This window comes from Trematomus bernacchii, unplaced genomic scaffold, assembly GCF_902827165.1.
Source record: "Trematomus bernacchii unplaced genomic scaffold, fTreBer1.1, whole genome shotgun sequence".
NCBI lineage: Eukaryota > Metazoa > Chordata > Actinopteri > Perciformes > Nototheniidae > Trematomus > Trematomus bernacchii.
The window spans coordinates 2,099,203-2,243,381 of NW_022987429.1; the positions used below are offsets into that span (position 1 = coordinate 2,099,203).

At 39.6% G+C, this 144,179-nt stretch overlaps 3 protein-coding genes across 9 annotated transcripts in view; 2 read left to right on the forward strand and 1 right to left on the reverse strand.

Annotated features, from left to right (window-relative positions):
• Positions 1 to 7,627: 7,627 nt before the first annotated feature.
• On the reverse strand, positions 7,628 to 51,860 carry pdgfc (platelet derived growth factor c). 2 transcript variants are annotated; one of them, XM_034140758.1, is made up of 6 exons: positions 51,095 to 51,860; positions 22,640 to 22,832; positions 18,052 to 18,232; positions 10,122 to 10,329; positions 9,374 to 9,594; positions 7,628 to 8,776 (listed from the first exon to the last, which is right to left on the reverse strand). In XM_034140758.1, the coding sequence occupies exons 1-6, from the start codon at positions 51,270 to 51,272 to the stop codon at positions 8,663 to 8,665; spliced, it is 1,095 nt and encodes a 364-aa protein (XP_033996649.1). In that variant the 5' UTR covers positions 51,273 to 51,860; the 3' UTR covers positions 7,628 to 8,662. The 2 variants fall into 2 exon arrangements, with proteins under 2 accessions (XP_033996649.1, XP_033996659.1); XM_034140768.1 differs by having other exon boundaries at positions 9,374 to 9,591; positions 51,095 to 51,859.
• A 7,799-nt stretch (positions 51,861 to 59,659) lies between these two features.
• Positions 59,660 to 87,692, forward strand: glrbb (glycine receptor, beta b). Of its 2 annotated transcripts, XM_034140803.1 has the most exons (11): positions 59,660 to 59,726; positions 59,809 to 59,929; positions 62,488 to 62,626; positions 64,875 to 64,981; positions 66,489 to 66,556; positions 73,659 to 73,885; positions 75,754 to 75,836; positions 76,336 to 76,473; positions 78,521 to 78,673; positions 81,665 to 81,957; positions 86,227 to 87,692. In XM_034140803.1, exons 3-11 carry the CDS (start codon positions 62,505 to 62,507, stop codon positions 86,521 to 86,523), a joined length of 1,488 nt encoding a protein of 495 aa, XP_033996694.1. In that variant the 5' UTR covers positions 59,660 to 59,726; positions 59,809 to 59,929; positions 62,488 to 62,504; the 3' UTR covers positions 86,524 to 87,692. The 2 variants fall into 2 exon arrangements, with proteins under 2 accessions (XP_033996694.1, XP_033996685.1); XM_034140794.1 differs by having other exon boundaries at positions 59,684 to 59,929.
• A 9,339-nt stretch (positions 87,693 to 97,031) lies between these two features.
• gria2b (glutamate receptor, ionotropic, AMPA 2b) overlaps positions 97,032 to 144,179 on the forward strand; it is a 47,366-nt gene continuing 218 nt past the window's right edge. The window contains exons 1-16 of one of the 5 annotated variants that reach the window (XM_034141549.1): positions 97,032 to 97,370; positions 97,504 to 97,644; positions 119,261 to 119,500; positions 128,224 to 128,420; positions 130,433 to 130,486; positions 130,599 to 130,757; positions 132,314 to 132,481; positions 133,716 to 133,820; positions 133,988 to 134,095; positions 134,553 to 134,759; positions 134,846 to 135,213; positions 137,216 to 137,414; positions 137,753 to 138,000; positions 139,268 to 139,382; positions 141,474 to 141,722; positions 142,255 to 144,179. The exon at positions 142,255 to 144,179 is cut by the window's right edge and continues 218 nt beyond it. In XM_034141549.1, the coding sequence (XP_033997440.1) occupies positions 97,286 to 97,370; positions 97,504 to 97,644; positions 119,261 to 119,500; positions 128,224 to 128,420; positions 130,433 to 130,486; positions 130,599 to 130,757; positions 132,314 to 132,481; positions 133,716 to 133,820; positions 133,988 to 134,095; positions 134,553 to 134,759; positions 134,846 to 135,213; positions 137,216 to 137,414; positions 137,753 to 138,000; positions 139,268 to 139,382; positions 141,474 to 141,719 (2,640 nt within the window). In that variant the 5' untranslated portion in view covers positions 97,032 to 97,285 and the 3' untranslated portion in view covers positions 141,720 to 141,722; positions 142,255 to 144,179. Of the gene's footprint in view, positions 97,371 to 97,503; positions 97,645 to 119,260; positions 119,501 to 128,223; positions 128,421 to 130,432; positions 130,487 to 130,598; positions 130,758 to 132,313; positions 132,482 to 133,715; positions 133,821 to 133,987; positions 134,096 to 134,552; positions 134,760 to 134,845; positions 135,214 to 137,215; positions 137,415 to 137,752; positions 138,001 to 139,267; positions 139,801 to 139,874; positions 139,990 to 141,473; positions 141,723 to 142,254 lie in introns of those variants that run through there. The other 4 variants (XM_034141531.1, XM_034141556.1, XM_034141540.1 and 1 more) reach the window with 4 other exon arrangements.

Consider the following 144,179-nt stretch of genomic DNA (forward strand, 5'->3'; position numbering starts at 1 on the left):
TCGCCTGATTCAAGTAAAGAATAACATTTGCTTAAGTGCTGATGCTATCAGCTCTGATGTCGGGTGTTCACCGGTACCTCGTATAATTATGAGCGATGCTGTGTTGAGATTTTCCAGAAGCTGAATCACTGGAAAGTCTGCAGGAAAGAAGACGCCCCATGTCATCAGCCAACGCTGGTTTCCTAAATGTGTACACCTTCGCTACCGAAATCGTTTACTGACCCCGTCCGTTGTGCTTTTTTTTTCTCCCAGTGACCACATCAGTCGATCTTAAGAACTGGCCCAGCGGTGCCCTGACATGAATGGGACATTTAGAGGACTGCTGACTGGGACCTGTGTTGTGCCTCACATGTGGTCTGTGACCCTCATTTCAAACAGTGTCGAAAAAAGAAAACAGGATCTGTAAACCGGTTGACTCGGCCCATTTGTGCGTGTGACTCAAAGTGAGGCAATGGGGCAAGTCCAGGCGTGGAGGAAAGAAAATATTTCATTCATGGTCAGAGTCTCCTGTGCCCTCTGCGCTTGATCCATGATCTGATGCTCAGCTCTTGAAGTGCAAAGCAAACTTGAAACCATAATCTTACACACTTTCCTGTAGGCTATGTATATTTTCCTCCTACTGTGAAACTAACATTATACAGACAAAGGGGCCCTCAGTGAATATCACAGATTTAACTAAAGATGTTAGCTTTCTTTCAAAATCACAATTTCACAAAGAGATACCGTGATTAGAAACAGTTCCTCCTTATTTAACTTTGTGAAATGTATGCCGAGGTTGTTACTGTAGGGCATTTTTTCACTTCTGAGAACTTTGTAGATAACAACGACAATTAGTTCCACATCCATTTAAGAAACTAGCTTCTGTAAAAAGTTAGAATTTACATGGTATTGTGCATATTTTCGTCATTATTTCTCTCATGTTTTGAGAGGTCTTCCATGCAGTGCAGATCAAAATACTTGTACACATCTCTAAAGTAACACTACCTGAAAGAGTCTGGTTTACATAATGGTACCTTGTCACCTTTTCACCCTCAGAAACCTAAAGTGGCATTAGAAGCCATCCATCTCTGTCTAGCGTCTGACAGAGGCCCCTTGTGTTTGGCTAATACTCAGATGTAAAGCTAACATGGTGCGGGCACTTTCCCTCTGAGGAGCATGTCCCGACTAGCTGAGTAAAGGAAGGAGTCAGAGTGGCTACCTCAAGAAGACCTGACATTGTTCATCATAACATCATCATCTTGACATGAAAGTGTTTTTTTTCATTGTAACATGCAAACATTCAAACTGATTAGATTTGCTTCTATAACGGAGGGGTACATATTTAAAACTTTTACAATTTCTGGGTTAAATAATAAAACTAGAATAAGACAACAGATGGACACGTTGCATTGAAGGCTTCCATACATTTGAATTGTGCAATTTTTCAATTCAAGTTGCAGCATGTAAAGTTGAGAGGCCATCCACTATCAAGTAAGATTAATATCATTCAGTTCTGTTCTCCTGTCAGCAGCTAGCACACCTTGTGACACATATCAACATTAAAACAAGGCAATGATGTGCTTCATACACAAATGTAAAAGCAAAATGTATGGTCAGTGGTCACACTACAAAACACATCATTTAAAAAAATACAAAACTGTTAATGTGTTTTTCAGAGGATAATAGGACACTAATGATCTCTTTGTACACCCTGATGAGTCAGGGAGAGTGTGCTTGGATATCTGTCAGTGTCAGAGGACTGTTTGGATCCAGCTCCCACGGCAAGACCCCTGGGACATCATGTGACCTATACCCCCTCAGGTTTTATTGAGCACACATATGTCACCCGTGTGACAACAACATGTTAATCACCTATCAAGACACTGTCCATAATCAAAAGAGTAATCGGCAATTAACGGTTCATTTTGCATGCCCTCAATATCAGGCTGATAGAACCATTTATTTTAACATTTTACACAATTAATACAACTTTACTGCTCACAGTTTTTGGCAATGTATAGGGTTTTCTAGAGAAGATGGTTGGACTCATTAGGAAAAGAACAGGTCTTTAATCAATAAAATCATTTATGCCATTATGAAAATAATTTGGGCCAGACACATCCACATTTTTTTTTTTTTTTATTTGATTTAACCTTTATTTAACCAGATAAAAACATTGAGATAAAATCTAATTTTCAATGCTGACCTGGCCAAGAAGGCAGCAACGTTACACATAACACATTACACAAACATATAAAATACAGAGAACATAACTAAGAAAACAAAAGACGAAAAAGCAGTCACTACATTGTGCACATTAGGACAGTAAGAAAAGTACACTACCTGTTACTGCAAGAGCAGCTGGTGGTGAGGACTTCAGACAACTTCAATTTAAAACATGCTATATTGAATAAGAAAGCCATAATGATGTCCTTCGCTAGACGTTTGCCTATTTTGCTGCAACATTAAAACATATGGTTGCTGTGGCTTGTGTAAAACTGAATTGCCTCGACCAAATTATCTTGAATTCTCTGAGTGTTGAACTGGAGAATGTGTGTTCATTTTTATAAATCCTGGTTGACTGTTCTGGCTTGAAACTCAAGCATTTTTAGCTTAACTCAGAAATATACACAAACAAAACAACAGCATTCCTTTCATGCCCTAGAATTTCTTATATTTTTGCACTTCAAAATATTACAATATGATGCCAAAAGGAGGCGAGTTGCCTTCCATTTAGTTTAAATGTATCATTAGGGACCCACATAGTATTCCTCCAGGCTTAGCAAAGCAAACTGCCAATTAAATGGATGACACAGGAATCTTTGACTTTTGACCTCTCTCTCTGTTAAGGATGCATTTCCCTCACGGGCAGGATGGACGTCTGTGAGTAATAGCATCAGCTGTGAGCGGCCTGTCAGAGCTCATCAGTCCCAGACCCTCGGTATATCTACTGTACTGCCACCATGTTCTGTGTGTGTGTGTACAGGAGATATGCTATCACAAGAATGTAGCTCTCACACTGTCACTGGCCCAGATATGCTCAGGGATAAAGTCACAGTGTGGTGACATTTGCTAAGCGATCTGAGAGGGAATTGATACACTTGAGGCGAGTGAGGTGACACATTTCCGAACTCAATGCAATTTACACCTGATGACTTTTGAAAATGGTGCTATAGGGTCCAAGGGATGACATTTATTTTATTTCCGTTGAGTATATTACTCTTTTTTGCCTATGGTTTAGTTCTCTGAAATTGTTGTGTATACACTTACACGTTTGATTTATAGCAGGATGTTTAATGCATAGTGTATCATAAAGTTCAGAGTAAAAACCTTTCATCTTGGTGTGGTAACGTGGAGCGGTTAAATGCTAGACCTAATGAGGAGAAGAAGGCTGAAATGGGAGACATCTGTCAAATGATTCAACTTACAGTATATTTAACGTGGAGCATTTCTCTGCTGGGCTGCTTTGTAAACGATTTCCTGACCCATGATTAACTACACTAAAGTCGAGGACCTTACATTCCCAGCAACAACAGCCAGTTCTCTGAAAACCGCTAATGCAGCACCCTATAATTATCAAAACATACCATGCACCATTCAGTTTGGCCTTTCCCTCCGTATACTGTGAACCAATTAGGGATGCTGGAGTTGTCATCTGGTAGAGGCCGCCATATTTTCCCCATCAGTCAGTGCTCAAAGACCCAGCACTGTTATAAACGATCGATTCCCAGACTGCATGTTCAGATTTATAGGCAGTTGCCAGTAGCAGGAGATGGATTGTTGCAAATGTGAGAGCTCTGCAAAGGCTGCAGTGAATCTCCCAAGGTTTCCTCTTGTACTGTGGATACAACGTGTGACTTGGAGGGAAATTGAGTAGCGCTGTTACACATATATTTCTGGACCATTAGTACTTTTTACTGCAACATATGTGATGAAGTTTCACACTGCATATGCCTTGTTTGGTTTGTTTGCAGGGACACTTTGACTTTTTCAATGTTCAATTAGTTGCCTGTTTTTTTCTTCCTTTCTTCTGTCTTGGGAAATAACAGCTTATCTGTGCTTAATTCTTTTCACTGTTATTGTTATTACATAGTACAGGTAATATGTAACAAAATGGTTTCTCTGCATTTGACCCATCCTAGTGTTAGGAGCAGTGGGCTGCCATTATGAACGGCGCCAGGGGATAATTGTTACCAAAATGACTTGGCACATACATACAAAGGTACAGCTGACTAAGTGCTGGCAGCAAGGTGTGACCGATGGTTTTATTTGGAGCATGCTAACAGCACTTGGATGCCACATCAGGGGAAACACTCGAAGAAGAGATACAAAGCACCGAGGTCTCATGGAAAACAATGTGCCTATACAAAAACACTGCTTTGTGATTTACGTATGGCTGATGTGTTACATCAAACTGTGTGGAAGTCCACTTGCTGTACAGAGGAGCATGGTATAGATTTGAGCCAATACATGAATTCCCCCAGTAGTCTTTTTTTTTTTACCTCGTATGAAACCACATTTCTAATCAGAATCTTAACCATGTATTTAAAAACCGCAATCGTGATTGGGAGGAAAAAGTGTTTCCCTCAAAATGTAATTGGGAATGCTGTTTGGTTTTATGGGAATGTCATCTTGTAGGAGACAGGGATCATACAAATACAACAACACCTACTTGTCAGAGTCAAATCCAAAGTCAGCTTTCATTAAAGTTACATTAACATTTATATATTTAAAAATAATAGATATGCACTTATAAAAAGTGCTTTCTAGGATTTCTTGTGTTAATGGGAAATGACAAAGATAAGTGGAAACTGCAAGACCACAGTAATGGCTGCCAAAGTGCTGCCGGTTGAGATTTGAGAGAGGGCCAGAAGGTTTTTAAGCTGTTGGGAACAGAAAACTGTGACAGATGGAGTTTATTACCAATATTGTGCAAAACAAGCAGCAAGGAAGCAAGTGAGCAAATTTGAAAATAAAGGGTTGTGGCATTCTCATATACATTTGCCAGTGTCCTATCAGAAATACAAATTCAATACTAATAACATTATGGGAGGCAATTCAATCCCAGACTATGAAATAATTGTTTGTGTTACATTTTACTTTTTGCGGCGGCAGTAGGTCAGTCTTACTTGGCCATGGAAAAGAAAGGTCGCGGTTCACGTCCTGATCGTGTGTATAAAGACAGAATGGACAATTGAAAACTGTCCCCCCTAGGGGATCAATAAAGGTTCATCTTCTTCTTCTCTGAGAAGATCATATTGCCAGAATCTTGGAAATTCGCCATCAGGGACATATTCATTTTCAACTTTAGTGCATGATTCATAATAATAAAAATAAAATAATGTCTATGAGCAGGAGAGGATATAGCAGAAAAAACAATGCAACCTCCACCATTTCCAATGACAGAAAAATGCCAGGGACAACTGTGACGTCTGTGAAGTACTGTGTTGAGTTTGCATTTCTTATTTTCTCAAATGATTTGAAAAGGTGTAGGAGGCTCTATCTCTGCAGCTATTCAAATGATCAGAGGAAAGGTCAAACCTGGAATATATTAGATGTTAATTCTGTGATTTTATGAAACAAGTCTTTGTAGGAGGAGATGTTGGAGCTGAGTGTTGTGTGTTGATTGTGGAGATGAGTCATGTGTAGCAGAGGCAGAAAGAAAGCACCAATGTGCCTCAATCTTTCGTCAGAGCAAGTCAAACCTTCCAAAGAAATAAAGGACATCAGCCTGATTCTGTGCTTGTTGCTATCTGTGTACCATCTTTGTGTTTGTAATGCAATACCTTGTGAAATGTACTGCAAAGTGACAACGCTGCTTGGATTTCATGTTTCAAAAGTTTGCGTTTCTATATGCATTGCCCTTTTCTTTGTCTGTTCAACCCACAAGTTGAGCAACACTTCTAAGTTGGGTGCAGGTTAAGAGTTTGGTTTTCCTAAGAGACAAAATGAATAAAAATCTAGTTTCTAACGTTAAGTAGAGACACTTTAATTGCACCGTGCTGCTGCGGTCTAGCATGACTGAGGCTACTTTGGTTTCACAGCGAAGGAGCAGTGGGTGAAGGGTGGAAGCGTCATGTGGTGGATTGTAGTTCCACACATCCCCACGCACGCATACACAAACACACTAGAAGAACCAGACCAATGGCCCATGCTGTGTGTCACATCTTGTGCCAGTGCAGTGAGGTTACCTCTGAAAAGAAACACTGCACTGACTTAGGAAGTCAGTATGTTTAATATTATAAAAACCACACTGGGAACTGGGGGCCGGCGGGCTTATGCAGTAGCATCTGGCGTCACTGTAGATTCCTGCCAGAGCACACATTAGATCAGAATAATTGGCCAGGACAGCAGCGGGAGATGGACAAATGAGAACCTCCTCCTGGGTGACCTGATGGCCGAGGGGATGCTTTAACAACGCTGCTCTGTGTCTGATAAGGAGCTTGTGAATTAAAGAAAACATGAATAATGCTTGAGGGTACGTTAATGTAATTTTAAAGTAATATGAGAAAAAATTATGTCCGTCAATGCATAATCTCCAATAACTAAAGATTACTCTGAAGGTTACTTTATTTGTTATTTAAATCTGAGTCAATAGGTTCAAGAATGTGAATTTGTCCACACAACTTGGACATATCTTTTTCCCCTATGTTGATATTTTAGTAAAAATGTAGGCTCTTAAATGTCCCATCAAAACAGACCTGGATAATTAACTAAGTGCTATGTGCCAACCTACATCCTAAAGAACATCCTACATTTTGTTACATTTCTACAGATGATACCATGCTAAAACAAAAAAACAACAAAACCTGCCCCTTTACGGCCCGTCCACACAGCGGCGTTGGAAAAAGCTTGCCGGCGGGCGTGTCTGAAGCTCGACCAACAACCAATCACATGAATCTCCCGCCCCTGACACACAAGCAGCGGTTTGATTGGCTAGAGCTTGTACTGGCATATGATTTGATTGGCTGACGCTTCCACCGAAAGCTTCAGAAGCTTCAAAAGTTGAACATTGCTCAACTTTTGAGCTCCGCTCTGCTTCCCACAATGCAGTTCGGCGAAAAGTGAATGGGCAGAAGAAGCTTCCAACACCGCTGTGTGGACGGGCCGTTATTGTAGCTCCTCAATGTTTACATCATGATTACACATGCTGTTGAAATAATGTCCCTTGACTTTGTTATAAAAGGTTTTAGATTTTCATTGAAGAACTTGTAATCTGGATTTAGATGAATGCATGAATGCTATGAAGTCAAAATAACGTATTGTTAAAAAATCCTGTTTTGTCTTAAAAGAAAATCAGATTGATAATTCAGGCAGCATTTAAACACAATGAATTTAAACTAACAATGTTGTTTCTACTTAGAGGAATAATGTACTGGTAACGTTGGTTCTTGTGTCACATTTCTGCAATCGTTTTCGGCCTATTTGAATGATCATCTTTGCTTCAGGTCTTCCTTATCAGCCGTTTATCCACTACTTACCTATACTAGTAGCATTATGAAAACTCCATTACATCTAGTGTCCTCCAGTGACGTCCAGCATTGGTAATGTTGCGTTAGGACTACATGCAACCATTGTTTTAAAAAGAAAATGATTTATATAATTTCTCTGTTTCTGTTTCACGAAATCTCAAGTAATATACCCAAAATTAAAAATGGAAGAATTTATTTTTGACTTTCAATACAATGAAATACACAAACAGTTATTGCAAAGGCAGAGATAAATAACTTTGGCATATAGAAATTGAAAACCATCCATAACACAATGGCAATGTAAGATGAGTAAGAATGAAAACGGGAGGCCTATACTACTTTACAGTGACATATGTAGCAACAAAGAAAACATTTTGGACCTACATTTCCCTTTAATTAAACAAATAAATATTGAATATGAACAATCTCAAACATAGCAAGAGTTGCCTGACGTTCCTGAAGCAAGCAGATTTGAGATAAATGAGAAGGGTCGAATGAAGAGTTGAAATGTAACGACCAGCTGATTCTACATGTGCAACTATTATTTTTCTCTTTGAGAATCTTTGGCAGAAAAGGCACAACGGTCGAAAGGAAATGTAAGTGAATTATTTACACATTAAACAGTCTGATTAGCAAGACGCTTTAGCAACACTGTGGCTGCAGATTAAATCTGTGGTGATACAAGAGGGGAGCAAAGGAAAACTGCTCATGAAGAAGGACCGTTCTTCGCCTCAATGATAATAATAGAGGAGCAGAGGGAGTAAGGCAGCTGGAGCCAGCTCGCTTATAGACATAAAAAAAGTATTTGAACAAAGAAGCTCCCATTTTCCATGACACCATCAGCCCACACTAGCTGAACCTTTAAAGAGACCTCAAGAAGAGGAAAAAGCACCTCAATGTTCATATCTCTGAAAAATAAATAGTCTTCAGAGCACAAAGGTAATAGTCCAGATCTGCTCCAGTGAATTGTTGTGTCAGTAAAATGCACTCAAAGCACACTATTGGTATTCCACAGCAGTCAAATCCATTCAGCAGACTTATTAGATTCCAGTCTGTTCTGTTTTATCCAATTAGCGAAAGGACAACAGGATGAAGGGACAATCTTGTTAGCTCCCAGTGGAAGTGGATGAGATACAGAACTTTGCAACAGCTGCAGAGGTTCATTTCGGATGACCTGTGCGATTCTGGTGGCAGCTATTACACGAGTGAGGTCAGTCCCAGTCATCTTTACACACACAGGCACACTCCTCATGGTGCTCCAGGAGGACATCAGTCATGGACTTCTGCAAGCCTTTGACACCGCTTCGATGTTTCAACAGTAGAACCTGTCAAAGAGGAAGATGCTTTAGTAAGCGGCTGGACATCAAACACTTGCACAAAACTATAATTGTCCAAAGAGTTATGACAATGCCAGTGACATCAATTCTGAAATCCCAAACCGTACGTGATATTTCAATTTCATTCATTTAGAAGCCTGAGTTATGAAACTAGAGAGGGAGATGGCAAATCTAACAGCTTAAATAGAGATTAGAGAGAATGTCAAATGTTTGTGAATCATTGCTGCCTGAACTAGCTTGCAGGCTTCGATACATTTCATGGACTCACCACATGTCAGCACGAATGTGCTCAAAAAATGTAATTTTGATGAATGAATTACATTATGCTGTAAATTGTGTGCAATATTGGTTAAAGAATGAAAGTTGGAAAGGCCACACATGTTTTTTTATTGTATATATAAAACCATACATAGGGTAAGCCAGCATACCCAGCCCTGTTCTTTGCTGTCCTCTTGTCATTTTATAATTCAACCTTTACAAATGTTTGCTTCTGAACTGGAATTCCTTGAACAGCTGAACTTGTAAATGTCTGAAAATGTATACAAATGTTCTATGTCCCTCGTATGTCATAAAGTTAGTATTCACCTCATGGTATTTCTTTGTGACCCTGGCAGGAACACACTGACAGTCGAAGCAGCGGTGAGAGCAGCAGGCACAGTTTCCACCACAGCGCTTCACCAGGAGGCAGCTCGGCCAGAAAATGGCATCTGTCCTCTTCAACTCCTCACGCAAGGAAACAGAGAAGTTTCGTGGGGTGCAGCTGTACAGTCGCACTTCCTCCCTCAACAGATTTAGATCAGCTCCTCCTCAAAGACACAGAAAGTACACGATCAAAATAATTTCCCTTTGAAATAATCTTTGCAACTTTCTTAAAGGTCACCTATTATGCAAAATCCACTTTTTCATGTATTTTCTACATCAACATGATTTTGACCACTTGATGATGTCATAACGATGTTTTGGCTTGTGTAACCATTAGCCAATCACCAACCAAGGTAACCCCCCCCCCACCTTATCACCTGAATCTCCTCCTAGAGCACCATTGTGTTCTTTTTAACCAAATATCTCTCAGAGGGGCGTGGGGAGTGGCTCCTTATTTTCATTTAAAGTAACAGACAGAGAATCAGCACTTTTGAAACAGGGCTGAAACAGAGGGGATTATGGGTAATGCTGCAATGATCTGTTTGGTGTTTGGAGCCAAACACTTCAGAGACATGTTTTGTATTTATCTGAGACCTATAACATATTGATGAAAAACAGTATAATAGGGGACCTTTAAATGTTTTGTCTCATGTAATGTCCATTATGATGTATGAGTTTGAAAGTGTCCTACCTCTGGCCTTCTTATTGTGGAGGAAGGATTTCCCCAGCACATGCCACGTTGGTTTGTACAGCTCCTCCATATCCAGCTGCCATCGCTCCGGCTCCAGGAACTTCATGACCTCCTCCACGCTGTCCAGCCCTGCCACAGCCTCTGACAGCTCCTCAACCCCCTGCTGGGACGGGAGGATGACTGCAGGGACTTCGGGCTCTGATACACTCTGCAGCAAGGCAGATGAGATGGATAGAGACGGAAAAGAAAGGTCATTCATTCAGCTAGGCGATTTATCCTTAAAGTTACACAGGATATAATGCTTCATCAACTTTTTATATATAGTTACTCTAAGAGAGAGACATATAATGCTTGTAGGAAAGACACAAACTGTAGCAAAGCCACGTTCTGCTTCAGGGTACTTACATAGCAGACCGTTTTTTATTACATACAAAAGCTTTAACAGGAAAATTACACAGAAGAAACAACTTTGTCAGCAGTGACAAGATGTCCTTATTTTGGCAATGTGAAAAACAGTTGAGATATAAAAAGAAATTCTGCAATGGTTCATTTTAGGTCATGGTAAAAATGTGTTTAAATTGGGTTTCGGCTCATTAAATGCTACAGTGGTTTGGACTTGAGTTGAGTTAACAGAAACCATGACCGTCCAGGCCATCTGGGACCCAATTGAAGCTCTGTGTGTTAAACCTGCTAATGTGTGGAAGGGTTGACTAAAGATTACAGACACACTGATGTTATGGAAAGCATTCACACATTGGCCGATGCACTGAAACACACATTGTTAACTGAATCGGACATTTGAGAAATAGAAAAACTACAATTTATTTATTGTTCAATTCTTGATGTAAACAACTGTCAACTGCCGGGAGACTGTGGGAAATATGTGTGTGCCTGCCTCAGTGAAAAAACGTGTCGAGACAAAAAGGTCATCATGCATCTGAACTCCAACAAGGAATATATGATATCCAAAATAGTGCAATGCATTGAGAGGGCAAATGTGATTTAATGGCAAAAAAAATGAAGTTGTCAAATGTTATCTCAACTCTGTCACCTTCTCTGCTTACTTTGCATTACATAATTTGTCCCTTTAGCTCCCTAAGCGGCAGTATTATTTGTTTTGGAAACCCAGCCCTCCATGCTACAGCGTGCAGTCACAGAGAGAATGATACCTGGGGTGTTGGTCTTCCCACGAAAGAAGAGACTAATCTGTTAAACCTTTCATCCGGCAATGCTGCGTTTGTCCAACGTGTCAGCTCGCTCTAATCTCATGTGACTGACAGGTAGAAGGCAACAATGTGACACTTACAAAAAAAACAAAAAACGTTCAGACATTGAAAACATCCGCTGCTGGAAGCTGCCTCTTTGAGCTTTTGGGGCCGCAGACATGTTAGAAAAGAAGAAATGATACCAATAATCTGAATCTTATAAAATGTTATTTCATGTCACATATTGAAAGGTTATCCATCAAGTGGCTTACACTATTTTATTCCAAAGTGTTTTTCTTTATTAACCACCAGTAGAGCCAAGTATGCCTTTTATGGCCTGCCGAGACACAATTAGCATTGTTGGGATTTTTCCATTGAATAAAACGTGCAAGACATAACAACCAACATTTATTGACAGCAGAGGTCCATGCAATACAGACAAACTTAAGTCCCTTTGTCTTAGCTTTTAAAATAAGATGCCAGTGGTTTGACATGGCTGCACCACAGGCTACAGAAATACAGCTGTGCCACAGATTTGACTCACTAATGAGGCTGCCTTCATAACCACTGAACATATTTTGGTTTATTTGGCACCTTCTTAGGTAAACAGACCAAATGTGAAAATAAAACTCATGGAAAACGGACTGGTCATATGTAAAACCAGTAAATAAGAAAAAAGTTATTTCTCTGAGCAGAGTTTTTCCAGACAACAGAAACAAGTCGTGATTCCTTTTAGTTGAGTGTTGGCGGTGGCTTACAGCGCGGACTGGAAGCCATTAACAGCTTGTGAATGTCGATGGTGCAACACTCCCCCAATTAGCGGCACAGTGAAGAATAGCTTGGCTTCTTTATCTGGAGCTTTCAGAGACACATCAGCATGGTGTTAATAAAGATATAAGTAGCAGATGAGAGCTTAGAGTACTTAAATGGACCACCAACTTGACATGACATGTTTTACACATTAGGAATTGATGAGCACATATGGTATTGGCATAAGCTGAAAAAAGTTGGTTTATACATTTAGATAGATGATTTGACATTTAGATGCATATTGAATGTATTTCAAGATGTAAGATTTTGAGCTATGTAGTGAAAACAATCAAAATACCACAAAAGCTCTACATTTGATGCTGTTTTGCATTAATTAGGCAGTGATGACATGATGTTGAGATGACAGATGTATTTTGGAACCGGGTCGGTCCAGGTCCTGTTGCAGGTATTTTCTTACGGAGAAGGTGTCTGACAACATGAATTATGAATCTATTAGTCTTCTTCATAAAAAATGGTGCACAATAATGTAACGGTGGCCAACACTGTGTAGGCTATTTTAAGGCCTTTTGTTTCTAAGAAATGTTATGTTATGAAATTAGTTGATGTTATGTATTTAGTGATGGTAATCCCTATCTCACATGGTAAGGACAAATGCCTGATTGCTGATTTTGATCAAGAACTCAATTAAAACACTTTATTTTCTATTTCCGCATATAAATAGATATACATGTTTTTATATCTTTGCTAATGTGATTTAAGAGTTCTTAACTGCATTTAGAAAATTACTTTCCTGTTAGCTGCAGTCTATGTTCATTTTTCTTTGTAAATAATAGGCACAATTTAATTTATAATAACATAATGCAATTTAAGCAGATACAAAGGCTGGATTATGCACAGGCAGCTTTTCACAAGATTACAATGTACAACCGTTTTGAAAAGAGGCAACACAGCTTCCAATAGTCAAAAGCTGAATGTTTTGTATTCCTCTTGATGACCTTGGACAGAAAGTGTGAAAGCATTTAATGGACCTGTTATCACTGCCAAACTCTCTGAACCCCCTGCCCCTCAAGAAATAACCTTATTTCCCAGCTCCGATTACTTCATTTTCAGCTCTCTTTGTTCTGACACAGGACAACCACACGCTCCTATTTCTGGTAACTAAAATGACAGGTTCAGCTAACTATGTTGAGATGAGACTTCTGAAATAGCATCTTGGGAGAGCTCTGGGAAACAATATATTCTCCTTCATACGAAGTTGCAAACCACTTCCTTGCACAAGAGAGCTTTAAGTAAGCAACAAGGTCTGTTGTGCGTGAAGAAAGTGTTGTTTACTCTCGCTTGCACCACACTACAATTTAGGTTGGTGTAAAAACAGACCTCAATTTCATAATGCCAACAGCAAGCCTCTCGCATGTCTTTGCCAGTCATATGCTTTATTTCTACTGTCCTTTTTTCCTCAATTCAGGTCGGAGTCTGTAAAACTCACTTCATTCCATTCAAATAAACAAAGCTGGCGGAGCGATCTCCATGCGTAGGTAGCAGCGGGATTTCATTCTGAATTGGGACCTCACAGAGACAGCACTCAACACCCCTCGTGCTCACTTCAACAGACTCCTTCTCTTCTATGTTTTAACAACCTCTTTGCCTTGCTCTTTTATGCTTTTCCCAAAATCTCTTCCTGTGAATTACAGACCGGGTCTTATTTTTCCCCCCCCCTTGCCTTCCATGGAAGTGGTGGGGAGGAATTGTTGCTTGTTTAAATATAAACTAAAGTGCCGGCCCCTGCGTGGCACGGGGTTCCAGTAGCTGCCGGTCGACCACAGAGGAAACAGAGTGCTGCTGTTATAGCGTGCTGCTTCACTGTCAGAGGAAAGTTCAAAGGGAAGGCAGACTGAACGTGCAGAGGCCAAAGCTTCCTCCCCCCCCCCTCATAGTTTCTACACCTTTTAGAGTTGGATTAGAAAGACAAACCCGGTCTCTTATTCCAGTAGAACTTTCTTTCTATAGCAGAAAATCCAAAATCCAAAGCATCCATTGCAGTGTGGGATGTATCATTTTTTATTTTCACATGGTAGGGTTGGGTATCAATGCTTTTATTGGGACCTACCTCTTATGTGTTGAATTTGTATGGAAAACTAGCAAATACAGCTGGATTATTTTATACAGCCCGAATCTTTAGTGACTTTCTTGTGTTTCTTGTGGAGTCCTTTACTTAAAACTAGTTCAAATGTCTGACATGTATACCTGAAAACTATTGTCAAGCCTCCATAAGTTACTCAATGTTCAAGTTCAAGGTTCAAGGCTTTTATTGGTCATAGCTACAGTGTAGTTATGACGATGACAATCTTAGGTCACAGGCTACACAATGTTGTTTTTGATTGATGTTTGCAATTATGTATTGCCTATGTTTGGCTAATATACTTTATTTCTGTATGGAATCATTTTATCATTATTCTTGTCATCAGGGGTTCTTCCTAATTTTGATGTCAAACATGTTTTAGGGGGATTGTCCTTACCTTAATTGATGAGCAGGTGCGGACTGGGACTAAAAATCAGCCCGGGACTCTCGACCGGCCCACTTCGGTACCGCCGGCTGTGCTAGTGACTTATCCGACCGGCCCAATTAGGTACCGCTAGTATATTCCGCTAGTAAATTGTCGACAGGGGGGGCTGCTAGTGACCTATCCGACCGGCCCACATCGTCCGACCGGCCCACTTCAGTACCGGCCTATCGGGATTCGTCCCGAACGTCCCGATGGCCAGTCCGCCACTGTTGATGAGGCTGTTGTATGAGTTATAAAGCCCTTTAATTTGTGCCTTGACATTTTGGAATAGTATTTACTTGATTAACTTCAGGGTGCCAAAACTATGGTAATGAATTAGCACTATGATTGAGACATTTCAAACAATGCAACACATAATAATTAAGGGGGGAAATGTGTATTAAAAAGACAATGCTGAGGAATGTTCCGGCTCAAGACTATGGAGCAGACTGCTGCTTAAATAAAAAGAAAACCAATGAATTGTTCTTTAAATAACACTTTACTCCACGTCAGGGAATTTGAAATCGAACAACTCCTTGTTATAGTGACTTATTGGATTAATCCTTCTCCATTAGATAAAGCAAAGCCTTGCTCATGTATCCAACATCCCAGTCTACTGAGCCTATTGGGGGAAAATATACGGAACAATTCCATGCAATTCAATCATAACATGAAGATTATCCTCAGTGGAGATAGAAAAATAAGTAACCTAGTAAGCAGTCTGCTATAACTAAAAAAAATGTGTTGGCTCTCCCACAAGAAGCTGGTGTGTAAGGACTAACTTTGAACACAGATGTCTTTTGAGAAACACAGCTTTGATACCCAGCATGACACTCAGCATGGTAGTTGTTTTGTGTTTTAAGGGTGACGAAAGCATGCAAGAATAATGTGTATAAAGGATGAGAGAACTAAAAAGCTTTTGAAGCATAAAACACAGTTACAGACAGAATACAAAGTGCCATCAGTGACCTCAGTTGCCTATTTGTGCTTGTCAGATTTCACAGTGCTGCAGGCCATTAGGGATTAATGAGGAGTAGAGATGTTTACTTAAAGCAAGTGAACAGAACTAAGACATGACAGGTTAAAACACGGCAGTCGTCTCTTCAGTTTATCTCAAGGCTTTTGTGTGTGAAAGCATCAGGGACGGAGGGATTGTGTCTGTGTGTGTGGTCTGAAGAGCAGGACAGAAACAGCTTGACAGTGAAAGAGAATGTGGAATAGGGAGAGGCTGGATCGAGACAAAGATGGCAAGAAGTACACAGGCGAAGAAGTCTTTCAGAACATTTGTCATGCATTTTTCACAGTAGTTATGCAAGCCTTTGTTGGAGGCACAACTGATCTGTCTCACTGATTAAAACACAAAGGAAGGAGCCGCATAACTTTCTTTCTTTATGATAAGGTAATCTTGACCTCCTTACGCAAATAGTCTGTGTGTTTTGTAATCCAACCTCATATGTACTGTAGCTGTACGCATAAATATGCACGGGGACATCTTGTATGCAGCTTAAAAAGGCATGAAGTATGTATGGGATTGATGCAACTGTACAAGAACAAAAACTGAATAAAAGCTGATAACCCGGAGAACATGAACTAGATGGCAGGCTGAAAAGTGAAACATGATTTATTTTGAGTCTGATTATCAGGCGAATGTCGAACTGAGGTCAAGTACGAGGGAAGGAACTAAAAGAAAATGCTAATAAGACCATCTTCCTTTAGTGCCATTCACATTTTGTTCTCTTGTAGGCTACCATAGCTGCAATTGTGACTTGAGCTTCCCACTGGTCTTTGCCAAAGCTTTTGATACACTGGAAAGTTTCAGCTTATTGCCAAACATTTAAAGGGAGGAATGGAAACCAAGATACACAAGGGATGGAACTAGCATTTTCTAATCTACAGTATGTTACAGGAGACAAGAGAAATAACAGGACAGAGCAGAAAGAAGAACAGGTTGTTTTGTTACTAAAATATATATGTAAGTCCTACATAAAGAGTCAAATAACATGGGTATCTTTGTGGAGTAGGGTACTGTTAAAACGCATGAAAGGGGATATTACTTCTGAGTTCTCAGTACTGTATGTGATGATAACATATGGGGAAAGTGAGACGGACAGATAGCGGCCTGCCAATTTCCGACAAAGAAAGCACTTCTATCTCTTAATTCCTACTTTCATTTCAGAGGATTGAATGAATCCCCCTGAGGGTCAGAGGACCTCTTTGTGAACGTGAAGCCGTTTTATTTTCTCCATCACAAGCAACACCATCCGGGACACTGACACACCCGTCTGTCAGACTAAATCTAAAGGTACATAGCAGGTTGTCAGGGTATATGGTGTTATATAGAACAGTAATATACAGTATATAAGGTAATTTAACACCTTATATAAAAAGACTAACCCCAGAAAATGAGAAAATTACAGAGATTTCGAGACCATTTGAACCTTAAAGATTGTTTTTCACTGTGTTCTGTGTAACGTTGTGGGACTATACCAGGGTCCAGTATACAACATTTGAATCCTTAAAGGGCAACTCAGACATGATATTAGTGTCTTACTGTAACTGTGCATTTGCAGAGATTGTGGACATTTTCTTTCATCTGCGTTTAAAGGGACCCTATTATGCTCATTTTGTGTAAGATGGTGCAGGTGCCAGATGGTCTGAAGTGCTCAAACATAATTTATCCTTCAACAATGCTTTAAACCTCTTGTACACATAAGCATAAATGGATGATTGAATGTTAAGTCACCAAGTTATGTAACAACAAGCTAATCATTTTAATTGTGCTTGCATGGAGGAGCCTTGCTTACTGGCATGGGAACTCCCTGAAGTTGGCAAAGAAGCAGCTAAGCGCTCAACATCTTAGGTCCCCTATTATACTGTTTTTCATCAATATATAATAGGTCTCAGATATATACAAAACATGTCTCTGAAGTGTTTGGCTCCAAATATCAAACAGATCATTGCAGCATCCCATAATCCCCTCTGTTTCAGCCCTGTTTCCAAAGTGCTGATTCTCAGTCTGTTACTTTAGATGAAAATAAGGAGCCCCTCCCCACGCCCCTCTGAGAGATATTTGGTTAAAAAGAACACAATGGTGCTCGAGGAGGAGATTCAGGTGATAAGGTGGGGGGGGGGTTACTTTGGTTGGTGATTGGCTAATGGTTACGCAAGCCACAAAAATCGTTATGACATCATAAAGTGGTCAAAATCTGATCAGCTCATTTTCAGACAGGTTTTTATATAAATGGATCAGGACAAAAAGAGAGAGAATCTTTTTTCCTGAAACTTTCAGAATCTCTTTACACAGAGGGGACACATGTTGATGTAGAAAAGACATGAAAAAGGGGATTTTGCATAATAGGTGACCTTTAAAATAAAAATTCTTAAACTCCAGACTATTGACACTGTACGTACCACAGGCAGAGGGGAGTAGCGGATGGAGAATCCCGGCTCAGAGGGGAAGTACTCATCAGACATGAAGCGGATCCTGATCTGACTGCCTTTGGAAGTGAGACTAGCTGGAGCCGACTGTGACCCACACCAGCGACCCAGGATGCTCTTCTCGGTCAGGTCCTCTAACTCCACAAAGTCGTACCTGGTGAAGTGAGACACACAAGGTGCAGAAACTGATTAGTTGAGTCTCACCAGACCCTGTTTAAACCTGATATAGACATGCATCATTTGTGGTCTGATCACATGAGGATTGCTCTAATTACGTCTGTGCACAACTGGCATAAGAATGTGTTGCAACAACTCACTTATATATACTGGAAATGATGAAGAAAAATATTAATTGCTTAAGATGTTTGACACTAAATTAAATATCTATGTGGGCCAGGGTTAGCTAATTGCTTTAACTCGCATCGTAGCTAAGTGCTCAGAGTTAATGTAAGGTCCTTCTGGTTAGCAGTGGTGCATTGTATATTTGAAAGGTAAGAACAGATTATTACCTTACTCTCAAACTGTGTTTCAGCATGTTGCCATAATGTTGTTTTCATCAGCCCTGCCTTACCCCTCTGAAGGTGAAATTGTTAATATCAGTAAAGCTGCCCAGGGAAATAAAGTTTAACCTCATTAAAAAGAAGAAAGAAAACAAGTTACGATTACAAGTTGCTAGAGAGTTGTTTCTTATTTACTGCCTACATTAAATGAATAGAAATGAGCTGGATATTGCCAGTGTAGTGAGGACAAATCTCAGGTTGGTTGATAGTGCAGCATAAGCAGCTGCTCTACTGTTGAGCGGTTATTGCTGCTGATGCAGCCTTTTGACAGGCCTATTACACTGATGCTACACGTTGTCATTGAAATATCGTTTTTAATTAAACATTGAGCTCATTTTACTGTATGTTGACTGTGTTGGTCTGTCAATCTCTGTACTTTTACTAATAAACACATTATAAGTTGTTTATTTGCTTAATAGTCACCATGAACCAACAAATTATGAAGGTCATTTGCAAATAATTCTGCAATAATGTACTTTTATCTCAGTCATTTTATTATTTTATATTTCTATTTCCACTTTCAGCAACTCACCCTCAATAACCTGACATTGCCATATTAAATCATGTGATGAGTTTATATATTTATCTGGCTCACAAGCAACCTATTCAATACCTACATAAATAATGATACATTAACAATTCAGTACTGTGAATTTTACTGAACTAAATGCTGATATAAAATAAATTGAGTGAAATATCATCAAAAGCAACATTTTGCTTGAAGTGCGGATCTAACTTTTCGACCCTGCATCAACATGACGGTCTCTCACCTCACTGGCGGCCCTTCAAACCCATAATCCTAGTATATGAAGTGCAGAAGCATATGGCCTTGCTCCAGACTCCGTTGGTGTGCCAAGGCTAACATCGCCCGACCTCAGCACTTAAGACACGCAGTTCACGAGTTCACCCTTTATTATGTAAACCTGTGTGTGGCTGCACTGCATTCAATACAGCCTTGTTTCAGTGACTCTTCACAGTCTGGGATTAATCACTTTGCCATTTGCGTCAACAGGCACGCTAGCCTCTCATTGAGTGCTGCCAATTCGGATATTTGGATTTCTAGGACATTGTTTACATTTTGCACAGGCTTGGCAGATTCAGTTCAGGCTGGTTTCGATAAAACAACATGAGGGACATGAGCGGGACTAAAAATGGATTTTCTGTGATGTTAAATAAACTGAAAGGCAGGAGGGTCGATACATTTACTGACTCTGCTGCGTTTGATTTGGAAAGTTATACTGGAAGTTTGTAGTCTGCACAAATAAACATAAACCATATATTCAGTTTAAATGTACAAATGTTAGAAAACTGCATGAACTATAAAACATTCCTTTATACAAATGCAAACCAGACTGGCATGAAATGGTTTTGGAAAGGGATAAAATATCAGCTCAGCTTCTCTTTGCCTTCTAAATGCAGGTCAATGACGAGGGAAGCTTTCCTCTAAAATCAGCGCTGAGACAGATCCAGAGCTCTGACAGATGGCTTATCAATAATGCAGGAAGCCCTGATCATTACACGTCGCCATGTGTTCAGAATCACCATGTCGAACAGTGGTTTCTCAGACTTACAAATGCACTGACACACATACCAAACTGTACATACAGTCACAGTGAACAGGATCAGAACAACAAAGGAGTCGTATACACTGCTGGCAGATAGGATTACCTTCCTTCACACTGCAAGCAAACTGAGTTTAATATTCACAAAGCTTTCCCCTACAGTTTCTCCTTTTGTATTTTATTAATAGACACAATATCTAGCTCTGACATGATGCAGATTAGCAACACAAACACTGTTTTTTAGTCCTCTTCTTTTAGAGTAAAGACAGAGAGAATAAATGCCTTTCTGAGAACAGTCCTGTCTGTGAGCCGTCAAGCACGACTCTGCTGCCATGCCAACCGGCAAGACCAATCCCTCTCCAATATGCCTCTCCTCCAGTGGATTTGGTAAGAATGCTTTTCATCGCGCAACAGACAAACAGAATTGCAGATGAGCAACTCGACTACACAGCCTCGCTCTCATCTTAGCGAAGGCTTCTCGCTCCAGGCTTGCTAGTAAAGCCGAACACATCTCCTACTGTTTGTTTTATCTCCTGCCATCGCTTTAAATCACCGGACAAAAGATCAGGGTCTTGTTTTCACGCATTATATTGTGCACTGGCACCAGGCTAAGAGCAGTGTATCAATAACTTTGTGTATGAATGTTTTTCTCCGTGACACTGGGGAGATTTTGTGAACATTTAAAAATGTTATCACACATGAAAGATATGCAGACTTGGCCCGAGGCTTTTCAATTTGAGTGTGTGTGTGTGACGGAGAATGTGTATGAGAGAAAAAGAAGGAAAGAGGGTGAGAGAAAAAGACAAGTAAGGAGACGTGTGAATGTGTGTCTGCTTGCGATTGCATGCTGCATTCATCTGTCTGCCAACCCTGCCAAGAGTGTGTATCTTGGGATCTGATCAAAACCTGTTGGGCCTCAGTGTGGGGAGGGAGGGGAAAATGTCAAAGCAGGAGCAGGAGACGTGGCCATGCCTTGCATGACCCTGGAAAAGGATGTTGTTATTGTCTATCGCCCCTCTCCCTCAGGACGCTGACTAGTGCGGTCTTGTAGAGTCAGAACAGCACAAAAGCTGTCAATCTGCACCCACTGTGGAGCTTTCTCTCACGGGGTCTCAACATGAACACTAACCTCATCTGTCAATATACACAGAGCAGGGGGGCTCAAATTACCTGCTCTCACATACTGTTGTCATTACTTCCAGAAACAGGTGTCATATATCCTGGACGGCACCACAATTAACATCAACAAACAATTAAATCAGATGAAAACCCATCTTCAACCAGAATTCAAAGTCAGAATCATAAACACCTCATGTATCAATGTGCTCTTAATGCACACAAACTGTCATTGGAACAGAAGTATACTGATTCTTCCTCTACATTTTCAACAATCCAACATAAACCTGTGAACTGTCATTCCCCTTGTCCTCCATTAGGGGGCTCTCCAGGAATGACTAGCGAGGTCACCCTCCCCCAGTTCTTCTCCACCTCGCAGTGATTGGACTCCTCCATGCTAACCAGTCAGATGTGATATATTGACAGAAGGCACTGAGCATAATGCTCTGAGGGTAAATCGATTCAAGGGACTCGGGATCCCGGTTTAAATTGAATGGCAACAGAGGCAACCCCAGTAATTGAAAGTGGGCTCCTTAATAAAGCAGAGGATGTACAGTATGTGTGAGTTTGGGTTTTATGTGATATCAGTCAGAGGGTGTGGCACGTGTCGTTTAAACAATCACTTGAGTAGCAAAAGATATCAGCTACATCATGTTAAATACGGCAGATCTGAACCTCATAACGGTTTCCTCTGTGAAACAAATCACTGCTGCTGCTGGGTTTTCAATATTCACGAGCTGCCACTGGAGACCAAAGGCAATTTCACAAATGGCCACACTCTGGACTCTAAATCTTTGAGAGTGGACGAGCAGAAAGACAGGACACGTCTTTAACCTGGCCCTACATGCATCTGCCATGCCAACCTGGGAAAGACCCCATTAGATGGGAGCTGGGTTAGCAGAGGACACTGTTAATGAAAAACTGTTCACTGTGATAGATAACTCATGTGTAACAAAGAACAATTTAATTGAGAGAATATAAAAGTGATTATTTTAAATACATATAGGTTGGCACATTTGTTCAGTGAGAAAGACCCTGCTCACATATCATTGGCCTAGAAAGATGGGATAAAGGATGCTAGCATCTTACACAATTATATGACACATTATAATAATATACACACTTCACTTTTAAATAAGTTGACATTGTCTTATTCCTATTGATCAGAAAGTTAGTGAATAGAACACTGATAAGATGAACATCATGTCACAGTCCTGAAAATACAATATATATTCTTGCTTTATATTGTAAGGCAAAATATATATTTTCATATATTATCTTGTATTTAGACACAATTACAAATATACTACTGCATGGTCTTACTTGCATATGCCATCTTCGGGGTCCTCCAGACCGAACCTCTGATCGAAGGTGAGCTGGATCCTCATGTTATTGGGCGCCACTAGTCTCCAGACCAGTTCAGTGTTCCTGGGGTAACGGTGTGGGAAGTCTGGGCTGTGGACCATCCCCTCTCCAGACACTGTGATGATCTTCTCCTGATGGGAATCTTGCACTCCTTTCACACAAATCAGATTGTGTGTTAAGATTTGCATATATTACAGCAGTTTTATTGGTTCAGATGTAATCAGTTAAAACCCCAATACATAATTTAACGAGGTCTTGGTTTGGATAAGAAACTAAGCTTATTATCTGAAACATAAACACGCTAAGCACCTCGCAAAGAGATATGATGCAGTATGATATCTCAAGGTGTCCAATATCAAAGGTGAGACTTCAGAGAAGTAACACCAGATTGACAGTACCGTAATGTTTTATTCAAACTATGACAGTCTTGCCCAACTTTGACATATCTGTCTCCTACTAAAACTTTTTTTTCATACCTACATGTTACAATAAACACTTTATAAGTATACAGAGGGGATGTTCCATTGGGGTTTGTCTTTAATCTTAACATACACAAACACTTGCATACAAAACTAACACAACAAAACAACCTTCAACAGCTCTACAGTATATCTGAGCTTCAACACAAATCTACATACCGTAAATAATTTAAGGGAATTGAAGGTGATTTGTCGTGATTGATTATTTAATCTGGTATTGATTGCATGATTGAAATCAATGAGGAGGCAACAACCTCATGCAAAGGAGCCAGGATCTGCAGCGGAGTCACACTCAGGACTAAACCCAAGAGGTTAAGGGTTAGATATGGGTAGTGAACAATGTGACAGCAAAAATAGCCACAAAGCCCAAAATAGGAACGCATAAGTGTGTCTTCCAGAAGAAACCATGCTTAACTGAACTTCTTTACTATCATACAATGCTATATTTCTCCTTATTAATGTATGTATATTTCCTGTACAAATTGAAAAGATGAGTGTAATGCAGAGATCTTCAAAGGGAACGCTGCCTGATGGATTTCACCAAGCTCCTCTCATTAGGCCATTAAGGCCCATAGGGACCAGTGACTGCAGGATTTAATCACAGTGATGAAGCTATAAGGTCCCCCGGGGCCCCATCAGCAGACACACTGATACTTCCACCTGAGCCTCACAACCACTGCATGTCAACACCCTGAAGCCGTGCTGATCGCAGGACTGTTTTCATGAGATTAAATATTTAGTTTGTTGTGTTTTAAAGGGGACCTATCATGCAAAATGCACTTTTGTACGTCTTTTCTACATGAATATGTGTCCCCGGTGTTCCAGGGAACTCACCAAGTGTCAGAAAACACAACCCTCTCTATTTTCCTCCATACCCAAATCTCAAAAAAAGGGGCTGCAACGGATCTGATGAAAACTGATCCAGATTTGAACACTGTCCTGACGTCAGGACGGTGGCGCTACGGCTATTGGGCCAACTCCACCAATCAGGAGGAGACAGCCACGGCCATTGCCGTTTGAAAGCGCTGGAGACGGTGCTGTTCTCACAGAATCAGCCCTTGCAAAAACAGAGCTAAAAAATGTCAAATTGAGCAAAATGAGGCATGGCTAAAATGCATGATCTGTTTGGTATTTTGAAAAAAATATATATAAATATGCCTTATATAGGTATGGTCCTACACTATATTATTCAAATATAGCATGATAGGTCCACTTTAAGCAATCAAAATCCATACAAAATAGCATCAATATATAATTTCCTAAATCATTTATGATCTCATGTCTCTTTCATGTGAATTGCAACACAGTCTTAAATTGAAGATTGAACTTATTGTCATTACGTAGTACAGGTACTATGTAACAAAATGGTTTCTCTGCATTTGACCCATCCTAGTGTTAGGAGCAGTGGGCTGCCATTATGTCCGGCGCCCGGGGAGCAGTGTAGGGAACGGTGCCTTGCTTGGGGACACCTCGGTAGCACTTGGTCTTTCCGGGACTTGAACTGGTGACCTTCCAGTTGCCAAGCCAAGTCCCGATGGACTTCGCCACAACCGCCCTGTATAATACTTATAAATACTATACATATTCATAAGGAGGCGTGTGGCGCAGTGGATAGAGCCTTGGTGTTGGGATCAGGGGGTCACTGGTTCAAACCCCACTGCAGTCAGCATGTCGTTGTATCCCTGGGCAAGACATTTCACCCCAAATTGCTCCTGTGGGGATTGCCCACAGTATTGAGTATGTAAGTCGCTTTGGATAAAGCGTCTAATGAGTAACATGTAATATTCTAAAATATAACAACAATCTTACTCAGTCTTTAGCAAAGCTTTACGAGAGCACTTGAAGTAGGAGGAAACAAGCTAATCTTTGTCATAAAAATCAGTTCTGTAAGATATTCCTCACTTCATTAAATTAAATATATTAGTTAACTGCTTATTTTGTCAGACTACAAAGTCTTGTTTTCTATTTCTAAGTATTCTATTTAAGATTGCATTTTGGTGGGAGGCACGTTTTGTTAATGCAGTCATTTTGACATGTACAGCTTCAACTCTCAAAATATTATATTGCTGTACTGTAGCTACATTTGACACGGCATATTCATAGTTTGCCACAACATTTGTAAAAATAAATACAAAAATAAATGAATTGAAATGCACTACAGAGGACAGTCGTTAAGGCGACAAAACCTTGCAATTATTTTTAGAATAAAGTATTTTAAATTCCACATGTTGCATTTGTTATCGCTCTGGTAGACTAGCATAATTGCCACAACAGTATACTCAGCATGCTGTTTTCTGTTTCAGTCTCAGAGATTACATTTATAAACTGATCCCATCACCATTCTAATATAAATGTGTACAATTTGAACTGTATTTATTTTTATACCACTGATGATCACTCAGTATTCATAAACTGATCCAATATGTCTCGCCGTCAGAAAAGGAACCAGCAGCTTCGGCGCTTCGGAGAGAGAGTGTGACGCTGGGAGTTTGTTAGTGCATTAAACGGATGAGTAACCATTTCCCCAGTGTAACCTGTTGGACACATTTATATTTGGAACACATTTTGAGCTTGATTACTCTTTATTCTGCCATAAATGTGATTTAAAGATGTGATTCATACCTAGAGGCTGATTAATTCTGAGGGTATTTGCTTGCAATAGAAACAAAAACACAGACAAGTTAAGTTTGTGCCATGTTCTCATGGTCACTGAGTTTCTCAAAAAAGCTCCAGGGACAACAAGCCGGTCTGAAGGAGTGGTCACTGAGAGCAAGTGAGATAAAAACAACCGTGATAGGGTACTGTCTGTATTCACCATCTTTTAAAATCAGTCACATTAAGAATTGTAAGCTAGCCCCCTGCTGCTACACCTACATGTTTTCCATGTAGCACATTAAGGGAAGGCTGTGGCTCAGTGGGTTGCTGCTCAGTGGGTTAGTGTGCTGATCTTCAAATCAGAGGATAGCAAGTTCGAGTCCTACTACAGTCAGCATGTCGTTGTGTCCCTGGGCAAGACACTTCACCCCAAATTGTTCCTGTGGGGATTGTCCACAGTACTGAATGTGTGTAAGTCGCTTTGGATAAAAGTAATTAAGTGTGATTTATAGGTCATTCTTAAAACAATGGCCTTCATTCAGCTGTTATCTCTTAAATCTTAAATGTATTAACAGATGTTTTATTATAAGCTTACTATAAGTAAAGGCGCCATCGACACTTCATAAGGGTAGGTGTTTTAATTTCTCCAAAATAAGAGATAACAGATTAGAGTACATACATTGTAGATTTTTGCTTTATTGTTTTATATTTCCAAACACTATGTTTTTACTTGTAATGTTACAGGAACAGAGGCTTTTAGGGCTTTCCAGTGTTACATACATGGCTGGTTAAAAAGAGAACATTGCTGCAGGATTTGGAAAGGCAATTAAAAAAAGATACAGCCCTCCAATTTCATTAAAAGCTGAATATAACTACAGCCCCACTACTTCAACATTCAATTACAAAGCTGGACAGGCCTGCTGTGTGCCTTGACGTTGGCTAAGCTGTTATAGGGATGGGTTTAGCAATGGACCTATTAATAAGTCAATTAATATCTACATAATAGTGGTACAAATGTGCTTTCCAGAACGCAATAATACTTTTCATAACCTAAAACCAAAATGTATATGACATCAGTCACTTTTGTTTAGGATTCCCTTTTAATGATGTGTTTTCTTAATGACATAAAAGAGTCCAATCTCTTTTGTGATCTAATAAAAAACAACATTTTTATCAAGATGTAACTTGATGACATACAGGGTCTCTGTCCTGGCTAAGCAGATGAAACAACAATGACACTTTCTTTTTCTGAAAACAATTACATCAGATTGCAGATATCCCTCTGAAGTTTTCATTTGGCTTTGGTGGTGTGCCAGGTGGGAACAGATTGAATGACAGTGTGCCAGATGCAAAGAAAAGCAAAGCGCAGGCACGGCTCCTCAATGAACGGGCTCTTTCATAACTGTGAGAAGAGTTTGCCCTCAAGTACAAACTGCCTCGCCAAATATGGGCCACCTTCTTCAGGCCAAAATATTTTGATAATACAAACACTCTGTCAGCTTTTATATATCTAGACTGAATACAATGCCACCTTAAGCTATTTCATCATGGGGTTATTGTCAACATGATCAAACTAATATCATTTCATGTTTGCCCCTGCAGTCATTAATATCTGATTTATTTGCATAAACTACTGAACATATTGAGGATTACCGTCTTTGGTGCAAGTAGCTGCAATACAGTAGGTGTGATTGACTGTTTTTATATCCATTTGCTGGCTCAGGAGGAAAACAAGCCGATAGCTTTCATGCTATTTAAGCTTGGTCCTCCATCACTATGACATGTTTTTAATTACATCCCCATTAAAGCTCCAACATACGGACTCATAAAGTGCATAATGAATAATTTGAAAGAAAGGTGATTTTTGTTATGCATGAGTCCAGATTTACTGTAGAGCTTGTTTGATAGTAGGTGTATACTATATGGTATTAATACAACTGGCCAAAAAACCCAACTCAAATCTATTTGCACAATCATGTCTGCTTTTAAAGGCTTTTAAGGCTTTCTCTGTTAAATGATGACTGGAATGCAAACTTGATTAAGACTGTAATTAACCCTCCTGTTGTGTTCGTTTCCCCCCCCCTTACTTTGGTGTTCGCGGTCAAATTTGACCGGTCCTGTTTTAACTGCTATTACATTAACACAAAAACCATTAATCATCACCAAATTTCATTTAACACCCTTTCAAACTGTAAATAATGTATCAGACTACTGGTATACATGAACAACTGCAGTAAATATACAAAGAACAGACATGTATTGCATGTGCCAGGTGTGATCGATGAGGGGGGATGGGCACATAAGGGGGGGGGGAAACATATCTAGTGTATGTGTGTGTGTGTGTGTGTGTGTGTGTGTGTGTGTGTGTGTGTGTGTGTGTGTGTGTGTGTGTGTGTGTGTGTGTGTGTGTGTGTGTGTGTGTGTGTGTGTGTGTGTGTGTGTTGGTGTTTGTGTGTGTGTTATCTGATCCGGATGGTTACTAATTCCATTTCTTTATGGCGGTCATTTTTGACCGGGAACACCATGGGTGTTACAAAGTTGACTAAATCATCCAAAATGCAATGAAAGTGGTGATCAGCCATTTTACATGTTCAAATGTCTACTGTGAAGGATATCATAAAGCCTTAATGCAATTGAATGTAAAACAAAAAAGTTATGATTGATGAAAGTAGTAAATCGGTCAGATTTGACCCGAAGACAACAGGAGGGTTAAGAGGAGAATGTGAAAGGAAAATCTGAGCTTGCTGTTGCAGAGAAAGGGGGAAAACAGAAGAAATGACCTGGACATTTAAAGCATTATGTCCTGAAAAGATATTCTAGAGATCTGCATGGATGAAATCAGGCCTAATCCAAAAACTCTGCAAATATCCTGCCTAATCCTTACACAGTCATCACAGGTAATAGCAGAAGGTGGGGGAACAATGTTTCTGCATTCCTCTTCGGTTCAGGTCTTTGTGCATGAAGCTCAAGAATGAAATATCCCAGTGATTGTTCGCTTTGGATCTTTTGTCCGCTTGCATCAAAGCAGAAACTCCTTAAGAGAGTGCTCTCTCAGAGTACATCGGCTACAAACCAACAATTCATCCAGATCTACAAGGTCACAAACCAACCTCCTTTCTTTTTTCCTGAAGCCTTTATCTTGGTTATAAACAATACTGTCTTTTATCCGTCGCTCTGTTCAACCTTCCTCTTGATATCCTCCCTGTCTGATTTACCTTTTGAGCACTGTAAAATGTGGACTTGGGTGTAACATTGACTTGAAAATGACCTCACTTTCGGGGTTAACCAATGTCACCTAATGATCAGAGTAGCGGTCCCCCAGAGTGAATTACCTCAAACATGACTTTTCCTTGACCTACTTTTTTCCTCTGTGAGGAAAGTAGAACCGACTATTAAGGGAGGAAGTGACTCTGAATAAATAGGAGCCTATACAGTGCAGCCATTGTGCTTTGTTCACACGTTAGTGGGTGAACCGTTCATGCTGTTAAACATTAACCTTTCCCCTGCCAGAACAAAACTGGAGCGCATATGCAGAAACCGTGGAGACGTGAACACCGCTGCATTAGAGCACACAAGCACTGAGACTATATTAATACCACTGCTAGTGATGATAAAAGAAATACAAGAGGTCAACGTAGTAATAAACTAATGAATATACAGAAGACTGCACATTGATTGTACAATATTGTATATTTGTACTCCTGTGCAATGCCTTTATAACTTTCTGCTGCTCTATCACAATCATTTCACAATTTGGCATCAATATATCCACTTTCATATCCATATTTTAGTACAGTGGCTACAGTAAATACACTTAACCAAACCCCTACCCCCTCACACACACTCAGAAAGGTACAAACACACACATATAGACACACGTGCAGGCCTACCCAGATGCATTAATAAATGTTAGAAGCCTTCAAGCAACGATTAACTAATGAGAGCTGCCCCCTTTGTCCAGACTGCTGCATGTTTCTCATACAAATGGAGAGGTAGGAATGAGAAACATTCATTCTGGCTTCTGTTAGGCTCACTAAATTCATCTTTCCTCACAGGATATCATTACAGTGTCTCACTACATCGGCCCCCTTAGCTTTGGAGTTTATGTGGTGGTCATACTGCATGATATAGTACATATAACTATGCCTTTCTTCTTAAAAAACGTCTGGCAGTGGCTTACCACTATTCAGCCTTGAGAAAGCAATAAATATCTCTGCCTCCTTCAAATATGAGGTCAGACAAGATACGTTTAAAGGAGTACGGCCTTTATTTTCAGCTTCAATTGGTTCTGAAGAAAATTAAATTCTTAAAAAATGTGTTAAACTTCTCAGGGCCAAATCAGATTTGAATGGAATGCGCTTCCATGGGGGTTATATATTCTCAGTAATATGGCAAAATGTTATTTTCACACATTATGGGCTAAAGATTGGTTCAGTTCTACTCTGTGTTTTCCCAGCAGCCTCATGCATCATGGATAACCGTTCACGACAGCTATTTCCTGTCAGATTATCGACAGCCGAGGTACTGTGACACTAAATCCAGGTTGTTTTTAATTACAGGACTGTTACCTTCACATCAAAATGAATGTGAGGCCCTGAGCAATAGAGTTGAAGCAGATTTGGTGAGGTGATGAAACTGCACCTAACAAAGAATTCCTTTTTTTTTTTTTAAATGCTCGATGCAATCACTCCGACATCTGTTGCTTATTAGGACGGTGCAGTGGTTACTACAGGTGCAGTAAATTCCCTTCCCTGCTTAGGATATTTATTGCTTTTTGGTTTACAGTCGGCCGGGCAAAAAAGGGTCTGTAACACGCCATGGGAATCTTTCATACCATTAAGAAATAATTTGGCTGCGTGGGACCCTTCTGTAGAGATTTAATCTGCCAGGCACATGCTTTGTGAGCTGTGCGGAAGAGGAAGAGGAAGAAGGCGGGAAAGTTTGACACCCAAATTCCCTGCACAGGTCGGTGAAACAAGGGCAGAAAGAGAGCAGCAAAACCTGAGGACTCTTGTCTCAGCCATCTTATTATTGTCGATCACGTGTATGTTTAATATATAATACCAGATAATACCAGAATGATATTACAATTCGCAAACATTTGCCCTTGCCTTTTGATCCAAACGTCAGCTGTCTATAAATAAATACAGTTTGATTGACAGCAAGATTATTACTCAGTCTTTTGTATTCCCACATATGACTGGCCCAGTGATTAGATGCCATCTCAAGGCAAACTATCACAGATCCCTGTGTCCACCTGAAACTGCAAATAATGAAAAATATTATTTTTCTCCACTAAAGAAATAAATAACGATGCTAATGATGTATATATACATATATACATATATGTTAATATATAATTAACAGTCACTATTGGCTCGCTTGGAGTGAAGCATCACTGTCATCAGCCAAGTTACATTTTGAGTTTATCAGTTGTTGACGAGTAGATGTCCATCTATACTCAGTATTATTTTCTCTTCAGGTAATCTTTAATCAGAATCTTTATTTTTCTGGTGTTCAAGGCATGCCAAATGTGTCTTGACATATCCAGCAGAGCTTTCAGACATGCGGTGACAAGGATTGAGTGTGCAAGTGTAGTTTGGCCAAAAACCTCTAGGGGGCTCCACCAATCCTAACTGTGTATCACCCACAACTGATCCAATGAACATATTGCAAATATTGTTCAGCATTCAAGGTTTAGGGAAATAAACAAACAATCCTTTCTTTGCTTCACCTCAAGAGAGAAAGGTAGGTTTGCGTGCCGGAGGAGATGACTCTTTGTCTGTGTGTTGAGACCAATGACAAGCATGTTAAGAGATAAGATCATGACAGAAAGACTTGTGAAGATATTTTAAGACAAACAGTAGCTGCTCTTGGGCAAGCTGTTTCTTCTGTAAGTTTTTACACTGAAAAAACGAGAGGAGAAATGTAAATCTTGCCTTTTCTGACCACAATACAGCGCCCTCTTCTGTCACTTTTTTAACCTCTTAAACATGAAGTCATGTCCTCAACAGGTGGACAAATATGACCCGTGAAAGCCCTTTAAGTGTGAGGGTCAAAGGTCACAAGAAATGTAATCAGTCCCAGCACCGAGAGCACTGAGCCTCTTGCTTTCACTGTGTGGTAATATAATAATGTGATACTTTATTGATCCCTGCAGTGAAATGCTCCATTTGCATGCCTCTCTATCTACAGGGAGGCCAGCCCAGAGACCCATCAGGGGGGGGGGGGGGGGGGCAGCTGGTAGTGACCTGCATGGTCAGAAACACTTTAGCAGGGCAGATAATTACCAGCAGGGGTGCTGCGCTACAATCTGACTTAAGGGTGGTCTTTCTTTAAGGCTGAGGTCAACCTGAGCGAGTGGGCAGGAGGGAAATCAGTTGACACCTGCTGCAGAGGCAAAGCAAAACATCTGCACGTCATATCGGATAACCTAACCTGATACTACTACAAGTATGCATGTGTGTGTGTGTGTGTGTGTGTGTGTGTGTGTGTGTGTGTGTGTGTGTGTGTGTGTGTGTGTGTGTGTGTGCACACTGTCATTTTCTCTCTACAGCTGTCCCACAGAAAATCCATATATGCTTCCATTGGACATATTATTGAGGAATATTAAAAATGGATCTCTAAGGTATGTTATTTCATAGAATATAAATCAACTCCAGGAATTACTATTCAAAAGTGTACAACACGTGAATCACTTTTTTGTTAACTGCTATAAACAAATAGTGTGATTGTGTAAAGTAATTGTCCACCTTCAGCAGGATACATCACATTTGGATGTGCTGGAGGAAATCTAGGTAAAAAAACATTTAACTAATCCCAACTCACCTAAAACATGTCTGATTTGTATTGTGTGATTCATATAACAGCCCTAAACCTGTACCTAGTTGCTAGACAAACAATTAAACACACACCAACATCCGGTTAATTCATCCATTAAAAATAGCCGGTGTTGAGCAACATGAGAAGCCCTGGAGCCTCGGCGGATTAAACTTCCTTAACTGCTATGAAATGTATCCTCGATGCAATGTGCAAAGTGTTATCTGAGAAATGATTACAAATTGTGATAAGGTTTTTAAAGCCTCAGCTGCAGGCTGTTAATGGCACTGAATGCACAGTAGTGTGTGTTGTGTTGAAAGCAGACACACCAAAGCTGAAGTCTTTCAGCTCCTCAGGCTTTGGCCGTTCAGCAGAGAGTAAAACTGGTCTCCACACAACAGATTCTGCTCAGGTTACAATGGTCCCCCGCCCCACAATGATTTCTTGGAGCCTCTAATTAGTGCCCACACTTGTGTTTGGCATCCAGCAAAAGGAAGATTGAGTGTCAGTCTTTTCACTACAGCAGTCTATTTGTGTGTTGACCCCGTAGTATTCTGCATCCAGACCTCAGAGTCTGGATTTAGACATAACATCAGCACCAAATCAGACATACAAATTCATAATAAACTCAGTCAACCTTAGTGTTCTCCTTCTATTTTTTACAAAATAAAGTACATCATGCTAAGTTAATTAGTACAATCCTCATTTGTTTTAGCAATTACCTATTTTGTTATGAACAGTTGTTTAATTAAAAGGAGCTGCATTTTATGAAGCATCCACATTTAATCCAATTTGAATAAAAGAATACAAAAATAAACAAGTGCCAGGAAGCTCTTGCTATCACAACAAAAGTGTGCAACTAATTAACATTTCAAGGACGAAAACATAACAATACCACTAACAATTATAGGAGATATTGTGGAAAAGAAACTACAGCGATAACCAAGGAGAACATGAAAAGTGTTAAAGGAGAGGTGTCATGGCCATTTCCACTGATCATAATTCCATTGTTGAGGTATACTAAAATAGATTTATACTGTGCATTTTTCCAAACTCACATTGGTTCCTCATACAGCATCTCTGTAAACTACGTGTATTCACTGAATTTCACTCTCTGCCTTTAACGGCTCGTTGTAGCTCCCAAAGCTCCAGCCCCCACCCTCCCTGTGAGCACAGTGTGCTCTGATTGGTCGGGACGTTGTGAATCGCGCTGAGCTCCGTGGAGGTGTTGTTTCCTTGTTAGCGATACACAGCCAAACACAGCCAAACTCATCCTGAGCACACACAAACTCACAGCCGAAGTAAAAACAATAAGTGTGGCTTGATATTGAGTAAGAAAAAGGTTGATAAACGCTGTGAGAATGGGTCTGCAGAGAGAATTTCGCCGCGATCCCAACTGTCTGTTATCAGCCTGCAGCCAGGGAGGAGAAATCAGCAGAGAGTGTGTGTGTGTGAGGAAGTCTGTGGATTGGTCAATTTGGACCAATCAGCGGGGGCTTAACGTAACGGCTCCGCGGACGTAACGTAACGGCTCCACGGATTGGTCCATTTCGTTCCGGGTACGGGATTACATCATCCCGTACCCGGAAGAATCAAATGGACAATAACGTATCTCCAACAAGGCGTTTTGGGGAGGTCTTTTCTGTGTTAGAGTTTTACTCGCTATAGGGTGTACTTTGAGGGTTTTGACTCTGCACACCGTTTACATGCATAAAAACCTTCATAACACACAAGGGGACGGGTAATAACCGGAAAAGCATGACATGGGACCTTTAAACAAGGATCCAAAAGCAGTTGCTAGAGCTTTCAATGAGCAAGCACTAATCTTATATTCACATACGTTTTTAAGTTGTGTTCGACATGTATGGGTCCACACAAGTTTCAACAGTATAGGCCTGTAAGCCTCTATATTCTCTCTTTATATTACAATCAAAGCCTGCCCCTATTACTGCAGGGTGCTCCATATCAAACTTAATTTCCCCATCAGATGTCAAACTCAGAATCGTTTTCAAAGTTAATTATTGTCAAGTGAATGGAATGATAAAAGTAAAAAGGCGGCAAAATGTGTTCTCTCAAACACTGCGATACGGGCCTATAACCTCCCCTTCTGGCTGGGAACCAAGCACTGACAGATGAACCACATCTTTTTGAAACTTCTCCCCACAGCTGTGGACGGGAGCTCCAGGCTGCTTTGTTGTCACATCTGTGAGCTGGACAGCTGGATGTTTGGAGAAAATCACAGTTTGATCTGCAGCGAGCCAGATTGGAAGACAGCTTTGCCATTCCAGATCCAGACACTGCGATTAAGAATGATCAAAAATGTGGCTTTTGCAAAGAATGCAGCTGACTGGATTGATGGCTGATCACAACCTACTTTGTAGCACCCTGGCTCCAATACAGAAACACTTAACTCTGCAATGAGCTGTTTGGAAGAGGTCAATAGGGTGTCCACTAATGATTACATAAGTGATCTTGGACCACACATAACTGCACTTGAATCTCAGTAAAACTAACGTTGCATCTTGGATTATGGCCAAGTTCACACACTGAGTAAATCTGTCTTCACACATCTTCCTTCCCTTATCCAATTACTTTAATCTTGTCTTAAATCATGAAGTAACATGGACCTCCCATTGCTCATACTTAATTTGTTGGCTCTTAAACAATTCAGAGCATTGACGCCACAAAGTAATATCCATCTAATCACAGCAGCTGTCTAGAATTTCCCCCCCAAAAAATCAAAAAATTGATACAGAAAACATAACCTGTGAACAACCCTTTAAGAGGCTTGGAGCAATGCAAGCAAATCTGGGTAAAGCCCTTAAAGGTCTGATGAGATTTTCAGCTGTGGCAAATTGAATGATTAATCCAAAGCTGTAGACAAAGAGACAAGGAAAAGAACATTTTAATTGTGGCGGTTTAAGAATAAAACTCTGGCTCTGGTTCAAGATACAGATCGATTTCTTTAAGCGGGCTGCCCAGGATCTCTCATTACGGCCGGCCCAACAAGCCTTCCTAACCTTTTGGCCCAGCTGTCTGGAGAAGAGTGCAGAGCTCAGGGTAATGCAAGTATACTCCTTTCAACCTCTATTTACCAAGGGAGAGTTTGCTGTGCTCTTTTCCTATAACATCCTGCTCTCACACACAGATACAGGCCTGTTGCTAGACACTACAGCCACACTTTCTTGCTTTGCATAGCACTGTGACGGCTGTTAGTGAAAGAAGTAGTGAGGAGTGTTTTGAATTCAGTGCACAGGAGTCAAACTGACTACCCCTGCTGAAAAAACGTCCTTTGCTCATAATTCAGTCACCACTCTGTCTGCTGCTTTCCATCATCAATGCCAAAACCAAAAACATGCCCTCTAAACTCCCGGGAACAATGTCTGTGCATACATCCCAGAATAACAACTTGCCAAAGGGCTGACTTTGCTAAACCAAGCAAGTTTGTACCTGGATCCTCAGAGTTGATATGAGTAGCAATTTGAGGATTAGAAAATGGGAAAATTGATGTTTCTGAGGGGAGACGTCTGTAGGCGAGGGCAGTGACTTAGTGTCTGCAGGTTAATTCCGATAAGAGGGCAATACAATTATTGTATAATTGCAATGATGCTCTCAATGGATCTATTCATCCAAGGGTTTCCAAAGGGTTGGTATTAAAAACAATATAGCAGCACTGTTTTAAGAAACACATTTGAGTGCATCCAAGTGTTAAAAGCAAAGTTACGAGCCTGAAACTTAGAATTGATGAATTGCGTCGTCTAAACCTCTCTGTCTGCCTCTTTACTCTTACAGATCTGCGTAGGGTCATCAAATGCACTTTTAACAACAAATAAAACCTTTTGTTTAACAGGCCATTAAACTTGTTGCACCCATTAAACTTGTTGCACCCTTTTAAGTCATTCTTGATAAAAGCCACATATGTGTGACATCTGTAACAGCTTCGAATTAGATACCTTCAGAGAATATCACACACTATAAAGGGGAAAATAATTCATAATGTCAGTAGCATGAATGTCAAACTACATTCCCGGTTCCAGCACATTTTTCTACTTTCATTACGTTTTACTGTGACATTTTCCTCATACTGCCTGTGCTGCAGCACCTCTTTTCACCCTCTGTCTGAAACCAGAGCTCAGTCTACGATGATTGGTTAGTTGGCCAGCTCTGTTGTGATTGGTCAACCGCTTAGAGATGTCCCGCCCTTTAATCCACATGCGTACATTCACAAAAACCTTAAGAACACAATATAGGAAAAGGCAAACCCTAAAAAGCATAGAAGGGCCCCTTTAAAGTGTGTTCCACATTTTAGATGTGTTTGTTAATCTGTAATTGATGGGTTTTTCCTCCAAAAAAAAGACCAATCAGAGAGTAGGTGGGATTATTATAGCAGATTACATGTGGATTCAGTGACCTTCTGTGCTTCACCTTCATTAAAAACCTTAAGTAGTTATTCAAATAAGTGATTATGATGTACTCACACCTGCCCAGTGTACGTTATGTTATCTAATCAATTGCTATCAACATGTGATTGAAACTCATCAAACCATTAGTCTCTTGTTCAAACAGGGGGCTTTAATATAGTCTCTTGAGCACCTGAACTGCAAGTAACCCCTTTTCATACCTTCGACCACACCCACACATCACCATGAGTCATATTATCTACTGAAGACTGATGAGATGTCATCATACTTAGTGGGGCTCATTTTTACGTGCCTGTTTTGGAAATTGTTTTGAAAAATGACAATTAAATTGATATGCTAAGCACTTAGATCCCAGTCGGCCTTTTAATAGTCTACACAGGTCACTACGCCGTTGACTGTCCACCGCTTGACAAAAGGCCTCCAGCACTCCTCTCTGACTGCTTATTAAAAAAAAGGCTTTCCATCATCTGTTTCCATTTGCCTCTAGCCATCACCCCGTTGTTTGGTGCAATTGTTATCAGAAAAACCTAAACAAAACATTGAAGAACACAAACAGCCAATTAAAGCCTTATTTTATCGCCGGAAACAATGAATATTCATGCAGCTGCACTTCAGGAAATAAAGCCATATAATTACCTCCGGAGATAAGTGGTTCGAAAACACATGCCTTCCTCTGCAGTGCTCGTACAATGCAGATGTAGACATCTGGGTAAATACTTTCCTACTTAAACTTTAAAATTCTTGAACTAAACATTTCTGAACTGTGGCTAAGCAACCAGGAATTAGCATTTATATGAGGAACTGCAGAGATAGCTTCCAATACATAAAAAATGCAATACTAATGAACAGATTGTTGGGTGAATGATCAGGAAAAGTTGCTTGGACCACCAAGACTAAGTATTTACCATCATTCAAATATATGAGTATTCTGGCCGAAATAAGCTCTAATCAATATTTTGATATTAACATTTGATCAAACACTATGCATATTGTTAAGGTGTCACTTGTAGTACAAAACTCACAACTCAACCAAACAGCGACCAAACACCGTTAGCAACTAGATGCTGAATCTCACAGTTTTAGCAGTTTAAGACACAGCATTTTTTGTCACAAGTTGGTGGAGGCGAAGCTGAGAATAGTTAAAGTGGACCTATCATGCTATATTATAATAATATAGTGTAGGACCATACCTATATAAGGCATATTTATACTTTTTTTTTTCAAAATACGAAACAGATCATGCATTTTAGCCATGCCTCATTTCGCTCAATTTGCACTATTTTACCCCTGTTTTTGCAAGGGCTGATTCTGTGAGAACAGCACTACCTACAGGCCTGGCATATGTACTCCAGCGCTTTCGAATGGCAATGGCCGTGGCTGTCTCCTCCTGATTGGTGGAGTTGGCCCAATAGCCGTAGCGCCACCGTCCTGACGTCAGGACAGTGTTCAAATCTGGATCAGTCTGTATCAGATCCGTTGCAGCCCCTTTTTTAGAGATTTGGGTATGGAGGAAAATAGAGAGGGTTGTGTTTTCTGACACTTGGTGAGTTCCCTGGAACACCGGGGACACATATTCATGTATAAAAGACGTACAAAAGTGCATTTTGCATGATAGGTCCCCTTTAAGTTAATATTGGACGCAAATTTGCTAGATAGTTAAAAACACAAATTCTAATAAATGACAGGTCTAATGTTGCTCTGGATCGACTGGATGCATTAAAAGGCAGCTGGGCTACACGTTCACCGCATCAACTTTAACAGTGGATCCATTCCATTAAGTGTCCTAGTGAGCGCTGTCAACCACAATAACAGAGCTCTGTTACATCTACGTGTTTTGAAGGATGTTTTGCTTTCTTACCAGGAGTTGTTCCGAGGTCTGTAACGTGATAGCCTGGCAAAATAACTTAAGGTGTTGAAAGACGGCTTGTAGGTTACTCCAAAGTTGTCTAACGCTATGGATGTTGTACACATTAAGGAATCACCTGGCCTTGAGTTTTGACAAGTCACAGCAGGGAAAGCACATGGTGAAATCCATTTCATTAATGATGGCAGTTGGTTTCAATCAATTACACCTGTGCTCTTCCTGCCATAAGCCATAATGTCTGCTGTGAAAATGTTCTCTTATTATTGCAATACACTTTATTTATAGCTAATTAGGACAGCTATTGTAACATGTTGCAATAGCTGTCCTGAGGGTATTGGGACATTTCATGGTTGTAAATGGTAGGTGTCTACATTTATAATGACAATGTTTCGATGATGTAAGACCACATTATTGTGAATTCAAGGTGAAGTATGGTGTCATTATTATGGTTTTGTATCCGTGACATAAACAAATGTGGGTTTCTGTTGACATCTGTATGAATTAAAAAAGACTTTGTAAGACTAGTGTGATGAATTGACTTTTTTAAAACCATAATAGACATACTGGCAGCAATAGGGTTGGGGGAAAACGCTTGATGTCCACAGCATACATGCCAACATGTCAATGATCTGCCTGAGAAAATCCATCAGCAGAAGCATTCGATGCTGGAAAGTATGGCAATAACAAGCAAACTCAGTGACCCACTTTAATTCTCAGCTAAGTCCTGTCAACAGGTGTGAAGGCAGACAAAGTGTTGAACAAACTTGGCTGTCAAGGCACAAACTGAAAGATAGATTTTGACAAACGGAGCTGGCATGAAAGATCTGCCTTGTCAATGAGTCTCATTAGTTGGTGTGGTTCCGGGGCCATTTTCATGTGCCGTCTGTAAAAGCCCTAATTAGAGGCAGCTGAACAGATGTAAGATATGGAGGGAAAAGGAAAAAGGAGGGGGGTAAAGGGGGCTTAACACCTTTTCTACTAACCGTTTGGTAACCTGTCTTCTACTCTTCAGGATTACTCATTCAGAACATGTCCTTTCAAGCTGTTATCCCACAATGCAGAGGAAGTGAATGGAGTGAAAAATGTCTTGGAAATGTACGTAGGGAGAAAATAAAATATTTAACATTCTGGTCCGTCAATTTATAGCTCAGAAGTATAAATATTTGTTTAATCTGAGCAGTTATTGCATATTTGTACTGCACTTCCCACGGACCAATTGTTAAGCAAACATGAATGAACCAACACTTTTTTTCCTATATATTGTTTTATGTTTGAATGTTTGATGTTTATTTGTATTTAGGGGCACAAAATGGTTTGTGTGCACAACTGGAAAAAAAACTAGCAGTTGTTTACTGTGTACACTGATGCATATAGGCTACAGCCCCACATGTTTATTGTGCGATTTAGGCTTGACTGAGGCCGATAAATCAGAAAACAACTGTGGACATAGCAACCGTGTGTGTAGCCCATTCAACAAATGAGAAAAAGCAATGAAAACGTTGCTCATTACAGACTTGAGTGGCCACCTGCCCACTTTTTTATCACCTGGATGGAAACAAGCGTTTATGTACCCTCCAGACCAAGACCAATATCTTTAAGTAATTTCAAGATAAACGGCCGTGAACTTACGCAACATCATTTTTGAAAATGTAAGACTTTTTTTTAACGAATCCCAGACACTTGTTTGTCTCTAACTGAGTCATTAGGTTGTGTCACCAACACAACTCAATCGCTTCACTAGTTAGTTGAAAGTCTGACTTATAACATTGGGTAAGACTGCACTGTTTAGTTATCACAGTCGCCATCAATATTACTATAAGTTTCCCCTTTGCTTTTCCTGCCACGACAAGTCAACATTTCTGCTTGGAGAAATTCCTATTAGCTAGCCAAACCCCTCTAGGATTAAGATTCTTCATTAATTAATATTTCTTATGAACAGTTTTGTCAAACATGCATCCTTCCTTCCAGTATTCCCAGTACTATATATTCACGTTGGCTGATGTAATGCTTTGTAATTGGCTTCCATCGACCAAGTGCCATGTGTATCATATAAGTCCCAGTTCAAAGCTACATTTGTCATCCTTTAATTGCACAACCTAGCTAGTCTGTTTGATTCAAGATCCTATTTGAACTTGCCTGTGTTTTCATCACTTGACTGCATTTGTCATATGTTGTAATCCTCAACTCATATGAGGCAAGCAACATCTGGGCATGAGGCCGTTTGTTCTTTACACGTCCGCACCAACGTGAATCAGATTCCACCTAATCATCAGGTAGGATATATTGACAAGCATTTAGCAAGGCATCGTGTCCAGACATACATACTGAATGTACGCACTGGCACATTGCATGGACTTGTAGAAATGGTATTGCGATTTTAATTCAATAGTCAACTAGATGTCCAAATGACAAGAAAAACACATGCGAGGAGTAACTTGGCATGTCTAACCGACTTACTGGAAGCGTCTATGTGTTTCAGCACTGGGCTGTTCAATGGATAAAGTTTATTCTTCCAGGAAATCAGTCAGTGTTGCCAAGTTATTTCTTACGTTGTACGGTACAAGGACAGCATCTCCTCATGCTGCAACTAAATTACAGATGGCATATTGTATCATGTTCGCCACACCAGTTTCCTCAATCAACACTTAGGAGTTGAAAGGAAAAGGAATTGCAAATTGTCAGGATATTATGTATACCCCTGGCTTTAAAAATGATTTGGAAAAAACATTAAATGGTATTGAGGTATGTTCTCTATTATCCTTCGTATCAGCTGACCGGTTTAAGTAAGTGTTACGGTGGAGTGAAATTCCAGATCACCAGCAGTGGAAGCTAAAGCTGTAGCTCCAAGACAAAACATTTTTCAGTTCCACAAACAATCCTGCCCAAATAACCGAGGAGCCGTCGGGAGTAAGAGGTAATTTTACTCGTATTTTATACAGATGGAGATTGCTGCAGTTCCTGTTCAATGCGCAGACATCGACACACAAACATGCACAAATCATTCCTGCCAGTCAAAACGACCTAATAGCTTGTGTGCATTTTCATTCAGTTTGGGCCATAGAAATTGATACCCCCCCCATGGGGATCCGAGTGTAAGCACTGGCATATCCAGTCTGCACCGAAAACCTATTTGTGCTTTGGGAAAAGCCATACATTCTCAAAATAGTATGTGTGATTGGGTTACCGTCTCTGTATGCCACTGGCGTAGCGTCGTATATCACATCTCACCATGTGCTAGGTGACATAATCCAGCGCTATGCCGATGATGTCGGGACAGGTGTGTGTTTTATTTCCCCTCTAAATGCATTGGAGCTGGGATATTTCACATCTCTATTTATGAGTTTCTGGTTATTTTCTCAGTCTCCTCGGATGGCGTATTGAGAAGATACAGTGGTGGTTTGGTTTCCATGGGCATGCATGACTTATGGGTTATTATTGTAAGTAGTGAAGGTAATAGATAGTGAAAGCAATAATCATTTTCCAATATAAACATCGGAGGGATGGTTATTTGAGCGATGATGCACAATAGGGGAACTACAGTACATGAGTAATACATGAAGAAAACATGTGTAAAGTTTTTACGTGTATGCTTAAATTAGCTCTAGCAAACCAAACAAGCAAGAGAATCTAAGTGGAGGCTGATTAAGAAGTTGTTATTTGTTGACATCAGTCTTCTCTAAATAACTGTTTTTTAGTACTATATTAGTAAAAAAGTGCTGACGTAAAAATACAAATACGATAAACCAGCTGTAGAGAATCAGGAACGTATTGGTTGAAGGTTTAAAAATGATTATACTGGAAAGATGAGTGTGCTGGTGAGCTTACAAGTTACTATTATTGATATGTACTAGAAGGGTTTCTATAACAACCTGTCATGTAATAAGTGTCAAATCACACATATGGTGTGCAATTCCAAAACAGTATGTAATTACATAGTTTAAAACACCGTGTGACAATATATAACATTTCATCTGACAAGCAAGTCACTATCCGTGTCACATTGTAAATTCTTACAGTGTTAAAATGGGATTAAGCACAACACCTGAGCTGCAGTGCACTCCTAGTCAAGACCAGTAAACAAGATGGTGTTACAAATATATTTTGGCATTCGTCGTGTTATTGATTAGGCTATTTACACTAAACTGAGTCCATTCCAAGAGCAATAAATAAACCTAATGCATCCTGTGAGTATCAGCACAGACTTTTTATTTGCACAGTAGTGTTTTGAAGTCGGTAAAAAGCTGTAACCACTGTAACATCTTCATTTTATTCCAATTTAAGCTGCTCAAACTGCACATAATATCTGCAATGAGGTGTCTAGAGTGTATTCTAAACTGTGTGAGGCTTCTCAAGCATCAGTAAATCTCATTGCTGCTTTCTAAAATTAGCTAGGTGCTTGATAACCGTGAAATGTCTCTGCTGCATCGGATAATTCTAGTAGCTCAGTTCGACACATGAGACTCCCTTGAAATGATAAGAAGGGAGACATAGTTAGGTTTGTTTCAATTGGTTGCATATATGACGTCTGAGACAGTGCAGTGTATTTCTATCAAGCAATGTAGCTACACTGTCTCGGTGTTTCCGGGGAGAAATGCAACAAAAACACATTATCTTATTTAAAAAATGGTCCTCCAGGGGACAGACTGAAAAAACTCTGGGTCTTTTTGTATGGTTGCAGTAATAATGATGGATATATAATGTTTTCTTTGCATGATGTTTTGTCACAATGCAGTTTGTGAATGAATGTCTGAATCCATATAAGGGAATCTATTTATATAATAATTAAGCTGTTCAATTACTGGAGGTGTCATCGTAAATAATTGGTGTATTGCAAGTTACAACAGAGCTATTTTTCACAAATAGAACAAAACACAAACAGTGACTAATGTGCGCAATAAGGACTTAATGGTTGTGTGTTTGTTACACTTCATTTAACACCTGATAAAAAACTTATTGTGAATGATTCATTAGGAAAGTGGCCAGTGTCTAAGTCATTAGCAACTGGTTCATTAACAAAGTATCTAGCAGTCTTTCTTAATTAACTTATTTAGTGATTGATTTAGGAACTCCACTTCATTGTAAAGTATTCTCATCATATCAGAAAATACACAGCTGTTGTATTCTTTAGCACTTGATCTGTGTCAAGCTCCCTGTCAATCAGCTGCAAGGTGACGGCTATGCAGCCAAGAGAATTGTAGAGTGGAGTCATTACAGGATACTTTGAAATACCTCTGATAGGAGGTGTTGACATCTGCCAAGCTATGCAGACACGCCCTCCAGAGACGATCACCAAGGTCAACTCATCTCGCTGCCAAGATTTTTTAGCCCAGTAGAATTCCAGTTGTAATAGGACAACCGATCCTCGCAGGACTACTGATGTCTGAGTAAAAACAGGGTGGCAAAGCTCAAACCCTAACAGCCTCTAGTTGATCCAAATGCATTTTAAATTGAAGCGTCTGTTTTAGAGGTGAATCCGTTTTTTTAACAACAAGAATGAAAGTGATTGCCAAGAGTAAATCAAACAATCTTTCCTCTGTTTTCATATGCCATAGCTTTTTATATTACATAGCTTAAAGACACATACTGTACATTTGCCTGTCTTGACATGCTCGTTTTGCAGAGCAAATGCAAATGAATAAGCATTCAAGATCTAATGCATCCTTTAATGTTGAGTAATTAAATATATGAACCTATTACAATGACCAGAATAGGTGTTTGATGGATACATTGGCTGGGTTAGGATGAGTCAACTGTATAATATTGTTTTTATTTTATTTGAAATGGCAAGTCTGATCTGATTTTTTATGATGCTAAAGTCCTTTATAGCAGCTACAGAAGTGAACACACCTTCTTTTGTACTGTACTGTATATGTTTTATTAGCCCTCAACGGCTAACATTCGGCCAGTTCGACATTCAGCCTATAGTAATACAACAACTAAGGGAGAAAACAATGCTGACGTGCATTGAATGACAGGTCTTTGCGCTGACAAGTAATCCTGACTTTAGGCAGACATACTCCACTCGTCATGTTTAGACTGCAGCAGGCAGACACATCCTTCTGCCCGGCAGAATCAATGTTTGCATTGGGACTATTTAGAGTACTGTGTTTAGAAGTCCACATTTAAAAACTCTATATTTATCTGCTCTGGGAGCTCTCAGAGGCATACACTTGACTAAGGATTGCTCATTTTCTTTTTGGCGTTGTTTAATTCAGTCTGCTTCATGTGGAACAGCTTTGCTCAGTGCCAGCTGGTCAGACTGTAGCTACTTGAGTCATTGTGCAGAAACAGCTGATAACATTGACCAAGCCCTTCCGCTAAAGAAACTAAATGGCTTTTCCATTGAAGTTATTTCATCACGTAGATAAGGGAAGAATGTGATAGAAGTGCAATCTGTATTCATTTTGCAAAAGGAAGAAATAATATACAATCTTTACAACTACCAATGAAATGGTGGCTTTTTATGAGATACATTTGCAATGAAACATTGACAAAGCCAAACATTTGAAATGATATCGCCAAGCTAGCTCATGGTGTAACTAGTTGACCATCCTTATCTGCAACCTAGTAATATTTCACATATTGTGTTTCTTATTGGAGGGCAGTCGATGGAGGCAGGACAATGAGACCACTACAGAGCTGAACCGATAAGAAATTGAAAGAGGAAATACTGTGAGCCACATCAAAGACATTATTTAAACACATTATTTATCCAGGCAATGTTTGCTGAACATGGAACATGAACGCGTTTCCTCACCAACACCCAGATTTCTATTCAGACAGTTGCAGACACACCTGGGAGCTGCAAGGTGAATTAACTTTTGATACCGGCCACTCAAAACAATTAGGATGTTATTCTTTCCACAGCAGTTGTTTCAAGTGGACATTTTGTTGCCAGTAGCAACCCTTATTGACTAGCTTCAACAGCAGCAACTTCATTGACATTGTAACATCCACCATTTTGTTGGATCTACGTCCAAGCAAATATTGACAGTACATGTTATCTACTGTTTAAATATCCTCTTGGATAATTGTGTGTGGTACTGTTTAATCACAGTTTCTTTGTGATTTTTTTATTTGATCAATTTACTGCCAACCAAAGTAGCCATTATGCTAGCTGTTTGAGGCTAATATTTAGCTAGTGTCAATGTTGTCTAACTGAAGATGGGTTAATATTTGTTTTACTTCTTATATGTCTACTAGATTACTTCCTGTGGGGACTTTGTGGTGGATATTGGAGCCCATCCAACAGTTTCTTCTGACATGAGGATCAATGTAGGACATTGGACAATCTAGTCTATGCATTTGTAAATACAGTTTTTGTTACTGCGCTAATTCATATTTGAAACACTTTTTATTGTTCATGGTATCGTATCTTGTCTCGACCAACGACTTCTATTTTTCTTAAACGGCAAGTGTATTTCCAACTACATATAAAGTTAACAAGGAAAGAAAACAGTGAAATGCAAAATAAATGTAAAATGAGGCTGCTACAGTATGTTTGCTTACAATTTCACTGTATCATCTCAAGAAGGCAATGATATATCACTTTTAGGATAACAGCTTGGTGCTCTGCCCCCAAGTGACAAATACATCTATCAATGCAGATTCTGACCATCATGCTCATCCACTTCTTAGAGACCAAGATATAACTACATATGTATTCATCAGTCTATTACTGGCATTGACTCCCAAGCAAACTTCACTGACACTGATTCAGGGTCCAGACCTGTTGTCTATGGAGAGCTTTTATTCTCCAGGAGAGCTTAGACCTGTGACCCGGATCCCCAGAAAACTCCCTTGGCTGATGAAATGACAAACAGCAGGCAGGCGGTGGCATGCTTTGCTTGCCAAATACAGCACTCTACGTTCAAATAGTGCTGACAGGGAAAACATAGACATTGTTATCCAAGGTCGCCCACTTGGGAGTGAGATGTTGAGGCTAAATCTCCTCCCGGCAGTATAGACCGTAGTGTGTGTTCAATGTGTTGCTACTGCTGTAACTGTGGGAAAATAGCATAAATGCAGATAATGCGATTATAGTTTTTCTTACTTTTAATGATTTAGGTAGGAGCTGGTGTGTTTAGGGACTTACTGTAAGCAAAGGATTGTCTATAAATCCACAAAAGTACATTTTTATATTAAACTAAATACATTTGCTCCATTCAGAAAACAGGGAACAATCCTGACAACCATCTTTTTTATTTGGTTTTCATTGGACGTTGGTGATATACTCAGTGTAATTGTTTCCCTCTTTGCTTCTCCCTAAAGTGAACCCGTCTATTTCCTCTGATGGTTTTAATTCAGCCAAGCATACCGGCTGTTACTGCACTGCCCGCTGCAATGATAAACTGCAGAGTGTGGCATTCATTCATTCATTCAAGCATATCCATCAAAGTACAACCTTTTCTAACGGGAAACCAGCTTTCCCAGGGATGCAGGCTCAGGAAACATCTGACCTGTATTAAAGAGCGCATGGAGATTCCAAGACCGGCTAGTTTTGTTTCACTGGTTTAAGAGGCGTATCGTAATTTCACATTAAAACATAAAGTTAAGCGCTATGGAAACCACTTAAAACAACATAGTGGAAACTTGTATGCCAGCTGGCGACACTTGAAGCTGCAAGTAGAAGAGAAGAGACTTGCACCTACTGTATATAAATCACTGTGTTTGCTCTACTCAGGACAGATGTGGTAACGCTGGCTGAGAAGCAGAGAAAAACATATAGGATTTGAGGCTCCATAATGATACCTGACTTTGAGTGTAAAAAAAGTAACTTTATAGCTTCACGTTTCAAACTAAAGTAGTGGGAGGAACTGCCTTATTGTAAGCAGTTAAAACGTCCCATTTCATAGTTATGTTTAATTATATCAACCTTTATTTCCTCCACGAATCCGATATGGTAGTCTCCTGAGTAATTCAATGACATTTTATGTTTTGGCCATATACTTTTTGACAGTTTTTAGTGGAAGATGGCTCTAGATATAATAATACTTGTGAACTTTAGGGAAAGAAATTCAGTCTGAAGTGTTGCCATACAGTGCAGTGTTGTACTGTACCTTTGACATTTGATGAAAGAAGCAGATATGTTCTAATGCAGTTGCTAACCTCTAAGAAAAGAAGTGTTGTGCCTATAACTATTCTCAGCCATTATGAATGAATGGCTGATCTAGACTTCACAGTTCACCTAAAGGGCCACCCACCCTTTTTCCTGTTTTTAAGTCCCCATAAACGGCTTGTTTGTGAGTGTAATAGTCTAATGAATGCACCCCTATATCTTCTACCTAATATGTATGTAGAAGTGGAAAACTGCACATTGTCCCCTTGGGCCTGAGACCCTTATGACCCCAGTTCTCCCCCTAATCTCTTAATCTTCAGCGGAACAGCAGCCTCTGTGATCATTGGCAGGTAGAGCACGTTGCATACCTTCCTCCAGTGGCGCTTAAGGGGGGGATATGTGAGAATATCTGCAGGTAATCCACATCTCCTACTAATATTTGCAGCCGGATTTTTCTAATAAGACTGTGGTCTGTGCTTACGGGTGGGCTCAGTGGAGGTAAACACATGGCCTTCTGCTAGAAAGTGAAGCCAGATTATGTAACCAAGAGCAGAGATATGAAAAGGCGCATCCTGAGATGACCTGTAAGAAGAGCTGAGGTGCATCTTCAGCTGGATGTGCTGCTGTGTTATAAAACCGTCGCCTCTGCCAGTAAATCACAGCCTAATGGAATAAGGCATTGTAAACACTGTAGCATGAACAAAGGCCATCTCAGTGAAATGAAACAAGCATATATGGCGTTAGTTAATAAGCCTGAAGACAAGGTGCTGCTACAGCTTTATTGTTATGTGCCTCTGTTTATTTGCAATATATGCCACTCTTTTAAATACACATACTTTTAATTATATAACAAATCACACTTACTTATACAAAAAACATTCATGTTGTGCTATTTTTCTTCATCAAATGCCTCTTGGACGTAATCTAATGATGTGGTTTATGTTGTGTGTCACATTTTGTCAGGCAAGAAAAAGTTTTTTTTAAGGTTAGACAATGATATAGTTTTGATCAAAAATGGATCACCATTGTATCACTGACATTGAATGCATTAGCTTTCTACAAGTTTTAAGAAATAAAATGGTTCTTATCCTCAAATGGAAATAACATCATCTGTAAAACAGTTAACTTGTAGAGGTGTTTGGGTTGGATGGGTACAAGCATTTGCTTTCAACTCCACTATATTTCTGAAACCGTAAAAAGCATTTGTGTAGTCAAACTGCAGATGCCATTTTTAGCAAAGCTTTTCCTTAATAACCATGAAACATTATACCCATGTGGCAAACAGATGAAAATGAAACGTGCAATGCATGTTATTGTAATATAACCCTTTAGTGGTGGAGGAAGGAAGTGTTCTCATAAATTATGACCACAACACACAACATTTACATTCCAGAGTTCATGCCCATACTGTTGGACTTTTTGAGACTTTTGTCCAAATCATTTATTGTGACAGATGGTTACTTCACTCAGCACTGGCCCCCTCTGATATCTTATGGAGTCATCAGCAGCCAGTTGTCAAGTGTAATACGACTGGGGACCATAACTCTCCCAGCAACTACCACTAAACATGCCAGACAGGTCTGGCTCCCTCCCCTCCCTCAGATCGATATCAAATTGTCTCACAGAGCATCAGCAATCAAGCACGGCAGCATGGTGAGCGCTCAGACTTCAGTCAAAGGTTACAGACGGCCGGCCAGCTTCGCCCGGCCTCAGCCAATGTGTGACCGCTGATTGAAAGAGTTCTTTGACAGTTTAACATTTCTCCACCCCACACTTCCCCCACCACCTCCTCCATCGCTCTCCCTCCCCTCTCTCCTCACGGTTGTTTTCCTTTCTCAACCGTGCTGATTAAACCTGGAGTTCCCGACGGGAGGCTCTGATTTCCCAGCCTTGACTGTTACTGTAGTGAAGTCAGCGCTGCATGTCCTCACACAAGGCCAGTCAAACCCACTGGCTACAGAAGGCTGAGTAATGAATGGAGTTTGACTAGTGCAACATCTGCAGGCTTGTTGTACCCCATGAGGTTCTGTTGTCATATTAATCTCTGTCAATAATTCAGCCCAATACAAATGTTTGACTCTTTATTGCACTTGGTTACTTAATACTTAATGCATGCTTTACTCATTATTTCTAGATGACCTATAAGACCTTTACAAGAACAGCTTATAGGAAATCCTTTTGCACAGCTTTTGCTTTGTCTTTTTTGTCTGACGGATTGCACTCCCAGTAGAGAGTTGTATCACAACCGGGCCAAAATCCATTCCTCAACACCTTATGAAAATGAACTTGAGTTCAAACAGCCAACACGTTTCCCTTATGAATTCAAGAGTGTTGAAGACAAAGCAAGTGTCTGAAGGAGAGTAGCACACAATAAGGTGTTCTAAACTTATCTGAAATGAGTATTATATAGGTAATAGGTACTTGATTGGTAACCATTGATAGAGTATAATCACATATTAAAGTGAGTTTATTGTGGCCAAAAACAATTATAAAGATTTGACCGGTATGGAAAACAATCTGCTTTAGTCAGTGCATCAAAAAAATTAAAAAAGTTGTTTCATTCAAGTTTTAAAATATGGCCCTATTCTTCGCACTAAACATGCTTGTGCCCACACACACACCCACACACTCTAGTTTAAATCACAAAATGTGGTTTCCAAATTTTAATTGATTGCAAGAAAATGTTGGAGGGGTAATTATTGACTTAATGCAGCTCAAGGTAGATACACCATCAACTCCAGCCTAACATGGAGGTAACATTAGACATTGACAGAACTGGATTTCTGAATTTGATAGTGCAGCTTAGTGCAGTTCTGAGGGTAAGCAAATTACATCGCCTGGAGCTACTGCTGAATGAATGGAGCCTTTTTCATGATCACAGGGAAAACTTCCCCCGGGGGACATGGAATTTCAGAGGGTTTTCCCCCTTAAACATACACTGGTACACTTTAAAGGTAAAAGGTAATTTTGCACTTCCTATCCTGGATAATGCTGTTTGAACTGAATGAAACACTCCCATTCATTGCAGCCCAAACTCAAGCAAGATGTGCATGTTTTAAGAATGGCTTCATGCCCAGTTAAAATAAGTATTTCGTTATATGTATGCAAAAAAAACATCTCAGTTCATGTTCAATTTAAAAACTTTTCTGAATGTTACAAACAACAATGGGGACTCACCGTTTTGCTCCTTTACACTTGGAGTGTAAAATTTGCTGACATGACTTGATTCAGCTTCCGACCCATATTGTTGGAGAAGCGATGCAAGAAGGAATAATAATGGTAGGATCATTTGGATGAGTGGTGGTTGGCGATCACAGAGCTCTGTTGAAGTGATGGTTTGTATCACCACACACATGCGTCGTTTACAGGACACCAGTGCTGTTTTGGACACATTTGGAGAGGATAAAGGCAGAGTAGAATCCACATAATCTTAATCATCAGTCCTTCAGGTGAAAAAGTAAAATGAATATCTCCCTAAATCAAGAAAAATCCTCATCCAAATCTCGCAGACCTTGCAGCTTCTGCGTAATGCAAGTGCGCACCTGTTGGTTCACAGAAAAGTTGGAGACTGAGTTGGGGAAAACTCGTCGTGCCGTAATTATAATCCCGGAATTAGTTGTGAAAACGTCCGTATGCATGCATATCATCTATGGTCATTGGAAAAGCAACGAGGCATTTTGGCTAAAGCGCGCGTCCACGTTGCGTTCTTGACTCAGTCTGAATAAATCCCCGCAGATCTTCACGCATTACAGCAAGAGCTCCCACACAGAGACAGCGAGAGAGAGAGCAGCAACATGATACAGTGTGTACTCAGAAACCACTCGCAACACCAAGACGAGTTCCGTTGTCTGGCGAGGTCTAGAGTCATAACTTGGTGGAGACTGAGATAAAATATCGCTGCGCGGCCGGGGTTGGGTTTTTGCAGACTGCCAACTGACGGCACAACAGGTGCTATACATAAAGTACAACTTCCCAGCCGAGGCAACTCCCCGGCATGTTAACCATTCCGCTGCTGCTGGTCCAATGAGGTGTTTTATCCACTTTCAGCTACATACTGTAATTCAGTTTAACTTCCAGTAGTTTCCAGGCAGGAAATGTGTCATCTTCTCCAGAGAACTAAGAATAAAGCAGCTCAGCACATTCTGTCATGAATAAGATACAAGGTAAACTATGCAGACTGTTTCCTCCACAATGTAAAAATAACTTCAATACACAAAATACCAGAATAAATTGTTTTTCTTATTCTGCTTTTTTTTTTAGAATAACCTGGAATCAGTCAAATAAGAACATCAATTATCAGTGAGTAAATTATCATTAATCACATTAAATGAATTGTTAAGAAAAACATTGTTTTAAGTCTAAAGATGACAAGATATGTATATTATTCCATGTAGAATAATCTTTACATAATGTCTAAAAAAATACAGAATATTATAATATATAAAATACATAGTTTTCCAGATAGTTGTGTCTTATGTCAATACAAAGGAAGCTAAGTTGTAACATTATGGTGGAGGTTGGCAAAGACAGACATGTATGGTATCTCATTTTCTCTTTCTGTGTTAAAACTCAAAACTATATTTTTCCTACTCTTTCAAACAGCTATCATTGTGGCCCACTTACATTTTCCAGTGCATCACGGTTCATCAAATGCATAACGTGTACATGGTTAAACAATGAAGTCCACAGATCATATTCACATATGGAGCTTCTTCATCATTGAAGAGGAAACTTTCCATGAGAAAATATGATTAAGTATGCTTGTTGTAACCGTGGAGTGATTGTTTAAATCCTTGATTCATTTTCCCAACAGAGAGATGAAAGACGCATGTGTTCCCTCACTGCACTGTTTAACACGCCGTTGTGCATTCTGCTTAACTGTTTCTGTGGAAGGAAATGTTTAAGAGCTTCTCAATTTGTCATATCAAAGCAGAGACACCGCTTGGAACAATACTCCCTCCTGTTCCCAATTTCCGTTCTCCCCGTTACACTGTTGTACCTCATCAACTGTGTTTCATGTGGTTCCTCCCATCTATTATTGGCAAGGACCCACCAGAGTATCCCCCACAGTAAGTCTGCTGCAGCACAGACACAACAATCAAAGGAGAGCTGAACACATATTGAACCCATTGAGCCAGACACATGATGCAATGCCGCAGCAATTTACCCCCAGTCTCACATAGCTCAGAAACTACCACCTCAAAGAGAGCGCGGAGCAGCCATCTCCCCCACATCAAGGTATGAAGGGAGGTTTTGTGGTTTTAATCAGAGTTAATGGCTGGGAAAGGAAGGCATGGGGCATGGATACAGTCATTTCATACGTGTGGTGCCCCCGTGGAGAGGGGCAGATAGAGGTCTTCTTGTGCCTGCTGCAAGGGCCAAGGCCCTTTGTGTAAAGGAGGGTATCACATTCCAGCCCTGCAAGGGCCTGCAGCAGATGTCAGCACTTCACATTGTGGAATCCCTCTCTCTTTCACACACACACCCATACACACTCATTCACCCCTTGAGGTTTTGTCTGTAAAAGCTGGGTATTTTGTCTCGTTTGTCCACATTTGATTGCCACTTCCTTGGTGGTCTTGGGTAATGTGGAGTCTTCGATACAAAGAAATATAATAAACAGAGACAATTAGAAACAAGGCAGACCTTTGGGGTCATGACTAACATACAGAAACATGCCAGCCAGGAGGGCTGTGTCCACCGGGTATACTGGAGATGGAAATGTATACAACAGAGAACTCACAGTCGGCGGCTCCCAGCTAAATCCCTTTAGACTTGCTTGCCTTTTTGGGACACATACTGTCAAACAAACAAACGCCCGCTCCCAATCAGTCCCTGTTACACAACACATCTGTCACTGTGTCTGCGAAACACAAGCTTTGTTCCAGGTGAAATGAAATAATACACAAAGGAGCGGACGTGTTTGCTATATCCAGATCTCAGCTCATTACATTTTGAAGAAAAAGGCTTTTGAGATGACTTCATTTATATGGTAAAACGTCCTGAAGCAGCAGCAGGAGCTTTTTGCTGTGTGGTCCTGCGAGGAGTCGTGGGAAATGTGCCAGCAGACGAATTTAGAAAGTAATGACTCACATTCTCTGGAACTTTTTAACAAATTGAAGTCTTCTAAATCCATTGTTATGCCTGCTAAATCGTATCATTGAATCACAGTATCAAGGTTGTGCTAATAGTCTAACGGGGTGCAATGTCCTTCATATTCTGGACACAGTTTTAAATCAATGGGTACTTAAGTTGAATTAATATTAATGTCTTGTGCTTCAGTTTGTCATGTAAAAAGTGTGGCATCAGGGTGATTTATTGCCCCTGGCTGCACTTGGCTTGGAAACCAGAGCCCCCTGGTGGTGCCCCTCAGCCCTACACTCAGTATTTACCTCTCAGTATATACGGGCCCCAATGAGCCAGTACCGAAATCCAATATGTCAGTGTTGTGCTCTAACCATTAATTACACTGAAACATGGATATTCTTGTCTGCTACATTTATCCATTACATTTGTCTGCATCCAGCTTTTCACAGCAGAAACCTGAAGTGAATTAAATTGACATTCACTTGTTAGTTTTGGATGCTGTTCTCTCTTTGTTATTGCTCCTGGATGCACTGAGAATGAGACAGGAGTAAGTCTGCAGTGTGATTAGCTGGGCTTAAAGTAAGATACCCCATATTAATGTATGGGTTCTGTTGTGTGTGGGATAATATTCATATTAAAGAAAGCAACACTTATCCTATAAGTGTCGTTTTTTTTATATTTTAGGAAATTAACTGTGGTGTTACTTTATAAGCTAACCACTCTTTTCTTATAGAAATGCCAAATGTTCATTCAATGCAACATTAAAAAATATTTGGCATCTCATGTTGGAAGGATCCTCTTGCTCCTTGAGGAATTCCCTCTTTACCTTTGAGTACAGTCCAACAATACTGGGAAGAAGCGCTTCGGTTAAACAGCTTTCTGGCTTCCTGCCTTTATCATAATCTTGGGTCGTTTTGCAATTACTGAATATGTGCTGACGAGGAACATTCAGTTTCCATTATGGCAACCAGCATATACAATGTTCCCGGGGTCAAATCTATACTGCCACACTTTATCAATACAGTATTGTTCTGGAGCCCTGCGCTGTGTGATGTTTACTCTTATTTACAACAATTTGTAGTTTCAATAGGTAGTGGTGTTACAGATATGTCTTACATTAAGTTGTTTAAATTGTAGCATGTATAATACGGCTGCATAGATGTTTTGTTTAAAGGAGGAAAGCCCCATTCAGAGGGGAAACACCCTGATCAATAACTGAAGCGAGACTCATCTACTACTGCAGGGAGATGCCAAGAATATGTCACTGCTCTGCGAAACTGACTTTTTACTGTGCCGCTGTAATGAGGGTATCGATCCAGAGGACTCTTCTCAAGTGAGCACAATTCATTATTTTTCAAGTTTATTTTTGTATTTCACATTATAAAAAGAAAAGAAAAATATCACAGCAGAATCATAATTAACACTAAGCCTAATATAGTTTGGGGTATTAGTTTATATTTGGGATGGCATCCAGTTGAATCCTCACTAAGCTTTAACAACATATACGTTCAGTAATATGAAAGTACAAAGTCTGAACATTCCATAATTGTAAAGCATTGTAAGACCCAATTTCCATTGGAACAACAGCTGGTTATTGTGAAACAGGATATTAATCAAAAAAAAATAATAAACTAGTTGGAAAAATATTATGAAAAATTGGTGAGTCTGTAAATGTATTTCAGGATGACCTGTTAATGTTTTTGTAGATTAATGTAAAATAGTTCCATGTCACCCTTAGATGCACGAGTGACTGGACCCTACACTCTTCCATAAGTGGGTCAAAAAGGACCCGTATTAGAATAATGTGTTTTTATGCCATTTTTGTCATTTTGGTTGAGAAAAATGACTTGTATAAAATGTAGTATTATATTTTGGTTCACACTAGAAATATTTTATATTTAATTTTGCACTATTTATAATTTAAGACATTTTTTTTACATTTTGAAAAAAAAACGAAATTCCATAGAAAATGCATGCGGGTCATTTTTGACCCACTTATGGAAGCTTGGGGTAGAAATACGAAAACTACAATTTCTTAAAATGTATAAAATGTCAATTTAAAATTTGAATGGCATGATATCCAAAACATGTTTTTTGACGAATAGCTGGAATATGAAATGATAAGATACTTCAAGAAAACCACCTCACCGGGTCAAAAAAGACCCACGTATGCATCTATTAAGACAAGACCAGGATCAGGACTGAACAAAAACAAATTAAAAAGCATTAAGACAACTTTACTATTGGTACGGGATACCTGTCAATAGGATAACAAAAGGATAACCTTTATATTGTAAGAACCATTATAGAAGGAAAAGCTATTTATTGTATAACCCCCCTTAACCTTAAGTATTTTTACATCAGGATTTACAAAAAACATCTGTTACCATCATCAACATGACTGTAAATTCAACATCAAATTCACTTTGCACACACACACTTCAAAAATCCCATTCTATGGATTTTTTGTTTCATCTTTATGAGTTACATTAAAGTCTTATACACTTTGACAGCAGATCTACTTCTTCTTCTTCCAAGAGATTTATCCTGTCACTGATATGAAGTAATGTCCATTAATCTTCCCTGACTTCAGCTAAAGAACTACACATCACTTCGGGATTGAAAACAGTTTGCTGAGCAGTGAAAAAAGACGTTTAGCAGTAGTGGGAGAAATGTGCTCTGCATGCCAGGTATAATACCACAATATATTGGTTCAATCCAGCCTGACAGATTTCTGGAACCGCACAAAGTTGTCCATCAGACACATGGCTCGCAGCCAGCCACTGAACATTTTTTAGACAACACAAAAGGATCTTTGTGCTCCACTGCAAGACGCTTTTATCGTAACACTAGAACCAAGCCCTGTGACACAAATCATTAATCTCTGTGCATATGGTGCTGATCAATTTGTGTATGCAAATGAAATGCCTTGTCAGTCAAAATTAAACGACAGGGATCAAGGCCTCCCAAGATGTTTGACATTAAGCGGTGAACGATATATGGATCAAGAATTGTGGGAAATATCCGCTCAGATGTGTTTTATGCAATGGATTTTATTTTCACTGAGGGAACTAAAGATCAAGCTACTTGTTCAGCCCTGTCAATGTGTTTCATAAACTCATAAAATGAATGAAAGGTGACACAAGAGCTCTGACATAGACGTTATTCATATACAAAAGTTATAACCACAACCAAATCCAGACACAATTCAAAGTTGAATATCCTACCCCAATGAACAAACTGTACTACGTAACAGAACTTGATTTGTGACACTTTTCATCATGATTTTACACCCTTATATTTTATCATTACAAGCGCTTTTTTGAAAATTAAATTCCTCTAGGTGAGTTAGCAGGCAGGATAATCCACCGAAATGAGTTTGTGAAGATGTAACCCTTGTATGGTATTCGGGTCTGTGGGAACCGTTTTCATTATTTAGCTAAAGAAAAATGATATGATGAATTATTTTTTCAAACCCACACTCAATGGCCTCGGCTCTTTTTCTGTGAAGAACATATATCAGAACACATTTTCAACGACCACCCACTGTACACCCCCCCTGCACATTTACATTACATACAGGGTGTTCGGGCCCTCTCTCTGTGTGTGTGTGTGTGTGTGTGTGTGTGTGTGTGTGTGTGTGTGTGTGTGTGTGTGTGTGTGTGTGTGTGTGTGTGTGTGAGAGACTTTTGTGTTTCTGCCCCCTACCAATCTTTATTTTTTTCACAGTCTATCCAAGCTGCACATTTGGGGCAAGACACAATAAATAAAGCTTCGCCAGTTTGCGTCCTTATCACAACTGATCAAGATGGCCAAATGATTCTCTGCTCAGAGGGCCTTGCAAATGATTATGGAAGAGAGAGAACCATTTGATGATGATGTAGAGGAATAGGAAGAGGTTTCAGAATGTGAGGATCACATTTCTGAGAATTCTGAGTCTGACTTTGAAGAAGAGGATGAGATTGAGCATCAGCTAGTTGCAAAAACAAGACGAGCCACAGGACCAGCCGGTCAGCAGGCAAAAAAACAAGTAGCACTTTAATTCATTAATGTGATCTAACAAATGTAAAAGGGCAAATATTAACCATATATGCTGTTTATATTGCTTGTAATTGAGATGAAGTAAACATCTGTTGAGTATTTTAACATCAAATAGTTTGATTGTGTTGAATTGAAGCCCAAAAAGCAGCGGGTCCACCAGACCCACGAAACCTGGCTGAGTAACACAAATATGAACACCACACAAGGGTTAATCTGCAGTATGTGGCTGTTCTCAGGAAAGAAACTCCATTTTATGATTAGTTGTCAACATAATATTAAGCTTATCGTACTGATACACGCACACTCCTGACAAGCATGAGTAGTACTCTACCTTATTTGGTTGGTGGAGCTTCTCAGACTGAAATTCCTCGGGCTGTTGAGATTTTACTCGCCACCAGCCGCACTCTCAGCTCGCTACTCTGTACTGAAGTGGAACATCAATCTAACAATGCATAAAAGTCCCATACATGCTTCATAAAACCCCTTTAACTCATTATATATAAAAATCAATGATAAAACTATATTAAGTGATACTATTTGGTGAGCCCGTAACTGTTTGGTCGTCTGCCAAAAATATGTCAAGCTTTACTTTAGGACATCCGTTCATTTATCATTGACAGTCATCTGTTTTTCAATTCATTCTCAAGCCAGGTGTAAACAAAAGGGAAACCCACCATCGAGGTAGAAAACACATCGACCCAAATTGAGGGATGTGTATTTTAACAGACAGGCTCACACTCTGGCTAAAAGCTAAACGTGAGTTACTGACATTTGAAATAGCAATTTATCATATGGTCAATGTAATAGCTGTTATGGAGTGCAATCCTATCACATTATATATAACCGCAGATGCAGTTTGTCACTGTTAGGACTTTCTTCTCCATGTTTTCTTATGGTGATTTCTCCAAGGCATTTGTAATTGCTATGTTCGCTATATGTCTTATAAACATGGAATATATATATTTATTTATAAAGGCTTTTTTAATGTTTTTTTGTCTTTTTCTTGCTCATTTTTTACAAGTTGATTTTTCATATGCACCATTATACACCAAATCAATTTCCTTGACAATACAATTAAAAAGTCGCTGGACAAAGATATATATTGGGTCTTTATCTTTCCTCAGTCATTCTTGCATGCTCTTTCACATGTAAATAATCTATTTGACATTACATTACAAAATCACATAGACATGAGTCTTTACAGAGCGACCCTACTCTTGGAAAACCAGTCAATTCATAATAATAAATACCAATGCTTATTACATCGCCTAGGCCTGAGGTAAATTGCATCTACAAATTGCAGTCTCTCTCTTTCTCTCTCTCTCTCTCTGCTTTATGGTCTATTTAGCCTCCACTGTTCACGTCCATCTGCCTCTAAATACCACACAGCCACTGCCATAAATAGTGAGGCGTTTGCTTCCATCACGTGAATGAGAGCATTTCTCTTTTCCCTGCCTCCACGTCACGTTTGAGCGTTTAGCAGCGTGTGTGGAGGCGGAGAGCGGCTGTCCGTGGTGCTGATGACGGGAGGACTGATGATGCTCTCCGGCTCTGAGCAGCCGCTTCTGCGCATGTTGCATGACAGGTACCACGCAAGCCTCCATCTTGGGCTTCCCGTGCTGAGGCGAAAGGGCAGCAGCCATATACACACTGATTCCAAAATAACAACAAACCGGGCGAGGTGAGCGATTAATAAAAAAAATTGGCAATTTGCCGAGATGTAACTTTCCCAACAAATCATTTCTACAAATTTGCCTAAGCAGGACAACAGAATGGGAAAGAAAGAGAGCGACTGGTCTGGAAGGCTCTGTTAACGACTGTTTGCTACTGTCAGCTTCACTTGCTCCAGTTTACCAAGGAATTGACAGGTGACAGAGCCAAACGGTGAGTGCACGTGCAAGGCATGGTTTGCGACTTTTTTGTTATTTTTTGTCCGTAAAGTGCGCTAATTTGATGTGTTATCGCATGCTCGCGTGCATGTACTGGCGTTTTCTTCCTGCATCCCCCCACCCCCCCAGTCATGGTGGTCGCAGCTTGCTGTGTTTTCCTCGCGTGCCTCTGCTCTCCTGATGCTCAGGCTGTGGGCTCGTCTCGTTCTGTGTTACTTTCTTTCCTGTTGTTCCGAAGAGATCCAAAGCGACGAGCAGCCACAGGTTGTGAGAGCCCAGCTCGAATGATAATGGGTGTGTAATATTGGTTGCATTTCAGTGTTTAGATATGCATGGCACAGGCCTTTCCTATGTCAAAGCATTTTAGAGATGGATGAGAACAGATTTCCCCCTTTAAAATGTACAAAAATATGTTATTTTAAAAACGTCATCACATGGCTTTATTGTAGAAGTGTATACATATTATTCATAATCAGGTACTCATTAACCTACATATACACATTTTTCTACATTATTTATTTTTATAGAATGACATAGTTATGATGCATAGTCTGTGGATAATATGTGTACAGAGCAGGTTTGCTTCTTGACCTTGGACCCAAGGGGCAGACCATGTAAGGCTGCTTGAGTCACTGTCAGCCGATTTATGACAAAGCCTCAGCAGTTTCAACATTGCCAGCAGAAAAACACAGCGAGGGTGTAATGTTTCTCAGTGGTGGCACAGTTGAGTCAGGTATTGCCAAGGTCAATATGTTGACCCTGTGCCTGCCGAACTCACATCACTCTGAACAGGGAACAGTTTAGCATGAGTGTGTATTGGTCACAACTACAGAAAACTGCCTCTGACAACACTAAGATTAAGGCCAACGTTTGGGTTAAAAGGAATAGTGTTTTGGAGAGGATTTGTGCTTCTTTATTACAATTGCAACACATGTATCTTTCACTATTGTTTGTATAAAAACACATAAGATATCATAACTGATTGAAGCAAAGTCAAATGCAGTGCTTCTACCACCAAACAAAACGAGACACAATATAAGGGGGGAGAAAAAGCAACACAATGATCTTGTTTCTTTTCCTACATCTTTTCATCTGGGAGACAACTTACTTATGAAGGGTCACAGCAGGACACCATTTTAGGGGGGTTAGGTGATTTGTTGTGACAGAATTCACAAAAAAAGGAAAAGATGCTAATTATGTTTTTTACTAGTTGAATACACAGAGAAAACAATTACAATATAGAAGAGTGTGAAAAGGGAATGCCATTTGGTTCATCAGAACTTGCTTAAAAGAGGTAAGCTCTGTGATGAAAGGGTTACAAGCCAAACGGGTTGGGACACATTATGTTCTGTATCTTCACGCAAGTGGTCATATTTAGTTTGTGTCAGGGAGGCTGGAGTAAATGCTCTGGGATGGGACTTGTAGAGAAATGTTACACAGAAGATGGGACATAGAAATCGAGGTCACATAAGAAATGGTTTCTTAGACATTTCCCTTTAGTCTGGCTGCTGTCATCTGATATGTCTGGGGCAGAGTTGATATATGTTAGACTCTTTTTTTCAGGAATATACTTGGAAAAAGTGCTGAACAGAGCAGTGGAAACCATATTCACTGGAGAAGAGGGTGATCGATCTGCAGTCGAGGAACAGTCAGGGTGTTACAGGGCCAAGGCAGTGACGGAGAGTTTATCTGTCTAGACAATAAAGTGCTCTCGGTTAATATACAGTCTTGCTGGCAGTGTGGGGATGAGGCATGTAGCTGCTGGTCTTTGTGTCCCAATGCAGTGAAAGGGCACTGGTTCCCTAATGGGGAATGAAACGCACAGGTACTATGGCTGCCTGGTGATTAATGGGCCCTATCAAGAATAGCAAAAGTGTACTGCCTCTGCGTTTATGTGAGCATGTAGACATGTATAGTACTGTTAGACCTGGCTATGGGTTTCCTAATAAACAGATATATGGCAAACACACAGGACAGTATTATCTGCTACATTTCTGTTTGCGTTGTATAAGAAAGGATTGAAGTATTACACCACTGCTTTTATAGATCAAACCAAATGATAATGTCCAAGAGTGTGATTAACAACTCTGGCACAGACAGCATTCAGGAGTTGTTATCTGCAGATTCCAGACTAAAGTAGAGGATATTTCAGGGTCGCATTCACCTTTACGAGACCAGAATGACCATCGTTATTCAAGTACATTCCTCCAATGATTAGATTCATGTTTAAACTTGCACAACTTGATGTGGGGGTGACACATTTACATTTCAGACATCTACTGCCATGAATCCTGAGGAAATGGGAACACATCATGTCAGGAATGCAAGGAGAAAATCATAGAAGATAGACGAAGCAAACCGAAGCTTTGTACTTCCGCAGAGGGCAAAGCTTAAGCAGCCACCTACAGTAGTGTTCTGCCACATTTGCAAATGAGATTTGTTGAATGTGACAGGCTTAATGCTGTGCAATTTAATAACCACCACTGAATTGTCTTTCTGGGTAATTCTGAATGCTAGGCCTTCCTCTCAAACGGTTTGTTTTTTCCTCCACAGGCTCATCTTTCATCAGTATGGGCATTAAGGAGCTCGCCATCTTCCTCCTGGTGCTGTCTCTTTGTCTAGAGGGAGGATATGCCAAAGAAAAAAGAACAAAGAAGGGAAAGAAAAAGGGGAAGCAAGTTTTTTGTCCATCGTAAGTACGAGGGGTTGTCCAATGACAACATTACGTTCATCATGTTGCCAAAGCATTGACAAACTGTTGTCATTGGATGTTGTGCACGCCCAGACTAAAGTGTCAAATATGAGGAGTTCCCTTTTAGTGACTTTTTAAGGTGCCCATTTTGCATTCAGTTAAAGCATACTTCCACTTTTTTTTTACACTTGATAGATCTTCCACTCCAGTCTTTTCCCCTCAGTCATGATTGACAAGAGCTTGTCAGCTGCTTCACTGCAGAGCTATTCAAGTGTTATATAATATGCAAATGTGGGTGAGTCAATAACAAATGATGGGCATCCGAGAAAGCAACACCAAATCCTCTAAAGGCACGTTTTGTCAGGATACTTAGAATACTAGAATACAACATTGACCCTGTTTAAACCTTATATCAAATGTGTCCTGACTATGTTAAGATGTGATTTCCCCTGATAACATTTACACCTGGTATTCATTTGTGTTTCCAGTGTCCATTTTGGATCTGATTGAGATCCGATAGCAATACGAATGAGATTAGATCGGCCGTAGTTCCGGCCATGTAGTTGTTGTATGTCATCGATAAAGCCATTGCGTTTACTTGTGTTTGATGTGGTCACAATGCCTACCACCTTATTTCTGATCACATCACAACATGTCTTCAATGTGTTTTCGGTGCATTTACAAATGTCCAAACACTATGCAATTACTATTATATTACCCAAAACACATTTAATGCAAAGGGGTAAAGGGGGTAAAGGATGCTACCTTGGATACTTGCTAAGCTCTTCCTTATTCATTCCCTCCTGACCGTCTACAGCTGACTGGTAGCATACATGGCAACGGTTGAGAAAGTGATAAATGAAAAGGAAAATGTTCAGGTCATGGATTCACTAAAAGGTCAAATGATCTATGTCTAACAACAGAATGAACTTGGACATGTCCGAACATGCCTTTTTGCCTTTTGGATTGTCCATCACTTCTATGCTGGGGAGAGCTGCGCCCCTTACTCCCTTAAATGGTAACAAATGGCTCCACAATGAAAGTTTTGAAATGAGGGAGAAACTGTTTGATGTAGTCCCAGTATTGGCAAGTGTAAGCTGTATGACATATTTTCGAGTTTAGAGCTGCGGATGCCTTTGTGGATCAAGGGAACCACTTGGTTCCAGTTTAGCTGTTGTGCTCGAGGTTGTCAGAAGGGTCTGTTAAAAAGGAGAAAAAAGAGGTTTAGTGGATAGGAATTATGTGTTTCACTTTGATCAGAGGAACCGCATAACATACACACGCTGCATGACATTCCTGTGGAGCACTTTAACTCATCCTCTGTGCATGATAAGGTTTACATAATGATATGTAAAGTGCTTTGAGAAGGGGAAATTCTTTGGCAGGAGAATCATTGCCACCCACAAGGAGGCTTTCTTTTTCTCCTTTCTCTCATGCCAGATCCTGTTCTCCCCATTCCCTTCCTCTCTCCTATTGTTTTTTCATCAGTCAACCTCAGACAACAAATGATGTTTGACTGAACGTCTTTGAAAGTTACCCCTTTATGGTGATAATTATAAGTAGACAGCTGTTTTTGGTATTCTGCAAAACGGTTCAAAGGGAAACTTTCATTTTTGGATTCAATAAAAAGTGAAAATACACAGAAACGATATGTTGTTTGTTTTGACAAGTTATGTATACTTCCTGCCACCCACATGGCATGATCATCGAAAAATAGACCGATTTGTAGAATGTTGGGGGATCTATAAGCATAAGTGGAAAATAATATTAATAACCATGTTTCCATTAGTGTATAATCCCCTGAAACTCACCTTAGCATACCTACATAGGGATGGGTTTTGCTAGATTGCAAGGTTGCACCCCAAGGTTTCTTCAATAGCTGAGATCAGACAAACTCTGGCTCTTGACATGTCCTTTTTAGTTTTTAGGTTACCTGAAGGCCACCGTAGTTCTCCAAAATGGTGTGGTAACTCCAGACACCATCTGAATATCTTTGGAATTGAAAATATGTAACGATGGTCCTTCAAGATACAGTGTCACTACAGTTTTTGCAGATGCTATCAAGGCTGCATGCTCTTAGTTTTGTTTGAGCTGGACATTCCCAGTTGCTGGTACTGGTACAATTCTCATGTTAACAGCATGCAGAGCAGAAGTGGGTGTGCTGTGCATCTGCATTATTCATCTGCCAAGAATTTGACCTGCTAATGTAATCGTGTCTGCAGTTCCCTCTCTTCTTTTTTGTATGCAGAGAGCTGTCAGCTGATGATCTGGCACGAGTTCCTGAAAATACAACCAGTAACATCTTGAACAGGTTACTGTTAACCTATGATCCCAGAATAAGGCCCAACTTCAAAGGCAAGTCTCCTTTCCTCTCAATCTGTCTCTGTCTATTCCTAATTTACATTGTTGCTGCAGTGCTTTCATGCTAATTAAAAAGACCACTTTACTAGACATATGTATCTCCAGATTTCTTTCATGAACTTGGAGCAGGGACAGGTATCTGCATGAAGCGTGCATTAGACATTCATTCAATGTAATTTCCTGTCACACGTACACTTGCATACACTTGCATCCTAAAGTCAGTTTATTATTGTGTTGATTTATAGTCACAGGCTGTTATGAGGAAAAATAACATGTGATTTCAAATTGGGCCCTATTATGCTTTTCGGGGTTTTCCCTTTCCTGTACTGTGTTAAATAGGTCAATAGGTAAATGGTCTGCAAAGGCTAACATCCCAAAGTAAAGAGCTTTTTGAATATTAGAGCATGGAAACATGTCAAGGTAGAGACACTACATTCACATATGAACCTGAAATAGTAAAATAATAATAGGGCCCTTTTAGGATGTTCCTCAATTGACAAAACAACAGAGTACAGTGTGTAATTTGTTTATTCTCTAGTTCTCATGACTTCTCTAGGATCTGCTTCTGTTATTTCGTTCTTTACTGTCCAACAAGTGTCCATCTTTACAGTGTGTGTGCAGTGTATTGTAAATGTCACAATGAACCAGGCTGCTGCCTCACAGACAGAGCCATAAAAATAACAAAGAGGTGATTGATGACCTCTGCGTCTGACTGATGGTCTTACCAGTCTTCAGGTAATCCTCTGGCACTTGGCAGCAGAAGCGGTATCTGGGACTAAATGTCTGATGTGTTGTGAACAGAATCAGCTCCCTCTCTGAATGCCTGGGACCGCTCCAGCAGCCAAACATCTGCTCTTGATTTCAGGGTGGGCTAAAAAGCTCTCCGTCCATTAACATCCATGTCATAATCTCTGAAATGACATCCTTAACTGTGCCTTGTGAATAACTTTCTGCAGGCCTTTAAAATGCTGAGCTGATTTCACAGTCCCTATAGAGTTTGAACTTACAACAGAAATGTTAGTTCAATATTTGTTGGTTACATTAATGCATGGAAGTTGTGAGCTGAATGACCCCTCCATAGTATGCACATTAATATTGTGAATTGCTTGATATCATTTATCATATAAAACTGCTAAGCTTCCAGGAAACACCTCAAAGGAAATAATGTATTCAAAGCCGTGTGAGCAGCACTGCATTCACTTAGTTTTTGCTAAAGGTGGAGAGAGATGTGAGTAACAGCATAAGTGTAGCAGAGAGGATTAAAGGTTTTGTTATTACTTTTTTAATGGCGATGAAGTCTTGCACAAATCTAGATCAATAACACAATCATCTGAATCACCAGTGTTGTATATAGAATTAAAGACCTTAAGGGTTTTACAAAGCATACTGACACTTACTATAAGCTACAAGCCACAGAGGTATCTTGCTCTCATCGCAAAGCGGCTATAAAACACAACAGACCTATTACCAAAATCTATTTTTTCCTTTTTTCTAAATCCAGGAATTCCAGTGGAAGACAGAGTGAACATCTTCATCAACAGTTTTGGCTCCATCCAAGAAACAACAATGGTAAGAGTTCACTTCAATATAGTGTGCAGTGAGGATGTACTTTTGTAGGCGACCCTCAACCAAAAGCATTGAGATTTTTCCATTGGATTTCAGTCTATTGCAGAAACAAAGCTTTGTGGCCAACACACGTTTATGATACTATTCTTAATCCCCACATATAAACACCACTTTGTGATTTTCGTAGCGTAAATGCAAACGACAGAAACATAAAGCTAACTTAAAGGTCCCATGTCATGCTTTTCCGGTTATAACCTGTCCCCTTGTGTGTTATGTAACTTTGTATGCATGTAAACGGTCTGCAGAGTCACAAACCCTCAAAGTACACCCTGTAGCGAGTAAAACTCTAACACAGAAAAGACCTGTCTATGCTGCCCCAGAACGCCTCGTTGGAGATTTCTCTTTTTCCATTGTTTACTTCTTGGGTATAGTGACGTATTTCGGGTATAGTGACGTAACGTAACGGCTCCGCAGATTACGTTACGTTACATCCGCGGAGCCGTTACGTTTGGACCAATCCGCGGACTTCCTCACACACACACACACTCGGCGGGACGTTGCGAGGCTCGCTGCTGCGAGGAGCGGGACACTGTGAGCTGGCTCACTGGTGTGGGGTCGGCGAGACAGCGAGACACCGCGGAACTCAGCCTGAGCACACACACAAACTCCCAGCCAGGCTGCGGGTGTGTGTGTGTTTCGGGCTGGGTTTCGCTGTGTCACGCTGTCTCGCAGACGGCCACTGGGCTCACAGGGAGGGGGGGGGGCAGGAGCTCCAACAAGCCGTTTAGGACAGAGAGTGAATACACATACTATACAGAGATGCTGTATGAGAAACCAATGTGAGTTTGGAAAATTGCACAATATAAATGTATTTTAGTAGACCTCAACAATGGAATTATGATCAGTAGAAATGGCCGTGACATGGGACCTTTAATGCTATAAGCAAACTACATCACGGTCGCATGGCTGTGCATCACCACCGCTGAGCTAAAGGTGGACCTGTGTCATGAGATGACGTTAAGAAGTTTATTGATTCACTTGCCATTTTTATGACGCATAGAAGCTTCACTGGAGGATTTACGGAATGTTTTATGTTGTTGAATAAAACGTGAACATCTCGTAAGCTTGTGTTAACCACAGACATTATTTAGGGCTTTTAACCACAAACACGATAAAAAAACTATTGGCTTCGAGACGAGGGAACCGGAAGTGGTTAAATGCTAAGTCTTTTCTGAACTCATTAATGAACCACTCTATTCCACTTCAGTTTAGCAGTATTGATAATCAATACTTCTGCCGATTAGATGCAGTGAATCAGAGCTTACAAACTGCTTCTTCCGACAAGTTTTAAAACGGATGCATGAGCATGTTTTCTAGACAGTATCAGACCATTTAGCAGTAAGTCATTATCCAGGCTGGGGTTTTCATGCCCCATTTATCTGATGGCTTAATTGCTGATAAAGAAGTGCAGTATGAATGCCAGTGAGCAGATTAAGCTCAAGGACGGCACTGGGTCGAATCTTGATAACTTACGAAACAATAAAAGGGAACATTCCTGAAGGTTTTCTAATGAGCCCGGCTTACTGGTGTGTTTTAATTTTAAGTGGCTGGGAGGAGCCAATAACCATAAAGTGTATCTATCTCAGTAAATATGTTGAATCATGTGTCACGGTAATTGAAATTAATGCAGTGCGTTGTGACAAAATCCAATGTTTGACTTAATTCTGTCTCATGAAACCCTTTATACAGGGCAGATTTACAGGCTATGATTTAGAGAGTTTTGTTCCAAAAGAACACAGGATATTTCAAAGCAGTAATTAAGCAATAAAACAAGCCTGTTTCTTGCACAACTAATTCAGGCCCATTTGACCCCGATTAATACCAAGAAAGGCCATGAATAAAAAATCTGTGCCTGAAATGTTGGTTTTTATTTACAGTGCTTTCTTTTCGGGGGAAATTGGAATACTACCAAAACCAAGCCATTTGGACACTATACTGTATGTCCCCAAAAAATAAAAACTGAACAACTGAACTTACAATTGAAATGAAAAGATAACTAGATGTGTTTGCAAAAGCTATCAAACTGCTGTCAGATGTGGTGTTTAATCACTGGCATAGACAGAGAGGACTACAAGTTGGAATGGTGGGAAAACACTAGTGGCATGCTCCTCAAACAAAACAGCTTGGCGCATATGTCATAAAGACTAACAATACATGCCACCCAACCTTTTTGACACATTTAGCAGGCAGACCTGTGGACTGTGAAGCAGCTCATGAACACATTTTGCCAACCTCAGGCTTCCCGGGAGCAGATTACTACATATTAGACCTTTGTTCGTCCTGTAGCAGATCTAGACTATGTCTCAATCCAAAGCAATGATCGGTGTTTTCCAACTTCATTTAATGAAGAGTGACACTCTGAGAAAAGCCTTAGATCTTATATAGGCCTACTGGAATTGAGCTGTATGGACATTTACTCTGGAATTATTGCTTTTGGCTGCTGATCAGTGCAGTGTGTCCGCTTGGACAATATGTCAGTGGATGGTTTTACACTGGGACTAATAACAGAACTATGCAGACAATGGAAAAACATATATATAATAGTTGGGGTCCAAGGATATTTAAAGAAGAGTCAACATAGGTGGAAACAATGAAGAGGGAAATGGAATAGGACTATGATGGGAAAGAAGGAAGAAATGGGAAGAATGTGGAAAAGAGCTGAGAAAGAAAACAAAAATGTAGACAGAAAGTGAAAGACAGTGACAGATATCAGATAGAAAGATAACAGTTTGGCAAAAGACAAATGTAAAGCCAAGAGGAACAGAAACGAAAACAAGACTATAGATAGTAGGAGACCAGGGCCGGTGTTGTGCCGTAGATTGAAGCCGTGTTCGCGGGGACGTGCAGGGCCGACGTCATTTCAATTATTGGACGTTTCGTCAAAGTGACAAGTGGAAGAATACAATTAATGATTTACTTTCTATAGTTTTGTGTGCACAGACTACAGGTGAACAGCAAACACCAGTGTGATTTTGGTGACAGTACGACTATCTTGGACAAAGTTATAGTGGGGGTGCCAAATCCGGCAGCACCAACACCTGGTCTGCCACATGTGGAAGCCCCTCTTTCGTTTTTCACCTGCTGATCCCAGAGTAAAATGCTTTTGTGTGCACAAACTGAGGGGACAGCAAACACCTGTGTGAGTTTGGTGACAGTACGACCACCCTGGACAAAGTTATAGTGGGGGTTACAGAGTAAATAATTTATTTAATTCTTCCTCTTAGAAAACGAGACAAAACGCCCAATAATTGAAATGACGTCAGCCTTGCGCGTCCCAGCGAACATGGCTTCAATCCACGGCAAGCCTTCAATCCACGGTGGAGATCAAAGATGATAAGAAAGAAAAATAACAGAGGATTGCGAATAAATATGAAAAAAGCAGAGAAAAGTAAAGGGTGCTGGAGGGGGAGGAATCTAAGGAAAAGAACCCATGAGAAGGAAAGAGAAGGGATCGAGACAGAAAAGAGAGATTAGGGACTCCCAGAGGTAAAATCTGTCTTCCCTCTTTCCACTACAGGCCCATCAAAAGACAGAAAGAAAGTGAACAAAGTTCAAAATTAATCCTGGAGGAGAGGGAAGTGACAGCTGGTCACCTCTCCCCCTCAATGTATCACTCTGTGGGGTATCTGATCTCAAGAAACCCTCTCTCGTCATGTACACCTCTGGAGGCCAAACACCACCTCACATCCACTGTAGTTAACACATCTATTCTCACTTCTTGATGGTAATCGCCAGGAGAGGATGACTAATGTGAAGCTGTGAAATAAATTGTAGCTCTGTGTTTTCAAACTGCTTCTCCATTTGAGTTATCCTTGTTGATTACACCGAGTGGTTATGTTAAATCTCTCTGAAACTGAATGCAGTACAGGCACCTTGATAGTGAGCCAGGGGGAAGATATATTTCCTTGTCTGGTTTTCAGGAAGGCGAATGTTTGGGAATTGGCCTGGGTCTCTATCGGAGCCGGCAGTAGCTATTTGTGCAGTCCCTTGAGGACTAGTTGGACATTAGATTGTGAAATTGGGTTGTATAGAATCACAGTTGGCTTTACAAAATGAGATATCAACAATGTGACCACTGCTCCTTCTCTTACAAATGTTTACTGGCAGGAAGATAAAAGCACATTCTGGGTGAGGGCTGAATGTGTAAACCGTCCTATGATCACTGTGTATATGATGGTGTTCGCAGAGTTTTTCAAATAGTTCCTGACTATTTATAATGTGTATACCACAGAGGAAGAAACCCTTTCATTTGATTTCTTGTCTCAAGCTTCGTGCATCAGCATGTACCACAACAAATGCCATTGATCAATATTGATTTCAATTTTGTTGTTGCATTTTTGCCAGGAAAATGAATCATGTATCACTGTGTATTATGGAATACACAGAATGACATTCAGTTTAAGGATAATAACATGCTCAACATGTTCATGTTGCTGGGTCTAAGTTATTTTAAGAGCTATTGTATTTGTATTTTCAAATGGCACGATCAAATGTAGAAACATAGATTGTTTTCTGTGCATGTTTTGGTCCAAAAGAACAGGTTTTATTGTGAAAAGTTAGTTCAGTCCAGTATTTATGAAGATACTAAAAAAAGGTCCCATGCTGATAAACATCATAAGAATGTCCTTTCTTCAAGAACAGATGACTTATAAAAGCAAATGCTTGTCTGCTTGCTTTTTCTCACTGTCAAACCTGGCTGTTACTAAAATTGTTTCCAGTTGGAATATGTTTTGCCAGGAAAACGGTGAACATAGCATTTACAAAAAAGCAAGGGAAAACTTCGAAAACACATCCAAATGTGCTCTGCTCACTTGATCTGGCTTGACTGAACTATTTGGCAGCAAGCACATTACACATATTTGATCAGAAATACTAGCCTGTGCAATCCCAGAATAAGAGCAGAAAAAGGAGAATCACTTTAGCTACTGGGCAACGTGTTGTAATCGAGACAGGTGTCTCCCAGAGGGGTGAGGGGCAAATTGTTGACAGAGACAGGATCAAACAAAGGGGCCTTATTGGGGCCTTATTTTCCACAGGGGGCCCAAACACGGAGTAAGTGAGTAAAAGGTTCACTGAGTTTGAAGCATCCCCCAGAGAGGGTTTTCTGTCATGGTGGCCAGAGACAGAACTGCAGGACATGTGATCCAAACACATTAAAACCAACAGGATCAGACCTTCTAAAATCACTAATTACAAACTACGAACAATTTGAACCATAAGGTCCATTGTTTGCTTTTTTAAAGACCACCGACAGCTTTATTGATGTATTGTTTTGGTGTCATTCACCTGGGCCAGCAGTTGGTCAGACTCCACAAGATATAGAAACGGGCATGCATGTGAAACGGGCTAATCAGGGAATAAGGTCAGCAGATGTCACTGGTATCATGCATTTTTAAACACATGTGGGTTTCAAAGGGATGCATTTCTTGGCTCTGATTGCCTTGAATTTGACTTTATAATGATGCAATAGTTTAAAGGGGACCTATCATGCAAAATGCACTTGTGTACGTCTTTTATACATGAATATGTGTCCCCGGTGTTCCAGGGAACTCACCAAGTGTCAGAAAACACAACCCTCTCTATTTTCCTCCATACCCAAATCTCTAAAAAAGGGGCTGCAACGGATCTGATAAAAACTGATCCAGATTTGAACACTGTCCTGACGTCAGGACGGTGGCGCTACGGCTATTGGGCCAACTCCACCAATCAGGAGGAGACAACCACGGCCATTGCCGTTCGAAAGCGCTGGAGACGCTGTAGTACATATGCCAGGCCAGTAGATGGTGCTGTTCTCACTGAATCTGCCCTTGCAGAGCAGAGCTAAAAAAAAGTGCAAATTGAGCGAAATGAGGCATGGCTAAAATGCATGATCTGTTTGGTATTTTGAAAACAGAAATGTATAAATATACCTTATATAGGTATGGCCCTACAATATATCATTTAAATATACCATGATAGGTCCACTTTAACATAGATTGCCTGATTTTCTCTTTATTTGGTTTGTCAAACATTTTCATGTGAATGTCATAATGGCCCATTATGAGCTCTGCTGAGGATCTCATGAACGCCAACAATGTTCTTTGTTCTCATTATGTGAGAAAAATGATAACATTTTTTATATAAAAACACCTGAGTGCCGACAATAACGCAATGATAAATGTTGGCTATTAGCGGACTCTACATAGGCTGCTGCATACAAAAAGGTAAACAATGTTAAAAACAAAACATTGGAAGAATGGAAGGTAGAAGCACATTTGTTACCCAAGGACACACACCTATACAGCTGGTTTATTTGACATGTCATCCATCTTCACACTCAGTATTATGGTCCTCCCTAACACCTGGTCCCAGAACAGATTGAAGCACGCCAAAAACAGAAACCTCCCAAAACCTCACTCAGTGATACTTTCCCACCAACATGAATGTGGACGTTTCCCTAATAAGCTTTATAATGAGGCACTTTCTGCAACACATGGTGTTGTATTGATAACATTTGACCCTTGGACTGTGTTCTCTGTGTGTTCACTCCTTTAAAAGGCAGACGTCATGAGTGTTTTCACTGCAGCTGTAAAATGTCACTCTGCATGATAGAGTATTCTGTTGAGATGATTGCTGTGAGAAAAAAAGTACTTGTTAATGACTTAATAGAAGTAGAACATATAACGTGTCAAAAAGGTCGAACTGCTGTATCCTGAGAAAGGGAAAGTTTCTCAAAGGCAGTGTAGACATTTTTTAATAATGTGTACTTTTTTAAACTGCAAACCAAACCATTATTCATCAAATACATGTTTTAAATTTAGACTTTTTAATAAATGCCTTGCAGTATTTTGGAAAGGGAACTCAATGGTCATAAAAATAAAATAAGTGGCTGTTTTGTGTTCAATCTGGGAATTCTCCTTTTAAAAAAAACTAGCATTGGACATTATTATATATTTAAAAAAAGCATCTAAATTCCATTAAGAGGTCAATCATTCCTTTAAACGCACCCAAATTGTGTCCCAGAGTAGCCTACTAACCGTGTACATTGCTCTGTTGTTACACCCAGGATTACAGAGTGAACATCTTCTTGCGGCAGCGCTGGAACGACCCCAGACTGCAGCTACCTGCGGACTACAAGTCTGATTCCCTCACCGTTGATCCCACGATGTTCAAATGTCTCTGGAAACCTGACCTGTTCTTCGCTAACGAGAAGAGCGCCAACTTTCACGACGTTACCCAGGAGAACCTCCTCCTCTTCATTTTCCGTAACGGAGACGTCCTCATCAGTATGAGGTAATGGATTTTGATTAGACTTTTAACTTGTCTTTACTGTTGAATGTGATGTAAATTGAAGGCAATACTTAAGGGACATGCCATCCAAAGACAACAGGAGTCCCCTCTCAGCTCATTATGTAATGTTTTGAATGTTTAATACTAAATATACTCCAATTCGTGTTAGAAGAAAATGTCACATGACCTATAGATCTTTAAATATCTTGCACAGAGTACCTTTATCTGTCATTGAATTAGAAAACTTAACAATCACTTATTCTCCACACCAGGAAAATAATGACGGAAAATGTCATTCTCTTGGTTCATTTAAGTGTGCATGTTTACTGGCTTCCTCTTAACATCACTTTGAATTGAACTTCCACTTTTTCACATATTCATTCAATTTGCAGTCATAGCGTTTCCAATATCTTTTTCGCAACCCACATCTCAGATGTTTGAATTATGTCTGGTATGTTCTATGGCCTGGTTATGTGGCCATTGATGAGCCATTTCCTAAGAACCAATCGTCTAAATCTGCTTAAATGGTGGGATCAAGAATGTCCTATCCCTACATACTGTAGCTATGAAAATGTAAAAAATGTGGATGAGATAAACACCGTCATAACAGCAGTGATAGTCCACTTAGAGAAATAACAAGAATGGATGTGCCACTCAAGACTTATTGGTTAGGGCAAAACTAAATAATACCCCACTCGAAGCAAAAACAATTAGCCATAAACACAATGTCAAGCTAAATTAATGCGCACTATAACTAAATGGCAATATGATGCTATAATCAAACTCAGTGAAAAGCATGCCAAATGCTTTAAAGTGGACCTATCATGCTATATTTGAATAATATAGTGTAGGACCATACCTATATAAGGCATATTTATACTTTTTTTTCTTTCAAAATACCAAACAGATCATGCATTTTAGCCATGCCTCATTTTGCTCAATTTGACATTTTTTAGCTCTGTTTTTGCAAGGGCTGATTCTGTGAGAACAGCACCACCTACAGGCCTGGCATATGTACTACAGCGTCTCCAGCGCTTTCGAACGGCAATGGCCGTGGCTGTCTCCTCCTGATTGGTGGAGTTGGCCCAATAGCCGTAGCGCCACCGTCCTGACGTCAGGACAGTGTTCAAATCTGGATCAGTTTTTATCAGATCCGTTGCAGCCCCTTTTTTAGAGATTTGGGTATGGAGGAAAATAGAGAGGGTTGTGTTTTCTGACACTTGGTGAGTTCCCTGGAACACCGGGGACACATATTCATGTATAAAAGACGTACAAAAGTGCATTTTGCATGATAGGTCCCCTTTAAATGCTGTACGTGTTCGCTAGACTCGCTTCAGATGACTCTTACTGTACCTTGAGACTTTAATGTGGTGATTTAAATCGATCATTTGATTCCTTAATGCCCTGCAAATTAACACTGATTATTTTAGTGTTGTAAGCGTCTGAATCAGTTAGGGAAGGTTTGTTTAGCATATTTGCTTGGATTCACTGTGTTGTTTTTTTTGTTTTCCTTCTGGGTAAACAATCATTGAGGCTTTGGGCTCGAAGAGTGAAATTATAAAAAGATAATGAGAGTGTTGAATATCATTTGGTAGAAAAACATTTTATATTCTGATGAGCTAAATGCTAACTAGTTCGGTAAACAGCTATTTTCTGTGTTTCAATCCTCAGATGATCCTTGTGAAGTTGCTGATACTTTTGAGCGTAACACATGTTGTTTAAGCACATGAGGGTGAACTTTTAAATCCTAGTAAACTTTAAGGTCATACTAGTGTCATGCAAAAAAAGGCTTGTCGTTTGAGTGTAAGAGGATAAAACAGAGCAACAAAAGCACAGCATAATGAAAAACATTATTACCTTTCTTTTTTCAGGTTGTCCGTCACCCTCTCCTGTCCGCTGGATCTGACTTTGTTCCCTATGGACACCCAGAGGTGTAAGATGCAACTTGAAAGCTGTGAGTTTTACTGAAATAGCACCAACTTAAATCATTAATCCCAAACCCCATGTGTGCTCTGTAAATATGATTGCTGCTTGTTGATTTTTGGAAAATGCAGTATTAATGAGTTGGGAATATATTTGGTGTTTTTATTTAAAAAAAAGTTCTTTTGGGGTAAATGAAAGCTTTTTGCTTGTGTTTAGAAGCCAATTTCCATGGCGAACACTGTGAGAAGTAGAATAAATCATCATATTTTAAGGCTGCTGTGAACGTCTCGCAGTTAATTGAGCTTGACTGTGGTTATAGCATCTTGTTTACAAAGCAGTTTAGACTTGAATGAGCAAAGTAACTTAAAGCGATTCCCCTCTAATGGCTACTGGCCTGCTGAGACAGTCTGTGCATTCAGCTTTTGTACTGTATATAACTGTTATCAGATATTGTGGTCATGCAGTATAGAGCACTGTATATGTGATGCATGTGTGTAACCAATGTGTGCCTTTGTGTATCTTCTATCCAGTTGGCTACACCACAGACGACCTGCAGTTTATGTGGCAGACAGAAGCCCCGGTGCAAATGGACCAAATCGCTCTGCCACAGTTTGATATGTCACAAGAAGACATTGACTATGGGAACTGCACTAAAGTCTACTCAACAGGTACTGCCCTACGGTTTTCTTACACATTTTTTAACAGGATGCTGCAAACATTGCTTATCAGTCAGAAAAGTGGGAGGGAGGCTGTGGCTCAGTGGATAGTGTGATGGACTTCGAATCAGGGGGTAGCAAGTTTGAGTCCCACTGCAGTCAGCATGTCGTTGTGTCCCTGGGCAAGACACTTCACCCCAAATTGCTCCTGTGGGGATTGTGCACAGCACTGAATGTATGTAAGTCGTTTTGGATAAAAGCGTCTAACAAAATGACATGTAATGTAAAAAAGTAGATTAAATAATTCAAAATACCACTAGTGCTGAACAAAAGTAGCTAGGTCTCTTTTAACATAACTGATTAAATTAACAGCAAAGTCAAATATTTAGAACCAGTAGGCTAAACTACAGCATTAGTTCAGTTTACCTTTTCGACAATCATACCATTATTTCTCCCAATATAATACTTTAAACCTCTTAAAACTGATATAGATTTTAGGATTTGACACCTGGGGACATACGTTTTCCTTTAAACAGACAAAAGCTAGTTTTACATTCAGCGGTACTACCGGAAAGGCACTGTGTGTATCCTTGAGGATTTACAAATATGATAACTGCATTGATTTTCTCATAAAACAAAAACATTGTCTTTGGTTACTACCACAAATGTCACTTAGTCAAATGGATTTAGCTGTCCGTCTCAACAGTGATTTCTGTACTATGTCTTGGATTGGCAGTATGCACAAGCAGTCTCAAACTACACTAAATGTTATGTACATTGATATTTCCAAGATGTTTGATGTAGCTACAATGAACATACCCAGACTACTACAACATTTAACTCCTTTTTCCCAGGATGCTGGCAGGGCAAGTATTCATATAATAAAATAGAAGAAAAACGACATAAAGGGTCCTGGTACTGTGCCACATTCAGACCGTTGTCAGTTAAAAAAAACGACATTTGCGATGAAATGGAAAATCTCTATCAGCCAACAGAGCGGGTATGACCTCAGTGCTCTTGCACTTGTGAGGCATGCTGCTGGCAATGATTCAGCCTTTTAACGTGTTTCCATAGCAACGTGGCTAGACACAAAGATCTCCTCTGTGTACGAGTGGTTCGAGCCTGCTCTGCGACACAGGCAGCCCTTATATGCTTTATAAGGCTCACACAGAGATCCCTGGGCTAGTTAAATATTACTCCAGCCCATCCACTCCATCGTCCCATTGGACCCACCGACCAGCCTCAAAGAGCAGAAACACAACGCTGCCTTAGGAGGGCTGAAGTGCACTGATGCTTATTCCATACTGCATTCAACCTGACTAATGACAACCACATTTCCAGAAGAGATGGATCGGTTAGAATTGATATTTTATAAATGGAAATGAATGCAGCGCTTTTAATCGCTATCCTCTTAAATTAAGGGACCATGTTTCTATCCATTGAAATATGAACTGGCTGAGGACAAATCTCCTACATAATAGACATTTTATGAATTGGAACAGTGTTTTTTTTCATGGGTGCTGCCCTGAGTGCTCAAACAGGTCTTAGCTTTAACACAGTTAGCTGAAATAATGTTAAAGTCCTTATGCCCATTGACCTTTTTCTTTCAATTCTCTTTGGTTTCCTCTATTACTAATGGTGCACACAGCTGTGCTTTGGTTTCTGCTGGGAGAAAATGAGTAAAATCAGATAAAGGACTTAACCTGGCTGCTACCTTTCCTCTAAATGCCGAATACAGGTTTAATAGACCAAGTCAGAATAGAGCCATTTCTCTCACCTGCTTGCCTCCTTCAATACAGGAGCAACGAGTTCCCATTTCTATCTCAAAATGATCCATTAAAGCCATCAAAAGAGATATTGAGAATGACAAAACAGCGAAATGCAAAATCCAAACAGTTAAACTAATAAAATGATTCCAGATTGTATTTTATAAAGGAGATTTAGGCTGAATGTTTGTGTCATTTTCTAACCCATTACCTATTGTGCCTGTGTCCTATCTGCTTGTTTTTACCTGAAGTTACCTAAATCATTTTTGACCATTATCTACTTCCTCATGCAGGGCAATACACTTGTGTGGAGGTTATCTTCACCCTACGGCGACAGGTTGGCTTCTACCTGATGGGTGTTTACGCCCCAACGCTGCTCATCGTAGTCCTCTCCTGGCTGTCCTTCTGGATCAACCCTGATGCGAGCGCTGCCAGGGTGCCTTTGGGTACGGATTATTTGATCAATTCCACCACCTTCCACTGACATTTACCAATACACACGATGTGTAAATATTCCTTGTGCTGCTCAACCAGGGCTGAGTGCACGTTGGATATTAGATCCAAAGAGGGGAGGGTATTATTCAGGTAAATGAGGCGTGAAAACCCCCATTGTAAAAATCCATAGATAAAAATGAACTCTCTGTAGAATATAAATGTTTAAGGGATCATTGACATTACGGCCTCAATCTTCTCCATTGTGACATCATCAATCACTTTGACATCATGATGGACTTTATCCATCAAGCATGGTGACATTGGCCAGTGTTGTTCGTTATGTCATAAATCACTGAATGTAAGTTTAATTGACAGATAGGACCCACCGCAAGCTTAGTTGTTATTGGCAGTGCAAGTCTAAATACATGGGAATTCGAGCCCTCTTTGATGCAATAACTGCACATTTTTACTGGTTTTTAGTCATGGAAAAGAACCCAAGGCTGATCGGTTTGATTCCCAGATCTAAGTGGTCACATCAGATTCCCTAAATGCATTCAATCTGAAATATCAACAGACTGGATTACATTTTCTATCCAGCCACTTTGCCAGTTAAATTCAAACACAGATCTAAACTGCCAACATGAAATAGCATTTAGTAAATAGTGGCCACTCAATTATTTAACTCAAGCTTAAACTATGCAGGCACATGCCTTTGAGAAGAGAACAAGTACAAGGACATGTGTGTTCCTGATAAAGCATTATATTAATCAGTAACAAGAGTTCTTCAGGAGAGAGAAAACCAGGAACCGCTCAGATGGCCAATGAGCCACACCTGATCCCTATTAACCCAAGATTAATGAAGGGGTGTGTTGAAGCTCAGGAGGACAAGCGCCAAATCTGCCCAGCCTGAAGAAGGTGCAGCTAGACCGTTAGCCTGAGACCCGAGAGGATACGGGAATGTTTTGGCACCGCTAGTGCTTGTTTATGCACAGAATAAATCAAGAGCTGGAAACAGATCAGCTGTCTCTGGTGTCCCTCTTGCTTAATGTGTTGTTGGCACAGCCATGGGGCAAGTCTTAGCTGCCACCTGCATGATGGGAAACTCTCAAACTAGGTTTAAACACTTTGTTTGGTCAGAAGGTTAGACGGAGATTAAAGAAACCCTATTACGATTGTTAGGGCATTCCCTATATTGTGTTACATAGGTTTTTGTTCATGTAAATACAAAGGCTGAAATCTTAAAGTCTGTAATATAATGACATCATAAAGTAAGACTCAGACTTCCATTGGCTAGCGCTTCAACACATTGTACGTGATAGGCTAAGGGGCAAGACATCTCTCAGCGGTTGACCAATCACAACAGAGACAGCCAGCAAAAATAAAGAGCTTTTTGAACATTAAAGCATGGAGATATGTCACAGTAGAGGCACACAATACAAATATGAACCTGACAGTTAGCATACTAGAGTATTGGGTAAAGGGTCAAATGGTAGAATTTAAAATAACATCATCATACACAGACAAAGCTTCAGTTTGTTGAAGAATGTACATTCCACTTCATGCTACTCCCTTTCATTTCACATGCGCCTAATATGTCAGTGTCACCAACAAACCGCATCACACGGGCACCTCTGTGTGTGCAGCGCTGCAAGGAAAAGATAATCATTGTTATCCCACTCCACTCCTCCACTCCTCCATTTCTCCACCCTTTCCTCCAGTTGTTTATCACCACTCTCATCCCATCATCACCTCACCTCCTCCTGGAAGCCTCCTCTGACTTCTCTCTAAATGGGATCAGACCAGGTCAGTCAACATTAAGGTGTGGGACTGCACTCATTCATTGCTCTTTTCTGTGTGTGTTAGCCTTTTTTGTGTTCCCTTTTGGATGTCTACTATATGTGTTCATTTAACTGAGTGTGTGTTTTTTACATTTTCATGTTTAGAGCGTATTTTCTTTCGACAAAGGTTGTCTTTCCATTGCATCAAAAATATGTTTTTCTGTCCGATACAAAGTGCAGGTTCATTTTGTACAGGCTGTGTATCATAGGGGGAGAAAGACAAACAAAGCTATTTTAGTACCGCCACCTTTCATGTTCCCTCTTCATAGATAATAGGTGGGCTACCGGGATGACAACACTCTCTTTAACAGTTTGTTCCAGTGAGGTTAGAGCAGTTTTATTAGAAATCTTGAACCCTGTATGCACTCGCTCTTGATGAGTGACCATAATGAAGCCTGCAGGCAAAACCAATCGGCCCTTCTATTGTATTTATCATTTCTCTATAGCTTCACTACAGGAACAGTGATTGCAGTCGTTGGTGGTTATAATACCATCCGAGGAGAGTGGTTGTAATTATTTCTGATGTTGCTTCTGTGCAGCGGGGATGTCTAACCTGTAATCCTGTTAGCTATCAGAGATAAAAACAATTTTGAATTACTGCTATTAGGGGCTGTCTGAGCTCCTGCAGATGTCCTAATAAAGGAGGTAAAAGAACGGTCATGGATTTCTAATTGCACTTATGCTCACAGAAACCCTGGGTGGATGTGAACATTTGATGACAGCTTTTTCGCATATTGGGAGATTAAATTGTTCAGTACTTAGTGCTTTGATAAGGACATGGATTTGTTTCTTTCTCCCAGTAGTAAGTAGATTTAATGCTTGTTGTGCTCAATGATACAAAATAATAAAAACAGCTAGAGGACACATTAAGGACTGTCCTATGTCGCTGTTGTATGTTGACAATTATGGTTACACCCTGTCATGATGAACAAGAGCTAGGAGTTGATCCCAAATATAATTTGGGAAAATATATCAAAAAGTTAAGTAGAATTTCGACTACCTAGTTAGATTATTGTCTTGTTTACTTACTAGTATCTGATCAGTAGATATGTAAAGTGCAGAAACGAGATGTATTACTAATAGAAAAGTTACAGATTCCACTTCACATCAAACTTCCTTTGACTTTGCTGACTGACAAGGTTAATTGCCTTCTTCTTCATTAAGGCATCCTCTCGGTGCTCTCTCTGTCCTCCGAGTGCACCTCCCTGGCTCAGGAGCTGCCCAAAGTGTCCTACGTCAAGGCCATCGACATCTGGCTCATCGCTTGCCTGCTGTTTGGGTTTGCCTCGCTGGTGGAGTACGCCGTGGTTCAAGTGATGCTTAACAGCCCGAAGCGCATCGAAGAGGAGAAGGCCAAGATGGCGGTGAAGGAGAAGGCACTGGGAAACATCCCCGATGCCAAGAACAACACGGTCAACGGGACCGGAGGGACGCCGCTGCATGTCAGCACCTTGCACGTCAGTACAACTGGTTTGATAACTTGAGTGTGTGTGTAGATGTTTGTACATGTGTGTAGGTGTGTGTGTATGTTTCACTCTTACAAAATACTGTGCACATGAAGTCAGCAGAATCAGCTTTCTCCATTCAAAACACTATTTCCTAATATTCCTTAAGTGTAAAAGGCCAGTTGATACTTGACCGTATGATCAACAAGTTGGAATTTTTCAATGGTTTTATGTTTGTCTGTTGATGGGCAGGCTTACTTTATTATTGCAACAATCCCTGGTTATATTTTGGGTGGCTACCTTTGTAGTTGTCTTACCCGTTTCTCACTTCCCCTTGTTTCCTGACGATATCTACACTGTCACTCACTTCAAATTAGGGGAAAAGGACACAGAAATCATCTTAGAAAAAGATAGCAAGTAAGTATTTGACCTCTTTATTGAAAGTCATCTTTCTCAGTTGTTGTCAACAGCTAATCCCCTGACTCCATTGCATCTCATGTGAACAGCATTCATAGTACGATGATGCTGTGTCTTCCAAACTATATACTAAATATCCCAAATAAAATAGTTTTACTGCTCATTATCGATATTTGTTGACACTATTAAGACACACATTCTACCAACATGGTAATTGTGATATTGACATTATCTTATATGCATTTAAATACAGTTCTTCAAAATGATGTATGACTGAAGCCAAAGGAAATGTCAAATTATTCCTATAGGTTTCCTACAGTACTTGCAATTCTGACTGCCCTTTATGTATAACGTTCAAATCCATAAGCATACAAGATTTGCCCTTGGGCATTGATGCTGTAGTTCAATCACCCCACATTTCAATATATATTTTTTGTTGCTTTGTGAAAGCGTGCAATGCGTATTTTCTTAGTCTGTGTTTAACCTTCAACCTACAGCAATAGTACAATGGTAAATAACATATTTCCGCTCAAACAGCCTCAGGCTTGTAACAGTGAAGCGTAGATATGTCATCTAAATGCAAAACATGGAATTCCACTCATTAATAATTGGCATTGTCTCTATCACACACAGCTCAGTCACGACTCAAGTCTGACACTCACGTGCACATCAGGCGTGCAGTATGTTGTATGGGTCTTCCAATTGTATGCCTAATTGAAATTAATTTACCTCCGAGTCTACGGACCGCATTCGGTTTGAGAGGATTACATTACTCCATTGAGGTTTAATGGATTTTCTTGTCAAAACCAAATCAAAATAATGAAGCTCTAATGAGCTTAATGACTTCAGTGAGTTAGCATCCATACTCTGATTAGATCCCGTTCACCCCGCAGGCCTTCTGGGAAGTTGATGAAAGGATTTTTGTTGGACGACATTAAACTGCATCCTTTTGCTGTTCGTTTTTTTCTTGTTGTCAGCTCTGATAGCATAGAGGGAGCAGAAGAGTTACAAGGCTCAAGATGAGAAAGCAACCATATTAGGCAGCATTGTAAAACATAAAGTACATCTAATTGTGGCTCCAAACATATTTCCTCCCTCTTAAAATAACAGTTCATTTATCAGATTTGAGTCCAAGCTTCAGGATCAAACAGCTACTTTACTGGGTTTTCAAAGTCTGTTTTCAATCGAGTCAAATAATCATAAACAGCCTCATTTCAATGTTCCTCACAGTTTAGATGAATCATATCTGCTGAGTGGATGTGATGTCCCAGATACATCACACATTCACACAACATTTTGTTTTGGTTTTAGAAAGGGCCCTTTTATGCTTTTTGTGGTTTTCCCTTTCCTGTAGTGTTATATAGGTTTTTGTGCATGTAAAGCAGGGGTGGGGAACCTTTTTCCTCTCAAGGGCCTATTTTTTCAACATCCTCCGAGGGCCGTACAAATGATTGACCTCTGCTTAAAAATACTAAAATCACAGCCCATTCATTTGGCCTTTCTTTCATGCTGTGCAAAGAAAAAGCAACCTCTCAATCCAGATATCTCACCATGACTCGCGCATGCATGCACGTGCACGGTTGTGGCATGACCCCCAACACAGAAAGATATGGACACAAGATGTGTGCAAATGTATTTAGTTTCCTATCCATGTGGACATGATTTAAGTGGGGGGGGGACCTAACCTCCTCTAGGGGGGTCCGGGGGGCATGCTCCCCCGGGAAGATTTTTTTTTAAATGTTGAAGTTAAAAGCATCAATCTGGTGCACTTTGAGAGCAACATTAAGAGATCTATGGATACATCTCTCAACACCAATATGAAACAGAACTGTAAGCAGATTTCTTTTTCTTTATGGATATTTTACAAATCACTCCCCTTTCAAACTGTATTCTTGTTTATTAATAACTACTTTTTTTTACTGTCATATAGTATTTTATACCTATTTACTTTATTCTCTTATTTTTGTATAACTATAATGATCATATAAAGATGTGCCTTTACCTCACTGGTTGGAGAAAAAGCTTCTTATATTCGTTAGCATAGCTAGCTAACCAGATGCTAATAACAACAAAGTTATTGACTGTATGATCAGTATGACAGATGAACAGATCGCCACTGGGCTTTCAATTAAAGACACAGCCACGCAAAAACTGCGGCATGTGTACGGCTCCTTATCTGAAGTGCCGGAGCGGCGTTCTGGTGCTCTCCGTCAAAACTGCACCCTTGGGTGTTTCTCAATCGCGAGTACGCTTGCTTGGTAACACATGTCTTCCGAGTCACTTCCTTCAGAAGCTAGGCAAGAATCCTTCCTGGCATTCGGAAAACGAAGAGTGGAACAGGCTAGCAAGTGTGCGTCATATGAGAGGCCCCGCCTTACATTTTCCGCCACAGATTTGGGGAAATTGGTCCGTGCGCAAAGCATTGTGGGGATTTTAAGGATGCGAAGTCTACCCATGTGCAGCCTCGAAATTTCCCCCAAACCAAGGACGCGGCCTCGGTGGAATTCCAAGTATGCTGGACATTGGAACGGTCCTGCTGCGCCACTTGATGACGTAGCATCCTTGAAATATTGGCTTGGAAGCCAATATCCTCGCGATTGAGAAACGGCCCATGTCAGACGAGACATATACCACGTGATGACACGTTAGGCTCGTGTTGTGTTCAAGGACCCTGACCTTGGCCAGGAAAAACAGGCACTCGCTTGTTTAATTATTTTGCGGTCTAGATTTCTTTAAGTTTTTTCTTTTTTGCGTGTGTTTATAAATTACCTCGAGGGCCGTACCAAATGGTCTCGCGGTCCGTATACGGCCCGGAGGCCGGATGTTCCCCACCCCTGATGTAAATCGTCTGCAAAGGCTAGAATCCCAAAGTTTCCTCCAGAGGGAGTTTCTCTCCCTCACACTGATATAGTCCAGTCTATCTTTTCAAATAAACTAATTAATAGTGTTGTTCACAAGGTCGTTTGTGGGTGGTTTTACAGTACATTTTAAGTAAGAATGTTGCCAACCCTCAAACACCTTTTCTCTTCACACAGAAAGATTGAAGATTGACTAGAAAATAAGCAGATAGACATTTGGCTCCAGCTCAAAAAGATCTCAGTCAGCAGTAACTGTCCATGCCATCTGTTGGGGTGGTATGTGTACATATTTATACATATATCTACATATCTCTGCACCCAGTGCACATTATAAGGATACAAATATCTCTGGTGTGGGGAGACAGGAAAAAAGAGAGGAAACAATTAAATCGATGAGGAGGACATTTCAGAAACACCCTGCCAACATTGCTGTTCCATTATCAGATGCAGGGTGGTGTTGTTTTACTAGTGAATAGAACTTCAGATGATTTAAAGATTATTTTTCTCGTGAAATATTTGTATACTAAGAGAAGAATTTAGGATGCATGGATTGAAATACATTTGCAAATCATAATGAAGCCACCTGGTTAATGCGTTTCATTACATGTTGATGGTGTTAGACTCAAAGTCAGACAGATGAGGTGAATTCAAAAATACATTTAGGCGTCAGGTTTTGTGGCAAAAATGAGGGGCAAGTGTGAAAATAAGTAAAATTGGTGTAACAGTTGCAATACAATACAAATAAAAGACTATGTATAAGAATATCTATAAACAGAATTGTAGGAAACACAAGTCAGAGTGCACGGCTCAATGTGCAGTAATCTCATTCTACTGCTCCCTCGGTCAGTAGTAAACCACTTTGGTCTGGTTCCACTGCCTCAGGGGCCGCCAGCAGCGCCCTGAGATTATTACTTTAATCTTATCTTGGTTTATATATTTTAGATGAAATGCTGCAGAATGTAATAATCATTTTTGGTTTTTCCTCATGTTGTTCTCCTGCACCCAGGTGGCAGAGACTCGCTGTAAGAAGGTGTGCACGTCCAAATCAGACCTGCGGACCAACGACTTCAGCATCGTGGGCTCGCTCCCGCGGGACTTTGAGCTGTCAAACTTCGACTGCTACGGGAAGTCCATCGATATAGCCGCTGCTCTCACCAAAAGCCAGGCTAAATCAAAGAAAAGACCTCCTCCCCCGAAACCAGTCATCCCCTCTGCTGCCAAGAGGGTGGACCTGTACGCCCGAGCCCTCTTCCCTTTCTCCTTCCTCTTCTTTAACGTGGTCTACTGGTCCGTATACTTGTGAATATTTTAAATCTATCTTGTATTATCCACCCCCACTTCACTCGAACACATTCAAAGAGTTTTATTCCAAAGTGAACATTGAGTGCGTTTACATGCGCACATTACCCGAGTTTTCTGTTTTTTTCTATTGTATTGAGGATATGCTATTTACAAGGACCATGAACAACCTGCCTATTCGTATCCCTGTGTACATCGTTACAGATCCTCTGCCAGCAGGTGTTCTCACCTTACCCACTATGGTCTGTACTACCAAACAATCTTTTACAACGTGGATACAGTGGTCAAAAGCTTAGGTATATTCGGTTTCTATTTGAGTAATCCAGCTAGCATATCCAGGTTTCTGAAACCGGGATATGACGTTTACATGCTCAACAGATAACAGGGACACTCCGCATCACAGCCAGGATGCGCATGATGTAAACGCACTCATAGACAAAATGTGAATCTTAACCATACAAAATATCTATCGACAAAAAAAGAAACTTTTCTGTATTATTAGTACATTTATATTTACATACAAATAGATGACTATAATTGTTTGTGTATAAAAAAAAAATCTTATTAATGAATCTTTCTCTACCTAAAATGATTATGGAGCATATTGTATTGGAAACTTTATTTATTGATGATGGTACTTGAAGGCTAATACAGGATTGTAGATATAACTGATGTGAAATCCAAAAAGATTGATTGCTTAACAACTAGGCAGAGAATGCGCGGATCTATAAAAGAGCATTTGTAAATAGCTATTTGATTTTTTTCACCTTTGCCAAGCGGGCGTCGGCCCCGCACGTTTATTAAGTTACTAGATTTTATTCAAACTTCAATTCAAAGTGTTACTCTGTAATTACATTGCATGTTTAAAAGAAATGCATGTATATGAAGAGAGAATCTAAATATATATAGATATATATAGATAAAGTATTTATTTAATTGTATTATTCCTGTTATGATTTGCTCTTGAGAAGATAAATGGATATGTAAAACACCGTTCCTGTTCAGATGGTTATGTGACACTGCCACTTTTCCAACAAATTTAATGTTTGACACCTCCACCTGTAGCGTTTGTAAATGGGTCACCAGGGAGCTGTGACCATGTGTTTGTGAAATTTACTACAAAGAAATAATAAGTTATCAAATGAATTTTCACCATTAAAAATGAACACAAATGTAATCCTTGTTGTGACTGTTATTACTCAAAGTAATTTCTTTCTGGGGATTAAGAAAATGGTCCTACTTCTAGCTGGGATCTGTATCTCCAGCATCTTTCCTTTGTTTTGCTACTTCTATCCTGCACAACAACACAGATGTTACTTCTACCGAGGCTTGACCTCTCCTAATTAACCATCACCAGCCATCTATTATTCATGCAAACCTGCGCAGAAAATGCCCCCCTGACTATCATTGTGAGACTTCTCATATGAAGTCTGTCTGCGGCTTAATGAAGCAAGATAGATGCTGACCTCATGTCATGACAACAGGGTCATATTAATCGAGTTTGAGGCAAATTGGACCAGGATTGCTCATGTTAAGGAAAGATGCATTCATATGGGTTCTTGTTTTTTTGTGAGTACAGAATCCGAACACACACTTTTTTTTTTGTTCTCTCTCTGGCTGCCATGGTTACAGACATAGGAAAGGATTTTTGTCTGTCATTACTAAAATCCGGCTACAGAAAGGGAGTCAGACTGCAACTCCGCTCAAGTATCTACAATCACAGACGCAACATGAATCATCAAGAGACACACATGATTTCACAGATTAGTGTAACTGTCTCCTCATCTGAAGACTGATTTATATCTAACTGAATCTCAGATGAGAAAGATTCTGCGTTGCAGTGCCCTCCGATGGCCACATCAATATCTCCTCAATGAAATAAGGAGATAGAATGCACTCCTGGTAGAAAAGCAGATATAGTGACAGCTGTGTGTGAAGCGGATTTCTATTTCAAGCTGAAATACAGGCAGTGTGTATATACAGGTATATGCACTGAAATGCTCTCAGTTTGCTTCATAAAACATAATTAAATAATATTTTCAGAGGTGAAACAGCTTTAAATTATCAACATCAGAATCCTTTAGAAGAGGTACAGTGTTGTAAAGCGTGTTAGCAGTTTATTTTTCTTTAAACTGCCTACATTTAAAGGTCCCATGTCATGGCCATTTCTACTGATCATAATTCCATTGTTGAGGTCTACTAGAATAGATTGGCTTCTCATACAGCATCTCTGTATAGTATGTGTATTCACTCTCTGTCCTACACGGCTTGTTGGAGCTCCTGCCCCCCCCCCCTCCCTGTGAGCCCACTGTGCTCTGATTGGTCAGCTCACCCACTCTGTTCTGATGAGTCCACCACAGTTACAGCGGAACATCAGTGATTATGTGTTACAATGGCGTTTGTTAGCAACCAGAAAATGACACCAGTAAGGACAAACAGATGAGAATGCTGCGTGGGGTCTGGGTGCCTTGTTGGCGGGACGTTGCGCGGCTCGCTGCTGTGAGGAGCGGACAGTGTGAGCTGGCCTACTGGTGTGGTTTCCTGGTTGCTGCGAGACAGCGAGACATCGAGAATGGACGTGGGAAGGGGGGGGGGGCGGGTGATGCGGGTGATGAGGGGGCTGCAGCACCCCCATCTGCAAGGCTCCACAACATTTTAAAAACAAAACATGTACACTTTACAAAACATGTACACTTATACTGGTTGTTTTATTTTATTTTATTTCATTTTTTTATAGTGCATGGTGGAAAGAAGCAGGGAGAAGTGAATCTTATTTTCCTGCCCCTTCTTAAAAAAAATATAACAACGACATTATACGGTTTAACGATTAAATCCAGTAGATGTATCAACTCCTTTCGCTGGAGTCAACTGGTGTGACTCATCCATGTCTTTGTGTGTGTGAGTGTGTGTGAGTGTGTGTGAGTGTGTGTGAACGCTCAACCCCCGCACCCAGCACCCTGCTAGCAGCACAGTGCAGTAACCTATATCACACAGGGTGCTTTCTAATCCAACATGACCTCTCACCACGACGCCACCCGGGCCACCAAGAAAAGCACCGTGACAGTCAGGCTGATGATTAGAGGAGGAGCGGGGGGGGGGGGGGGGTGGAGAGATGCCACGGGGGCCTATTGGGAGCTCATTTACTGTGAACAAGGCTTTCACACATCATGGTGGTGCTTTTACAACCTTATCCTAACAACACAAATACAAGGGGAGCATTTGAATTTCCTCTCAAAAGAAATGCATTTTTATAAACAACACAAAACATTATATTATCACATATTATGAAACAAAGGTCATTTAGTGAGTTACATTTATTTCCACAGTGTCATGAGTGAATTTGTAATGGTTTCCTCTGGAACCTGAGACACAATCGGCTGTTTCCCAAATGCCACGGTACATTTAATTTTAGCCACAATTCTCCCTCACAGGCAGAGTTTTGGCAGAGCTGGAAATGTGGACGTCAAGACAGTGAGGAGGATGCCGTTTCCTTTAGATGTCAAAGTGGCGAGGAGCTCATTTCTAGCCAATCTGTAAGAAAGCCATGACTCTGGGTCCCGATATCAGTTAGTCCTGCCCAAACTGCAGAGAAGACCGATTGCGCGAGACAGGGTGATGAAGGTAAGAGTACACCAGGTCTGAATGATAGTGGAGGAAATAGAGGAGATAAGATGGCTAAACAATGCGCTTCTTTCAACAATTTGTACTTTATTTATGCTTCTATCACTGTTTTGAAACATGTATTTGAAAAATGACTTAAAAAAACAAGAGCTGGGAACATGAAAACCATCAAAGAACAAGGCGATCAGGAGAATGCCTCATTAGCATAAGACTGAGTAAAGTAACAACAAAAAAAGAATATCAGCAAACACATTTCCACAATCACATGTTTTCATATCAAGGAGTCCAGTCTGTTTTACAATCTGTTACGAGAGAGAGAGTTTCAAAATTGCATCTCAATTTTCATAATGAAACTTCTGCAGTGTTCCTAAAATTCTATTCACATGAATATTTCTCCTTCATAACATCCTTTTAAAGGTAGGTTAGGTAAGTTTGAGAAACCGGCTCGAGATACACTTTTTGTTATATTCCATGGAATGCTCTTAACATCCCGATAGCAATGAATATCTTAAGTGCTTTGACAAAACATCCATAAAAAAAGGTCATCTGTGGAAGCCGTGATACTGTAAAAAGTATGACCAATCATTTTTTCCGGCTGTGTATTTTCAAATTCTAGCGCACTCGAGCCGGTTTCTCCAAAATGACCTACCCCACCTTTAAGTGTTTACTTTGATAATATGTATGCAAGGATTGACTGTGTTGCATGTTATTAGAAGACAGATGTCGAAGTGACTGTTATTTTGTATATATTGATTGTTGTGCTTTGATTTAGGTCTTAATGTGTGCATATGTATAAATAGGTATTTTGATTGTGTATATATAGGTATATACATCTTTTTATATATATTTGTTTTTGTATTCGGGATTGTGGGAAACGGTATTTCGATCTCTCTGTCTGTACACACAAACTGAAAGATTGACAATAAAGTTGACTTTGAACTTGAATTAGTTTTGAACCTGTCATATGAGCCGAGGCGGAATCAGTGTTTTGGAGGTCAAATTATTAAAAAGAGGAGGCGGAGCTCGTGCAGTATTGGTACAGATTGAATGCTATTGACGCTGATGCAGTCAGTGTCCAGTCTCAGCACTCTTTGCGACCTTGGGAGCGACCCCTGCAGCCGGTCTTACTCCCCAGAACGGTTCTAATGGCAGTAAATGCTTGGCTTAGCAACTTCTGCGTGTCCAAAGACCTTGTTATGTATTCACATCACCTCCTAACTTTGCTCTGAGGCACTGTCACGTCAGCAGGGACTGTACTATAAGTCAGAAAGCCACTTTTCAATATCCTGATCAATTGACACAACATCGAGAAGAACCAAAGCCTTGTCAAACTAAAGAAAAATGAAATGCTGTTTGGTCTACATTTCTTCCTCAAAAATGTAAGTAATGGAATTCAGTCGCAGTTACGTGATAATCTACAAATGATAATCAATCAATAAATGTCTACACAGAAAATAATGATTGACACAATTCATAAGTTAAACATACTAATTTAAACATACTATATATTCAAACTTTCCTCAATATGTTGTGTTTCTACTGATGTTTGGTTTAAGCTGTTTAATAGCATGTCATCAGTGGTTTGCCTGTATGGTGGCAGACATGTACAATTTAAAAAACAATGCAAATATAAAAACACAAATATGCGAATACACATGCAAATTAAGAAACCTCTTCACCAACTTGACAACACATGCTCAGGGTTTACTCAAAGGGCTGCGTAAACAAACTGCAAATACAAAGTGCCGCAAATAAAAAAACGCTGCAAAAAGCTCAAAACACAAGCTTCTTGCAGCGTCATGTGCATTATGAAACATTTCCTGCAAGATCGTTCACTTAATTTCCAATTTAGTTAGCAGTGTCTTTCACTTGGAGACTTGAATTGTGGAACTTATTACCACTAAACGATGCAGATCAAAAACAGTGTTTCCTTTGACTTGTGTGAGTCTAAAAGGGCAGCCCAGTGTCTTGCTGGAACTAAAACTGTCGCCTCATGATTTAATTTCCACGGTATGCAGTTCAGCAGGATGGGAAACATTAATATTTATGTACCCGAGTGCCCTTATAGCGGTGTGTGCACAGAAGTGTTTAAGTGCAGTCAGTCCCTTTTTTTTTTACTCAGGTCAGACCAGGACAGGCTCCAGCCTTGTGAGACTTCCAGACAATAATGAAGGCGGTAAAGAAAATTGAAGACGCAGCTAGATTTTCTTTATAATGTCTGATACATTGACGAGACAAAACCTGCAAATTCATACTTTATCCTGTAAAGTCTACTGGCTTTGCCTCCATTTTAGTTCATTTAAAAAAAGCATTGAATGATGAATAAAGCATTTTTGAAGGCCAGTCAAAACATAATTCAATACAACAATGTTGGGTAAAAGAAAGTCATTTGGAAAGCAGACTTCCTTTTAGAGTCCTAATGGACTTCTAGAGAATACTTGTAGAAACATTTATCCTTTGTTTCTCTGTACTGCCGCTAATGACGGTGAGGGAATCATTAAAATCATTAAATGGTGTCACAAAAAGGTCATGTAATCGATCCCAACAACAACATGGCCATCACAACCCAAGTGTCTTGTGGCAGAAACTCTCGAGTACAAATTGAAATGATTCCTATTGTAAGTTTGTCAAATGAGAGCACCAACTAAATGCCATGTAAATGCTCTCTAGGAGGCACTTTCACAGGATTTCTGGGACATAGAAAACTGGTTAAACCTTTCCCAAAATGTCACTGATTTCGTGTGAGCAGACAGAACATGCTGGACTCTCCATTTGCATGTGAACACTCCCTTTCACTCTTCAGGTTTATTAGCAGAAATGGACTCAAAGGTAAACATTCCCACACAGACGGCAGGTTCATGATTTGATTATGAGTTACTCTCATTTCACTCCTAAAAACTCATTAAAATGCTCTTCGGCGTGTCAACGCGTTAAATTATCTCGCGGGATGCAAATTCAGTAAATGGCAGAATGTGCTGTAAGATAATCAAAGTGAAATTACATTTCAATCTAGCAGCAGCAGAGTGAATCCATGCATGACAGACGCTCCAGACAAGGTCACACGGAATATTTGAGTGTGGGAAAAACACAAGCAGCTGAGCATGCTATGAAGGATGTACAATGAGAATGTGTTGGCGAGCAGTTAATGTGACATTCAACAGGTGGATGATGGCACTTATCCTAAGGAAGTCTGGAGTTAGAAGGCTGTCCTAGTCTCATACAACTTAAGTCTCATGTTTGTACTTTTGTCCATTGTCGCTTTTACAAAATAATATTGGACATCTTGTTGGATTCAGAGAACATACAGTAGTGACCTTTCTCAAACAAAGCATGACAGTATAAAATACGAGCCCCAAGAACAATTCAAAACAGATGACAACAAGTTCAGGTACATTTAAACATTGGCAGCACTGGATTTGACATTTCCATAATTTCTAAATAAGTTCAATTGATTTCCAAAACATTTCCTGGAAATAACTTTGCCATAACACACAGCCTCACAAACAGTTCAAAAAGCTTTTTCTGTTTGCAAAGGTATTTTTTCTAGTTCTCTTTTGTTAATTTACGGTTGAAAACATAATTTAACAAAGGCAGATGTATATACTAAGCATGTAAATGAAGTGAAGTTCTTAAAAACATATTAAAAAGACACACTGTCATGAAAGGCATTACCTGAGATTGAGTCCTTTGCATAGGCCATCTTGTGCCTGTGTTCACAGGGGGCACGCCTCCTCAGGACTCCTTACATGTGGTTTTGGAGTGGGCGTGTTCTAAGATGTGATTGGATAAATGAGGTGAGATGTAATGGCAGCTAATTAAGACAAATACTTAACGATTTACAATGATTGTGTTTATGTTGAAGTTGCAGTATTCATGTTAATATGTTTAAGAATGACTTGAGTTAATGTAGAGTTGATAATAACCAGATATATTTGACTCATTTCGAGAGAAGTGACCTGATTGGCCAGGTCAAACTTGGAAGGCGGGCACTTATGCTATAAATGTTTGTTGGAAGAAGGGAAATGCTTTTTTCTTTTTGCACCAGTACTGCTGTGAGACGGCAGAAGAACGGTTTGTTCCTCTGATTTATGTTTTGTTTTGAAGGCAGAACATAAAACAGCCTATTTTTCATGAAAACCTCCCTGTTTAACCAAACTACACTTCCTCGTCTTACTGCACTGAGAAAAGAGTCAGCAATCAGTTGCCACACTTTCTGGTAATTCACCCCAATGTGTTGCTTACAGTATGTGTGGGGGAAACTTCTGTGTAGCAATGCAGTGGGAGTCACCGACTCAGGAAGGAGACACGGTGAGAGTTGGAGCTTTTGATGTCAAACACTGATGGGTTTATTCAGAGTATCGGCCGGAGGATTCACATCACAAGTCAAAGAGTCAGAGGTTCTGACTTCACTGTAGAGTCGCCACGTCAATTCTGAAGAGCCTCTCTCTATGCTAGACCTTTTAACTGGTTCACAGAGAGTAATCAACATCTCTGAAGGAGTAGACTAAACAGCTGGGAACACTGAACCACTTGTGTCCGACGCTCATGGCCTCGAAGATTTCACATCTTAGAGTCCACAAACACCGATAAAGAAGTGCCTCAGCGTTCTCACAACAATTACCATTCGTGCCAGACAAGTTGACCGGTCACAAACTGGTGACAACAACACATATGGCCTTTCCTTAAAGGAGATAACAGACGTCAGAGTAGATCATAAAACGTCACAGAGCAAAAGGTTAGATATCTAGAATAATTATTCCTTAACAGTATGTAACCTTGAGAGTCTTTTAGTCTGTGGAAAGCATTTCATCTGAACATGCTTTGATTGATATTTGTCTCAAGACAAGCATACAATTCAACATAAAAAAGTATGTTTCAAATTATACCTATGTCTAAAAAGTTAATATCTATTTTGGTTTAAAGTGTTCTCCACATAAGTGAAGAAGACCAGCAAAACACATTATTCACTGCCCAAATTAGCACAAAGCTTACTGTTGTTTTATGTTTTTTGCTGGTTTTTCTCACTGGTGTTTTTTTATTAGTTTTTTCTGCAAATCAAAGTCAGTCAAATTCAACTTTTTCATGTCAACTTTATTTTTAATCTTCCAGTTTGTGTGTACAGACAGAGAGATCAAAATACTGTTTCCCACAAAAGTAGTTTAAAGATAATCTAACAAACCTGTTGACATGTTTGCAACCATAACATGACTGACTGCTTGTTTCTTATATCCAATACAAAAAATGCTATCCGGAACTGAGAAAATAAGACTCAATTTAAAAATATCCCTTATGTCTGCCCTACATGTAAAACGCTTAATGATTCCTAGCAAGGGAGTGTGTGTTACATGTGATGTGCTGTCCGTGGTGCTGAAAGCTGACACACACTGTTGCTCTAACTGCCTCCACCATGAGCTCCGACTCTCTCCCGCATCATTAGTTTGCTCCCATACTGCTATCTCACCCTGTCCAATGATTAATATACATCTGTCCGTGCAGCCTGAGATATGCGTATCATAAAACAAGGGGACAGGAGTGCCATTTATTTCCTGTTAGCTGTGAGGCAGCTCTCCTCCATTTAACCCAGTTACACTCAGTCCTATAGATTTGCATCAGATTTGTATGCAGAGGGTGGAAATAAGCACTAGATCAAAGTTAAGCAGGAGATTCATCTGATGGGTTCTCCTGGTGGGAATGAGTGATGGCCTCCAGCTGATGCTCTTGATTAGTTTTCCCAGCAGGATATGTTGGCCTTTCACGTAGACTTTGAAGTGACCGAAAACACATTTGAAGGTCTCAATTTTAATTATATGATCAGCCTATATTGATGCTGCTTTTTTGGAAATTGAACACAACTTGTTTCAAGGTGGCTGATCTTCAGTTATATTCCATTGTGAATTCACCAACAATAAGGGTAATGGGTTGCATCATCCAGATAGTTAATATGCAAAGGGAAAAGGCATTCAGCCCACTGAGTCATGTAAGCACATGCAGTATCAATGTAACTGTGGAAATGATATGTTCAAGGCCATAGTTTTGATTCCTGCAATAATAAAGTCATCTTAAGTCAGCTCATGCATTACAATTTAAATCTGCAACTCTGAATAGATGCATTGATTGGCAGAGAATACTTTTGATTATCTTCTTATTGTTTTTTTTCCATTCTCAAGCAAAAGTGCTAATACCTTTTCAGATCTCAGTTCTCATATTTTATTCAAGATTGAAGATATCCTAAGCAACCCATGAAAAACTAGGAATTGATTGGTCAATGGGAGAAAAGGAAAATCATTAACAAATATACCCTCGCTCTATTTTTCTTTTAAATCCAACCTGCTGAAAATTAAGATCTGGTTTAATTGTTTTACTTGCTGATGTTATCATCTTTATCATCTCAACCTTAAAAAAAAAACGATCTTTGAGTTACAGTAAAGGTATATTGTTAATAGACATATAATAGTGCTACTGTGTTGCTTTAGTGTTAATATAAATGCATTATACTACACATGCTTTTAACTCTAAATGGGATAGGAATGTTAAAACCAGTTTGGTGGGGGAAATGCCAAGACAATGATGAAATAAAAGCAGAATCACCTGCTGAAAATGTGTAATAAAGGAATGTTTACATGTCCTTTATGTACTTTATTAAGTCTACCAACTGATAGTGTGTTGTGAATCAACAATCATGTTCCATGTTTTCATGCCTTAATGCTGCTCAATAATCCAATTATCCATAAACCAGAATATAGGTTTAATTCCAGCTCAATGCTTTCTTATCACTAAGTGGTTGCCACTCGGCTATTTCCGTTTCTGTTCGCCTTCTCATTAAAATTCCTCACTTGTGGGTGTGATGCTGAAAGGATCTCCGGCGCGCCGAGCGGAGACGCGCAGTGTCCCTGTGCGTTCAGAGGAGGCATCAGCTGCGGGAAGAAGAGACAGCAGACCTAAATTGCAGGCGACCATTCCTTCACTGCTGGTGTCTTTTCTCAGCAAGCCACCTGCAGAAATAAAAAGAAGTCGGTCATTTGCTGCACATTTGAAGTGTTTCTCCCCAGGGCTGAAGCTCTCCAATATGTGTCGGATCTAACACCTCCGGAGAAATCGAGGAATATCAGACTCCCGTGGTGGATGTGGACATCTAAACTGTGGACATGGAAAAGATAGTGAATTTATCCCTTTCTGTTCTGCTGGTTTTATGGGGATGTGCGCTTGGAGGCTCGCCCAGTGTTCAAATTGGTAGGTATCCATTAGTTTAAACGTAAAAACCACTTGGATTGTGTGCATAAAATGCTGGGAAAATGTGCCTTGGAGATGTCTCTTACCAGAGATCTTTGTGCAAATGTGGCTGATATTTGCATTTCGGTTACAGGGGGACTCTTTCCAAGGGGCGCGGATCAAGAGTACAGCGCATTTCGGATAGGAATGGTTCAGTTTGGCACCTCGGAATTCAGATTGACGCCCCACATTGACAATCTGGAAGTGGCTAATAGTTTTGCTGTGACCAACTGCTGTAAGTAAAAACATATTTCTCCTCTTTTAAAAAAAGGTGCCCATGTCGTACATACCTTTTTTTGTATTCCCATGGTACGTAATAATGAGATGAGCTTGGATAAATGTGGACAATTAGTTGCTCTTCCGATATTCTGCCGGAAAACATGTCGAGACTCATTAGTAGCCTATTAGGGGGTGGACGAACATCGTGTAGGCAGGGAAAAGTTGGTTTCCACAGTAACAGTCAGTCACATCCATCCCATTTTAATTCCTTCAGATTCAGAGATCAAACAAAGCTGCGCTGCAAAAATATCGATCCTCCTCATTTCTTTCATCCAACTGCCTTTTAGACCAAATACCTTTGAGTGAGTGAAGAAACGACTGCGAATGTTCTTGATTTCAATCAACATCAACCTGTTTGTATCTAAGGAAAGAGATCAGACGTGTTTTTCTCCATGAAAACAGAAAATCAGCACCTGAAATAAATACATTTAATCTATTTCGACTTGCTGATGTGGACATTTGTTTGCAGCGTGCACCGATGTTTTTTCCCAAGGAGCGTCTATTGTTGCCTCCTATAAGTAAGCCCCCACACAGATTTGCATTAGGATGCGATTAATTATCCCAACCGAACCGAGGCTAAAGAATGATTGGCAGATCTCTGAAAAACAGGTAGGATATAACAAACCAAGCCTAATCACGACTCTTAATAAAACAATCTCAAATCCAACACCACTACTCCGTAGCCTACGCCGTTTTCCTATCAAAGTGCGGAGAGTTTTCAGTCACAATCAGTTTGAGTCATGCCTTTCTTTCATCAAAGAATCAAAATGCTCGCTGTTTTCTTTGAACTCGCGGATACAAAAGGCTGTAAATGGGTTCTGGGGTCGCTTTTTTTAATAGCCACAGCTCATACATTTCATTAGGCAGGCGGTTGCCAAGCGACTAGTCCTCTCAACAGTCCCTTAAACATAAATCAAACGGTTCTGATTGGTGCGCGCATTGGTCCAATCGATTTCATTACCATATAAAAGCTTCCTGCTTGGAGAGCCTCATTGCATCGAGAGACAAGTCGATGTTCAAGAAACAAATCATTTCCACCAGATTGAAGACGTGAAAAATTAAAATGGACGAGACTTTATAACTTGTTGGGGGATTTGGGGAAATAGTTTTCTTGTAAATGTACTGTTAACAGGAAGCTACAACAATGTGTTTCCAACATGTATCTAAAAGCATCTTTTACTCTTGTAAAACTGACTTTTTACAAGATGTGACTCACACATTGAAAGGTTTATATAACCCATGAATAGATTTGTAGTTTTCCCAAATGTGTTTCCTTCTATTACAAGTGTGGTGTTACATAAACACCATTCTGAATCAGCAACAGTTCCATATGAACATCTAACCTGGTGATCCTATTCAATGATGTTCAAAGTTAGGGTAATCCTACATTTAGACCAATTTAGACCACTTGGGGTTTTAAGTCAGTTTTTAAAATGACCGTGGCAGGTCATTCATTCCCACAACATGAATGCTCTGCACATGCTTGAGAAAGATCATGGAGTGAACATGATGCTACATTATTTTTAAAGTTAAACAAATTACAGCATATGTTGAAAAATATAAACTCCTGCGAAGTTGAGTTTTTTTCTCCTAGTATTTTGGTATTGAGAGTATTTACTCCTGTGTGATGTGTAATGCTAATCAGCCAACACATGTGTTTCATACTGGTGTGGATCACGTTCACTGCAACCAAAAAAAGCTTCATACAGTGACCCTGAGGAGAAATGAGGGGTTAAGGAAAAATAAACAAATTAATCGCTGGGATTTGTGATGACAAACTGAGTGAATGGCTATAGTACTAAATACCGAAAGGCTGAGACTGTGTGCATACTTTTAATTGTAGCCGTGGTTGCATGAACTCCTACCTCCTCAGATCTACTTCTTGAGCAGAGGTAAGGGTAGCTGGTGTGAGGGGAGGGGGGGGGGGGGCTGTGATTTATAAACCGGTAGATGGCAGTCTGCCTCAAAATCCACCTCCATGTTTAATTACAGAGCATTACCACTACCACTTTTCCTTTTGTCAAAAAGTACTCTGCGATGCACCCCACAGTGGAGAATAAAAGGATACATAATGAAGCTGGCATGGCATATTAAAAGCAAAAAGATCATAACTGCAGCTTCATAAAAAGCTTTCTGTTCGGCTCCAGGACTCACACACTCCCTCACAAAGGAGCTACTGCCTATGTGGCAGGTGTGATATTTCATTATGGATCTAACAAAAGCGCATGTGTCTTTGGTGAGTCAGGGACATTTGAAACAAATTTAAATTGTCCTGAAGTGGACACAACTGAGTAGTACATTTGCACTCATTGCTTATGTAGCGAAAGACCTGACCCTTAATATTGTATAGTCCCGACCAAACTTTAGTGGTCTGATGAAGAATTGTTGTCTGCTATCGTCTTGCCAGTCCAATATAATATGGTAAATACATAATTTAAGATTGTTAAATTAGTGTCGGAACATATGGCCCTGCAGCCTTCAGACATATCACACTCCGGTTGTTCTTGGCCTGCAGCAGCACACTTCATCAGTGCAGTGTCAGAGACAGTGGGAGGGAGGATGATGCATCCCTCCATCAATAACAGTTCATCTGGACAGGCCTGCATCTGCTGCCAAGATCAGGGGAGTCATTGGGACTGTGTGTGTGTGCAGTTTTATTGGTGTGTGCTTTCCACCAAGAGCAATGAAATAAAAAGATCTTGTTCGAACTTCCCAGAATAGAATCACCTCTGAGACTCAATAGGGATAAGTGACTAATGCACCCTCAAAGACTACACTGCAGTAAAAGAAAACTGTGTATATTTGTATTATGGATGTTGAATTTCTTGGGCCATGTTACTGTTTGGTGTTGCATTTTCCAACTTTGAAAGAGTATGCTTTACATAGGGTTTATCGACCCTAAGAGATAGTGTATCAATGCTAGGAACATCAGAAGCAATCTATCAATAGGGACATCCTTTTGGTTGCTGGATTTTGATCTGATATTTATCAAGAAATTATGTTCTCTTTAGAGTTATGTTCTCACTGATAAATCCACCAATTTCCATGTCAAACAAGCATGTACTTTTTATTTGCCTTGCTGCCTTTTAACAAAGCACGATACCATTTTGTTTGGCATAGCTGGAATAAATTAAATAAAAGATGGTGGGGGCTCTCACTAAAGACTACATTTTGCATGAATGTCCAATTATCAATCTCTAGAATCTGCACAGCCACAGCTTGCACTCTGATCCACCGGCTGTGCAAAATGACACATTTTCTGACAAGTTTTGTGTTACTTGAATGAATGATGGACCCATCACAGAATCACACTTTTTGCTAATTCGACCAACCACATTAAAAGGCAAACTGGGTAACATCGTACAATTATTTACAACAAAATGGGTATCACTGATTATTAAGTGGAATCATAAGCTTTGTCTACAGTCATATTTACATTTCCGTTTAAGGCAGTGAACACCATTCATATTATAATGTGCATCTGCCTGTTTGAACTGCGTTTGAGTACCCAATGACACTTAATTGTGCTAGTATGCTCCCATGCTTTTTGTTTGACTCCCACCTATTTCAAAGCAAACCACTTTTCCTCCTCTGAGAGCAGAGACCAGTATGAGGTCTCTGACAGCTGGCTGCCGATTTAACACTTCAAAGTTCTAGTTTGTCATGGTTGAATAACGTCATACTGTAATTTCATGCATTTACATGCACAGAGCATCTCAGATATGCATGCATTCACGGACCTTGCATATATGCACAGCAGAGCATTGGTTATAGTCCATTTATTGTCCACACTTAATTAAGTGCATTCTCCCCCATTTTAGAGGGCGCTTTGAAATATTAAATAGGCCTGGGAGCTGGCTGGTCAGAAAATGAGGCTAAAGAACCCTCTGCGGATCTGTTTCTGCCCTGAATACAGCCCTCAACCGAGCCCTTATCACTCTGTCCTCAAAACACACAAGACTGAGATAGCATCAGTTACAACATGATTCAAAGGCGGGAAGTCGCCTCCTGTCTCATATCCAATGGCTTACTTTGCTCCGAGGAAGGTGGCTCAAAAGCGTTTTCTGCTCTGAGCTAGGCAGGAAGAAAACTGTCCTCCAGCGACAGTGACTTTGAGTACATCTCAAAGTACAGACAGATAAGCTACATGTTTAAGCCAGAATAGAAACTTTACATTGTGAGTAGATGAACAGAAACAAAGCTTCACAGTATCTTGATTTCCTTCTCAAACCAGCGTTGTGAAAGACACCAGGGTTTGATAGATAACTTAAAAAAAATGATCACGGCAGAAATGCACCTAACTCACCGAAACTTTCAAAAACCCAATCGAAGAGATACCTATCCAGATGTGATTGAACATAAGGATATATACATGAAAAATAAATAGCACATTTTTCTTTTGAATGAATACTCTTCAATCAAGGTCCACTAACTGAGCTTTCACCGGCATCAGCCGATTTTCATCTTTTGTCGTCAAATATCTTTAGTATATGGAACTTAAAGTGATGAAAATGAGGACCATGAACTGCTTTTGAAAGCCCTTAGAAAAAGTGATCAATGGTCCTTGACTTAAGACAATTTAAAGAAAGCAATTTCACGATTAATTTCACAAATGTTTCTCTCTTGTTTGCATTTAGCATACATGCACATAATGATCCAGTTAGTATGCATCCCTTGCCTGAAGACTGACAATGGAACACAGCCAATTGATCATAAACATGATTTAACAGCAGCTGATTCAAATTCAGTACATGATGCAGAAATGATGCAATATGCTGTCACCTAATAGGCTTTCATTGCCAGATGGAGGGTCCCATCCTTTAGCTGAGCAAGCATGCGTCACAGACTTCAGTCACTAGAATCGGATGTCATTCATTCATTAAAGGTTTTGCAGTACTTGTGTTGACACACAGACTGTGTCTCGGCACCAGTGCCATAATATTTATATCTTTGAATGTCTTAGGTTGGCGAATAGAGATCCAGTGATAGTCTCCTCAGAACACAGATCCTTATCCTAAAAAAGATGTAACCGAGGCTTTGTACTTGGGGCTCTATCTAGATGCCCCCTCCCAAAGCTTTCAGTTTCAAGGGACTTGTTCAGACTTCTGCAGCCTTTTATCAAGCTCTAAACGCGTGTGGAGTGACAGGAGCATCAGGGACAACAACCATTTACTCGTACTGTTCCAGATTGTGAATAAGTCAGGTTACAGGGTGTGTGCTGTCAGGCACTGTGTCATGGAGGCAGGGCAGCAAGAATGATATAGATCCGCTGTCATCTAGAACTCATGATTGATATGATGGAGGGCTTCGTTTCACAACAGCATCCATATGTAGCAGCTTTAAAAAAAAAGAAAAATGCGTATAACGATAAGCAGATGGTCATATTTACAACATAGCAGTATTAAAGAACAAACCAAGGTTATTTGACAAAATCGTACGTGAATACAATTTCAATTATAAAATGAGTTTAGTCATTTTATTTCTTCGCCATTATTTTTGGAAGGAGACAAATACAACAATTTTGATTTAATTACTAAAATGCAACAAAAAAAATGCATGCAATGTCATTTTGCTGTACATTTGAAGAGAAACAAACCTGCGTCAGATTTGGCAAACAATACTTGAACAAGGACCATTTATTGTACATTTCCAAAAGGTTTTTGTTGCATCATATGGCCATCATCAGCAGTTTCATTTTCAATATTGTTTTTAAGACTTCTAAAATGTTGGTGAACTAAATGAATGTTGATCAGAAATATTAAATAGGTATATATATAAAATAATAGATGTTTTGGCGTGTTAACAGTTTACATAAGGGATGGCTTTTTAGAAGTGCAATTTAACAATGCATTCATGCAGGTTTTCAAATATATACCTAACAAAAATATGTTGTCATGTTAAATTAATAATGTAACCTTTCCTTCCCAACCTTTTGGTGATTAAGATTCCATCCCGCGCTCTTGTCTTGTGTTACAGGGTGTCCTTGTCAACTCTTTAGGACTTGTGTGTGTGTGTGTGTGTGTGTGTGTGTGTGTGTGTGTGTGTGTGTGTGTGTGTGTGTGTGTGTGTGTGTGTGTGTGTGTGTGTGTGTGTGGGTGTGTGTGTGTGTGTGTGTGTGTGTGTGTGTGTGTGTGTGTGTGTGTGTGTGTGTGTGTGTGTGCGCGCGTGTGTGTGCGTGTTGAGAAAGAAGGGTTCATGTATGGAAACCGATGATTAAGATTGAGAGAGACAAAGAGCCAGAGCACCTTAACCGTGTGATAAGCAGAGCGGTCCCTGTGCTCTCTGTTGTTTCTAATGTTATGTCTCAGTGAGTAAATGTAAATGTATTGTACACGTGTAAAAACAACTGTCTCTAGGCTGGCTGTGTCCTTTAAAAAGGGCACGATGGCTCAAGCTAATGATCAAGGGAAACATCCGCGACTGCCTGACTTAAACCATGTGTTTCTCCCCTGCTTAACATTCTGGTAAAGAATACGTATCCGTTAGACGTTCAGTGTAGTTCCTCCAAGAAGACCATAAATCATCATGCAGGGCTGATGAATAAGTTTCCTTGACGGTCTGTTCTCTTTTTTCAGACCTGTCTTTTAACTTTGTCGACTTAATTTATAGCTTTTATCCACTTAAAGCATTCCTTTACACTGTCAGCAGTGCTACTAAGCAAAGTCTGTTTTGCAGACATTGCTATTATTGTGCTGTTGTAAGGACTTGTCCCCTGATAGTCTGCCGGCTTAAGGTCTCGTCTGGACTCCTGCCAACACGTCTCAGCAGCTGTTGGCTTGTCAGTAGCTTTTTCTTCAATCGCATAGAAGCATATTTTTATTTCACTTAATAATCTTTCTGCATTGTTTAGACCTTTGTGGAAGAAATGATGGCAATTCCTAAAAATAAACTAAAATGTTGACAGGAAAAAGAAAAATGAATATGTCTCATATCTGCTTTGTATTCTGGTTTATTCCTTTTGCAATTGGAGTAAGTAAATGCTGCTTCAAATAAATCGTACTCTTGCATTGTTAAAGGTGGGGTATGTAATTCACTTCAGAAACACTTTTTGTTATATTCCATGGAATGCTCTTAACATCCCGATAGCAATGAATATCTTAAATGCTTTGACAATAAATACATAAAAAAATGTCATCTGTGGAAGCCGTGGCGCTGTAAAAAGCACGGCCAATCATCTGAGCCGGCCCGGCTAAAATAACTGGATGGCCTACCTGCCTGTCAGCCTTCCATCTGTGCACAAACTTATCTCGTGCCCTCATTGGTCATGTGCGCGTTCGTGTGTGTTGGAGGAGGGGCTCTGTAAGGAAGTCTGAAGGAAGGGGCAGATTTTTTCCGGTTTTGTACTTTCAAATTCTAGCGCACTCGAGCTGGTTTCTCCATTCTTACCTACCCTACCTTTAAGGGCCCCCTTCCAAATTTGTATCATGTTTATCCACTTAACTCTGTTACAAACATGGTAGATCTTCACTACTAGCTAAAGTGCATTGACTGTGTTCAGGGGCGCCGCCAGGGATTTTGGGCCCCATGAAAAGATATCACATTGGTTACATAAACATTTTTTTCTTAATGTTCTAAAATTGTTTGGGCCCCTGTCAGTCACGGGCCCTTAGAATCGTCCTAACTTTTCACCCCCCTTACGGCGCCCCTGACTGTGTTTAAGATTACACCCTCACAGGGAGAGTTGACTTGGTTTGCAGCCATGTCTCCGTCCTGCTCTGCTTCTGCCTGGCTCTGAGATAATGTTTGTCCCCATTAAAGGGACCTTGGGTGTTTCACCATGTGAAGGCCCCTAAGGCCGCAGTCTGTGGGGGTTTCTTCCTCCCACTCCCCCTCCCCCTCCCCCTCCCACGTCTTATGGGTCAGCCAGGGATGGATTCAGTGGGATGTGCAGGGAAATCATGGATTGTAAGCAGGACAGTTTTCTGTGTCTCGGGGTGAATATGCTGCAGTTTTTATTGTACCTTTGTGTCAGAAAGGTTTGTGCGTGGGTGTTTTTATGTTCTTAGGATTTTATTTCTGTAAGGTTTTGCTCTATTACCCTGCTGCTCTCAGAGATAAAAATAAAAGAGAACAATCAGTCCCCGACTTGCAAGGTTATTGTTAAATCCTTTCAAAGTCAGACAAAGTGAGCAATAATAGGAAGAGGTCCAAAAGATGTTTGAAAGGATACGATTTAAACAGCTGCAAAAATATGCTCTAAAATGCACAACTTGTTCTATAATTCACATCTGTTTTGGTTTGTAGCCTGTATACATATTTATTCATATTATTGATTTGATATTGGTAAATCCTCTTGGTGCATTAGCCAGAATAACTGAATCTGAATAACATTGATTCTCCTTCAGTAGACAGAGGACTTTTCTCCACAAGCAGTAGCGACACCATCCAATTATTGATTGACGGCGACAGTGACGCCAGCCTGAGTAAAACAAGGGACTTATTTGTTTTCTAAAATGGACAATACATTGATCACAAAACAGTGTGATATAGTGGTTTGTGTAAAAATGAACCGAAATGTTAATATAACACATTTGCATTTATTGAAAACCATTATGTCAAAGTGAATGTCCTCTTCAGTGTCACCCTCACATGAACAAATAAGGTCAAATTCCCAATAATTCAAAGATGGATCAACCACAAGGACAAGCAAGTGTGTTAATAGGCGTTAGGACAAATCCATTATACTGACAATGACACAGACAGTCAAAACAAATATGAGTGAAATGTGGCGACTTTGGCTAGTGGCGGGTCCACAAAAGCTATAGGTCAGCCCCCGTGTCCACTGAGATCACTGTGGGAAACAAGAGTGGGCAAACAAACAGACGCACTCTCAGAGACGATACGTCCAGCTGCGTACACACTGAGGCAGAAGACTGGCAGACAGTGTTGTGTCGCAGCTGGCAAGAGGCAACTCTGGACTCTTCCAAACTGTCATCTCCTATTTTATCAGATTGACACTCAAGTTAGTCAAGAGACTGATGGTCCAGAGATAAAATACCCCCTTTCATTTCTTAGCAGCTCCACATCAACCCCCTGCTGTGATAAAACAGCGGGAGAAACGCTGTGAAAGGGGGCAGCTGCATAAATTATCTGACATTTTCTTATTTCACCATTTTCTGGCCAAGAAGAAAACAGAGTAATAGCTTTCCATTCAATAAAATAAAATTATATTCTGACCTTTTATCTTCTCTTAGCAATGCCTGTAGGATTTCAGATGAGAGACACAGGGAATTTCAGATCTGGATCATATTATGTATGCTGGTTGATTGTATGGTGCTTCTACAAATGCAGTTTCTGATAATTGTAGGGAAGAGAAAATGATTCATATACATGTTTGACAACCTCAATGTAGTGCAAGAGGGGACATTCAGGAGATCACACACGATTAGCTTTTGGGTAATTCTGGCATTTAAACCAATGTTGATGAACGTGCACTGTCCCTGTTAAATTAACTTATAAGGAAAGTCATTAAGATTCACCATCTGCGAAATGTCAATGTCTGATCACAACGTAACATGTTGCAATAAGTGAAATCTTAAACCTTCCACCTGCTGGTTGTGATAGAGGAAAAACCAGATGATCACCAAAGTCAATGGGCTTCATCCTTTGGGGACCATGACAGATTTAGCACAGTTTTATAAAAATATATTCAATAGTTGTAGACATACTTCAGTCCCGAACAAAAGTGGGGAACGGTCTGAACAAGAATATGTTCCCATGTCTGATGACCAAATAGGTAAACCAAAACAATAACACAGTCCTAAAATAAATAAATGTTACACTTATCTAGGAGGCGTGTGGTGCAGTGGGTTGTGCGTTGGTGTTCGGATCAGCGGGTCACAGGTTCAAACCCCACTGCAGTCAGCATGTCGTTGTGTCCCTGGGCAAGACACTTCACCCCAAATTGCTCCTGTGGGGATTGCCCACGGTATTGAGTATGTAAGTCGCTTTGGATAAAAGCGTCAAACAAGTAACATGTAATGTAATGTAATCTAAGGAGTCGACATACAACCAAGCCAACGGCCCATAGCTAAGATCATCATCAACTCAACAATAAATTGCTGCACTTGCTCAATCAAACAAACTTTGACTGAAGAGTTTGGAATATATATATATTAATTTATTATATTGCTTTACTCTAAAGGCTATTTACTGTTCATCCATGCAAAAATGATGACTGTTAAGAAAATATCAGTTTGTCATTGTCGTTATGTCCGTTGTTCTCTTGACAAGTTGTTTTGAGTAGTGTTCACAAAACGCAGCCTTCTGTACAGCAGCGTTGTTTATCAAAAACACTTGATTTCTAAGAAATTCCGTCACACTGAGAAAGACATCAAATCCCATGAAAGGGTTTGCAGCTGCAACCAATCTGACTTTTGAATGCTCACTTTATTGTGAACACTGAGGCCTCGGAAAGGTCGCATTCCCGTTTGCTTCTTTTTCAAGTTGCAGTTTGATGTAATCTCCATCTTTTTTCCACGGGACTTTCACTGGCACTTATTCAAAGCTTTGACACCACACACAATGTCAAAAGTGTTTTAAGCATTACAGGGCAGCAGTGTATATTAAAAATCAAGTCATTTTTAGAGGTGGCTGTCGTTCTCGAGGATGTTTCATCCTCTTTTGCATTTTCACGTTCAGAAATGCTAAATTATTTTGTATACTCTGTAACCTGAGATAGTGTAGTACAGTATTATACCATACTTTATACTTTATCTACCTGTAGTGCTGACTTTGAAACCTGTCTAACAGACACGTCTCTTGCGTATATGTTTTCTGATTTGTTTCCATATGAGTTTGCAGTTGATATGCTGTTAATGTATACTTTTTAAATTGGAAAAGTACAAATGATTGGTGTTAATTAAAGCACTCATTCTGTAAAAGGAGAAACTCAATGATGAATTTTAAACCTTCCTCACTATTTCTTACCCCTTTATTTTATTTTATATTTTTTTACCGTGCACATTAATCAACATTTCTGTAAATGTGCCAGAGTTAGTCAAGAGGCTATTTTTCATCTGTAATCCCTGGATTTGTAAGTCAACCTAAAGACACATTTTATTTTTAAACAAGTAAATACAATCAAATAAAAACATGCAACATACAGTACAGGAATTTGATTGTGCTTGCCACTTCCCTGGCTGGTATTCATTTATAACTAACCAGCTTTTATGTGAGAATGATAGCAGAGCCTAATAGGATCTGAATCAATATGTGATCGTCAATGCTTTATTTCTTACATGTGAAAGCAGAACTATTCAAATTCAAAACCAGTGCTAATTTCACTACGCCACGTCACTTCCTATTAATTAAAGTATTGAAATGAGTGGATGATGGATAGATGGTTGTGTGGAGGTCAGGGAGAGAAGGAGGGGCTCAGAGCAGAGGAGGAGGGGATGAGGCTGGGGTCAAATGGAAATGTTGTGCTGATGAGTGAGCCTGAGGTCATTTTAAACGACCCAGGGATGTTTATGGGAAGTCTCATTTCTTCCCGCCTGCAGCCCCTCATAGATCCTCTAACAAGACATTAGAGGGTAGAAGGAACAATGGGTTCCTATGAAATATTAAGATTCAGCTTCCTGACGGTATACACAGGAGCCATTAAAGACAGGATCGTGTGTATTGTCTTTGCTTCGCCTCTCTGACTTGGTCCTTATTCATCTCAAGCGAACACTCGTTGTCTGGTTGCCATGGAAGCTGCTCTCGCTCAGATACTGGATGAAGCTGTTTTTCTTTATAGATGTAACTAATTCTGCTCGGGCAAATTTCAAGATCATTAGAACAGCGGATCTGAAGCCCGCTTTGGTATTTGCGCTAAAGGTCAGTGGACGTACGATGCGTTTTATTACAGGAGGCAGAGGGAATGCGAACAAAGTAGCTGTGTGTGATGTAAGGGCAGAGTTTTCAGAATCAATATGGCTGCAGAGTTCTCTATTGTGTTCAGTGGGATGGATTTGTGTACCGAGCAACACATAATAAGGCTCCTTATTAAGATCTAAGATGTGGGACTGAGAATAAGTGTGTGTTTTTAAGGTAGCTAATCATAAAAAAATCTAATCAAACCACTGCATCATCATTTTGGATACGCTACAAATTATCCTTTAGAAACGGCCGCTACTAGGGATTTTAATCAATCAGAATCTTAAGTAACTCCATTTTGGACAATAATATGAATATATTGTGTTTTTCTTTGAAATATGCAGTGTTTATAAGTGTGTATCTTTCCTCCATCAGTGTTCATAACTGATCTTGCATGGCTGTATAGGGAATTAAAACACAATAGTTTCGGTATGCATATTACTCTGATTGCAACACCCTCACATAACTTAAAGGTAGGGTAGGTAAGAATGGAGAAACCAGCTTGAGTGTGCTACAATTTGAAAGTACGCAGCTGAAAAAAATCTGCCCCTTCCTTCAGACTTCCTTACAGAGCCCCTCCTCCAACACACACCAACGCGCACATGACCAATGAGGGCACGAGATAAGTTTGTGCACAAGATGGAAGGCTGACAGGCAGGTAGGCCATCCAGTTATTTTAGCCGGGCCGGCTCAGATGATTGGTCGTGCTTTTTACAGCGCAACGGCTTCCACAGATGACATTTTTTTATGTATTTATTGTCAAAGCATTTCATGTATTCATTGCTATCGGGGCGTTAAGAGCATTCCATGGAATATAACAAAAAGTGTTTCTGAAGTGAATTACCTACCCCACCTTTAAGGTACTGAGTTAAAGTTGGGTTTTCTGTCACAAACTGTCATTGTTTCCTGTTTTAGAAAAATAGCTGTACTTTTTAACTCATATCATACACATATACAATAAACCTATGTTTCAGATCTAACAACAGTAAATCGCTCAGAAGATGCTTTCTTCACTTTTATCAAGCTTCAAAATCCTAAAACCAATTCAACCTAATGGCATATTTTTGTTAAAGTTCGCTGTATAGGAAGTTGTAGAAGGATTATTTACAAGCTCAGCTAACCCTGGTGACAATACTTGGGCTTGTTCCCTTAAAGAAGACATACAATTGTACACACTTTGTACATTCTGCTTTAATTTACCTCAATAGCTCCTTATCATGGCTAATAAACGGACTTCTTGTACAACATCAATGGGGCTGTTTGGAAGTTGTTCAAAGTATTGATTTAAAAAGCACAGGCGTAATGCTGGCACGTACAATACACTCCTAGTTAGTGCTTAATGATGCATATACTCTAGTCAGCAGTCGAAATTACGTCAATAATTGGCGTATCAGCTGTTCTGGAAGCTTCCATTTCTCCACACACCGCTGACCCCACCCCTTGAGCTACTGGGGGAACATTGCCTGGATAACAAAAGGCAGATCTGAAAGGGCGATTGGGACATTGGGGCCGCTTTACAAGAATCGCTAGTGGGCCATTAGACTGGGTTCTTGTGAAACCTACATCCTGCATCCACAGCCGTCAGAAAGCCTCCAGGAAACAGGTCAGCGAACAAAGCCAGAGAGGGAGAAAGAAGGAAGGAGATGGGAGGAGGGGGAGTCAGAAGTTGATAAGCTGTACTGTTCTTCTAGATACCAGCTGCTGCTCAATGGACGACACCAACACCTCCCGGTGAGCCTCGCTGCTCCACACTGACGCCTCCCAGAAGGCTTCCTGTCGGCCGCTAAGGAGACTGACTGAGAGCTGTCACCCAGGCAACAGTGCTGCAATGCATCTCTCCTTGTATCTTACCGAGAAAATAATTTCATAATGATGAGTTTTTCAGAAGAAAGTTTTGTCATGTAGAAAGTTTTTAAATCCCTCCCACATGTTTTATTTATGGTCATTTTGAAAAATGTCTTCAAACAAGTGGAGCTGTGGAGCAGGAATCTAATCCATGGGGCTCATTTCTTAAATTGCTTTCAGGGGGAAAAAATGACATTTAAAGCATCATCATCACTACATTTAGGATTTAGGATTTGATTAGGATCCCCATACTTACACTTCCTGGGTTCCACATTAAATGCAAACAAACACAAACGTATAATACATCACAGATTTATATTAAAATACATCATTATACATAAACATACATCTTATAATGTAGAACATGTGTTTACAGTCAAAACGGCTGGAGTTGTGCATGCTCTACATGAAATGACATGCCGAGCTGAATATTTCCTGCAGTGTAGAAAGAGCTGAACTATGTTACCCTGGCAACAGTCAGAGGGAATGAAACCACATCATGTTGTTATGGGCTGCAGACAAAGCTCTCAGAAGTTATGAAACACTGCCTACGCTCCATACATTTACAGGTTATATTGAATCTTACGTATTTCGCTTTCCTTAAGTGTTGCAGGTTCCAGCCTTGTGAATCACATCAGGTATTGTATAATACTTTTCACCAGTGAGGATCCAGTGGGATTGGTGTGAATAGGAATTTAGCTGAGGGCTAAACGGTGTATTAATTGAGACCAGAATAGAAGACAAAATATTATTATAATTATTAATTCCATTTTGAGTCAGAGGATCAAATTAGAGCCATCTCTGTTTTGGGTGTAAGCAGATATGGCATAAAGAAAGAGTCAGATATTACAGGAGAAAAATGGCAATTATCTTTGATTTAATAGTTGTGTTGCCCTTGCTTCAGTGTAGGACAGATTGCAGGACTTTGAAAGGACTTAAAAGTCAACAATTGTTTGTTGTAATGCTTCAAAGGTGTCTGCTGTCTAGGATTAGGAACAAACAAATACATTTATTTGATATGGAATATTTGGTCCACAATAGATTTGATGTGCAAAAACAAGAAGTTCTCATGCATTTACGTCAGCTTAGGAGGTTCCGAAGAGGTAGGCTGATTTGATTTGATTTGGACAGAACCAGGAACCAGACTTGATGCTAAGCTAAGCTATCAAGCTAATGGCAGCAGCCAACATACTTGGTGTACAGAGATGAGAGTTGTTGTATTTTGATCAGGCCTAAAAATAACTGTCCTTACCATTAGAGTCACAGGATTTGCATTTTACAACAAAACATGTCATATATGCTAATTTAGCATCAAAGACAGAAGAAGTATGGCAACGTTATTCTGCAAAAGCATTACAGCATGAAGAAGGCTGTCTTGTGTAATGCAAGTGTGATATTTTGACACTTGAGACGTTGATTCTCATAATCTCAAACACTCGTCAAATTGTTGTCTTGAATGCTAGAAGACATGATTTGTTCCTATAACCTTAACCAAGCAGTTTTAGTTGCATTAATTGTAGCTTAAACATCCAGTGGTCAGCTAGAAATCCTGCATAGATCAGTCATATGGCTCATTTCAGAAGGCACTCAAAAACCCCACACTTTGTCAGGTTCATTTGGAGTTATACAAGGTCAAAATCAGACCATGTAAATCAGTGACATATGTGCTCACGTTGCTCTGACAGAAGAGGTGGTAGCTTCAAGCCGCCTCGCCAACTGGTGACAAATCAGTTTTACATAAAAAGCCCAGAGGCATTTTTCTCTGTGGTGAGAACAGGAGTGTTGGAGAGGGTGAGATATCTAACAGTCACTTCTGTTAGCTGTGACTGGACTGCTGATGAACATCACCACAGTGACGCGGTGTGTGTGCATGTGTGTGTGTGTGTGTGTGTGTGTGTGTGTGTGTGTGTGTGTGTGTGTGTGTGTGTGTGTGTGTGTGTGTGTGTGTGTGTGTGTGTGTGTGTGTGTGTGTGTGTGTGTGTGTGTGTGTGTGTGTGTGTGTGTGTGTGTTTAACCGATTCATCTTTTTGGTAATGCACAGGTTCTTTGTTGGTCTTCAATTAAATATCAGATAGTGTTGTCCACTCTTGAAACACATATCTCTCTTACCCTAACCCTAACTACAAAAAACAAATCCTATTTGTCTTGACTTTATAATGGTTATTTTTAAAACAAGTTCTTAATTAAATAGCTAATGTATGACATCTTTAGATCTTCAGGCTTATTTGATGTCAGCAACATTTGGATGTCTTATTAGCAGATAATGTATTCACATTTTATCTTTGATCAGTCACAGAGCAGCAATGTAAACAGTGTTGGAGATGCCTTCAGTGGCACCGTGGTGAAAATGAGGTCAGTTAATTGGGACGTCTAAATATATATTACAGGGTGCCCTTTCTCCTCGGAAGGTGAAACACTGAACCAGAGTTACTGCTGCAACACATTTAACACACTGTGGTGATAACGAGGTGATCAAGACCACATGGTGCCTGACAAGCGCTTATACATCTGTGGAACAAAACATTTACATATGCTATAGGGACTAAATGATCCTATAAAACTTAAGACAGGACAAGACAAAAGACTTCTATTACTGCAAACATTTTACATTTGTGGATAAAAGATGTGCTGAGCATAACGTATATACCTTTATTTATTTCAGTAAAACAAATATTGCAGTGTTACTTCAGTTAGCATTTTTTCTAGGCTATCTTTGCTTAATTACTCTTCTCAACATGATGACTTGATTAAACATTGATTTAACTCAATTCATAAATAAACCAGGCTCATACATAAATAATCTGAAAAAAGTAATGAACCAATTAATAAATAAGTAAATTGCACAATCATGAGAGACATGTATTCTTCTAGTCTGATAATTCCATCTGGGCTTTAAACATATCTGTTTGAAATGTTGACTTTCTCTGTGTGTAAAAAGTACCTTTTTGCACATCTTCTGACACAATTTAAGCTAGTTGGATTTTGAAAGTTAAACGCTTGCCTTTTAAAGCTACCCCTAATCACACAATCAAGAGAGACCTTTTATTTTGAAAACCCAACAATCTGAAAGTCCCAAACTTTACAATGGCTAATTAATTGATTTCCTTTCAATCAGACAGTTTAACCTCAGACAATTCCTTCCATGTGGGCGCATATGCCTCCATTGGACTCCACATAAACCTATACAACACACAAAAGGAAAGGAATTGTTTGTTCAAATATAAAGAATTAAACATTTTCAAGGGAACATTTTAGACCAATGAGCTCACACACCAACAACCAAACATGCAAGTGTACATGCGTATATTGTGGGCAATGCCCTATTGTCTGTAACTACAATGTCAGGATTGCAAGTCCCCGAGTAGACAGTGTGTTTACAGTATCTTACGTTCCCAGATAAGTGAGAACTGAATTCCTTTTTTTATATTATCATTTTGAAAGAGGGAAAACTGGGTTTGTACAGATACAGCAGTGGGCAATAATAGGATTTGTTTTAACATTTTGGTCATGGTGAGAAATTAAGGTGACCTTATCAACAATAGAAGGTTTACTCAGTCAGTGTCATTTATTCTGTGTTTGGAGTTTTTATTTGTTGCGTATATGTTCCCTGGTTTCATTGAAACGCGGTCAAATGGGACGGAGGCTTAATGGATTTGTCCACTATAGTCTTTTTTTCTAAACGTTGGTGTTTATGGCTGGCATTTCTTCCTTAATTAAACATTCATACATTCTCTATTTTACAGGCACACATATGTCTTGCCAATTACAAAAAAAAGACTTGTTCTTCCTTATCCCGTCACATTGCAGATTCAGCAAAATCCCCTCTTAACGGCCACTGCATGGAGAAACGAGTGGTGCTTCTGGATGTGAATTACCATATTTGGTAATAAAGTAACATGTTGTCAAACTGTTCGCTTTGGCATAAGCTTCTGCACAGTCAGGGGGAAATCCAGTCTCTAAGCATGAGCTCAGAGAGTTTTAATCCTGGGCAAACTCAGCAAGCGCACCAGCGAGAGAGAGCCAACTAAGGAAGCTTTAGAAACATGACAATGGACGGATGTGACACATGGACAGGAGGAAACTTTACAGCTCTGTTAGCTTCAGGGGGCTGCAGTGAGGTGTGCTGGAATATATTACTTCTGTTCTGTGATGTCAAGACAAGAAAGGATGTTTTCCTTTGTAACGATGTGAGCTTCGCACGGCATACAAGTCCCATCACTGTCATGTAGTGCAACACAGAATATGACATGAACTCACGTGAACTCCTGTGTCATCTGTATGTAATGCTGGAGAACACAGGAGGGTTTAAAGTCTATTGTGAAATAAAGAATGTGCATATCAAATATTCTATTGGAGTGCACAGACTTTATACGTAGTCCATCAGCTTTGTGTAGACAGAGACACTTTTCATCGTCTGGAAATCCATGAAAGCAAACTGATTTGAACCGGGGAAAATCACTAATTGAAAATGGCTTCTTACAGAGTCAGTGGGGGAGGGAGTGTTCAAATATTTCTCTTAAATTAACATTATCAAATAAACATGGCAAAATAACGTAAATGGAAAGTACAGTATTATCAGCATATGTACCAAACCACAGTATTTATTAAGGGCATCTCTTTGTGTTATTAAATGTTTTTGGTTGATGATACATTCACATGTAAGCAGTATGTTATTGTTGTAGTTGGTTGAGTTCTAACTAAAAGCTAATTCTAACTAGTTTATACACTGGTTAGTCGTTTGAACTTCAACAATATATAATTATTAAAGTTTATTGGTGTTTAATAATTAACTGACATATGAAGCTATAGGATTATTTCTGTGGTCATAGAATAAATGTCTAGCTGTTTGTTTGATTATACATACTTGTGTATAGTTGCATAGTATACATTTGCATACTAAGAATGACCCTATGGATGACCATGGAAGCCCAATGAATAACTATCTCATCAATTAATTGTAAAAGATATCTTCTTATCTCTCCAAAGCATACTATGCAAAAGACAAACAAGTGTTTTGGTCGGTTGAAGTTACAAATTAAAAAAAAGAATGAAGATTGAATTGGGGTTAATGTCATATGTAATTCCTATTAGGTTGGCAGTATTCCAAGGAAAATATTTCCTAAAAACTACTGAAAAATGTATTTATGAAACTAAATTAAAGGCAAAAATGTTCATTGTGCCCCGACTTGTTCTACATGTATCCTCTGAGGAATGTTTCCTCCTCCTCACTGATCTGTACAAAATTATTTTCCAGTTAGATTAGGACGGTTAAACGAACGACACGCTTTGTGTTCTATTAGCTCCCGGTTAGACAAAAGTGAAATTAGATTAGTGAGCTCTGATCTCTCCGTGGTCTCATCCCCAGCCACGGTCTGCTGCTAAAAAGATTAGGAACGGTGCCACAGACTGATGGAGGTTATCGGACTGCCGTTAACGGTTTGTCCCCGACTGCTGTGATGAACATTTAATTGCTTGAGTTGATGGAACGGTAAAGATTTTGGCAGCACAAAGATACTGGCAGTGGATGAAAGCTGGCCTTGCCCCCATTTATTTTGACCAATTATAGATGAGCTCCGCATTTTCTTTGGACTCCGGGGGATGAAAGACAACGAGAGTTGAAGTATACTTAAGGAAAGAGAAGCTGCTTTTTGACAATGGGGTCAATGGCTTAGTCTATAAGAACAACATCTGATTTTGACGTGAATAAATAACGCTATCACTGAAGCACAAAATAGTTATTTGTGCACAAACAGCATACAACGTATACTCATTTGTATTTTGGCTCACTTGCCAATAATTGGTACATTTAGTATGGCTGCCAAGTACACATTAACAAGCAATAGTTAATAAATGTTTCATTATAACATTAAACTTAATTTATTTAATTAAAATTGATTGGTGAATATCATGTTTAAGCTGACATCTTGAGCTTCAACTTCTCCAATTCCAGTACCTCGGATGGGCAAATAGCTTCAAATACTACAATACCTATAAGCCTTAGCCCCCGTTGCGATGGAGATGTGAATCAGAGCTGTGGTGAAAATCAAAACACCTCGACATGGTGCTGGGAACCAAATTAATCTAATCTTAACTAATCTGAAAGTCAATTGATTTATAGTGCAGATATATTTATTTTATTTGTTAGTATTATGCTTTTTAATAAATAACCAGATATGTTGTAATCAGTTGCTTGTCTTTTGTACCAAGCCATTGACATATTGTCAATCACCTTAACTATGCAGAAAATACATTTGACTTTACTTAAGTCATGTTTGTCTGAAATAAATCCTCCAACTTCACCCCTCTATTGGAGACAGATGGAATTGGTGGTTTTAGTTTGATTTAAGTTCTTCATGGTCCAAGTGAGTCCGTCTTGTTTACTAGGAACACAGTTGGTTAAAAGACTAAGACAACATACTGCAGAGTCCTGGGTACATTTGTCAGAGATGCATTTTAATAAGCTGCTGTTCATGTTGCCCACAACTTCACTAACGAAGCAGATCGGTGCTTAACAGGACGGAAACATGGCTGTTAAGAGTATTCACTGTGTCCACAAATAAATAGTCCTTTTCAAAACCTACCATTTTAAAATAGAAATCTGTAGAGCAAAGCTTCCATGTGAATCTGTTGTTCACATTCTTTCATTTCCATGTTGCTAAGAACACAGCATTCCCTCTTTATACCCAGGATGTTCGATTGATCAATGATGGTCATAACACAAGAGGCAGAGTGCCTACAGTACTTACGCCAAGCTAGCTAATATATGATATATGGACTCCAGTTCCCTTTGTCAGCAAGTCATCCCAGTTATATTGGGCAAAAGGAAATGACTCATTAGATTAATTACATTGGAGGACACATATGTCCAAGTCAATAACCCTGATTAGCTCACATTTCATCAATACACATTTACAAGCAACATGCCAATCTGCTGACCCTGGTGCAATGTTTGAGAAACAACCTGCAACCTCAGGATTACTGAGACGTTCAGTATTCATGTTTATCTTGAGTGCACAGAGCCCTTTTCGGCCCTGTGCATAATGAATGTTTGAGGCCAGCAAATGTATTGTACTCTATGTACCTGAGAAGGGGTCATACATTATTGAACAAAGGTGCTTGTGCAGAGTCAACAAGATGTGGATGTAATGCAAAAAGTCTGATGCAAACACAAAGCGCCATCATAAATGCTGGTTGCATACCTTAAAAGGATCCTAACAAAAGTGCTCACTTACGTCTAATGGCCTCCAAAGAATGTGTATTAAATATGGTATATGAGCTGCCCTTGACACATACAGTATACTGCCTATAGGTGATGGTGCAGCTGTGCACTGTATCTGCCCTGTCATTTATTTCCATAGGAGAGGCCTGAAATGTTTTTTTGCCTGAGAAGCAATCAAACATAAGACAGCGCCATTACAGCGTCCATAACAGCGCATCATGGTACAGCATAGATGGAAATCCCATATAAAGAATTGATGTGCGGTTTAGGTGAATGCTTGACATACTCTCTATCGCTTATTCCCACTGTATCAAAAAGGTCATAGGGCAACTCATAAAAGTTGCACAGAGTGACAAGCGTACAGAGGATCTTTTACTGTTGAATACAAGCACTCCCTTGGCAGAGCTTATGGAAAGCTATCTATTAATCAGCCTGAAGAAAAGAAAGTGGCGACCCTTAACAGTTGTTAGCGGCGCTAATGTGCTATAAAGGTTTGTCATAAGTGTCTTTGATGAATGCATTATTGCAAAAAAGCGGTAAAAGCTTCACAAATAAATGTAGCAAGAGTTTGTTTCAGAATGGAAAATTGTGTTAGTTCTGACTAAATATCAAGCAACCCACCTTAACAATCCTGTTTCCTCTGCTTCAGTCTGTTCACAGTTCTCAAGAGGAGTGTACGCCATCTTCGGATTCTACGACAAGAAGTCTGTCAACACCATCACGTCATTTTGTGGGACGCTCCATGTGTCCTTCATTACGCCCAGCTTCCCTCTGGATGGGAATCAGCAGTTTATCATCCAGATGAGACCCGATATCAAAGGGCCCCTTCTCAGCCTTATCGAGTACTACAAGTGGGACAAGTTCGCCTACCTGTACGACAGCGATCGAGGTAAGTCAAGGACAACATTGTTTATCTTTTGAAAGCATCTTTCCATCTGAATGTTAGCGCTATGCGTCATGGCACCACCATTCTTTATATTAGAGCTGTTTTGATGTGTTTCCTTTTGAAGTTAGAGTGGGGAAGAATGACAGCGTGTAATGTACTGTAAAACAGGGGTTATAGCTCCTGATTATTTCTACGTTGATTGAAAATTGCATGTTTCTCGTATGAACATGACCTTTCCCTGAGCGATACAATTACGTCCCTTTCAAACGGATGCAATCATTTGACTATAAGCAATCCAGAAATTGTGTTCAAACTGCTTCTTTTATAGTAACCACTAGTTTTGTGTGACACCCTCTACGCATGCAACACAGGTAAAATCCAGGTTAAGGGCATTTTGGTTCCCGAAAAAGAGCTTGTCACATAGAATCAACTTTAACACCTCCTGTGTTTAAAGAGTCTTGTCTTACGTAATATTAAGGGGAGGTGAGAGAGTCATCTTTGACGTACAGTAGAGGTGATGTGCCCTGCAGATGTGAACTTCCACCCTCGTATCTACATTCAGGTGTGTTTTGTTGTGAACACATGGCTGTGTTCCCATTACAGTGGTTGACTGGTCTACCTTTCTATTTGCAATTTTGAAGACAGTTGGACGTTGAATATGAGGCAGCTAAAACAAATTAGACACTCACACAACACACAGCTGGATGGCTTCTGATTGAGAAAGCTTCAGCAACCAGTGTTTATGAAATCATTGGTTTCCTTGGATCATTTTTTAATTAAGTATATAAACAGGCATCTCTGATTTGTTTTCATAAAATAAAATAAAAACAACTGTAGCTTTAGATGTGGGAAGCAGTATTTGAAATATTGGAAAAGTGATAAATAACAAATGAGATTTGCGGTTGTGTTAACATGTTCCCGATTTAAATATTGAAAGGTATTAATCACCGCTGTACATATTTTTTTCTTTAGGTTTGGTTTCTTTTCCCTTGAGTTTTTTGCTCATTTTTCAGCTCTGCAAGGCTTCACATTTCTCGGTAAACACTGAGTCACAGCTGGGAGTTACCCATCTCTTATACTTTTGGCCTCAGGATTAATGACGCTTTTGAGTGAGGAGACATATCCCTAACATGCACACACATACCCAGCTGGTTGCCTCGATCTCAAGAATCGTCGTCTATCCATTTGTTAGCATCATTATTACACAAATTATTCATCATTCTTCACATTTAATTAAATAAAAATCATGAATTAGGCACTTTAAAAGTCTGTGCTTAGCCTCTGCACCAGGTATAGCCATAATGGATAAGATCATGGACTGATTTTATGCAAGATGAAAAATGATTCACCCCTAAACTGTAATATCCAGACTTACTTCATATTCAAATCTTTCCCGTCTGTATTCTTTGATGCCTTTCATCAGTTATGTTTTTCAATTCAACCCTGATACTGAAGTCTGGAGATTTTAATTTAGGAAACATTTTTCTTTGCTGTCTGAATGGTTCTTCACAGGCTCTATCTGCCTTAAGACTTGCGCATTTCTTTCATCTATTGTCTGAATTTTACACACTATGAAAAGTCGTGTTAAAAGAACACACTTTTGTCTCTTGTGGGTTATCTCTCTTTGCACCAGCTAATTGTGATTATGTGACTTGTACCCTTAAGGCACGGACACACCAGGACGATTATCGGCGTCGATGGGCGTCAGGCCGACCATGAGCGCCGACACGCCCTACTCAGATTGGTGTGTCCCGCACCGTCCGGTCTTTTCAGCCGTGCCGATTCAACATGTCGGGCAGTCGGCCAAAGGCAGTCGGCAAAATAAATCACTCTGATTGGCTGTTCAGCTAGCGAATCAGTGCATGAGAAGCGAAACGGAAGTGAGGGACCCAAACAAACTATTAAGAAGGCAAATCTGAGATTTCCTTTAACTCCAGCTCTCGACACAGGTTCGGGAAAGCCCCATGAGCTTCTTGCTGTAGAGTGAAAATGGAACACACACGCTATTTGTTGTTTGTTTATATCACGCAGTCTGTTCTTCTTCTCTCGGTTATCACGCAGTCTGTCTTCCGGTTGTTGCCTCTTTTGAATGACGAATACACACTACCGCCGCCTGCTGGTAAGGAGAGTTATTGCCACTCACGCATGCGCAGTTCGTACGTGCTTCTTGGCCGTCGGCTGAAGTCTTTGCGGTGTGTTCCAGTGCGACTGTTGGCCAAGACGCAGAGACGCGAGGCGACGCAACAGTCGGGGGTCCGTCTGTGTCAGTTCTTTGGTGTCAGCTTGGTGTGTCCGGGCCTTTAGAAAACAACTCATCCTCGTGCAGCACAGAGGAACCGTCCAGAAAATAGAGTTTCATTCTATTTAAACACTGTAGCTGCATTGGAAGAACATAAATATGGTGCATATGGATTACATATCCAGTATCAGGAATAATATTATCAAGTCTTTATTTTTTGTCTTTTGCATTTTCTCTTTGTTAAATGAAAATAATTCATGATTATTATTTCAAGCACACTAAAAGAAGGAGTTTTAGGTCCAAAATAACTTACCTTGAAGATGTTGAATTCTTAAAAATGGCTTACCAGGACATTTATGTTATACATTGAGTGGCTTAAAGTAAAAGGAAGTGGAATCATTACTTCCTGTTGAATACAGTGAAGTGTGGCTCAACAGGGATTTAGTGCATTTCTGCTCTGCTTTACCTTAAACCTATCACATCCAATTGCATAAACTCTCCCACTGCACATTTTTCCCTCCATATTCTCTTGATCTTTCTACAGTATTTCCTTCATGCTGTACCCTCCCTCTCATCTCTTTCCACACGCTTTCCTCCCAGAATCCATTGCTAATCTTCCCAGTGAGCCTCTCTGTGACTGACGGTTGAACCAAAAATCTTCCCTCTCCCAAATCAGAGGACCGGTTCCAACCTGCTGTTTTAGGTTGTCCTCATGCTAATGCTAGCTCTGACCTGCTGTCCCTACTGTATGGCACTAAAGGGCCTGTTGTGCATATTTCATCATTGCATGGCTTTCTAATTAGGTCAGTGTGATCCACTCATTCCCATGGCAACTGCTATGTGGAGAAAGACAGAGAGAGAGAGAGAGAAAGAGAGAGAGAGAGAGATTGTAAGTGACTGAGTGGGTCAAAGAGAGAGCCGGGAGACACAAGGCAGTAGAGTTGCCACTGGTTATGATGAATTATATTAACACATTGAGACTAATAGATGTACCAACACCATTGTCAGCTTTTGTCAGCAAGTCAGTTTAGATAATGACTATCTGTTTATATGTGGGCGGAAAGGCACTATGAGTGTTTTTGTATTCTGTTGGCTGAATGCAAATGATTTGAAACACATTTTCCGACTATATTTTTCACATTTTAGTACTGGACTAATAGGAAATGAACAAAGAAGAACATTATTATTACAGGTTTTTACAACCACCTTTCATCATCATTGCTATAAAAGAAGCCCATTATTCCTTGGAACTGTGTTCGATTCTGCATCTCAGAATTTATGTCCAGTGTCAATGTTTAATGGCAATGCAGGGGGTAGTGTGCCCTTTTATTATAGAGCAGGACTCCTCACCTAGCTTCAATTAAAACATATTTAATGTAACTATAGCCTAGATATTATACCTTAACCTTAACGTAGATTGTAGTTGTTCAATCCTTATTCCAGCTCTCATCTTAAACCTGCAATAATCAGTGTTATTTGTGTTAAACTCAGTGAAAGTGTAGTTGTAACTCTTACCCTCAATACTACGCAGCTTTGTTATTAAAGTAAAGATCATGGGTAAAGCGGTACGGCTTTTTCTGTGGCTATTGTCATTGCAATGTGGCTGTGGCTTTAGTTATTGCTGTCCCAGCTTAGTTTAGTTTCAACGTGTAACCTATGACTATCCCAAAACTTCATCTTCTGTGGCCCCACAAGAGCTTGCAAAGAATATTATATGTTAATTATACAGTTACATGATGATTTACAGAAGCACGTTGCCAATAAACTACATGTCCCACAATGCATCTGAAATTTGACTTTTTTTCTTCAAAATTTGACTTTTTTCTCAGAATTTGACTTTTTTTTCAAAATGTTACTTTTATTTCAAAATGTTACTTTTTTTAAATGTCACTTATTTAAAAAAAAATGCACTTATTTTTTCAAAATGTCCCTTCTTTTTGTTTGAATGTCACTTATTTTTTCCATAATTTTGCTTTTCTTTTTAAATCATTTTGTGACATTCTCACTGAAGAGACTTGCAATTATTTGCCCTAGACTTCTGCTTTCAGACGTAGTTAATTATGAAGTTATTACCCTACAGTATCTGATAATAATCCAATGCAGAGGTAATAATGTAATATAATACATTATTTTATATATATTTATATATGTATTTTTATATAGTCTTACAGTTACAACCGGCCCTTTGAGAGCAGCCATAATGCTGATGTGGCCCGCGATGAAATTGAGTTTGACACCCCTGCATTACATCCAGCATCTTGTCCTGCGTTTGCAGTCGATAGATTTGGCTATAACTAGGCGCATAACTTGTGAATACATTAAAGCATTTAGTAGCTAAATGGCAAGTATGAGAGTTAGTGGACAGTAAATTAAAAGATTGAATGGGTTTATGGTACATTAATCAGGTGGTCAGAAATACAACTCCAGATAAAAGCTGATGGTGTTGAATCTGTTTGATGAGTCAATAAGAAATTGCTTGCTAAAATGTAAAAAGCTAAAATATGTTACTGTTCATTACTGTTTTTGAATTGTTTGGTTGCCAAACGTTGTCAAAAGAAACATTTCACCTTATCTGTTGTTTTACCAAGGTTTTGGATATAAAAATGCAATGATACATTGCATTAACTTGTTGTTGAGGTCATAAGAAGGATATCATATTTGTGGCCGTCCATGAGATGATGCATATTCTTCTCCTTCTTTCTAAGGAAATAATCACTTACCAACTGATTTAAGTGGTGCTTTAATTGGCGTATTGCAGAGAGTGGAGATCCATACCTGGGAAAGCATCCTGCATAGAGCCTGAATGAGGAAACAATAGCTCGAAGCAAAGAGATTATATCTAACGTGAGGCTGCAATTGTTGGTATTAAACTGCTTTCCCTTATGCATTATTTATGAGCCATTTCTTGCCTCATTTAAATTGTTTTTCATCATATTATGCATATGATCAACTCATTAAGATGTTGTTGATGAATAAGCATGAAGTTAAGCTATTACGCATCCACTGTGCGTTCACTAGCAGAGCAGAAATAATCTCCTCACTGGGAAAAGAGACGTATGGTATGGCCAAATTGCTGAATAACAAAATCTTACTTTGCACGCTGGCTCGTGTCTCCTTAGTCTTTCCTGACCTTTTAAATCCAGGACAACCTAATTGTATGCAAGGTCACGTAATATCTTAACTCTCCAGAGCATTGAAGGCTCTGTGCCAATTTGAATGGATGGCATAATGTTGGCTCCAAGCCAAGACATAACATATGTCTCATTCTGAAGAGAAGTGATAAGGATAATAAGCATCACACAGCAGGCGTTCAACCGCAGAGGAAATCAGCGAAGCCAAGTCTCTGCTTGAGTTAGAGAAACAACAAATGTTTTTGATTATACCAGTGTTCTTTGTAAAAATATATAGATAATAGGGTAGATGGATGTGAAGCAGATTGGAGAAAAAAAATGCTTAATCGTGAGTGTTGTATAAGCACTGTGCTTTAACACAGTCATAAAGAAACCTACAAAACTGTTGCTGGATACTAGACTTGGTTGGAGTTTCAGTCAACAGTGGACAGCAATGCATTACTTATTGTTCACCTATTAATCCCATTTGATATTTAATATGTTAATAAGGCTCTCTTGATATTGGCTTACAAAATGGTATTATTTGTATGATACTGTATGTGTGTCCTAGCTGGCTAGCTAGCTACTAGTAAAATGACATTCATAATATACTGTACCAGCGTTGGAGTATGCGTAAACCAAGAAAGAATTGTCAGTGAATGCCTCCACATTTTTTGTTAGCCGCAAACGCCTCATAATATGTCTTAGAAAGTTAAATACAGCAAATGTGAGTGTGGGTCTTTAGAGTTGTCCTAAGGGCTATTTGATGGAGCTGGACTGAGTCATGGAATGTAATGTTAAAAACACTGTAGCCCATCTAATCCATTTTTGCCAATGAGTAATAAATTGCTTTTTTAGTGAGTTCTACAAAAGATAATATTATTTTTTAATCTTGACAGAAGGTCTCTCACCACAGTAACATTTCTTACTCTGTTCAAATCTTCATCAATTTTGTACCGTTAGCTTGGGGCTGTTTTTACTCGTGGTTAGGTCCATTTCACCAGTGGGGTTTTACTGAAGAGGAAAAAGTGTTGTGTTGCTACGGTTACCTTGTGCTCTAATTCAGAATCCTGGTTAAGCATTTAACAACGTTTTAAAATGTCAAGTCATTCAGTTTTAATGAAAACCTGCCAGGCTAACGGAAATTAACCTTTCTTTGACTATCGTATAAGTGCAGAAATGGAGCTCTGGGAATCGTTGCCTCTGCGTACTGCATTTAAATATTGTGTGAAACATTTTTTATTTAGTAGATTATGTCATGAAGATTAGTAAGAAATATACATAAAACCATGTGTTTAAATTAAAACAGCGATGCTACATGCGATCCCAATCTATATATGTGCAATATACCAAACAAGCTGCGACAAAATATAACTATCACCCAGAAAATAAGACATTTACAAACATATTTCTACTTACTGACCATTTAGAGCCACATTATGCAGTGGCATGCCCGGTTCAAAGGCACTAACACTTTCAAAGACATTTATAATGTAGGATATTCATTTAACTTTAATGTGGAATCAACTTTTATGCTAACATTTTGCTTTTGTCCTTGCTTTATCTTCCCTGTAAATCATTACAAGTTCTAATTATCTCATTTAATAAACATTGATGTAACAGACACATTTAGCCACAGCATAATGACCTTATTGTAATAATGATGTATAGTTCATTCAGATAATACTGCAAGCCTCCATTTTCCTCCCCATCATCATAAAACCTAGCCGTGTCGCATGAAATTGATTACATCTGTAATTCACCTCGCTGTAGCAAGGCAGAATGAAACACTCCACCTTTTTTATCCGAACCTCTGCCCACTGCAGAACAGGGATCAATATCAGCACAGATTCAGCTGCGAAACTCGATAGAGAAGGTGATAGGAATGTGAGTTGAAATGGAGACTGTATTCTTTAAATGCCTTTAAAAGATTGATGGAGAGGCGTGACATGTAATTGAATTACTCACACACGGCAGCATGTGTCTGTTCTTGACTGTACTATATAATTCAGTTTAATGTTTTGGGGGTTTATTGGTTTTTGGGAACAAATATATTCCTGTTAGCTATTCTGTTTCCAAAATTGTGAAATGGAGCTGTTTTAGCTTATTTGAAACTATTGCACCAACACTTACAAAGGTTTGGTGCAAATGTTAAGCAAATGTACCTGCATGGATAAAAGCCTTAGCTAAATGAAATGTCAACAATAACAGGTGAGCCCATACATTGATTTGTATGTAAAGATTATTAATTTCTATAGAGAACAGGGGTAAGTTGCGCTCCTTCTAGACATTCATATTTTCTTAAGCCATCGAGGGATGAGTTATCGCCGACTTCCCTAAAGGCCAAGGGAAGGGGGGGCAAAGGGAATCGTCTCTGACTAAACTGAGGGTTCATTCTTAATTTTGGAAACAATTATGTTTACTCGCTTGTTCTAAAGCTTTCAGTCATACTGTAGCATACCATCCGCTTTATAGTTGTCAATGAAGTGCACATTTTCAAACTGTCCGTTATTTTAGTATTTCTCCTCCATGTCTGACTATATATTGAGCTTGAGATCTCATTCTTGACTTTGCGCACAGAAAACATTCTCAGAATAACAATACATGGTGGAAATACTGGAAGGTTTGTATAAATACATGGCAACTGCAAGAAACCTGAGAGAAATTGAAGGCTGTGTGACGGTGAACAGTGACCTTGTGTACAGCTTGTTTTCTCACAAAATAAATTGTTTCAAAAGTTGAGAGGAAAAACACAAAAAAAACTGTTTTCCAACATAAAACAGCAATTTAAAACTTTCGCTATTCATGCAGTGAAGTGTATTGTTACAGCCACTTCCCTCCCACACGTTGGTCCGGTTCATTCCACAATACCTGTGACTCATCTAGGTGAGCGCTTTGGATCAAATGAGTCTCTGTAAAGCCTCCACAGGATTTGAAAGAGCAGACAGTGAATGGTCTGTAATGAAAGTTTATTTTCATATTATTGTGCTTCCAGCTTTGGTGTTTTTGTTCTGTTATCATGACTTCCCTGCTTTGTGTTCTTTACATTCTGTATGTGGCTGTGATTTTAAAGTATGCCCACCAAAAATGAAATACAAACAAACAATATAGGAGAGCTGGTTTCAGGGAAATCAGGAATTCAATGCATAACTTGAGCAGAAAAGGTAACAAAGATACTGTGCAGAAACACAAAGCATGATATCTTCTTCTCCCTATTCCCAACGTATTCTTTCCCAACATTCTTGCTCTTTTTCTCAACAAGGTATATCTAAAAACTTGAATGTTCTCCAAAATGTTTCAGGACCAAAGAATAATAACGAATCAGTCAGACGGAGAGAATGAATAATGTTTAAATCCTACTTAATTTCTACCCTCAGGACTTACGACGCTGCAGGTTGTTCTGGACACAGCGGCAGAGAGGAAGTGGCATGTGACAGCAATCAACGTGGGGAACCTGAAAGACGAGAGGAAGGATGAGGCCTACCGCTCTCTGTTCCAAGACTTGGAGAACAAAAAGGAGAGGAGGGTGATCCTGGACTGTGAACAGGACAAAGTCAAAGACATCATGGAGCAGGTAGTGTGTGTAGTTTTTTAACGGTATAGGCAATATACTGTATGTAGGCAGTATACTGCAACAAAGAAGAAATCCGTAACATCTGCTAAAAACATTGAGGACCTACAGTATACTGTTATCTTGACATGATTTGGAAAGGTTTGCCACACTGTAAGCACAGAGCTTCTGGTATTGGTGTATTGTCTTTCTTTGATCTGTCATTTGTGACTTTCAAGCGGGTTAGGTGAGCTGGGATTCAGGTAGAGGATGCTGCTGCTATGTTTTCAGTTGTTGGAACAAATAATGCACTTATGGGGGTGTACTGCTGTCAGCAGTCAGACCTCTGTGGTTTGTTCAGGTCCAGTTTTTCTCTTCCATATCACAGCCTGTAATTTGAAAGCATCTCAAGGAAGCTAGTATCCAAGGAAGCAAGTGTCTTATCTTTTCTTATGATTCTCTCTTTACTATCAACCATCAATGAGAGTTATACATATATTGAACAATAAGAGAATAGTTTACATATCTGCTTATTAAATCATCAAGATCTTCCTATAGCTTGCCCAATAAATGGTTAAGACAACACTTTTCATTTTGTTGTATCCATATATTGTAGGTACTTACAATGCTTACACAACACTGCTATATTAGATATAAGAATGTTAGTGAGTGTGATATGAGTTTTGCAACTTTTTTTGTATTTCCATCATTGATTTTGTGATTTGCTATGTTCAATTACCAGACTAATTCTGGGCAACACAGTTAATGGTTCAATTAAATTAGACTATGTAGCTAATACAGATTGAAATTGGCCAATGTGACTTAATTTAAATTCACAGGATGTTAGAAAACAGCAGGGAAGAGTCATAAAATCACCAAAATGACTCATCATGTACACAGCAATGTACCCACAGTTTGCTAACAGAAGCTATCATAAGCTGCTGGCCATACCAGACAAGGAACACTTAATAAATCACAATTCAGTTAAGCCAAAAATGCAACCGCAAACAAGACACTTTTACTAACGACAGTCTACTACAGTCCAACTGAACTGAAAAGGTAGCTTGCCTTTTAACAATTCAAGGACATAATTGCTACCTTCCTTTCTGTTTCACGACAGAAAACGGCCAAGAAGAAGGGCAAATATGAATATCTTATTGTGTGGGAATACAATTGGGAAGTGTAAATAACAATTACCGGCAGGGATTGCAGGCAATGCTAACAACCTCATTGTCCTTGAATTACTACTGTAGGACAAAAGTGATCTTCAGCCAAAATGGGTTCATTTGATACGGCACTTAGAAAAACAACATTGTCACAAGGACCCAGCAGCCCAGCAGATGTAGAAAGGCACCATAACAATTATACTAATTGTTCATTTAGGCGGTAAACAAAACTGCAATTAAAGGAAAAACAGATACACATAAACAGGTTATATTTACTCCACCCTTTACCCAGGAGAGAGGCTTATCGATTAGCATTTAAAGCATGCCAACTTCTGTTTAAATGAATGCTGAATGAAATCAATGCCTGCAGCCTCACTGCCTGTTTATCTAGGAAAAACAGAATCCGTTCAGGTGGAAGTTTCTTGCTTCATGTCAAAGACATTTACGTGCGAGATAAACAACGTTATTATTCAAATTCTTCAAGCCGCGGCGGCCCTGACAAACGGAGGTGCCACTCAGGCAACAGGATTAGTTTCAGGTGTCTCATTTATGTGAGGTACTGAAACGGTACATAACTGAGATATTCATGTTATTTTCTGCTTTTCTGCTCTCCAGATAAGGGTAATTTATTTGGAATTGGATCTCTCTGTCCAGCAGTATTTGACTGTAAACAGCATAGTCTTTTCCTTTGTGATAAGGGTTAGGAATGTCCGCCATGTTTGGGTTGGAAGTGACAAATTATAATGTCGGAATATCATTTCAAATTTGTACAGTTTTGATAGGTATTTGTTTTGCCATCTTGTTTACCCGAGACTTGCCACTCTTCATCCTATTTGAGCTTATTTTTGTATGTTTCTCATTACTCTGCAGATCATCACAATTGGCAGACATGTTAAAGGCTACCACTACATTATAGCCAATCTGGTAAGTGAACACATGTTCTACATTTGTCCAAGATTTTGGTACCACTTTAAATGTTTCTAAAATGCCTCAGATTGAGAGATTACATCTAGGTCTATAATCTTTTTGTTATCAGGGTTTCATTGATGGGGACCTAACCAAAATCCAGTATGGCGGTGCCAACGTGTCGGGCTTTCAGATTGTTGACTTTGAGGATCCTTTGGTGTCCAAGTTTGACCAGAGATGGGAAGCCCTAGAAGAAAAGGAGTATCCTGGTGCTGACAGTAAAATAAAGGTGAGTTTAAACATTCCCACACGTTGCTTTTTCTTTATTTGCAAGACAGGTTTGTTGGTGAAAGTGTCTTTGTAAGCACTTTAATGTGCCTCAGTTGCTCTAATGTAAGTAAACAATGCTGTCACCACAACCGATTTTATGACCACATTGCACTGTGTGTGCATTATTAAACACCTCTCTGAGTAAAGATTATTCTGCTCTGTAACCCAACGATACATACATTTTCCCATGAGTGCTAGCATGTCTTAAATTATGTTATTTAATATGCACGCAATGTCAATTGAATCAGGATTGTATGATATTAAATCAAGACGTTAGTTTTTTCCCCTATACCAGCCATTCGATGTAACTAATATAGTATAATCTTTCAGAATTGAACTCGCCTCCCACTCTGTGTCTTCAAGAGACACTGTAAACTACTCGCATTTGACATATCAGCCTCTGCCAAAAAATGTCCAGCACCTTCTGTCTGAACAATTGTCAAAGTTCAGGATCTTTTTTATTACCTCACAGCCAGGCTGCCGAAAGTGATTCAAGTCCGGGTGAAAAATCACTCTGACATTTACAACGCTGAACAAACTATCGCAGCACAGACCAAAAATACATCAGAAAAATTAAAAAGACTACCAAAATAAAATATGCACTCTAATTAAGACTAGTTGCCTTAATACTGAGCAGGACGTGTGGTTTGTGAGTGTTCAATACTTATTTTCAACATTATAATTTGTTTTAAACATGAAAGTGAGAATAGACCTTAGAGTTAAAGCCTCTTTTGTCATCTAATTATTCTGCTCATAAAACATTGTTGAGGCGAAGTTGTGTTCAAGATCCATAGTTTGACTTGAGGTAAAGACCTGACATTATCTATGTAGTTTGCCTCAAGTCATAAATCCATCTGCATTGGAGCAAATCATGTTATTGTAGCAAAATGTGACTCCACAGGTCTGCTCTTTTTCCAAGTGAATTTAGTGTTTGGCAATAACTTCTTCATTTATTCTCTCAGCAGTGATGTTCTCTGTTATAGAGCAATCTTTGACCAGCTGTGCTGGTAAACCAAGAGCGTGCTGTGCCTGTGTGTCTGCAGTTTAATGACACCACATTCAGTGATTTCTTGGTCTTATTTACCTTTGTCACTGCTATTCCAAGAAAGACGAAGCGTAAACCTAAAGGCTACGGGTGAAAACACCCTGGAGCTTTGTTATCGTCAAAAGACCAGAGCCAATAACACATTTTAGCCAAAGTAGTCAATCAGGAGTACATTTTGTGTTTTTGTTATGGACTTCTTTTATTTGTGGATTTTGAGCTTTGTGAGTATTTATGGTAGATTAAAACTAACTAAAGTATACATAAAAAAATTTAAAAAAACATGTATCAGAATCAGAATTGCTGATTAATTGCTTTTAACATTCTTGACCAACAACTAAAATCAATCACCAAGGATTAATCAATATCAGCATATGGCGAGAGTAAATATTATGGTAGAAGCAAGGGTTAAGCTGACATATACCTCTCTGTCAACCCCAATCTCAATATCTGTTGTCTTTGTCCTGCTCTAGTACACATCAGCGTTGACCTACGACGCCGTGCAGGTGATGACGGAGGCCTTCCGCTACCTGCACAAGCAACGCATCGACTTCACCAGGAGGGCCAACACTGGGGACTGCCTGGCCAACCCCGCTGTCCCCTGGGCTCAGGGAGGGGAGATAGAGCGAGCACTAAAACAGGTAACACATCTTACTTATACACATCCTTTGATATGGGGAAGATCTCTCTTGAGAAATGCAGCAAATGTCCACACTGTTTTTACCATGTGGGAACATGCAGCTATATGGACAGCTGTTCTTCAGAAGAGAAACAGAGCTGAGCTTTGAATCAAGACAGATTAGCATCACTGAGAAATGGAGCCTTACAGCAAACGCATTTTTTATAGCTACAGGTTCTGTAGTTGGAATACAAATCAAATTGTTAAGAACAAAAGATAAGAACAATCGATATTAACAGAGAATCTTGACTTAAGGTAATCATATTCAGACAACGTACACCTATTCTGAAACAACATCATGGGTAAAACGTACATCTGAGCAGATAAAAATAAAGAAAAAGTACGTGAAACACATTTTATGAAGAGAAATCCTTATGATGTTACACCAAGAGTTTGGGTTTATCATCCATGCTGAGATTTTTGTAATCGTTTGAGCATTGGTAAGGAATGTCGACGTAAGCTTTTCCAGAATTGATAAGCACTTGGCTTTGATGCCCTCGTCTTGTACACAGGAAGTCTGGTTATGCATATTCAAGATGGGGAATAGTTGCTTTAAACCAGCCCATCGGGACAAGACAGGGAGCTCGTGGGTCGTGATCAAACATGTCAGATGATGAGCTCATGTTTTATGCACACGTTTTATGAAAAAATAAATGCATTCAACATGTTTTTTTTCACCCGAAAATACATACTGTACACTGTGTTTTGTTTCGAAGCAACACATAATAATGTTTGCAGGATAACTCCACAGGATACCATTAAGCCTCCTTCTGGTCCTTTTTGCCGTGGCACTTTTGTTATTTAAGTTGGCTACCGAAAAGAAGAGGAGATGGAAATTAATTTCCAAGTTTCTCATCACAGGCTGCCCTCTCCTCTCCAATCTAAAGAGTGTCCTCATGTCTTTTCCTCGCTTTGAAGCACGGCATGAAACCTCATTTCAATCAATTTAGGATCACAGCACTTACTTAGTACTGTAAAAAAGGAGGAGAATACCAGGACACCACTCTCAACTATTCTTCATGGATAATTAGAGACTTCTTCCAAGCTGTAATGTCTTCCTCCAGATTAGCTCAGTCTTTGAATGCAGTATGATGAATAATACAACAGACATCAAAAAGCTGTTTGCATGTGACAGAGCAGTCATAATGTCACTCTGCAGATGCATTTTTCTAACAGTTTGATTTCATGTCTCTAAGGTGCGTGTGGAAGGCCTGACAGGAAACATCCAGTTTGATCAACATGGCAAGAGAGTCAACTACTCAGTCAACATAATGGAGTTAAAGACTAACGGCCCTGTAAAGGTAAGCATCCATTCCACTCCTCTAGAAATGAAGGGATTTACAAATGTTATTGGATATTTCTTTATCATATGGATGGTTTAAATTTGAGGATCAGATTATGTAAAATAGCACTTTTACAGTAGTACTCAAGTACATGCACATGTTTCATGATATTTTTTTCCCAACAGATTGGCTACTGGAATGAAGTTGACAAAATGGCCGTCACCAAATCTGATGTCTTTGCAAATGAATCGACAGGAATGGAAAACAAAACAGTGATTGTCACCACAATCTTGGTAAATATTAAAATATATGATTGCTTGTATAAACGGCTTTCATTGTCTTTCAGGGTCTCCCTTTCTGGTGTCGAGTAGCTTGAGATACAGCTCTTACTGTCGCACATTTTTCAATGCCTTGGACAAAACAAAAGATACATTTAAACGTTATTTACATTCAATGAGAGTGAATTTGCCTAGCCAACATGATTTAGGTATTTTCAATCTCACATTTTCCATTATGGAGAGGTTTCTTCTGTTTTGTTGTAGCACATAATTTCTGTATAAATCATGTTATCAGATTGACAACCAGTTTACCACCAGGCCACTTATTTACAAGTATGCTTTGTTTTAGACCCTCGCTTTCTTCTAGTCACAATGACCTGTCAGCCTGAAGTGAATAATTTGCTTTTAAAGCTGCTTTTACCATTGTTATTTGTGCTGAGCAGTGTTTTCTGTTTTCGTCTTTGTCCTTCAGGAAGCTCCATATGTAATGCTGAAAAAGAACTCTGAACAGTTTACTGACAATGAGCGCTACGAGGGTTACTGTGTAGATCTGGCTGCGGAGATAGCGAAGCACTGCGGCTTCAAATATCAACTGAAAATAGTGAGTGATGGGAAATACGGAGCCAGAGATGCGGAGACCAAAATCTGGAACGGGATGGTTGGAGAGCTGGTGTACGGGGTGAGTGGTCTTTAACAAAAGGTAACATAAGTCATTGATCAACACCACATGGCACCTATTCTAAATATTCCGTTTTGGTTTTATAGAAAGCTGACATTGCAGTGGCTCCTCTGACCATCACTTTGGTACGAGAGGAAGTGATTGACTTCTCCAAACCCTTCATGTCTCTGGGAATCTCCATCATGATAAAAAAGCCTCAGAAATCCAAACCTGGTGTCTTTTCTTTCCTGGACCCGCTGGCCTACGAGATCTGGATGTGTATCGTGTTTGCCTACATAGGCGTAAGCGTGGTGCTGTTCCTTGTCAGCCGCTTCAGCCCGTACGAGTGGCACACTGAGGAGTATGAGGACGGGCAGATCCAGACCAATGAGTCAACGAATGAGTTTGGCATATTCAACAGCCTGTGGTTCTCCCTTGGAGCCTTCATGCGCCAAGGCTGTGACATCTCACCTAGGTAGGTCAGACAATTCAACAGCTGCAGTGTTTTTCTCAGTTTAATCAACCACAAATAACTTGTGACTTGAATGTAAGTGTGCTTTATTGCATTTCTCACAGAGGTTATTGACAGCTGTGATTTTGCAAATGTGACTTACTGTAAGCCAAAGTGTATGTTTAGCTATGCTGGCAGTATTTTGTCCAACACCTTAGTCCAGTATTGGGATCAGTTGATGGACTAGAATCAATGCAAAAGAACAATGATTAACTTTGGAATGTCTTTCTACACATTTTCATTAGACTACACTTCATTTACCTTTTGTCCAAAGCAACTGACAATACAACAGTAGAATAAACCATGAAGATAGCTTTCAATAAGACCAATTATAGCAGTGGCGAGCCGTCAGGGCCCTCTAGGCCCTCTGTGAGGGCCTAAGATATTCCAAAAAATAATATTTAAAAACATTAAAAAAATATATATTTTTTAAAAATATATTTTTTTTTTATATTATTTTTGTTATATTTTTCATTAGTTTTACCGAAAAAAAACTTGATTTAATAAAATAACATTTCCAAAGAAATAAATCCTTCGAATCTGCCTGTTCGGTCTCTGTTTGAATGTGAAGGGTTACATGAAAGAAGGTCTGGCCCTCTCTGCGATTCACAGAGGGCCCGCTATAGTAACTGAACGAGAGAGTAATGTCAAATGACAGTACAATTGACCAATCATATCTTCCCTCTAAATGGGTGGGTTTCATTTTCGCGGACTTTATGACAAGTTCCGCCCGCTGTGAAACTTTTCTTGTTTCCATAGCAACAACAACTTCCTGTCAACAGCGTGAACTCACCTTCAAAATAAAAGCATGCCAAATTACACTTAAGACATACAACTGTAACGAAAGTAACAAACACAATGCAATATCATTTTCAATGTCAAAGAACACAAATTGGGTTCACAGGTGTTGTTTTGTGTGGTAGAGGGTCGCTGTCATTGATGCGTTTTGCACCCTGGGCCGTTGTTTTGATATTCCGCTGAAGTATACGCTGTGACGTAATAACTCTTTTTTTTCCTTTTTTTCGAGGGAAGGGGTGGGGGTCAGAGGGCCTAGGTATAAAGCTCACGGCTCGCCACTGAATTATAGTGCTACTGGATTGGCATCAAATAAGCCAACATTTTCTATGAGCTAGCTACAGCAATAAACGTTTTTTGTTTTGCTTTAAGCCTACCCCTAACATGTTGCTACTCAGGGTTACTTTGCCACTTGAAATCAAACAAACAATCTAGTTTAGCTAATAATTTTTCCAAGCTGCCCAAAGGAGACTCACTTTTTATAAATTCCTGGCAGGAATCTTCCAAACTACAACAAAACATCTAGTTTTTCGGTAGTGAGGTTAACCTCGAGGTCCACAAGAAGGACTGTTCATATCTCAATGTACTGTATGCCAGCCAGAGGCATTCCTGCTGTGCTATACTTTATTCAAAAGTGCCTAAAAGGTGATTTTTGTACGTTATAGATACAAGTTATGTATGTCCTGCAGTGCTAAATAAGGGAGTTACGTAAATGGTTCTCCTTCATTAATTTAGTGTCAGATACACTTTTGCATATAAAGATTTAATATCTTGTGAGAGCAGGCACTTGTAAGTAATGTAAGAGTCTTGTTTTCCCCGGAGATGATTCAACACGTCTTCTACATCTCATCCCGGTGATGTGAGGAGTGTCAACATGCCTTCCGATCAGGAGACTGTGTTGTTTATTATTATATAATGCTTGGTTATTTCTCCAACTGAAGCAAGACGTTTCTACCTATAATTCAAAGGCTATCACTTTAATTGCTTATCAAAATCCATTAATAAATCCTTTTAACAAAAATAAAACTTTAATGAAATCACGTCCATCCACTCACTACAGTTGCAGAATCTTTCGTTGATACTGAATAATATTTAAAATACCGGTACATGTAATGTACTATGGAATCATAACAAACACAAATCAAAATATATTGATTTGTTTTTCCAATAGATCTCTGTCTGGGCGTATTGTTGGGGGCGTTTGGTGGTTCTTCACTTTAATCATCATCTCCTCCTACACCGCCAACCTGGCTGCTTTCCTGACTGTTGAGAGGATGGTCTCCCCCATTGAAAGTGCAGAGGACCTTGCCAAACAGAGTGAGATAGCCTATGGGACTCTGGACTCTGGCTCTACCAAAGAGTTTTTTAGGGTAAGAGATACTCTCTTATTCTATTACTGTAGAAACAAGGCTTTAGGTTTAAGACTTAAAACTTTAACACAGCATACTTTACTTCTTGCTGAACCATGTTCTTGAGCTGAAAATACTACCTTGTTCTGGAAATGAAATCTTAGGGGTATCATGAATTTCCTGTACGCAGTAAGGTTTTACCCCGAAATATATAGTCAATTGATGCCTTACTCAACCTAAAGTAACATCAGCATACCATTCAATTTTGTTTGGAGCAAATCCTAATGTGTCTAAAAGCTGGTATAACTTGACTTTATTAAGAAAAGGTGTTTTTTTCCTTTTTATTTTTTTCAAAACAGCGCTCAAAAATTGCCCTCTTTGACAAAATGTGGACATACATGCGCAGTGCGGAGCCCTCTGTGTTTGTGAAAACCACAGCCGAGGGGGTTGTGAGAGTCCGCAAGTCCAAGGGGAAGTACGCCTACCTGCTGGAGTCCACCATGAACGAGTACATCGAGCAGCGGAAACCCTGCGACACCATGAAGGTTGGAGGAAACCTCGACTCCAAAGGATACGGGATCGCTACGCCGAAAGGATCCTCATTAAGGTGGGTGGAATAGTATAACAATGTGTCCAATGTTGTTATAGTATCCCACCTACCCTGATGTAGCTTTGCTTATTTGTCTCTGGTTTGTATAAGGAGATGAGGTAAAGCCAATTCCCCTTCAAATTCTTTAAAACCCATTGCAATTTATTGTAAGTCGATAAATTGCAAAAAAATGTTTAGTCATTTTTTTTGATATTTGATTATTGACAAATTTGCTGCAATATTTTCCCAAATTATTACTATTAACAAATTACAGAGTATATTGAGACTCATTCCTCTAATCCAGGCTGGTTTTCAGCTGGGTTTTTGAGACTTATCATATTGTATCACTCCTATATACTCTTATTAATCCGGATTTGAACCTTTTATAATGCTCCCATAATCTAAATTTAGATTGCTCTCCTATAGTCTTTATGTGTAGTACTGTCCAAGCTTGTCTTTTTATATGTTTCTATATGCTTAACAACTTGCCTTACTGTTCTGCTCTTTCTCTCATTTGAATAATGTTGAATTGTTGCATAGTTTGTATATATATGATAAGATATTTTAGGAATGTATAGATAAATGTCTATTTTCTTACTGTGATTTGCTAAACCCTTGCAGTACACTCATTTTATTTAATGACATAATGACTTTTTCCTTTGTGGAAAACAATTGGACGAAACTCAAAATATATACCGCCTTTTATTTGTGGCACTGCTTGGGTTTCAATATGTATGCATTGTTGAATTCTGATTATTGAAGCCATTTAGATATCTATTATAGCTTTTTTCTCAGTGTGCCCCTCAATTGGATCAGCTGCACCAAAAACTCCCTCACCAAACTATTATTTAATGGGTAGTTGGGTTAGATGGTAATTTATTTGGGAAATGTTGCATGTTTCTGACATATTTCCATGAGGTCTAACCATGTTTCCCCCATTACTGCTGTTTTGCTGTCTCTCTTTTAGTGGAGTCACTTGCCAGACACTGTTATATGTATGTTGTGGATGTGAGTACGTTGCTGTAGCCACTAGTCCCCCTAGTCTTAGCACTCTGTCCTCTCTGTTGTGTTACAGCTATGCTCTGCCACCTTTGACAAACATTCATGTTACACTTGATCTTGATTATAGGATAGCTATTTTGTGATAGAACTACCCAAATACTATGAGAGGGGAGGGGGGATAATATACATAAATCTACTATTTTATCTCTAAAATGAGGGAGTGATAGACAGACGATTGATAAGTGGCTCACCCTGTCTTACAAGTATGTTTTATCGTTTCAAGAAATGCGGTTAACCTCGCAGTACTAAAACTGAATGAGCAAGGCCTGTTGGACAAATTGAAAAACAAATGGTGGTACGACAAAGGAGAGTGCGGCAGCGGGGGAGGTGATTCCAAGGTCAGCCCCAGTGAGCAAAGTGATGGGTAACTCATTGCAACTCCCAAAAGTAAGCAGCAAACCAGCACAGATCCCGATCCACACTGACAGCAGGCCAGTCACCTGCTGACTCAGCGCCACAGAAAGCAACCCTCAGCCACGTGAATCATCAGCACGTACTGACAATCAGGTCTCCAAAGAAAGTACAAGACATCTACCTTGAACTCATTAGCTTAGCCTCTTCCCATTGGCCCACTGAACTTGGATATACGGTATATCTGTTGCCTTTGCTGCTTACTTCAGGCGATACGTTAATGCACATTTGGCTCTGCAAAACTCGTATTTGCTTAGGCCAAATGGCGCATCAACGTTTATCGCCACTGCAACGGAAAGAAGAGAAAGAAATGTAAGAAAGAGAATCAAAGACAGAAAAAAAAAAGTTTAATCAGTGTTAATGTAATAATAACATAAAATAACATTGATAATGTTATTTATGTTATTTTCCACGTGAAGAACGCCAGTAAACCTTGCGGTATTGAAACTCAGTGAGCAAGGAGTCTTAGACAAGCTGAAAAACAAATGGTGGTACGATAAGGGTGAATGTGGAGCCAAGGACTCTGGAAGTAAGGTTAGTCACTGCAGGTTCTATGTGATTCAAGCACACTCATAATTATTAGTGGGAATGACCCCATTTAAAGTAATGATAAATCATTTCAAGCAAATGCACAATCAAAGCATGAGATGCCTTGGTAAGATGTAATTTACTAATGCCTGCAGACTTACTAATGATTAATACCATTTATATTATTTTATAATACAGTAATGCATGCAATGTCATTCTTGAAATGTGCACTTTTTATCAAAATGACCCGTTAAATCCTCTTTTTCCAGCTCCCCAATATTCAAAGACAAATGAAATGGAATGCTTTTTTCTTACAAAAAAGCATTCATGAGATATTAATCAATTAAAACATTTGGACACAGCTACACAAAGGAAACGCTCACAGCAATACTGAATACTGAAATCTGACAGTGATTGGCTAATCTCTGGACCATCTATAAAGGGTGTCCAATGGTGTTAACTGTCCTCTGTTGTATTCGTACCACTGTCTTTCACTGTGTAGTACCGTGTGTGAGTCTTGTTTTTGGTTTTTTATGTTTGCGTGGCCTCGTGTTGATCTAAGTGTGTTATTAATGGAGTTCACACTGATTTCACAGTTACCTCTCACTCTTATCACTTAAAATATATCACAAGTTATGAAAAAACCCACCATAAAAAAAAACAATTAGCAAACCGCTCCTTCACCTACCTTTTTTCCCAATGTTAAGCTTCATGAAATCAATTATTAATGAAATGATCCGTGTGAAAAAATGAAGTACTTAGTTCTGAGTGATTCTCTTTCCTCAGTTGGCACTTGTTTCTTTTCCTTGATAATTGATACTCACCTCTGTCTTGTCACTAGTCCCAATTTTTAAACCGTGTAATTGTAACTGTGTTGTCTATGGCTGTTCTGTTGTCACTTTTCCAAACACACATATATTGTGCACCACTTTGAAAAGGTAGAGCCCTATGTATCCATTTGGCATCCACCTTAAATGAATACATGGGTGTTTAACGCGCTAAAAGAACTCACTGTACTGTATGTGTCAGACCCCAATTGGTTTATTACTAAGCTGTCTTCCTCCTTGTCTCTGTCTTTAAGTAAAGGTCTTTGAGCACGTTTGTAACAGCTTAGCCCTTTGTTATGGGCAACCCATGTAAATGGTCCTTGTACAGTACAAATTTCGGATGTAGATCCACAACACATAGACTGTATATGCACTGCATACAAACTGTTGCTGCATTTCATTATGATTACAGTACTAACCAACCTACACTGCTTTAAATTTACCCCAAATGAAAAAGCACCTGTGTGTTATGTCTTGTTAATTTCTGTGCTTTTTAGATATTATTGGCTGTCAAACAAATGTATTATCATTATTAGATGTAGTGGTGCATTTTTGTGCATTTATAGTATTTGTTGTGATTGTTTTATTCATGTGCATTTTTAAAACATTTCCAACTTTCACTTTTGCCCGTCCGCTAACCTCTGTCTCGTGTGCATTTCACAGGAGAAGACCAGCGCTCTCAGCCTGAGCAACGTGGCTGGGGTGTTCTACATTCTGGTCGGAGGACTCGGCTTGGCCATGCTGGTGGCCTTGATTGAGTTCTGTTACAAGTCCCGAGCCGAGGCCAAGCGAATGAAGGTGGCAAAGAATGCACAGAATATTAACCCACCTTCCTCGCAGAATTCCCAGAATTTTGCAACTTATAAGGAAGGTTACAACGTATATGGGATCGAAAGTGTAAAAATTTAGGGGGTAGGGAACGAGGTTTTCATAAATTCCCCCAAATGCACGCTTTTTTGGCTCCATCCGTTCCATCCTTCAGTGTTAGTGAATGAAGAGGTTGGCCACAGGATCGTATGTACTGGTGACTTATGATTTAATGAGAGAGAGAGAAAGCTATTACCCTTTTTAAAGACTAAAACTGTGTTCGTCCATTTAAGTTTCCTTACTATTTTGAACCATTTTCATGTATGACTGTTGATGGCCATGCTTGTTAATACCTCTGTCCTAGTAACGCATTTCAACAATAATGCTTGTAATGACCATGCATAAGCCTTTACATGATCATTTTAATCTTGCATTGTGTTACCCATCGAGATCATATTTGGTTCTCATCTACATTGTCAAGTTTTCAACATTTTATAATCTTTTAAGCTTACATATGTTGAGATACCCTAACCTAACATGTTGCCTCCTTGTTTGTTTATGGATCCTTGTGGGTGTGAATGTGTTAATGTTTGTGCTGGATTGTGTGTGCGCGTACACGTGACATTTGTGTATTTAGATGACCTTTGGGGATGCCATGAGGAACAAAGCAAGACTTTCCGTCACTGGGAGTACCGGGGAGAATGGTCGGGTGATGACTCCAGAGTTTCCTAAATCTGTCCACGCTGTCCCGTACGCGAGACCTGACATGGGACTAAACGTCAGCCTGACAGATCTGTCCTGATCAATGAGAAACTTCTGAGTGCCTTACAATGGTTTCAATAGAGCGTTTTTTTTGTCTTTTCCGTCCTGCCCTCCCTCCTTCTGTTCTGCGGCTTTTTCTGTCTGTCTGGTGAAAAAGGAAAAAGATGGAGGCTTCATTTTGTGGCTCACAAAGACTTGTATTGTTGCTCTCTGTCTCTATTTCTCGCCGTATAAAACCCCTCTTTCTCTCTGGGTGGAATTATATCTCGGAATATAAAAGGGAGACTCTTTTTTTCTAAACTGATGACACCACACTTTCCTATCTTACTGTCTGGACTGGACTGAAACAGAGACGAGGGCTTGATTGACGGCAACGGCTGCTTCTGGGAGTCCGAGTTTCAGCCATCTCAACTGTGTGTGTGTGTGTGTGTGTGTGTGTGTGTGTGTGTGTGTGTGTGTGTGTGTGTGTGTGTGTGTGTGTGTGTGTGTGTGTGTGTGTGTGTGTGTGTGTGTGTGTGTGTGTGTGTGTGTGTGTGTGTGTGTGTGTGTGTGTGTGTGTGTGTGTGTGTGTGTGTGTGTGTGTCTCAGAGGAAGATTTCGTCAAAATCACACTGTTTCTGTAGCCCCCTCCGCCGAACAGGATTTTCAAGCACACTTGATATCATCTGCATTAAGATGTGAAAATGTCCTTTTTTTTCTAAGAAAATCTAAAAAAAAGTTTATTGAAAAAAAGTATTTTTATGTATTTTCACAAAATAGCTTTTAAATAAACTTGCTTACTGGTTGGATATAACATCTTAATGTGTGAGTATTCAAAAGGAATAAAATACTAAACAGCTTATAGTTCCATATTTTTAAAGCCAAATACATTGCATATGGGGCTGAGATGTTGAAATCATGTAATTAATTCTTATTCTAAACTTTTCCTGTATATTTTATTCTTTAACATTTGGTGTTGATATGAAATATATGTCAATGCTTGAAATTTGGAATCAATCCTTCTACGTTTTACTTGTTAGAGTTGGTACAGCAATTTTGCTTTATACTTTTGTCTTTTTGTTTTGCTTCCGCGCTTTTGTTGTTCGTATTTTTTCTGCCGAGAACCAGGGTTGTTCTACTTTGAAAAAGGAAATTGAACTGTTTACATGCCATCAATGCAAAACAAAAAGTATTATCGCATCACATTTTAAAGTGACATCAAAAAGAGGCATTGACATCTACACAGTGGTTTTAAATGCCAAATAAGTGACAGTGCCAAAATCTAGTGCCAGTAGATATGAATATAGTCGTAATATAATCAATCACTGTCATCTCAGTGAATGTAAATTATACATTCTGTAATTTTTGTAACTAGATGTACAGTTGGTGGCAATGACAGTGCTAATACAATAGCCTTTACGCTTTGTTTCTCCATGTATTTTGCATTGATCTGACAATAAAGTAGCACCAGTTGCATGTTGTTGCAGAAAATATTACATAAGTTTATTTCATTACTGCCAAACATGCATTTTCATTTAAATGTTGAAGTTGTGAGGTTAATTGTTTGAAATTGGAAATATAATGTTAGACATATATACAATATATACATATATACATATATTTTATACAAAAAGTTTGAATATGAAAAATGATAGCCCCTTTTCATCAAAGCTACTCTGCTTCCTTTAAATACTAAATTTGGTTACTTATTAAACTAATGTTTTTTTTTTAGCTATTTAGTCCCAACATAAGTTATTTAGAAAACTTATGCAGACAAGCACTTTTAATTATAAGGCACACTTTGTTTTATTTTTTCTAAAA

Coding starts and splice junctions, on each gene's coding strand:
- pdgfc (XM_034140758.1), bottom strand. CDS start 51,272: ATGTGTGTGGTGATACAAACCATCACTTCAACAGAGCTCTGTGATCGC. Junction 22,833..51,094: donor AAGTGTAAAGGAGCAAAACG/GTGAGTCCCCAT, acceptor TTTGTGTGAAAG/GAGTGCAAGATTCCCATCAG. Junction 18,233..22,639: donor CCCGAAGATGGCATATGCAA/GTAAGACCATGC, acceptor TCACTTCACCAG/GTACGACTTTGTGGAGTTAG.
- glrbb (XM_034140803.1), top strand. CDS start 62,505: ATGGGCATTAAGGAGCTCGCCATCTTCCTCCTGGTGCTGTCTCTTTGT. Junction 62,627..64,874: donor AAGCAAGTTTTTTGTCCATC/GTAAGTACGAGG, acceptor TTTTGTATGCAG/AGAGCTGTCAGCTGATGATC. Junction 66,557..73,658: donor CCATCCAAGAAACAACAATG/GTAAGAGTTCAC, acceptor TGTTACACCCAG/GATTACAGAGTGAACATCTT.